This window comes from Phyllostomus hastatus, unplaced genomic scaffold (assembly GCF_019186645.2).
Source record: "Phyllostomus hastatus isolate PE091 unplaced genomic scaffold, TTU_PhHast_1.1 phas_contig_1162, whole genome shotgun sequence".
NCBI classification, from domain to species: domain Eukaryota; kingdom Metazoa; phylum Chordata; class Mammalia; order Chiroptera; family Phyllostomidae; genus Phyllostomus; species Phyllostomus hastatus.
In genome coordinates this window covers 1,512,275-1,654,054 of record NW_025333537.1, presented here as the reverse complement: position 1 = coordinate 1,654,054, position 141,780 = coordinate 1,512,275, and the positions used below count along the sequence as shown (strand labels likewise).

The window sequence follows — 141,780 nt, the reverse complement described above, 5'->3', positions numbered from 1 at the left end:
CTGGGGCCAGCTGTGGCTTAATTTACCCCTAGCTTCTGAGGGAAGCTGGGTATATCACGTGACCCAGCTCTCTCCCCTGGTCACAGCTGATTGGACAAGGATGGGCACATGATCTAAGGGCAACCAATCCCAAAGCTGCTGGCAAAACACACACACACACACACACACACACACACACACCCCATGCACAGCTTCAGAAACATGAGTGAGTCCAGTGCTTCCGGCCAGGTGGGATGTTATATGCAGTAAATGGCCTTCGTTGGCACACGTGATTTTTAAAAACATTTTAATTTTCATGAGTTTATTTTAATGTACATGAAGGAAATGTTGGTTCCCTGTTTATGGTACTGATAAAAAGTTCCCTTTATGACACGTAATATTAACATTTACAAGTTGATTTTTTTAATGACAAATACAAGAAGGGAACATGAATGATGGACACACGACAAGTCCCAAGGACTCACTCCTCCCTCAGGAACTGGAAACGTGGGGAGTGGACAGCCAGGGTAGTTGATGAGCGGCTGGAAGTGATGGGCTTGGTGAGGCTGAGTTGGAACCACAGCCCACTACCGCCATGGGCGGGATGCAGCTGTGCGGGAGAGGAAAAAACAAGGAAACTGGGAAAACTAGTGGGTGGTAAGGAAAGACCTGAATAAATATACATAAAGGAGGAGAGGCAGAGCAAGGGAGAAATGGAGAGACAAAAAGAGAAAGACAACAAGACAGCGAGAGAAACTCAGACCGACAGAAATGTTCTACACTACCTACCACCATGGACTTCTGGTCTACCTCCCCTCCATACACACCCTTACAGTGAACCCTGCTTGTTTCCTAGTCAAGATCCCTTGAGGAGGTCTCTGTCCACGCTGGAAAGCCTGACATGAATGGATGGATGGGAAGGAATTATATTTTGAAGATTTGAGGGCACCAGCCAGCACATTTAAATCTATAATAGCAAGCAGTGGGGAGCCATGGAGGGTTCTTGTTAAAGAAATAGGGAAGCATGAGGATAAGGCAGGCAAGTAGCATAGGGAGAAATTTAAGGAGGTATACTCACTTGCAAGCTCAGATCTCAAATACCAGCAGAAGGCTGACTTCTCCAGCTCTTCTTGAAAATTCATCGACTCTACTGATCATTAAGAGCAAGTTATGTTGAGTCCCTACTCTATCCAAACCACAGGTGCCCATCTCTAGAATTTTGCTACTCGGAAAGCAAATTGAAAGAACCAGTTGGCATGTAATTTAAATTCTACTAAATGTGTATTTATTATCTGCACCCAATTATCACCAATCAATATAACAGTTATTACTTAATGGGTGAAAATTGCCATTCCAGTGCCCCAAATCGTCAAGGGGCGTTGCGACTAATTGGGACAGAACTTATTTAGGAGCCTAATGAAAATGTAAATTTCCACACATGGATCAAACAATTATTTCTGTAACTGCAAGACAGCTGATCCTCAACCAAATTAGGAAATAAACAAAGTTAATCAGTGAGAAGACATTTACTAATCATATATGTGTTGCAAGAAAAGAAATATTAGTCAATGACTCACTAAAATATCCCAAACCTCGACTATTCTACAATCCCTAATAATACAGCCACACAGCTTTGAGAAAGCAATGTGAGAATTTTTATTAAAGCATTTTATTTTCTGCTTCAGGGTCTAGGAGGCAACAGAGAACAAAGAAATATAGTGCCATGTACAACGAATAATTGCATCCCTTTAAAAAACAAAACCAAGACTGGCAGTGTACTTATGGGACATGGTGGACACCATCTGGCTCACTTTGAGCTTAATTATCAGAGTTCAGTTCCCTCCGAGGGAGAGAGAGGAGGGGAAAGAAGCTAATGCCAGTGCAGACGCAGACATTGTAAGACACACCAAAGCCGGCTGTGCTTCTCTCTACACGGTGTGTCCTTGTCTCCTTGTCAAAACGGCTACCCGGTAAAATTTTCAGCCCAAACGTGGACTCTCCTCCCCCATGTGCCTCACTTTCTGATTGGTCCCTGCGGCTTTTACTGTCTGACGGCTCGCCGAGGCCCTGCCTATCCATGCAGATCCGTGGATGGTGCAAACCCGTCTGGAGGTTTCCGAAGGGATGTTTGCTTTCTCCTCCTGAAAGTGGCAGCAAATGCACCGAGAGGAGAAATTTGGGAGGCTGCTGGGAAAGGAGAACCTGATATAAAAGTGTTTCTAGGAGGCCTATGGATTTGGCCAAGATCAGCCTGCCCAGCTGAGCGGAGCAACAGCTAACACGCAGGGAGCGCCGTCTGTGAGTGATACCAGGGTTCTTCTGCACGTGGCTGTGGCCTGAATGTTTGTGTCTCCCCAGACTTCCTATTTGGAATCCTTAATTCCCGGAGGTGATGGTATTAGGAGGAGGGGCCTTTGGGAGGTGCTTAGATTGTATGGGTGGAACCTTCACAAATAAGATTGCTATTAGTGCTCTTATAAAAGAGACTCCAGAGACATCCTGGCCCCTCCTACCATGTGAGGACTCATCAAGGAGTCTGCACCCCAGAGGAGGGCCCTCCCGTGACTGTGCAGACACCCTGCTCTCAGACTTCCAGCTTCCAGAACTGTGAGCAGTAAGCTTCTGCTCTTCATAACCCACCCAGTCTCTGGTATTTTGCTATAGCAACCCGGAGGTACTACGACATATTTTAATGTGTTTAACACTTACAACTACCCTGTGAAACAGGCACCATGATTATCTCTCCATTTGTACAAAAAGGAAACTGAGGCATAGAAAGTTCAAGACACTTGGCCTGTCACACCACTTGTAAGTGGTAGAGCCAAGATTCGAACCTGCGTCGCCAGGTTCTGGAGCCCATGGTTCACTACTGGTGTTCACAGGCTGAGCGTGGGTTTTTCGAGATGCCTCATCTGTGCTCCCAGAGCCCCTTGTGCTTCCCCAAGCGTACCGTTTATCAGGTGATGTCCCTGGGAAATGATTTTCCGGGAGGTAACATTTCCTACAGCACACATTTCAGAAGATGCCGATGGTGCTGTGATGAAAACCCCGCTCGCCCTTCCTGCCCTCAGCCACCCAGTTCTCCCCAGAGGCCGCCAGCGGTCCTACATTCAACCTGTACAGAAGTGATTTATTGTCTCAGCTCGGGTCTCCTCAAAACAGACCTTAAGGTAAATACTTGGGTGCAAGCAGTTTATTTGGGAGATTATCCAGGCAGCACAGCGACAGACTGGGGAAGAGGGACAGAGAAGGGAAGGAATCCAAGTGTGTGTGAGTGTGTAGGTTGCTGCTGTGGCTAAGTGAGGCTCCGTCCACGTCACTCAGTTGCGTTCGCTGAGACTCAAGGGAGCTGACGTATCTGTGCTCCAGCGCCCGTCCCTTATTGGCTGAGGGTCGTGTCAGGTGTTAACTCTTGGAAGGGCCTCTGTGTGCATTCAATCGGCGTGCAAACACTATATGCACATGCGTTTTGTTCTCTTTCGGTACAAATGATAAAATAGTATGCACACTGTCCCATGGTAAATCTTGGTGATCTTTCCATGTCAGTACATGAGGAGCTATGTGATCTTCTCATCCGATATACTGTCATTTTTCTAATCAGTTCCCTCCTCTTGGTGATTTCCAAAGTTTCACTCTCGCAAATGATGCTGAACTGAGTAACCCAGCACACCAGTCGTTTTGTGCATGGACGAGTACATCAGTAGGATAACTTCCTGGAAGTAGAATCCTGGGTCCAGGGGAGCTTGTAGTTATAGTGTTGCCAGGCTGCCCTGCCGAGGGGCTGAACCTTGTCATACTCCACACCAGTGGGTGAGAATATCCTGCTTGGTGATGATTAGCAACTTCCTTGTTTTTCTTTCCTTCTGTATTTTGAGCTTCTTGAAGTAAACCACTTTGAATACACCCGGCATATAGTAAGTGCTCCGTAAGTGTTCGTATGAGTGGAGAGTGGGTGGGTGGGAGGATGGATGGATGGGTAGATAAACAGGTGGGTCGATGGGTGAATGGGTAGATGGATGAATAAATTAATCACTTCAGATGTATCATTCACTGGGAGAGGGGACCAAGACCCAATGTAAAAAAATAACCCTAAATAAATAACAAACTAGAAAGTAGAAATTAATTATACCAGGTAGATTTCCTTCATAAATACTCTCATAGCCCCTGGCGTGCTCTCTGGACGTGGTGGGAGGAGATTCAGCCGTGCCTGGCCAGGGGCAGGCTGCTCACAGGGGGCCGTGTCAGCATGGCCGGGGCAGGTCGTGCTGCCAAAACCTACTGCGCTGGCCATTGTCAGCTCTGCCGCCCGTTCAGGAGACCAGAGATGCCGTTCACCCGGAAGTCCACAGTGACAGCCTTGAGGTTTCAGTGGGGAGCCTATAGGTACACAGTTCTTTAATTTTAAATGCTCTATCAATTTAAATAGCTGATTTTCCTAAAGATGCTTTTATCCACACCTTATGAAAGATGGAGAAAATATCCACTGATCACATCAAAGAATGTTATTATTTGGGGGGTAGCTTTGAGAGGCCTGGGAAGGTAAGCCTGCCTCCCCCCAGACTGTGTCGGCAAGCGCCCACACCCTCACTGCCTCTCTGATCACTTTTCCCTCCCCAGAGCCCCAAATGCTTCCCTTCGCAAAGCTTCGCGTCTTTATTCTTCCAGGACACAGTTGGCTGAGGGATTGGATGGAGGCTCTGGCTGTGCTCCCTGCTTGTTCCTGAATGGGCCCCCTTAAGCCACAGTGTCTGTTCACGTCCTGGACTTCTCGCCAGCCCACAGACCCCGGGAGGAACACGTGGGGGCATCAGTAGGAGAGGCGAGTCCCAGGCCCAGAGCCAAAGCAGCTCTGTGGTTAAAATAGCTGGTGGAATACCTTTCTCTTTCCTGGTGCAAATCTATGATTTATATTTATTATGGCACGTTCAGAAAATACCAATACACAAATAGATGAAAGTCGAAGTCACCCAGGCCCTCCTACAGAGGTCACCGTTCTGAACACAGGGTCAATAATGTCATAATCTGTTTCCTATGCAGGGAGTCACTTTTCGGCACAGAACTGGCATTGTGTGGCGTCATGTTGGGCAAACTTCTGTGGCCCACTTTCTTCCTGCTGGGTGCATTATGAGTCATCTTCTATCTTTAGAAGATATCTGTTGTTTTTTTGAAGATTTTATTTACTTATATTTAGCGAGAAGGGGAGGGAGAGAGAAAGAGAGGGAAACATCAATGTGTGGTTACCTCTCGCACACCGCCCCCCCACATCTGGGGACCTGGCCCACAACCCAGGCATGTGCCCTGACCAGGAATCAAACCAGCAACCCTTTGGTTTGTAGGTCGACACCTAGTCCACTGAGCTGCACCAGCCAGGGCGATGTCCGTTATTTTTAACGGCTATATAACGGTCCATTGGATGGCTACAACCTAGCTGATTTAACCATCTCCTCTTGTTGCCTCCTTTTATTATTATAAATTGCACTATGGGCAAGAACAATAGACATCACAAGAGCTTTCTCTCCCCCCAAATATTTCTGAGGTTTCTCAAGGGCAAACACACCATAGTTGATGCCTGTCACAGAAGAGGGGACGTGGCTTCCTGTGTCAAGGCTGCTACCTCCCTGAGAGAGGACACAGGGTGTTTCTCCTCCAGCACGGGGGAGGGTGGAGCTGTGTTCCCCGGGGAGGTGGTCTTGGGCTTTGCCATCGCCCTGTTGCCTCCTGGCATTCTGGTCTCCTCCAGTTCTCACCCCGACCTCCACCACCTTGACCTTTATTTGTCTGTCCCCATCTAAGGACAGACCTTTGTTCTAACTCCCTTTGGCACAGCCAAGACCAGACATCGAGTGCGCCAAGAAGTTGTTGAACATCCGGGAGGGCCTTCCAGCCAAGGGTGCAATTTATTTCTGCTGCTGGAGGTGGCTTCTCTTTAAACCCTCAGGCTCCCTCCCATCTTCTGGGCCTTGAGGGGCTGCCCCTTGCCTGGCTGCTGTCAGGGAACCAGGGGAAGCTGGTCCTGCCCCACCAGGGGTGCCTTGGGCCAGACCTACCTGGGGTCAACCCCTCCAGGGGCTGAGCTCCCCTTGTCTAAAATGCACCTCCACTGTCCTTTCCTGCTCATAGTTGTCAATGGGGATTGTGGAAATAAATGGAGAGCACCCAAATGAGAGCAATCGAAGGCTATGTATTTAGGGCCTCCTGGAACAAGGGAGTCAGCTACCATCACTTTGTTTGGCAGAGACTCAAAGGCAGGCAGAGCAGTGGGACAGCTTTAGAGCCGACGAAAGGGAGGGCTTCAGGTGAGCCCTGACTGGAGGCTACTGGACATACCCGGAAGTGGGAGGCACAGCATCTAGAGCAGGGCAGGCTATGTGATTGGCTAGGGGAGCTATTTTCCTTTCTCTGATTGGTCCTGAGCTGGAAGTGAGGGCAAAAATGAGGGAAGCTGGCAGGGCTTGATCAAATCCTCACCATTCGCAGTGAGGACTCACCATTGCTACAGGGGTTGAGGTTTGGCTCCCCAGGCTGGTGGCTAGAGAGCTTGTGGGTCAGAGTTCTATTTCTATATATAGTCTCACCACAGTCCATTGGTTTATTCAGTCTCAGAATTGTCAACTGCCTTTATGATAAGCCACACGTGATGCCAGCAGAGGAGACCTGGCCCTTTGGCCCCAACACTTCAGAAGGAAGTCGCCCAGCTAAGGTACCTTTCCTGAAGTCTGAGTAATTCGGTTTTAAGCATCACTGTAAAAAAAACAAGCAAACAAACAAACAAACCAAAACAATTTCCACTGACGTCAGCCCTTCCCTAGGAAATATCACAACTGAGTGTTAAGTCTTGTTGCAAAGGGTTGTAATCAGCTGAAGGCGACAACGGACCACAAATTCTTGGTGCCCCCGAATGCCAGGCCTCACTGGAAGTCACTGCAGACTGTCTCCTGACCAAGGGATCTGCGTCCAGACCTGTGGACCCCTGGGTCCCGCCCACAGGGCTGGCTTCCAACCTGTGATTGCTGCAGCACCCTTAACACCTCCCAGCACTTCACACTTCTGATTCCGTCCCCTCTGTGCACGATTTCCTCGGAGAAATTCCTCCTCGGCACCCTTTTGCCTGACAACTGAATAGACTCGGCTTTGGGTTTGTTTGAATTTTTTAGCTTTTACGGCATTTGTGTGTTTATTTTTCTGACTTCACCATCTATGTGACTTCAACAGCAGAGCCTAGGTTGGGCTCCTCCAAGCTGGAGCCAGGATTTCTTTTTTGAAGCTGGACTTTCTTGTCCTTCCTGTGGCCACCAGCACTTCCGCCCCTCTCCCCCTGAGCGACGCTCGCTCGGAGCACACAGCAGTCCCTGCAGACAAGCAGCGGCAGACAGGCCTCCTGCACATTGCTGGCTGGCTAAGCCCGAACAGAAGAAAGAAAGAATAACACCACCGCCTTACCCACCGCAAACAAAACCCAGGCTACAGGAAATCAAGAGGAGCTTGGACCAACCATCTGCATTCAGGACAAAGTTAATTCCTAGCTTTCCGGAAACAACTGGCATCCACTTGCTTTGCTAAAGAGCCAATTCAGGTGCATTTTTTTTCTTCTTCCCAAAGCAAAGGAACAGCTTGCCCCAAAGGATATTTTAATCCCCACCACTTATGGAGCTGAAGACTCCTTCCAGTTACGACATGAGCACTTTCCCAGCCTCTGCTGGCCCCAGGGAGGCTTGAATGCCTTTGGAAGCATCAGCCAGGGCACCTGCCGCTTCCGTCCGAGTGGTCCAAGCCACCATTTTTTGACCAATAGGTTTTCCCAGTGCCCTTAAAAAAAGGTTTTAAATGGCCTACGAAAATGAAAAGATTAACCTAATATGATATTATCCATTTCATGAGACCAAGAGATAGATTTATTCACCTCTCATTCACACAGAATTAGTCCCCCAGTACCTTCGTAGTAACAGATACCCAATACATGTGTTCTCACTGAGTGAATGAAGGCAAATTCTCAGGAGTATTACAGGTTAGGAGTATTTGGAGACCCGGTACTCAAGAATGCCAGAGGTGTTCATGCATTTGTGGGTGGAGAGAGAATGAGAGGGAGAGAAGGTGGAGGAGAGAAGGGAGGATGAGGGAGAGGTAGATAGATAGAAAGATGGATAGATAGATAAATAGATAGATAGATAGATCTTCAAAGTAAACCCTGATCCAATTGATCAACGCGCTGAATGTTTAGAGAGTAGACTAAAGAGAGATCAATTCAGCATCAGAACAGAGAGGAAGCTGGGGGCCTTTCCTTTGCTGTGTGCCCTCAGACAAGTCACTTCACCTTTCTGATCCTGGTTTTCTCATCTGCAAAACGAGGGTCACTTCACAGCGTCTTTCTGATGGGCTCATCCCTGTAAAGCAGTAATCACGGAAGTCAGCACAGAGTAAATCTATACAAATATGAGCTGTTTACAAAGAAGATTATATTTCACCAAATCGAAAGTGCTGTAGGTTGTGAGACACACGTTAGTTCATAAATCACTGGGGATGAGAAAGTGGTGCCAATGACCTTGTGACAGAAGGCACTCACGTCGGCTGATGCTTCGAGACATTCTGATTTCAGAGGTGTTAAAGTGTGCAGGAAAAGATAAAAGGCAGAAAACTGGACATGAACAACAATTTTAAAAATGCCAAAAAAAAAGAAAGATCAAATTCCTCTTTTCCTCAATTACGCTCTCTGGAAAGGGAGAACCTCCGTAATCTCCATAACGACCTCACTTTAGAGAAAGCCCAGGCCCCTGGGCCAGGGGAGCAGGCAGCCCCTGCCTCAACCAGAAGAGGAGCAGGTGCACCTTCTGCTCTGGCCCAGGCTGACGTCATCCTCCCGCGGAGCAATCTACCTGGGGTGTGTGTTTACAGCCCGGCTGGCTCACTGGGCTTTTGATGTTCATCCTCACAGGGTTCGGACTTGTCACGATAAAGAAAGAAGCCGGCTTTACAGGACTCAGAACCCGAGCCTCCTCTCTGTGATCTTTGGCACCTGCCCCGGGTCTGGGTTCTAACCGCCCCGGGTAGCCATGATTCATGCCCCCCCCTGCGAAGCGTTGGACGCCAACCTCCCGGAATCCGCTGAGGCCTCGCCAACCGGGAATCAAAGCGCTGGCGTTTTGGAACTGCGTCCTGAGCTGTCCAGACACAGGGGCTGAAGACGCAGGCCAGGCTCACCAGCAAGGAGACATGAATGGAGACATTCTCGCCCACTCGTCTGATGGAACCGTGAAGACAGTCCAAAAGTCACGGTCCAGGGTCATGAGTTTCAGCCACACACGCCCACGAAGGGATAATCATCAGCCACTGCTTGTTGAAAATGTATCGATCGTGTGCCAGGGAACGTTCAACTTATTAACGTTCAACTGAATCCAAGCATTGCCTCATTTTGAACTCACAACCGTTTCAGATCGGTAACCGGAAGTGCCACTTTAGGGATGAGGAGACTGAGGCTCAAGGTCACACAGCTAGAAAGAGTTGAAGTGAAGATGTGAAGTCAGCGCTGATGCTTAGCCTGCACTCCGGGGAGAGGGAAGGGGTGTGAGACGGGGCTGGAGGGGTGCCTCTGAGAGTCCAGTGTGGCTATCTGGGGGACGCTCTTCAGGGTCATCCACAGGAATGGGCTTTGAGAGGGTCCCAAGCATCTGCGGCTCGAAGATGGTAACATCCTCCATCTACAACCTAAGCATGTGTTTCTCTCTCCGCGTGTGCGAGTCAGCCGGGATTTGGCTGACGTGTGAGGCTGGGCTTTGCAGGGTCTGGCTCAGGTCAGGTTGGATCCACTTCTGTTCCACGTGTCCACTGTCCTCCTTGGACTGGCGATCTGGCTCGAGAAACGTGTTCTCCTCACGCCAAAGGCAGGACGAGGCGAGGGTGAGCCCAACGGCACAAACACATTCCGAGTCTCCGTCCACCCCACGTCCTCCATCGTCCTGTTCGCCGAAGCACGTCCCGTGGCCCCACCCAAGTCAAGGGCGGGATGTGCCGTTTGCCCTGCAGGTGGGTGGGTGAAGGAGCGAATATTTGCTGAATGGTGACCTCACACTCTACATCCTGCTTGTGGGAGTCCCTCCTTCCGGCCACGTGGTGACCTCCGGCTGTGTGTAAGGCAGGAACCTTTGCCCTGCACAGACTAGGTCAGACTGCCCCGACTATTGGTTCATGGTTTCATATTTTGCTTACAAATTTTGGTCAGTCACCTCCAACTATAGGCTGAGTTCCTCCTCTGAATGTTACACCTCTGACCCCCCACCTCTGAACGAGAAGCCCCTTTCCTTAAGGAGGCCCCGTTCCTGGGGAAGCAATGCTCTCGCTGGGTGGCTCACCAGGTGTAGTCCCCTGAGAGGCAGGTAACAGGCACCATCCCTGACAGGTAACTGAACAGCATCCCACACTTGGAGCTCATTTGCCAGCGACCCCACTGATTGATTGCTCGCTGGGCTTCTACGTGCTGCTTTAAAAAGTCCCCCATAATTGGCTACTCCCCGCAGGCGAGCGTTGTCATCTTCGCATCTCTCAGACCCTTTCATGTGCTTCTCCCTGGCTACCCCGGGGTCCCCTGACTTTGAGCGACCCACCCTGTTCCCTGATCTGGAAGCACCTGTTCTTCCCTTTCAAAGAGCTCCGTCATCTTCCTTTTTCCTTCAGCCCTCAGCTGAGTTCGAACAACCAGGTCACCAGCCGTCACAGGCCCCTCTCAGCAAGGCAGAGTGACGGCGAGAGATACAGCACGCCCGTGTTCCCCTTCCGGGGTGGTGCTTCCCCTGTACCGCCCGCTGGGCTGAGCGGAGGCCGGGCGCTATTTCCATCTTTCGTCATCTCCCCCACTCCCCCACCAGGGCCCCACTGTCAGGGGCTGAACTTCCCCCGGCCTGACATTGCCCGTTAGTCCAGGATGAAGAGGAGGATGTGAATGGCTTTCTCTTCCTTGAGATACCCCTCATCAGAGGGAAGATACACCACACTAGAAGGGAAGATACACTATATCAGAGAGAAGATACACCATATCAGAGGGAAGATATACTATATCAGAGGGAAGAGACACCACATTAGAAGGGAAGATACGCTATATCAGAGGGAAGATACACCATATCAGAGGAAGATATACTATATCAGAAGGAAGATACACCACACTAGAAGGGAAGATACACTATATCAGAGAGAAGATACACCATATCAGAGGGAAGATACACCATATCAGAGGGAAGAGACACCATAGCAAAGGCGTCTCAGGGCTGCTGCTTGAGCATCAAGCTACTTCTTGAGGAGCTGCTCCTTTGCTTCTCCCTCTGGCACATGAATCTAGGCCACCAAGTAGGGGATGAATGTGAGCAAGACTCACAATACCATAATCTTCCCACCCGGAGTCCTCGCGCCCCGTGGAAACTCAGGCTTGGCCGTTAGAATACTGTCATCATGCCTGGTCACCTCTTCCTTTAGGGTAAGTTCTTTCCCTGGGGATCCCCTGAGGGACAGCAGGGATCACATTCTAGGCTTAAGACCAATATATATATACGTGTCAATCAAATTAAAGTCCACCTTTACATGAAATCATTTTGTTTACAGGAACATACGTTACAAATCAGTCCAAAGCGTGGTCGAGGGAAGGGACTGTCTGGGAACGGGGCTTGCAAAGAGAAGCACTCTGGCCCGAGCTGGGCGGCTAGCGCATCCCCAAAGGCGCCGACAAGCCCACCTTTCCTTGCCTCTTGATTAGATTTCCATTTGGCGTTGACATCTTTCCAACTGCTGAGATCTGAAACGGCCTCTGGCCCCGGCAGCAAGAAGACAGGGGAGCCATCGGCATCATTATTACACCCCGTTTGTCATTTCAAGAGAAAATGGCCCTAAACTGGGGGTGAAGCAGGAGGGGCCACACCAACCAAAATTACTGCTTTGCGAGTGGTTGTGGTGGGCGGAGCCATGTCCCTGGTTTGAAAGTGGCCTGAGCACACCCGTCAGGAGGGTAACCCATCATCTTCCCGCCTGCAGGAGCCCAGGGGTGCAGTAACAGGAAGCCAAGGCGGTTAGCACAAAATTGAAAGACCCTTCTGGAACAAGAGCAAAAACTGCAATTCAACCACATCTGACTGACTCCAGCTGGGGCACCATTGACGTTTCAATCACCACTGTGTTCCACGGTAGGTCGTTCCAGCTCCGTCTGACCACGGAGCCGTGAATACCAATCTCTACCACCTGATGGGAAGTCCCGGGGAACGCGGAGTTCTAGATGGAGAGCTCCCGTGGTGGGCAGACCTGTGTCTGTCTCGGGGCCCCGGGGGTCAGCAGCATACAAGGGAGCCACTTGCAGACAGGATGACCGCTCGTGGTGGGGTGGGTGGGTGGGGCGGTGAGGGAGTGGAGGGACTGAGCAAAAAGGAAAAAGGACTCGTGGACGTGGACAGCAATGTGGTGGTTGCTGGTGGGGGAGGGGGTGCAGGGGGACTAAATGGTAATGGAAAAATACAATAAGGATTAAACAAAACAAGCAAAAAAAGGGAGCCACTTGGAAAAATGCAGAGCTCACGGCTGGGGGTTCTGGAGCAGGACAGCAGGAATGCCCATCGGCGTCAGGAAAGGAAGTTGGAAGAAGGAAGCCGGAGGGGCCGAGGCCTGTTCAGGGGGGCTGGCTGGAGGCCTCCAGAGTCTACCGAGGGCCCACTGAGAGTTGTACCAATGATGGCCATGACGACGACAACACTAGCTACGGTTCTGTGGTTCTCCCGACAGGCCAGGCTCTGTCCTTGGTGCGTCCTGTACCTTTCTCCTGCAGTCCCGAGAGCCAGGGACTGTGACGCCCATGCTCCACAGAGAAGGAAACCAGTGCAGAGCGGTGCAGCAGCTTTCCTGAGGGCCCGGGGCTGTTCAATCGAAAAGGCAGGACCCCAGCTCAAGCCTGTCTGGACCCAAGGCCATGTCCGGAAATGCTCCAACACACCAGGGCAACTTCTCTGACCTTCAGCCCCCTCCCTCACTCCAGGTTCCAGGTGGCCTGGCTCAGTCCTCTCACAAGCCATTGCATTGGGTGAGAGAGGCACGAACACTACTAGTTTGGAAGTCCCCTCGCCCCCCCTTGCATGGTCACTGGGGCAGGGCCACGGACGCAGGGCCCCTGGCTCCATCCCCACCCCTCAGCACAGCCAAGAGAGGCATTTCACGTGCACACCTGTGCAGTGAACGAGCGAACGAGCCGGCTCAGCTGTGCAGTAGGCACCTGGGGAGCGAAAACCTAGTGGGACCTCCTTTGCCTGCCTTCAAGGAAGTCACATTTCAGTGCCAAGCTCGAGAGAAGTGAAAATGCTAGAATCAGGGTCAGAAGATTAAGCCATGAATCCAGCTTCCAACGCCTGCAGCTCGGAGGCTGTGCCAGTGCCGGGGGCCACAGCAGGCCAGCAAGCGGGACTGGACCCCCACGTCGTCATCTGTAAGAGGGGAAAGGTGCTTCCTGGGCGGGTTCTTGCGAGATCCAGCAAGGTAGTACATGGCAGCATCTGATACACGTTGGTGAGCGATTGTCTGTGCGAGTGAGTGGCAGGACGTATCCAGCATCTCCTTCCTATGTGCCGGGCGTCGGGAAGAAACCAAGGGGCTCCCGAGCTGAGGGGCTAACTAAGACCTTGATTGAACCTGAGAGTCAGACTGTCTGGGTCTGAATCCTAGTTCTGCTGCTCACTGGCCGCGTGACCCTCTCTAGGTCTCAGTTTCCTCATCTGTCACATGGAAACAGTAAGAGCACCATCTGGCCAGCCTGCAGTAAGCATCGGCTGTCACCGGGGATCCAGAGAGCAGTTTGTCCCACACGGGGGCCGTGGGGAGACAGCCCTGAGCTAGTCCTCCTGTCTACCAGGGAGCGGGCCCTCCGTGGCTGCAACCACCGGCTGTCTTGGCAGCTACCAGTTCTGGACTGTCTCCAGGTGAAACTCAGACCCTGCAGAGGGAATCTGCAAGGGAGGCCTCCCGTAAGTCACAGTTGGCCGCTCCGATCCATTGCCTTGTGCCACTTTGAGGTCCAATGACGCCAGGTCCTGTGACCCGACCCCTCACTCCATCCCCAAACCTGGGACCAGCGAACCTGGGAGGGAGTTGGCTCCGGGGTTAATGTTCTGAGACCGGTGTCCCCACTGTCCCCGTCTCTGTAAATGACTTGTGGAGAGCTCGTGGGTCTCCGTGTGTTGTGATTCTACCCTCCACTTCCCCTGTCCGCTTAGGCCTTCTGATTCATCTCTCTGATTTAATAAAAACAGCCTCCTCCCGGGCTCCTGCCAAGGCTGGAGACGGGCAGGAGCGCTCCCAAGTTTAAAGCAGGCCAGCCCTTAATGAGTCAGCAACATCAATATCACTTTCCCCCCAGATTAGCATTTCAAAGTCAATTCCACATCCTGGGCTGTCAGCATCCAGAGGGGCCTGGCAGAAGCTGCTTGCTTGTGCGCAGCAGAGAAAAATCGCAGCAGTGGGGGCTGCGCCTGGGGTTTCCGAAATTCAGCCATGCCGCTGAGGCCCCTTCCCCTCGGCGGCTGACTTCGTGCCAAAGCCCCGGACTGGCTCTGCTTTTTCCTGTTCTGTGGGGCTGATCGTCACACGCCGAGGCCTGGGCCACCAGTGAGTGGGGGAGACCACTGCAAGTCACAAACTGAGGGCCAACCCCACCCCAACCCCCCGCCAGCAGGCGTGTTCTCTTTCTAAATAAGAGACTAGATGCAAAAATCTCCATTTCTGATTTCTAAAAAAATGCACAATGGGCCACCCCAAGTGTGCCTTTGCTCCTGTGGCAGCGTCACTGTGAGCGGGGTAGTGAGCAGCTGCCCGTTTCACGCAGGCGTGGACTCTCCAGTTTGCCACAGTCCCCACCATCCCCTACTGTGTTGCACCTGGCTCTCTCATTTGTTGCGGGTCTGGTCCATCTGAAAATGTGAGTTTTTGTTCCTCGTTGTGGGGGCTGGGTTGGAGAAGGCAGGCCTGGTTACAGCAGGCGTTGAAGGGAGAGGCAGGCCATTCAGGGTGAGACCAAAGGGGGTGACCCCCGAGAAGAGGAAGGGAAACAGGCGGGCAGAGAACGGCCTTATGGGGAGCGAAGGGAAAGCCCGGCTGGGGGAAGAGTGTGTACCCAAGCTGTCCCCCTGCCCCCTCCCCCTCTGGCTGCCCTCTCCCTCCAGCCCAAGCCCCACGGAGAGCTCTGAGAGGGGCCTTAGGCAGAATGGAAGGACAGGCTAAATGGGTTCCTGCCTGGGTCTGTCAGGAACCTGACGGGTCGCCGCGGACACGCTCTTCTGTGCCTTGGTTTCCCCTTCTGTAGAATGAAGCTGTTGCACTGGGCTACTGACCTCTGAGCTTCCCTCCAGCCCCTTGTCATTTGTCCCAAGTAGCCAGAGGGAGCTCTGCAGAGGGGCAGAGCGGCCCTGCCCAGTGGATTTAGACCACGCCCCCAGTAATCTCCATCACCTGCCTCTATTTGTTGATGTGAATGAAGATTTTCTGAATCTCAGATCAAGGGCTTTGCCCACTGTGCAGCTGCAAGTGAAGCCCCGCAGCCCACGGTTCAGGCAAACTTGACCCCTAGCCCCTTCCAGAGAGAAGTTCTGGCGTTAACCCTGGGCCCTGCTGAGGGCTTGGACCTCGCTCTGCTTTCAACAATTCTTAACTTTTCACTCAACACACTAGGCTGAGTTTATCTGAAGCACATGTTTATGCGCTAGAAGGGTACAAGGCCCTGGAGCAGCTGTGTCTGACGGGCATAGAGAGAATTTCGGTTGCTGACCCCAGGGTTCACCGCCATTCCTCCCCGCCCGCCACCCCCTGCAGGCAGAGGCGAGGGAGGTAACGGTTGCGTACTGAGCACTTGGGTGTGTGCCAGGCACTTGACCCATTAATTCTCCCACTGACTTTTTACAACAAGCCCACATAGATTCTGTCAACAACCCCACTTTGCAGATGACGAAAGTAAGGCTCAGGAGGTCACCCAGCTGAAAAACAGCAAATTAATGTGTCTGGTCCTGCGGTGTTTGTTCTTGAGTACTAAACCCCACTGGCTCGCATGGAGTGAAAAACAAAATAAATCAGAACTGTGAGAGATCTTTCTCTCTCATTTCATGGCACTTAGAAATAAGGACATTTATCCCATTGTTCAGTGACTGTTTACAAGGGACTTTCCACTCCTTCAGAGGAAAGATGGGCAATTGTTCATCTCCAAATCCGAACCCGTAGAACCCAGTAAAAGGCCCAGCGTATAGTGGGTGCTCAGAGCAAGTCAGGTGAGCTGACCAGAGTCAGTGCAATCAGAGGGGAAGCAATGGAATGGAATGGAACTCTTGCCGGGTGGGTTGCAAACCAGAGAGGCCTCACATGATGCTACAATCCCTTGCATGGTGGACCTGTATCAGCATGGGTTTTTTTGAGTTGTGAGTGATAGAGACCCAGCCCAAACTAGCTTTGGAAAACTTGGACTATTCTAGCTCATGAAATACAACATCCCAGAGTGAGTTTGGAGTTCAGATACAGCTGGATCCAGGAGTGCAAACTGAATCTATCAGGGAACGCTGCCTCGTTATCTTTCTTCTCTGTCTGGCTCTCGTGATGGGATGGGAAACACAGCCACTAGCGGCCATGGGCTCGCCTTGTCCTGTCCAGCCGTCTGAGCAAGAAAACCATCTTTCCCAGGAACTCCAACAGAAAAATCCTAGGCAGAGCTCTGGGTCATCAGCTCGGCTCATGAACCCACGGTCAAACCGGCCCCTGTGACCGGAAGGAGGAGGTATTCTGCTTCACTCCACATGGCTGCACGTGCACAGTTTTGGCGGGCCAGCATGGAGGTCAGGGCAACCAAGCTGCATGAAGTGCACCCCCCCAGGAAAGAGGGGTTTGGACTCTTGCAAAGAGGCCTGGGATGTTTCTGGCAGAAACACAACTCAAAACTCCACTTTTAAAACCTTCCCCAGACAGACGTGGGGGCCAGTCCCCTTCTCAGCAGCCACTTGAAATCTAAACGCCACCTTCCCTAGAGCCCGCGGAGTCCGTCTCTGGCCGCTTCCCTCCATCTAGAAACGTCCACACCCTGTTCAACTGACTCTGAATAGAGACAAGACAGTGGAGCCCTTCTCCAGAAGCAGGTGCCAAAGGAAAACGCCTTGTTTTCATTTGTCCAGAGGTCAAGCCAGGAAACCACGGCTGAGCCAAGTCTTCAGAGGCCGGAGCGTCAGCCAGGGGCGTGGCCCCTCCTGTCTCTCTGGAGCTGCGGGCCGTGGGTGGGGGCGGCTGGCTCTGGGCTTTTCCAGCATCTCCCCCCTGGTTGACAAGTGTCCATCCCAAGGACCTTCACAGTCAGAGAGGACACCCGACACACTCGGGCACAACTATGACCAGCCAGCTGGCACTCGTCTTTGTTCTGATCAGAGCCCTATTGCTTCCTGATTTTTTCATTATTTACTTGATTATTGAGTGTCATTACTCTGAAATATCAGGTCTGTGGGATGGGGGACCTGTTTAGCCATATGCTTTACCATATACCCTGTGCCAAGCACACGCCGGGTACGTGACGGATGTTCCATACATATCTGGTTAATGTGTGTACAGAAAAGGAGATGGGCAGGCAGACACACACACACGGGGTTAGATGGGTGGATGGATGATGGATGGATGGACAGATGGATGGATGGATGGGTGGGTGGATGGATGGGTGGGTGGGTGAGTGGATGGATGGATGGATGATGGATGGATGGATGGATGATGGATGGATGGGTGGATGGATGGATGGTGGGTGGATGGATGATGGATAGAGAGAGGGGTGGACTCTGCACACCAATCTCTTAGCCACCTCCCTGACTTTCACAATATGTCCTTTTCTCTTGGTCTCGCATTGTCTTTCCTCTTCTATCCTCTTCCCCACCTTCCCTGTGCTCTGCAGACTGAGTGAGCATAATGGTCCAGACAAGAGGCCCGTTCTCTGTCCTTGCCCTCACTCTTTCTTTGGGTCCGGAGCTCTCTCTGGGACCACAGACCACACCCTGACCCCTCACCCTGTGTGTCTACCCAGCCCTACCCAGAAGCCTCTGCTGTTCCCTCCCCTGCCTGTGGTGCAGAGCCCACAGGTGTCAGGCCAGTGCCTCTCCCACTGAGAGGCCCACTCACCACGGGGACCTCTACATGCAAAATCGGGAGGGGAGGTGGATAGTGAAATTGAGGGTGTTTTTGAGACCTCAGCAATGGCTGGGCCACTGCTGAAGGTGGTATTCTCTTCCCTCCTTTCAGGCGCCAGGCACTTTGTTGAGACGCTTTGCTTTGGCGTCTGCAGGAAGCTGGCAGCATGTGAGCGGTTCAGGAGGCCACCGGAGGCAGTGCCAACAGGCCGCTGCTTCCCAAGTGAGCCCTTCCTGCCAGCCCAGGGGGTCCTGGGGGCGGGTCTTCCCTTGCTCTCTCTCCAGGTCTCTGTGCACGCTAGTTCTCCCCTCTCCCCTCCCCCTCCCCCCTCTCTGTTCTCTCTCCCTCAACTGTTTCCTTTCATCTCTCCATCTGTCTCTCACCTCCCTTCACATTCTCCTGATCAAGGCAGTACAACGTGACCTAACGGTCTGAGAGGGGAGACTTTACCCTCCAGGTCAGGAAACTTCCCACCGTAGCATCTCGGGGGGGGAGCCACGTGGCTGGAGGGTAAAGTCTCGACGCACTGTGTTCTTGGGGAACCACAAATGGATGCAGGCGTCTGTGCATCTCACCCCCTACGGTGCGTGCATTTTCCCCGGGGAAGGTCCGTTGCAGCTACCAAATGACCAAGGGGGGCTGTGTGCAAATCCTTGATGGATTTATGATTGACTGGGGCAAAGCAGACCCGCCCCCAACCAAGCCTCTACTTCCTCTTCCACAAAATGAACATTAAGGACTTTCAAACAATACTCTCTGGAGCCACCAGTTCTGGGGGATCTGCTCAGCTGAGAAGGTGGTTCTGGGGACCAAGGGCCTAGATTCCCACCTCCAGTTCCCCACTCCGGGGGCTCTGTGTCCACCTGAACCACAGCCACGGGGCTGCCAGTGCTGGTCTCAGGGGCACGAATGACTCTGAACTTCACAGAAACGATCGAGTGATTAGGATGGATGTCTGTAATTCACTTGGAAGTACATCACAGCTGAAGAGGTGCGACGACGCAAGTGCAGTACAATATGGGAAATTCGGAGTGTGGGTTTCCTGTCCGCTGTTCGCTGACGGCTCTCCTCAGACTTCTGCCTGGACGAGGAGTCCTGAGGAGAGGATGGGTGGGCGTGTCTGGCTCCAGACACGCTGAGGGATCCAGTGCGGCTGGAAGGAAAGCAAACAAGGTAACTGAGATGGTCACCAAACAAACAGAGTCTCTGCCACCAAAAGCTTTGTAAGGGTCAAGAGACGGTATCTGGCCCAGGTTGGGGTAGCTCAGTGGACTGAGTGCCGGCCTGCAAACCAAAAGGTCGCCAGTTCGATTCCCAGTCAGGGCACATGCAGGGTTGTGGGCCAGGTCCCCATGTGGGGAAGTGTGCGAGAGGCAACCAATCAAGGTTTCCCTTGCACATTGTTGTTTCTCACTCTCTCTTTCTCCCTCCCTTCCTGTCTCTCTAAAAATAAACAAATAAAATCTAAAAAAAGAAAGAAAAAAAAAGAAACAGCGTCTGATGACATGCACTCCCTAGGGCATCAGCCCGTATCGGGACCAGGACAGATGATTCGGAGGGTCCACCCTGTCCACCCACTGGTCTCGTTCTGACCCTCGCACGCCTCCACCTGGACAGCGGTGCTGCTTTTCCTGTATGGCCCGTGCTCCTTGGCTCCCGTGTCACCTGCATCGATGACAGCCACCTGGCAGTGACAATCACAACAGCAGTTACTCGTTACAGCAGTCAGCGGTGCGTGTGCTGTGTGACACCCACACTAAACTCTCCGGAGCCGCTCCGCTAGCTCACCCTCCGTCAGCCAGACTTACAGCTCTTACTCCCTGGGGGATCTGCGCAGTTTAGTTACACTCTCTGGGCCTCAGTTTCCCCGCCTGTAAATGAGAATCACGAAGAGACCTGCCTCGTGGGGCTGTCAGGGAGCTTTTCTGTGCCTGCAAAGGGCGTGGCCCAAAACCGGCTCAAAGGGGTGGAAACTGACTCTTCCGAGGGGTTAAGTGATGAGTCCGGAACGCGCAGTCAGCCTCAGGGCCCAGGCGTCCCCGCCCGGAAAGCAAGTGCTCTCCGCCAGTAAGCTCTGCTTAAAAATTAGAGCCCTCTGCGGCCGAAAGCACCAGGGGAGAATCTTTGCCGCCTGTTAATTAGATTAAATGATCCATCATGAGCCTGTAAACCAGCAAGCCATAATCCACAGACGCTGCTGCATTTTAAACAGAGATTTGGAGCAAGCAGCTCAGACCGGACGGAGCAGCTGGTGGCTGCTGATGGCACACCCCATGCGGTGACGCAGTAAGTCACGCCTCCCTCTGAGCGAAGATTGCAGCGGGATGTCTGGGTGCAGGGCAGGGGGCCAGAGCCCTTGCAAGGCCACTTCCAAGCAGGTAGACCCCCTGCCGAGACACGTGCGCCTCATCTTTTAATGTTTACTCTGCTCTTGAAGGCAGGGAAGGAAGCGTGAGCTTCTCAGCCTCTTGCTTCCCAAACCTGTCTGGGCGTCCCATCACCTGGGGACTTGACACAAATGCACGCTGGCCCCATCGTCAGGCCTGGAGACTCAGACATGTCAGTGTGGGATCTGAGGGTCTGCATTTCAGTGACACCATCGCACAGAGTTTTGAGGCAGCAGAAAAGCATGACGTGCGTCCTGTAATCCTCTTGCCATTTCTCAGGGGTTGGGATTCTTAAGCCTATTTTGTTAATGAGGTTACTGAGGCTCAGAGAGATTAAGAAACTTTGCTCAAGGCCACGTGGTTGGTAAACAAAAATTAATTCTACTCTGAGGAGCAAACTCAAAATTTAAAGATGGCAGCTTATTTCTCCCTCACAGAATCAACCACTGCAGTTAAGGAGTTCAGGTGCCCCAGCTCCTTCAAGCTCATTGTTTTGCCCCCTCAATACAAGTCTTCCTCCTCATGGTTCAAAATGGGTGCTCCAGCTCCGGTCATCACGCCCACCTTCTCGTTCCCAAGAACTAGGAAAAAGAAAGTGCTTCCCAGGAGTTTTAGACACCATTCCTTTTGTATCTCATTGGCCATGACTTTCTGACATGGCCACGTCCAGCTACAAAGGAGCCTGGGAAATATAATCCTTATACCTGACTTCAAAATCAAGAGCAGGAATTTAAACTACCATGTGGCTCATGCTTAACATTTCTCATCTTAATCTTAACAACACCTGATAAGACAGAGCTATTATTATAAATAGCAGAGCCCTCTGCCACTAAAAGCACCAGGGGAAAATCCTCGCCTCCCTTAATTAGATTAAGGGGATGTGAACTCCAAGCCAGAAGTCTGCTGCTACTGTTATCTCTGCACTACAGACCAAAAATCGGAGGCTCGGAAGAGTTAAGTAGCCTGCCCAGATCAGCCGGCTGCTCCGTGGCAGAGTCAGGACTTAAACCCAGGTAGGCTCACCCTGAAGTCTACGATGTTCCCTTCCCTACACGGTGCTGTCATGCTGGCAGAAGGCAGGAGGGAGACCCCTCTCTGCTGTTCGACAAGGCTTCCCGGTGGCCGAAGAGATACTTTCCACCCAGTTTCGAATCCAAGCGTTTGGGGGAAAACACCACAGTTTTCCTATCACCCGGGCTCAGGGAGTGGATGAGGTGGGCAGGTTCAGTAAGGGCTTGAACCAACCCCGACCTCGGCTGGGGCCATGCCACAATGCCATGCGTGCCCCGCACTGTGCGGCCACACACAGGCCTGGCTGCTGGTGAGGAGGGCGCCCCCTGGCTTTCTCACCCCAAGCGCCGTTTGTCACCAGGTAGGATCGAACGGGGCTGTCCCTGTACTACCTGGGATGGAGATGATCAACGGGTGGGATGCTTCTCCCTGGATAGCAGTACCTCCCGCCCACGTGGAAGGGACGCTCCTGTCCTCAAACAACCCTGTTCGTCCACTTAGGAAAGAAATATTCAGAGATTTTCCTTTTTCCTCTTTTGGGATCCACACAACAGACCAGTTGGTACATATTCCCCAGGGGCCATAGGATTGTCCTCTGCTGCCCCGGGGGCACAGGGCAAGAGGGGGGATGCCCTTGACTAGTGCGGGGTGGTGCACGCTTTACCTGAAAAGGGTCGGATAGAAAATACTTTAGGTGTTCCAGACCAGGAGGTTTCTGTTTGGACTACTCAACTCTGTCAGGGTAGCAGGAAGCCCTGGGCACTGAGTCCATGAATGGCTGTGTTCCAATAAAACTTTATTTACAAAAACAGGGAAAGGCCTGACTGGACCCACAGGCCTCATTGTGCTAACCCCTGATCCCAGGGTGACACGCAGGGACTGGCATCCATCACCACTTCCTGCAAACCCCGCCTTCCAGGGTGGCTGGGGGTTGTCTTCCTAATCATCCTGGGCCTCAGTTTTCTCATCTCTTAAGTGGGGGTAAGTGCTCCTAACCCCATGATTATGGCGGTAAAGTTTCTGTTCCCCAAACAGGTCGAGCTAGCCTAGACCTCAGCGCCTTTGCTCGTATCCTGCCACCCTTCCCTCCAGCGCCAGCTTGCTGGCCCATCTCGTCACTTTGTCTCCAAAGTCACCCCAGGGGCTTGCCTGGCCCCCTCACTCAAGGGAGTGGGCCTCCCAGCCCAGCAGGTGGCAGATCTAGAAGCCGACTTGTTTTGAAAGGACATTGATTCTTTTCTAGATGAGGAAAGGTATGACCTCTGTGGCCCGGGAACTCCCTACACCGGGGATGCTGCCTTCTCCACTTGGCCAGAATTTTCAGAGCAGGACAGACTCGGCAGCTAAAACTCCAGGTCAGGAAGATCCATGCACCTTTTTCTGGCCTGGATTTCTCGACCCTGGGAACCTCCTTCAACCTGAGTAACTTCCTGGGCTGCTGGCAGATAAAAGAAAATCAAAGGAAGACTTTTAAGGCATGGCCTTCCCCTGAGCCAAGAATGCAGAGTGTCCCTGTCTGGTGACCCCTCCCCGCCCTGCTGACGAGCCTTCCATGAGTCACCCGGAATGTTCCACCTAGATTTATGAAATCCATTTTCCCCGAGACAGACTAAGCAGTTTATGGAGAACCAATATCATTAGGTTAATGATTCCCCATAAATTATTGCCCACACAGCCCAGTTAATCCCACAAATGGGGCATTAATGGTGGAGAGCCCACCGCTGGCTGTTCACCACTCCCTGGGATGACCTTGGCTTAGGCAGGCGGTGCCCCCCAATAAGAGCTTGCTTATTGGGGTGGAGTCCCCACCCCATAGTCATCCTCCATCAGCTGCTTCGGGGGCCCCCGCTGCAGCGTGGGTGGGTTGCCCCAGACAAACGTCACAGCTGGGGATGATTTTCTGTCTCATTTCTCTCTTGGCCATGACTTTTCATTTCCCATTGATTTATTTATCTGTTTATGAATCAACCCATCTGGCCTGAAGCGACGGCGATAGGTGTTTGATCACACGGAGCTGCAAATCTCACCCTGAATTTTTATTCCGTCATTACTTAACAAAACAGAATTAGGCTGGGGAGAGAGCAGGCACTTGCATTATGCATCGATTCCATATCGCTGGTCCCTGCGCTCTCCCGTGGGGTGGCAGGTTTTCCAAGTTGCCAAATGTCCCCGGAGGAAAGCAGCTCCGGCTCTGATGCCCGGAGAATGTCGTTCCCCACTCCGGCACCGAGGGTCTAGACAGCTGGCGGAGCTGTCCAAGGGGCACGGATTTTGGGCGCATCGTTTTGTCTTTACCCAGGGTGGTTCCCACGGAGCAATGCTCTAAAAGGGTTTTCCATAGACTGGCAGAGCTCGAGAAATGCTAACCTCCTTAGAGTCAAACCTGTGTTTTCGGTTCATCCCATGTAAGTCCGACTGTTCCTCGCCCAGGCAGCAAGGAGGGGCACAGAGCAGACAATATTAGTAGCATCAGCATTATCAAAATGATCAAGAACTAGCCCTGGCTGGTGTAGCTCAGTGGACTGAGTGCGGGCTGCGAACCAAAGCATCGCAGGTTCGATTCCCAGTCAGGGCACGCGCCTGGGTTGCAGGCCACGGCTCCCAGCAACCACACATTGATGTTTCTCTCTCTCTTTCTCCCTCCCTTCCCTCTCTACAAAATAAATAAAATCTTTTTAAAAAAATGATCAAGAACTAATTATCGAAGTGCTTGCCAGGTGCCAGGCACTATGCTAAGTTTTCACATATTTATTCCCATTCTATAGATGAGAAAACTGAGTACAAGACAGAACTGGGATTCAATTCTCACCCATCCGCCCCCAGAGCCAGTTTCTTCACAACGGTGTGATTCTGCCTCATAAGAAGCTACTTTCTTTTTTTTGCCAAGGAGGAAGGGAAAGTGATTAATACCTACTGGGCATACAGGTGCTTAGGAACCTTTCCACATTGTCTCATTTAATTCTTGAAGTCCTCCTGTGACGTGCGCATGAACCCATCCTACAGGCAGGGAAGCGGGGGCTCCAAGAAATGGAGACAATCTGACTCTAAATCCAGGGTGGTGATGATATCCAGCCAAATCAGGGGTCTTCAGAGGAAAGGTATCACGAGGAAGATGCTCCAGCAGGGGTCCAGGTGAGAGGCCCTCCGATGGCCTTCAGGACATTCATTCATTCTGACAGGCAAGGCCCCTGGGCCCAGGTGGGCAGGGTGTATTTCCTAAGGAAAACCTCTTAGCTCTGGTCAGACACTTGAAGGGAGTCCAAGCGCCAAACAGATGAAGAGATACTGGCCCAGAAGATCGCTTATAATCCTCCTTGACTTCAAGCAATCAGGCACAAATATTGTATCTGCGTGAGATACTATGAAAAATACTAACACGGATACTCATCCGTTTCTTCGAGGAGACAAGATCAGATCTTGTCATTTCCCTGCGTAAGCCGCGCTGCTGCTTCTCCATCCCGCCGGGAGTCAAACCCAGACTTTTCGCTGCGGCTCAGCAAGAGCTCCCCACCCCGGCCCCACCCAGCTCCTCACCCAGCTGGGTCCTTCCCCTTCTCTGGGACCCGGAATGACAGACGGGCACTTCATGGAGACCCTCATCGCACTCCTCGGCTGGTCGCGCAGGCTAGACTCCCCTCCCTCTCACCACAGTCTGTGATGCTTCTCTCCGCGGGCTCACTCCCTCACTGCCTCCGCAGCTAGAAGGAAAGCTCGCGAGGGCCGGGCTTGCTCGCTTTCTCGCCGCCATCCCTCAGACCCGGCACGGTGCCGGGCACAGAGCTGGTGATGGGCAACGTGGAGGGATGAGCGGGCATGTCGCTGACACGCCCCCCACTCCGAGTCACAGTGTCCTCATCTACACGGTGGAGCCTGCGATGGTCAGTGGTTTCCAAATTCTGCTCACCAAGGCCCGAGTGCCTCCCCAGAGCGCCTCAGGACCCCCCCATAGGGAAAAAGAGGTGCAGACAGTGACGTTGCTATCCTCCCAGCCCAGCATCTATGCATTGTAAGTGTTGCAACTTGCAACAGGATTTCACATGAATGAGAAGAGTTCAGTTTGAAGTCAAAGTTTTGAACTGGGAGCCCCAAGCCATGTGGGGTGGGGGGGGCAGGGGAAGAGATGCCCCCTGGCCAGCTGGGCTGGTCTCGGGAGGCCTGGTGGAGGGAGGACTCGGTCAGGACCTCGGGGTCAAGCTAGGAAAACCAGAACAGGGAGGCATGGCGTTCTGAACCACGGCGCCGAACAGCAGCACCTGCAAGGGGCATTAAAAGAGCCAGGAGAGTTCTGAGACGACGGTCTCGAAGGACGGCCTCTCGGTCCGCAGCAGCAGCAGCAGCACTGCCTAGGGCTTATTAGAAATGCGCATTCTCAGGCTCCACCCCAGACCTCCTACCTCAGAAACTGTGGGGAACCCAGGTATCTGTGTTTTAACAATCCCACCAGATGATCCTATGCAAGCTCAAGTTCTAAGTGTATAAGGGTAAAGCAAGAAAGGTGGGGTGCCTGCCCAAATCCAAGCAGCAGTCAGTCTTGACAGAATCCTGGGGGACAGCTGGTTTCATCTCAGTGGTTCTCAGCCCTGGCTGCGCCTCAGAGTCACCGGGACAGCTTTTCAAACTCCTAGTGCCTGTGCCACACGCAGAGCAAGTCAACCAGAACCCCCAGGAATGGGGCAGGGACTCTGTATTTTTTTTAAAAGCCTCCATGTGGAATTCCACTGCACCGACGTAGTTGAGAAGCACGGTGTCTGCAGCTTCTTGCAGACTGGGTGGCAAGGGCAGCCAGCACCCAGTACACTTGGATGTTCCTCCTGATAGTGCGGCCAGCAGGGGTCCCCCCAGTGGCTGCAGTGAGGTCGATGCAGGTGCCGCTTGGGAGGGGGAGTTAGTGTATTACAAGGGGTTAAGTACGGTGAACGCACCTCCTAAGTAGGTGGGAGGGAGTGAGGCGGGGGTGGTGGGGGGAGAGGGCAGAATAGGGGAGGTTTGAGTTATCTCTTGTTGCTAGAAATAGGATGTCTTGGATCAGTAGCATTAGATGAAAAGGCTAAATGACAGAAACGAAATACCAGTGACATCTCAAGAGGAACGTTTAATTAGAGTGGCGTTCGGGGGGACGTTCTGCGGAAGCTGAGGAAGGCTCCTCCCTGTGTCAGGAGTCAGGACTCTAAAGTCTGGAGTTGGACTGCTTGGGTTCAAGTCCCGCCTGGGTCACTTCACAGCTGTGTGACCTCAGCCGAGTGGTTCAACCTTTCTGGACTGGTCTCTTCATTTGTAAAATGGTGTGGCGGGGGGTGGGTGGTAATAATGATTTCTGTATCACGGGGGTTTTGCGCTGATTAAATGGGTTAATCTATGCAAGGTGCTTCCAGTGGTGGCCGGCACTCCATAATGGCTTGCTACATTGTTTTTGTTTATAGAGTTGTGGGTAAGAGGAAACTTTTACTGAGTTAGCCGCTCAAGGACTTTGGCATTGAGCGTGCTTCTTTTCTTCCCCCGGTAACAAGGCTGTGACCCTCGGAAATAAGCCATGTGTACATGAGGCGTGTGGTCTCAAGTGTCCTACTTGCCTTGGTTTCTTATCAATGGCAGTGATTGTTGCTTCAGCTGCTCTGCCTCCAGCCGCCATCAACGAGTGTCCGATCAGCCCTAAAGGTGTGGGAAGAGCTCAGAGACTTCCAGCCAACAGAGTATCTGAGCCGACATCAGAGTCCTCTCGGCTCTCTGAACACAGAGGAATCCTGGACACAACAGCACATCAGAAGCTTCCACTACGTTGTTTGGATCAAAAACAAACACGAAGGAAAAGAGAATCGCAGGTGTCAGAAATGACAAGCCAGTTAAATCCAATGGCCCATGTTCCATCAGAACCGCATCCTCCCAGAGTCGTCACACCAATGCCTGCAAAGGAGGTGCATCCATAGGAGGGGAGCTGATACAGCCCAAAGCAGGGCCGTGTAAAGGGCTTGGGAAGGGGCACTAGAAAGGTCTACTCGGGGCACACAGGTGAGTTGACCACCCCAGACCCTGGATAGTAAAAGATTCACCAGGAGAAATTGGCATAGCAAGGCTTTGCCATTGGGCGTCTTCAATCTTGGCGCCCTGGGAGTCCCAAAGAAGAAAAAAAATCCCACTGAAGAAGGTGAGCTCACAGTTAAAAATGATAAAACCCGTCAAGAAACTGAGCCCCCCAAGAAGTCAGAATAATGCGACTAACACAGGAATTGAAACACAGGAACTATGAGACCTGTTCATAAGTCTCTTGGAGGCTTTTTGAGTAAAGGCAAGAAAACAGAGTCCACAGCAGCTACAGAGCATTAATCATAAGACACCAAACCTGCGTGAAAAAGACTTGTCGTGAGCATTAGGTGGTCGCCTTTCCGTTCCTGCCTGCTGGTTTTAAGGACGCAATGATGCAGGGGAATGACAAAGGGACACCTGTACGCATGCGTCGGCTTGTACAGCCTTCCTGGTGTCTCTGGAAAAGGCAAGTTGCCAATACGGACCGGAAACCTTCATTTATTTTTTTTTTGCACACACTCTGGAGAAATCTACTTTTAGGGACTTATTCTAAAGAAATAATAAAACGACGTGAGCAAAAGATTAGCTACAAGAATTTTTTTTCAGTGCTGAAAAAATGGAGACATCCTAAATGCCCAGCAGCGAGGGATCTGTACGATAAACGAGGGCCTGGCCGGATGTTGGGGTTCTCGGCAGGCACTGAACACGGGTGCTGCGGAAGGGTGTTTAATGGCACGGAAAGATGTTCCCAGTGTTGGAAGTAAAAAGGCAGACTTTTTTTTTTGCTAATTGCATGAATATTACAGTTCCATTTTCATAAACATAGGATAAATAGTGTGGTTTAATATTTAATTGTACAAGCTGAATTATGAAAAATAAATATCCTGCCGGAAACGAAGGTCACAAACCGGATTATCGTTGGGCGGAAGCACCTCGTGCCGCTGGTGGGCAGGCACCACCGGCCCGGCTGGAAAATCAAAGTTACCTCTAATGGGAAAGCACGTGGAGACTTTGAGGACAGGTACACGGAGCAGAAAATCGCGCGGCCGCCCACAGACAGGCGGATGCTCCCAGCTCTCCCGAAGTTCTCCGGCAGCCCGACTTCCATCAGGGGCCTGGCTGTGCGGGTGAAGCTTCTCGCTGTGGGTCGCTCTCCACGTTTCTCCTCTCGGCTGCCCCTCTGGACACTCTGGCTCTCTGCGTGGGTGCAATCGGGTCAAAGTCACTGGTGCAAAAGAGCCTAGAGCATTCCTCAGCGCTGAGTGTGAGGCTGGATTAAGAGGTGGAGTCCGGTCCGGGATCATCCGACGGAGCGTCGTGGCCATCTGAAGCCCAGTAGTGCGGACAGAAATACAGAGATCTTCTTCTGTCCCCCTTGGCGCTTGTCCACATTCCCAAATATATCACCTCGTATTCTCTCTCCGTATTACTCCATAATATTACACTGTATACATTGCTCCTTATTGGTCACAGTAAGCTACAGGGTAACAAAACAGCTTACCTCAAGAACTTTTTTTCCCCCCAAACCAGAATCCTGACGCCATCTAAGATGCGCATCTCTGAAGGCTGAGGCAGCAGGGGAAGAGCCCATGGGCGTGGCACACGGGCCCTTAGACAGTTTAGGGCAGAGGAGACACGCACCCTATCAGCTCACACTTCATTGGCTAGAACGAGTCACATGACAACGCAGTGGAAAGTGCCTTCTTCGCCTGTACCAGAAAACCTACTAAACCACATGGAAGGCACTGCTAATTCAGACCACCCACTCTAATGAACACTACTTCTAACACGCTCACCGAGGTTGGGAACGCTGTCCCAAACTGCGTTCATTTAAGAAGGACATCTGTGCACTGTCTGTACGAGAAACCCATTCATGTAAGGTCACGGGCTTTTGTCCAATGAGTGGATGATTTTCCAAGTCTTAGGAAGCTCTCAGCATTTCCTTCACCAAGCCCCTCCTGCAGACGCCTAACCCTCCCCTCTCCAAGCAGAGAGCGAATCCAGAGGACAGACTCCTGCACTGCCAGGGGTCCAGATTGGGAAGCACACAGGCTCAACGGAGTGAGTCCTCAGGGACCCAGGTGCTGCGGTCCACCCTCGTGCTGTCACCCTCCGCAGGGCCCCAGGGTGGCTGCTCCTGCGGTGATGTCTCGGCTCCCCAGCACTGTGTCCAAAGGCAGGAAGGAGGTCCTCATGGGGCAACAACTTCTATCAAAAAAGGACACCTTTTCCCAGAATCCCCCACCGGGCACACTCGCCTTGCACCTCATTGGCCAGGGTTTCATGTGCGCGCACACACACACCCCTAAATCAGTCACAGGCCCGTCGGGGGTGGGGGTGACATCACCGTGACTGCATTGAAATAACCAACACTCATCGCTCTGGAGTAGGGGAAGGGGGCTTGAGGCCCTTGCATGCCCAGTACCTCGTCCCAGCTGGAGGTCTGTTAGCAAGAAAGAAGTGGTTGTTTAATGGGAAATCAACGGTCTTCTGCATATGGAACAGGCAATGCTTGTTGCGGGTGAGGATTCATCTACACATTCACTGAGTAAATGTTCCTTCAGTGACTACTCAGTGCCATGTGTCACGACGGGCACTATGGGATCAGAGAGGAACCAGACACAGCCCCTGCCCCCAACGGCTTTCCAGTCCAGCAGAACTGGTGACATATTCATTAAATGATCATAGCTGATTATCATAGTTGCGTAGATCGATGTCGAGGCTGTAAATGGAAACATGGAAGAAAGCATGAAAGAGAGACTTAAAGGCAATCATGGAAGGCTTTTCAGAGGAGGTGACATTTAAGCTGGACCTTGAAGGATGAGGAGGAGTTTGCTTATTATACAATGTGGAGAGAGCAGTTCAGGGAAAAGCAGAAGTGAATAAATAAATGATTAAATAAATGAATAAATGAAAGAGCCAATGTGAGAAGATAGTCTGAAGAAAAACACGCCTGGGGAGAGGGCAGTGTCAGCGTCGTGCAGCCCTAACCAACGGAGAGTGTCCGGAGGAGTCTGTGGGTCGGAGTGCCGGTTATTACAGGCACTACCGACTGTGTAACTTCGAAGTAACAGCAGGGAAAGAAAACGAAGTGCATGCAAGTACAGGGAGTCACCTCCAACGGAGGTCATAAGTCTGGACCCCCCAGCGGACACAGACCTTTGTAGTGTGAAGTACCTTAGGAAGAGTCCAAATCACTTATAACTGAGCACCGGGTCTCAAGGTGGTAGGACCTACAGACCTTCCCTCTCGTCTTGCATCTTTCCAAAAAGTTCATTCTTTGGGGGCCAGGCCCCTCTCTGGCTATGGGGGAAATTTGAGAGATTTAATAAGAGCAGATGGGAAGAGCTCGGGGACAGGTATGGCCAGTCCCCTTGGAGAGCATCCCGGTCGCCAGGTCTCCCCGGGGATGCATGGCCACAGTGGACTGACGGCGGCTCCTCCGGCTGCAACGTTGTGTGGTCTTTTCTTCCTGAAGAGTATAGTCAACTGTCTTCCGTAATTAAAATGCAGGCTCACCTGGAGGCCAAGGGATGGACAGTGTGACCTTAAGACCTTCCGTCCGCCTCGTACTGCAGGAGACTCCCTGGCAGAGGGATGTGATGTGATGAAGACTCTGTCTGCTTTGTCCCAGGTTCCCGACGTGGTGCTTCAAACACCCTTGGAATTTCCTGAGTGACAGGACTAGCTTCGGTATTCATAACGAGCTCCTTTTGGGGTGGGCGGAGTAGCGGGGGGAGAAGACTAGACAGCATCAGCATGGGGCTTGCTTGCCAGGGGAACCGTGGGATTACAGGGTGGGACCCTTCCGCCCCACACCCCACCTCTGGAGATTGAAGGGGGGTGGTGGCCGAAGGTAGAGTTCACTCACGGGGTTTACATTGAATTAGTACCTGAAGGAATCATGGCCAAATAATGAGACCTCAGTAACTGCCCTTGGACACCGAGGCCTGGGGGAGCTTCTGGGCTGGTGAACACATCAGTGTTCTGGGGAGGGGACCCCCCCACCGCCGATTCCACGGGGTGAGGGCCGGAAGCGCTGCACTGCCCACCCCCCGCCCTCCGTATCTTATGCATCTCTTTCATTTTGCTGCTCGTGAGTGGCATCCTTTATAATGAAACTGCAATTTCAGGTATACTGCATCCATGCACTATATTTCAAGCATAGAGTCTGATTTCAAGTATAGAGTTCCATGAGTTGTTCTAGCAAAATGCTAAATCTGAAAGGGAGTCACAGAACCCCGAGAATTGTAGTCAAGGCATGGGTGGCTAGAGGACACCCAGGGCTTGGGGTGGGTGTCTGAAGTAGGAGCAGTCTTGTGGGACTGAGCCCCCCAACCTATGGGGTCTGTGCTGACCCAGGGTAGTCAGTGTCAGAATTGCACTGAACTGTAGGACATCCAGCTGGGGTTAGACAAGTGCTGGAAGCTAGTGATAACGATGGCTGACATTAACTGAGCACGTATTATGTGCCATGTGCATATAACACATTTCATGTGCATTCTCTCAGAAAAGAACCTAGCTCCCACCCTGTTCCCACCGTTGATGGCTACAGATGTGACTCTCTTGACATCATGGGTAGATGCCTCTCTCTCTGTATGGCTATGAATCACATGACACGTTCCTTAGAACAGCCTTCAACTGGCCGGGGATCCTACAACTTTTGTTTCAGGTGTCCCTCCCCATGCGCAGCCCTCCCACCAAGCAGTTACAGGTCTGTAAACGCTCCAAGGATGCTCCTTAGAGGCAGCCCTCGGTAAATCAGAGTGCTTCTGAAACACGGGTGGGGGGGGGGATGTAACCACCCCTGATCTGGTCTGTGGACTTGGATGCAGCTTGCTGGCTTTGTTTAGCCTACGTTGCCTCCTGCCGCAGGCTGAGCATGCACAGTGTCGTCCATGGGTGCACCGCTTCTGTTAAGTGTTGCTCTGTGCAACATCAGATGTGCTGCTGAATGAGTGATAGTTTCCCCAGGGTTCCAAGTTACGTGGCCAGGTGAGTACTGTCCTCCAAAATCCTCACCTTTGAGGACAAATGCTGTTTCCGCCACGGTGCCTTGAGCACCTTGGACGCCTGGCAGCATCCATCCTCCCTGTCCCTCCTCCGGAGCCCAAGGCTTCTTCCAGGTCAGGAACTGGCCTCTTTGATTTTGTATCTACTGTAGCACCGGACTGGACCCTACTCCTGCTACCCTCTCCTCCATGGGTCTCCCTGTTTTGTCTGATGGGCAAGAACAGAAACAGAGAGAAGAGGGTTGCAGGGGTTCAGGTGTGAGGGGAAGGGAGATTGGGGGAGGTGAACTGTTTCGGAGCCCACCGCTCATCGGATGTGTGGGATGTGGCAGTAGAGAAAAAACAAGGTCACTTCCTATCAATTGTCACCAAAACTCTTAGTGAGCCTTCCGAGCGCCTGTCCTACTTTGTAGTCAGAGTGATGTGTGATTGTTTTTCCGCCATCTACTGCCTAGACTCTGAGCTCCAAGACACAGCGGGCGGCAGAGGGTAAATAGCACCCAGGAGGACTCGGTAAATATCTGTGGGATGAATAGCTGGGATGTCCCTCCCCCTGAGAGAAGCCACACCCACACGCAGACTTGCTGCATCTCGAGGCTGACCCCTAATTTGGCTCTCGAGTCTGGAAGATGGAGGCACCCACAGGCCCCCTTGGCCCCTGTGCTGAGCAGTCCAGGCCCAGAAACACGGCGTCTCAGACTCTCGGAAGACATCGTGGCCTGATGCAGAACTGCACGGAGACTCAGCGATGGGCTCACCCAGGGGTCTTCCAGCTTCAGCAGGCACGGGCACTTTCGGGAACTGGGTGGAAGCCATAGCGCCTCTCTCCCCTTCCCCAGTGCATGCAAGAACAGAATTTTGCACAGTATTGTAGAGCTCCTCCCACCCACTATGCAGTGTTCCTTTCCATGGGTTCGGTTACCTGCGGTCAACCACAGTTCAAAAATATTAAGTGGAAAATCCCAGAAAGCAACAATGTATAAGTTTTAAACTGCACGCCATCCTGAGTATCAAAGTGGAATCGCACGCTGGGTTGCCCCATCTTTCCCGGGCTGTGAACCAACCCTTTGTCGAGCGTCTCCACATTGTACACGCCCCCTGCCTGCTCGTCCCCTGGCAGCTGCTGTCTGGGTGAGCAGGTGGGCTGTCTCGGTATTGCCATGCTCGTGTTCAACCAACCCTTGTTTTGTTCCATACTGGCCCCAAAGCCACTCACGTAACTTTGATTACAGTACCTTGTTACAATGTCCTGTTTTATGATTGGTTTTTGTTGTTAATCTCTTACTGTGCCTAATTTATAAATTAAACTTTATCGTAGGTGTGTATGGATAGGAAAAAGCAGTGTTTACATTGGGTTCAGTACTATCCATGGTTTCAGGGATCTGCTGGGGGTCTTGGAATGTATCCCCCTTGGGTAAGGGGACACTATCGCATTTCAGAGACCTCACCGACCCCACATCCGAGGCTCGAGTTTTACAAAGGTGCCCAGGAAGAGGAACTGACTCTCCCAAAATCTCACACCTGGGCAGAAAGAAGGGGAAGGAAATCCTTCTTCGGACTGTGGGGGGTTGGGATATTCTCTTGTTTCCAGAGCTCATTCTGGGCAGAGACAGCCAGCTCCTTCGTCCAGAGCTGGCCTTTTCCACCTAAAATTCTTGGTGTGGAGACCCATCTTCAGACGTCTCTTCTGAACCCACATCTCCCCAGTGAGACTGAAGGCTTTGAGGGCAGAAGAGCCGCACACAGATGTGTGAGCTGGGAAAACGCAGGGAGAGCGCTTCTCTCGTTAGCTGGGGGAAGTATCTTTTTTTCTCTTTTTCATTCTTTTTTTGCTCCTTTCTCCAGGGTTTTCTGACTCAGAGGCGAGCCGGCACTCAGTTCTGCTCCGTAGCACTAGTTAACAACCTTCGACAGGGCTGGGTTCTCAGTGGGAATCAGCACCCTGGCCAAACACTGAATTATTCACACCAAAACAGGTCACACTTGCTGACGGAGCAAATAGAATTTCGAGTGTCAAAGAACGATTCATTTAACTGAGCGCTTCAGGAAAGCAAGTGCCAGTGGGGTCTAATTTATTGGTGCTGCTTGGCATCTGCCTCCCCAAGGTCGTGGGGGCTCCTCCTTGGCCACTGTCGATCTGATAACGCAGAGAGAGTGAGCTCGTTTCTGGCTGTGACCGAGACACACATCTCATGAGGGCCCACCCCACGCTCTGTCCTTCATCCATGCGGTCAGCATTTAGTGATCGGAGCCTGCCAGGCCCAGAGCTTGTGGAAGGCAGAAAGACAAGACTGGTCACTTTCCGGATGAGGGCTCCTCCTTCCAACAGAGCTATCTTTGTTAGGAATCGCTTGGTTGCGAGGAACTGGCACCTTCTTAGATGGACTCGGGTGAAAGGAGGCTGACCGAGTGGCTAAAGGAGAATCTTGTGGATCTCAATGGTGAGAAAAGCCACCGCTGAGAATCAGAAGTCATCAGATCAGTGTTTTCCATCCTCCCCTCTCCTTCTCTGTGTGGAGCCGTATGAGAGAATGAACAAAGAAATGAATGAATGGAGTGAATTGATATACGATGACTTCTGCCTGCAAAAAGTCCAGCCGTTGTTAATAGAACGAGAATGGTTTGTGCGACGTTGATGTAACCTGGCAGCCAAGGAGAGTGGACTGGAATGCACATGTGTGAACAATGATGACTTCATTGTTCTAGTCAATGGGGGCGGTAGACACCTTTGAATGGGCATGCGCATTGTGTGGCCGTTGCATGCACATTGAATTCAATGACTGATTCATTGGAGTAGAACAACGAGTCTGCACCAAATTTTGCATTAAGCTTGAACACTCATTCCTCTGCAGAAACTAGTTGGATGATTCAGAAGGCTTCCACGGATGATGCGATGCATTCAGAGCAAATAAGAGTGTGGCATAAACACTTCAAAGACGGTTGAGAACCTGTTGAAGGTGATCCCCGTTCTGGAAGGCTGCAGCAAGCAGCACACCTGAGAATGTTGCACAGGTACGGGCTGCAACCAACAAAGACCAGTGACTGACAGGGAGAGAACTAGAAGCTGGTCTGGGCATTCCAGTAACTACTGTGTCTGAGATTTTGATGCTGGATCTTGTCATGAAACATGTCATGGCAAAATCCATTCCGAGACTTCTGCTACTGGAGCAGAAGGAACTTCGTGCTGCAGTTGCTAATGACTGGATTCAAACCACTACCAACGAACCAGACTTCCTCAAGAAGGTCATAACGCCGGGAGAACCGTGTGAGGTCCCAAGGTGCCTACTTTGAAGGGGACTGAGGTGTCATTGTCCTATGTACAGTGTTTCTTACATCTTCTTCAATAAATGTCTCTATGGGTCGTGGCTGGACACTTTCTGGACAGATCTCGTCTAGGACGCGTGTAGCACATCAGCTGTGGCAGGCGGCCCCAAACCTTCTGCGTTACCGGGGCCCCTGGCAGCCTGGATGGAGCTTAACCCCCGTTGCTGGGAGACGCCCAAAGACATGTTGCTGTCCGTGGTCCCAAACAAGCATTGAGCCCTTTTGGGTTTTGTTTTTTTTTTTAGAACAATTTTTCCCCCTAGTACTTGGAAACTCTGGTGACGTCATCCAAACTGGTCCAGGACACCTTACTCCGATTTTGAAAGAGGTGCGAGGGTAGAGAGTAAAAACACAAAGAGAGCGAGAGAAAAAGACAGGCCCTGAGAGGCAGGCGTGCAGGGCCACGCCCCCTGGAGGTGACAGGAGCTAAGCATGCTGGGTAGGTCAGACCAAGGCACTCGTGGGCTGTTTTGTTGTGATGGTTGTTTTGCCTTCTATATTGATGAGCAATTTGATATACTTTTTAAAAAAATTTTTCTAAGATTTTATTTGTTTTTTAGAGAGGGGGGAGGGAGGGAGAAAGAGAGGGAGAGAAATGTCAATGTGTGGTTGCCTCTTGCACGCCCCCTGGGGGTCTGGCACGCTACCCAGGCATGTGCCCTGACTGGGAATTGAACTGGTGACCCTTAGATTCTCAGGCCAGCAGTCAACCACTGAGCCACACCAGCCGGGGCCAATTTGATATTCTTTTCACAGCTGGAGGACAACTAGAATCACCAACCCGAATCCATTCTGATCCCATTCTTAGAAGGGTCAGGGAGCTCACCAGTTTGTCATATCATCTAATCCCGCTGGTGTAAGAATCCTGGTTTTTGAAAACATTTCCCGTGTCAGACTCAGTCTGCTCTCTTATTACCATCACTCTCCACTCCCAGGTTTGCCGCCTCTTGTCCATGACAGCCCTTCAGAGAGTTCAAGTCCACGCTCACCTCCCCCGGGTCACCCCTCCTCCGGCAGCGCACTCAGCCACCCCGCCGCCTCTGACCCTGCTGCATCAGCACATCTGGCAGAGCGTCGCAGACCGAGCGGAGCTGCGGAGAGGGGAGTTGGGGCCGGTGGCAGCATCCGGATGCTCAGTCTCAAGCAGTCCCAAGTCCTGCCCAGTCAGAGTCTTCAAGCAGGTGCTCTGAGGAGGCCCAGGAGGTCCAATAGCCCTTGAACCTGGTCTCCTCCCAGCCCAGTTTGCCAGCTCTTGTGAATGTGCACGCGTGTGCCCTCAGCACCTGGGTGCTCAGAGGGGCGCCGTGTCGGTTTGTCTGCAGGCAGGAGGCTCCCGCTGTCTCTGGGAACTGCAGCCCAATTTACAAAGAATAAGCTGAAAATGTCTGAAATCCGGTGTGTGGATCTCACTTCACCAGCCTCCCTAGTGTCACTAACCAGGATTGTGTGGCCCTGGCCAGCCCCTCAGGGGTCTGAGAAGGGCGGCATTCAGTTGCACCATTGCTGTTCTAGAATACACGCTCTGGGCGTTGACATATCCAGGGTGAGGCCTTGCTTTTCCTGATGCACTGTAGTAAGACTTGGAGAGCATTTTCCCACCTGTCACCAGCCCCCTCCCCTGAGAACTGCAGCCGTGTGTTCGTTCTGTTATTCTGAGCCATGCCCCTGTGTCTGCCACCGGTGATTGGACCAGGCACACACACCTGATATCCGATGAGCCAATAAGATGACCCTCCCCAGACGGTTGCAGTTAAGGTTGAGAGCAGCCGGTCAGCCTGCGCTGTGGGTTGGCAGTGGTGTAAGCTGGGCAGCCAAAGCTGCAGGGGAGAGAATGGTGTTGACACACTGATTTAGATCCACTCGCATCCTTTATATAGATAGGAGATGCCTAGAAAAAATTTGCCCTGGGACCCACAGCCCCTAATAACAGCTCAGCCCTGCAGGGGCTGGCAGCCTGCCATCTCCTCCTTCCAGTCCTTGGAGGCCCTGGGTCCTGTGAGAGAGGCAGCAGCCCTGTGTAAATTAAGCTGTTTGTTCCAGCCACCTGGGAAAACCGTTTTCTCGTCCTGGAAGCCCAGTATTCTCTTGACTAACGGAGCACCGTCTCGCCGGTGCCCCCGACCTGCGGTTCCATCACAGCACGCGGTCCTTCACCCACACAGAGAACGTGGACTGAGTTGCCGCTGCAAGGCAGGCACAGATGATAGAAGGGCCCCCGACAGGTAGGCCCCTCCCTGAGGAAGCTCACGATCTGGTGACGGAGGCCGAAACCTATCAAAACCAGATCATTGCATTAAAGTGGTCCCTGGGGTTAAGGACCAAATCCGATACATAGATAAGGTTCTTAGAGGGGGGTGGAGAGAAGATGGGTTCTAACCAGCAGATCAGGAAAGACTTTGCAGACAAGGGGGCATTGGGGTTGGGTCTCGATGGGTACACCAGAGTTTTGTAGGTGCTAAAGGGTGAGAATGAGATTCCTGATGGTATTGGCCAAGGCACACGGGTGTAAGAATGCAGGGACCATTTGAAGAACGGGCAGCCCCATGGGGCGAGGCTGTAGGATTCATACTATTAAGTTAACCAACAAATGGGAACGAACCCCTGCAAAGAACCAGGTACTGAGATTATAGGAATGAATACACCAGGCCTGACCCCAACTCCCTGGTGCCCGCGCTGCCGGAGGGAGGAACCCAGGAGACTCCGTTCCCTAGATCCTCCCGTGGAGACGCTCCCCCGACACCCTGCACTTCCTGGGCTGACCCTCGCCGCCCTCCCTAGCTGTTGCCTGTCGACGTGCCACGCTCTCTGGCTAGACTGTGAGTTCCCCAAGAGCAGAATGCTGTGCTGTTTCCCTCCCCTGCATCTCCTGTGCTATGCCAGCTGCTGGTACGTAGTGGCCACTCCATGGGTACTCGATGAAAGAATAAATGGACGGAAAGTGGATAGGGCCAATGTGTGAATGGCCTGCCCTGTCTCCTAAGCCTCGTGGGGGGGGGGGGGGTGGGGGAACTATTACAATGGCTTATATTCATGGCAACAAGGCAGGACTTCTTTCCTAAAGCAGCAATAATTGCATTACCCTAACGTGGGATCAAATTAAACACAGCGTTTAACGTGAGCTATTAAAACCGCTTTACTTCTCCCGCCGGCACTGACAAGGCGGCTCTCCTCCTGAGCCACTCGCCTCCTCCTCCGCTCGCTGCTCCTTATCAGGGACGTCAAGGCCGATGGCATTTAGGAAGCCCATTACGTTGGCTCCTTCATTGTCAGACGCTGCAAAAGGAGCGATCTGACCTTTCACGAGGAATGGAGAGCTCCGAGCTTCCCCTCCACGGCGGGGATGTCTGGGATTTCTTATCTCTGTGGCAGGAGACCTTCTCTGTGGTCTGGTGGGAGTGGGGCCAGGAGAGAGAGGCAGCCTGTCTGACGTCATTCCCCCCAGGGACGATGCTGAGGGGGAGGCTGATTCACGGCGCGGAGCAGCCCTGCCAGAAGCGACCGTGGGGACGAGATGGGACGGCAAGGGGCAGATGGGATGGCCTCCAGAGTCCCAGTGAACTCCACTGACATTTTATTTCTTTGACATCTGCGCAGAGAATCTCAGGCTGTGGTCCTGGGGGCGAGGCAGAGGGTGAAAAGGCGAGGGTAGCCTCCGTCAGAAAACTAAAATGGAAAAATTCAACTGACCCGGCAGCCAAAAGCGACAAAGCGAATTCCCTCAAGGGAAAGGGCAGGTCTCAGTAAGTCTCCTGTTGGGCTTAGAAAGACAATCGGTCTATTGCCGTCATCCGTGCCCATGCCCTCGGCAATAAGACTTTCCTGCTGCTCCCCCCAAGGGGCGGAGCCTGTTCCCCACTCCAGGAGCCTGCACTGGGCCCCCTGACTCACCGTGGCCAACGGAACACAGCAGAAGTGATACTGCGGCCATCCTAAGCCTCAAGAGGCTATACCCCCTCCATGCCTTCTCTCTGGGGAACCTTCCTAGCGGCCCCGTGAACAGCCTGGGCTGGCCTGTGGGGGGATGAGAGACCGAAGTCCTTCCAGAACACTTATCCCAGCGGAGGCCTCACACCTGTGAGAGTCCAGCCGGGACAGTAAAGCCGCTCACCCCACCCGTAGCTGAGTAGCTGAACACAGAAGCAAGCATGTGTCCAGCTAAGATCAGAACACCACTCAGCAGAGCCCAGCCTCAACTGCTGATGGCAGGGTTTGAAGCCAGCTAAATGGTTGCTATTTTAAGCCACTGGATTTTTAGGGCATTTTGCTAAACAGCAATGGCTAGCTGACACACTCTTACTCTTGTTCAGGCACTCACAGGGGACATGGAGATTAGCACTTAGATAAGAAGCTACGAGAACTCCAAGCTAGAGTTAAATTCCCAGTAGGGCAGGGACCATCCTTTCTTGATTCAGCCCCTTGGGCACAGCAAGCGACACAGCAGATGATGAATAAACCGTGTCATACTGAGTTGGAAGCTTGTGCAGAAAATTGGGCGTCTTCAAAATAACGTCCTCGTGAGAATTGGCCCAGCCTGCCTCCTGGAGAAACTGTCGCCCTGGTTCAAGCCTCAGTAAGAACGACTGTCAAGATCAATGGAACTACTTGAATCTAATGTATAAAAGGTACGGCCCAGTTAAGAAGAAACAGCTAACAGGTCAACATGGCTGTGACACACACTTGCTGCCCCACAAGAGTGCTCCCCCGGCCACCTGCCCGGTTACCAATGCCCTTGACTTCCCACCCCCTCCTCTCCATTCAGCCTCCTCCACGTCCTGCTGTTAATGCCTCTTAAATACAGGGTCCGGCACAAATAACGCCCCTGTTATTGCAAAACCTTTTATTGCAAGACCTTTTATTACAAGATCATCAGCATGTCATTCTGTAACATGACGATATCACACTCAAGCACACCACATGACATTTTAGGTGAACTGTTCCCGTTAAAACTATAAATTATCTCTTCCGTATTATTACCCTACCAACCACACTCAAGCGGGCGTCACTTCTGCCGGACCCTGTATCTCTCCACCTCCTCCATTTTCGTCTCCACCCGAGTTTAGACTTGCACGAGCACATCAGCTATTCTCTTAACGAGTCTCCTAGAGTCTAACCGTTCTTATAGAAAGAGATGGAAGAACCAGGCCCCATTTCCAGGTACATGATCTTCTGGGAAGTGGACTGGAAGTACAGGTGAGCAGCAGTCCTGTCTGTATCAGGCACAAGCATGGGGCAAATTCACGGACTGGTAGTTCCCCTTAGACTTCGGGTGTCAAAGGTGAGATTCACTGAGAACTCGTAAGTGTCAGTATTTATCAGAGATTTGTACCGGGCACTGTGCTAAGGGCTTTGCAAGTCTTATCGCACTCATCTCAGCCATGGGATAAAGTAGGTTCTAACACCATCCCTCCCCTCACTTTCAAATGAGAATTCAGAAGCACAGAGAGGTTAAGTAACTGGCCCAAGGTCACTCAGCCAGGGGGCTAGGTTAAGTAAAACCATTTTGCTTGAGTGTAGGCTGTGTAGTCATTACCTGATCCCAGCTACAAAGTGTAGGATATGGGAAATCCAATACAATGGAAACATTCTAACGCATTTTGCTGACTTGGGGATACAGCTGCACATGTAGATTAATCAGGACTCTCCCACAGAAGAGCACACAGGGTCCCAGTCAAGAGACAGTTGTTTTTCATCCTGAGATCACGATCTTCAGTGCACATTTCTGCCCGAGGCCTGAGCGTTCCATTTCCTGCCACCAGGTCCTGAGAGGAAAGTGAACTTACACACGCGTTTACTGTGGCCGATGAGCATGGATCTTCTCTATTGTTCCTACGTGTTAGACGAATGTTATTTTCCCTCCTAGTAACGACCAGCCTCCACTCTAAACCAGCCACTTTCCCTGAAGTCCTACAGACTTCGCTACCTCCTGGGCCCACATCCACGTGGCTTCCCTTGCCTGAAAGCCACCGCCATCGAAAGCTGTCATTTCAGGTGAAGTTCATGACCCACCTCCTTCTGCCTTGCCGCGTCTGCACGTTCTAAGAAATGTTACGTGGGCTCAGTGCGCCCTCCAGTCCGCCTTGTACTGATGGAGACATCTACCCCACACACGTGTTCTTGTTTGCTCTGTAGGGCTTTGGTGCACAGATTTTTTTTTTAATTTTTGAATTTGCTCTGACTGGTGTGACTCAGCTGGTTGGGCATCATCCCACAAAGTGAAAGGTTGTGGGTTCGATTCCCAGTCTGGGTACAAGCCTAAGCTGCAGGTCCGGTCCCTGGAAGGGGCACTAATGAGAGGCAACTGGCTGTTGTTTCTCTCACACATCGGTGTTTCTCTCCCTCTATTTCTCCCTCCCTTCTCCTCTCTCTACAAATGAATAAATAAACAAAATTGTTCTTTTAAAAACGAAAATGTGTGCACATTTTTAGCCCTGGCTGGTGTGGCTCAGTGGATTAAGTGCTGGCCTGTGAACCAAAGGATCACTAGTTCAATTCCCAGTCAGGGCACGTGTCTGGGCTTCGGACCAGGCCCCCAGCTGGGCATGTGCAAGAGGCAACCAGCCAATGTATCTCTCACACATCGGTGTATCTCTCCTCTTTTTCCCTCCCTTCCCGTCTCTCTGAAAATAAATAAATAAAGTCTTTACAAATATACAAAAAAAATTTTAATTAGTTGCCAACTTTCAAAAATCATGAAATGTCATATCAATATCCATCCTTCTGATTTTTCTTGAGGCCACAAGATTTGATAACTCTTAGCCATATTCTCTCATGGCTACAAATGTTTAGGGCTGAGTGGCTGCTTCCGTAGACGGGGTACAGTAGATGCCGGTGCGCCACCTGCACCCGCACACTCCCGCACCACCTACCATTTCTGGCCGACTGACTTCCAGCCACCCAATCATCTGGTTCTTCATCCCAAATCTCCCTCTGTCTGCCCAGCCTGCTCCGTCTCCTTGCAGGATGGGGAGTGCTAGGGAATGAACACCTCCTCACCTCCCCCCAGGAGCAGCTGTCAATCAATGCCTGCAAGAAGTCGCCGAGTCTTCCTCATGCAGGGCTGTCCAACCCATGGCCCACGGGCCACATACGGCCCAGGATGACTACGAATGCGGCCCAACACAAAATCATAAATTTACTTGAAACCTTTTTTTTTGTTTATCAGTTTTCATTAGCGTTTGTGTATTTAATGTGTGACCCAAGACAATTCTTCTTCTTCCAGTGTGGCCCAGAGACACCAAAAGGTGGGACACCCCTGAAGAGGTCTCCAAGTACTGAAATCCTGGTTGTCTGTTATCTAGAGGTGCATAATAATCATCCCGAACACAGTGGCTTAGAATTCTGTATCTTTCCTTGTCCTACAGGCCACCTGGGTGTTTCCTATACTCCACCTGTGTGGTGTCAGCTGGTCCCCGGGTGGTTGCATTCATGTGCAGGCTCATTTCAGCTTAACCAGCCAAGATGGCCAGCATTAGTCCGAGCAGGGAGCTAGTGCCAGGAGTCCGCTGGGAGTGCCGCTGGGGCTGTATCCGTCTAAGAGTGACCATTCCAAGAGACCCAGGTGGAAACTGCAGGTTTTTCATACCCTGGCCTCCGAAACCACACAGCATCCCTTTTGCCTCATTCTATTGGTCAAATAAGTCACAGAGCCGGTCCAGACTCACGGGGAAGAGAACTGGACTCCACTTTTCCCTGCAGGCATGATGAAGAGCTTGCCGCCATCTTCGATCTACCACCTGGTCTAATTTAACAAATAAGCACTGGCTGACATTTCATTACCGACATCATTTATTCATCCCTTTAATCCAACATTTATTGAACACTGAAGAAACGGCATGAATCAAGCATGGTATCTGCCTGAAGAAACTCATTTGGTAGAACCGTCCGTGACATTAACAGATGGAAATCCACCTCCACGTGCATCATGAATCTTCTGTGGTTGTGCTTTAGAGCCATCTGGACCTTGTCACAAAACCCGAACACCTGACTGTGTGCCTCGGGAGTCCAGGGGCCCTCGGGATGCAGCACCACCCTGCCCAGCAGTGGCTCTCCGTGGTACCGGGCTTCAAACCGCCCTGGGTATTTGCTAGAATTCAGATTCTTGGGCCTCCTTTCCCAACATACTTGGGTTCATAGCTCTAGGGTGAGGCAGAGAATCTGCACTTTTATGAAAGATTTCAGGTGATTCAGCGTGACTAGTCCATATACACCATCTCCCTATGTTTTCCAAACACCACATTTTAAAGGGAGTGAGTTTGTGGAGAAAGTGTGTGTGTGTGTGTGTGTGTAATTTATATAAACACCTGTGACTGGCTGCATTTAATTGGACCACAGCTGGTGTTGATGGCACACATTTAATGTGTCTTTTCAATAGCCACTCCCCTAGCATCGCTTTTATAACTGAAAAATCAACATTGAGCCCAACTTTGGATGTTGATTTTAAGGTTTATTTAAGGGCACATGACAGCTGGAGCTGTTCACTCTTGAGTAAGTGATTCTACATATGGACTTAGGAGTTCAGGTGCGGCATGGTAAAGGAGAACTTCCACCATGATTGGACAGCTGTCACTTGGTTTAAAAAACTGTGCGTTGCTTGCTCTCAAAGTCAGCGGGGGAATATTGTGTCACTAGCCTAGTCTGGCAGAAGGTTCTCTACCCCAAAACCAGCCGTCAGGGCTGCCGCAAGCTTCGATGGGTCTCTGCATGGGAGTTGGGAAAAGGTGCCTCCTTCCCCAGGCAGAAACAGGTTTTCCGGCTTTAATGAAGGCACGAAGGCTGAAGAGGAAAGGGAGGAGGCTCCTTAAACCAAAAAGCACGGCTGGGGTGTTCTCTCTAAAAAGAAAGGGGAGGGACGCTGAGCGTGTTCGCTGCCATTGGAGGCGCAGTCTGAGTGAGCTGAGTGACTTTGTATATAATCTGCTCCCCTCTCAGCCAGTACAGTACACAACCCACGCGACTGCGCGTGACCGCCATGGAGGAGGTAGCACAAGTCCAGTTCAGAACCCAAGGGTGGGAAGAGCTGTGAACATCCAATTGGAGGCTCTGGGCGTTGGTGGAAAATAAAAAAACACAGAAGCAACACTGTGCTGAGCCACACGGGGAAGACCTCTTTCGGTGAGGCTGGTCACACGGAGAGAGACCCATGACAGATGGCATTTACCCCTGAGCGGCCACGTGGGTTTCTCCCCAAGGCCACAGTGGATCCCTTGAGCTCCATCCGAGAAGATGTTCTCCATCAGAAACAGCCCCAGGAGGTCCGAGTACATCAGGAGAAGACACACTCAGGATCCCTTTGCCATCTGGGGCCGTGACACCCAAGCTGTCATTTTAGAGCTGCCTCGCTTCCGCTCCCGTTGTTATGATTTGGGTGCTGATGACCCACAGCGGCTCCAGAGATGAACAAATGACCCAGGCTCCATCGGTCAAGATAGATCTCATGGGAGCAACTAGGTTCTGAATCTTGCAGCTGAAGTCAGCTGAAGGGCCATCGCGATGTGAAGCGTGGCCACTGACACGAAATCCCAACCCCACCAACAACCGGCCGAGTCACCGTGAGTGTCTTAGCCCTCCTGGGGCAGACAGACTCTGAGACGGCCCCTCAGTCCCCACCCGCTGGTACCCATGACCTGTGTCACCCTTTCCCCTTGAGTGTGGGCAGAACCTGCCGCTGGCTTCTAACCAATAAATACGACCACGGTGAGAGAGTGTTGTCACTTCTGTGACAGTGTTACATAATACTGTAACCTACCTTGCTTAAAAACTCTCTCTCCTTGGTTTGGAAGAAGAAAGTGTTGGGAAGGCCACGGGCAAAGGAACGGAGGGTGGTCTCTGGCCAACAGTCAACAGGAAGCCGAGATCCTCGGTTCCACAGCCCGCTGGCCGAGGGCTGCTGTCAACAACCCTCCCCAGCTGCCCAGCTGCCCAGCCTGGGAAGCAGAACTAGCTCCCTCCCCAGCTCAGCCTCAGATGAGACCACGGCCCTGGCCAACATTTGATTACAGCCTGGGAGACCCTGAGCAAGAGGACCATGTTAGGCTGTGCCTGGACTCTTGACCCATAGAACCGGTGAGATAATTAATGCAAGTTTCCGTAAGCTGCCAAGCGTGTGGTAGTCTGTCCTGCAGCAACAGACGGCTAACCCTCTAAGAAAGAACAGAAATGCAGTCCTGGGGTGACAGCAGGCCTTCAACGTGATGTCAAGCACTCTGCTGACTGTCCTGAGGCTTGAACTGAGATGTTGTGGGGAAACGCCTGGACCACACGGGCCCTCAATACGTTCCAGCTCCCTCCCTCCCTTTGGTCAGACCTCGGGCAACAGCTGGAACCCCAGAGTGGTGACATATGTATATATACGGGGGCGTTCACCCTGAACCTGGGGCCGGGGTCACACCGGGAAAATGCCAGCGGAAGTTAAAAAGCCAAGTCTCCTTAGGGAACAGGAAATTCGTTTTAATACCCTACAAGAGGCTGTGCACATGGCAAAAATTGTTTCCTAACTTTGCCATGTAAACCAGCTGGGAGTTTTCCCTTCACATAACTTGGGTTTTGATTTACATCCATAAATGCCTCCAGAAACCTAATCAACTGAAAGTCCATCCGCCTTGGCAGGGGCCGCGGATGCAGCTTTAGAGGCACCTCCCGGGCCCCTTGTTCACCAGCCGCACATGTCGATGGGGGCATGGGAAGGGGAGTGGGAGGCAGGAGAAATGGAGTCACCTGCCAGGGCTTTGCAGGGTCGGGCTGAGGACTCGGTCACCCAGAAGAAGCTGCACGAGCCTGGGGCTTTGCAGACCTGCACAAACGTGTGGCCTGGCTGGAGCAGGCCGGGAGTGGCCGCGTGAGAACAGGGAGCTGGGCAGGGGCGAGGTTCTGACCAGCGCTGAACTCCAGGACACGGGGTTTGGCTTCAGAAGCAAGAGAACGGCATATCTGGCAGATCTGAGTCTCTGAAACAGCATTTTAGCTGCGATGTGGAGAGTAAGATGCAGAGGCAAGACCAGGGGCAGGGAGACCCGTGTGGGACGCCACTGCTGTCCTTGTGTGGGCAGCAGAGGTGCCCCGATGGTGGTGGCAGTGGGGACGGGGAGAAGGGGGGAGTGTAAGAGCTTTGGGGGTTCATGTTGACATGAACCTGTTGGACCGGGCAGAGAGGGCTGCTAGGATGATGCTGATTTCCGACTTCAGCAAGAGATGCCGGCGGCATGTGGAACTGGACTTGGGGAAGAGAGGTAACATAGTCAGTGGGCAAGCATATTCTGTCTCAGGATAGTCCTCGAATTTCACTAGAGAGAAAACATCCTCAAGTCAGGAGGGCACAGCCTGTATCTGGGAGAAGATTACCCCAAATTGGCTGCTTGATGCATTACACTGGGCAAGGCACCCGCATAGCCACTTCTCAGAACGTCCTCTCTGGGGACATTACGACCCAGCTACAAGTGAGTCACACCATTCCCTTAAAACCTGATAAGCTTCCTTCCCTACAAGCCCTGATTTCTTGGATTTTCTGACGTAAGGGATTCAATGAATCTGGTCCAATGTTTTATGGAACTGAGGAGGTGTTTTGCTGACCGGTACGATTCACAAACATGTGCCATGTGCTGGGGGCTTGTCGATCCATTTCCACTGTGCACCCTTCACCGAGGCCCGTGTGGAGTCTCGAAAGACGCCCGTCATTCTGCCCTCCAATCCACCCAGCACATGGCCAAGCGTCCCATAGTCTAAGCTCCGAGGGTCGTTGTGAGGACCCGATGCCATGCTGGGTGTAGAGGATTTGGCACAGTTCTGGGTACCAAGGAAGGGCTCCAGTTCCCCCATTATCGGCCCCATCGCCATGGATGTCGATAACATAATCGCTGTTATTGTAAGTATAACGTGCAGCTGATCTTGCCAGTCCCCTGCTCCAAAGCCTCCCGTGGCTCCCCGCTGCACAGAGAAGAGAGTCCACACTCAGCCAGGCCATCGGCCCACGACCTCATCCTACCTGTGCGGGTCTGGTCGTTTTGGCTCTCTAACACACGCCCTGTGTCTTAACTGTACAATCATAGGTCTCCACGGCATTTTGCCAAAAAATAGGGAAGGGGATTACAGGTGAATTAGACATTCTCTGCCTTCACAGAACGAATGCTCTGTGTGTAGATTAAGACACCCCTAGTGAGAGTCGAGGGAGTTAAATGCTGGGCAAGGGACAACTTTATAACTAATTAGGGATTCGAGTCCTGACCCAGATGGACCCTGAAAAGCAGGAGAGAAGTCTGTAGAAAAATCTCCTTTCCTAGACCCAGGGCAGGAAACCCTACTGGGCATTTTACATAATCCTCATTCGGTTTGGGGGCTAGGCACCGTTGTGGGCATTTGGCATATATTATCTCATTTAATGAATCACAACTCGATGAGGTGTGCATTCCTTGTCCTTATTTTACAGAAGATAAACCCAACGCTCAGGGAAATCAAGCAACTTGCCTTAAGTGACCCAGTGAATCAATGGCAATGCCAACCCAAGTCCGGATGTTTTTAACTGCGAATCTCGTAATACTTTCAAGGCCACCGGAGTGGCGCTCATGTTCACACTGTCACTGAAAGTCATCGCAAGACACGCGCAACAGGCTTCCGAGGCATGGGCTGTCTTCCGTTTCAAGGACGGACACAGAGTCAGGCGCAGGGCAGCCGATTAGGCTAATTGTATCATAATAAAGGCCTCGGACATCCCAAGGCCACGTCCAACATCCCCATCACCATTTTGGTCTTTGTTTTTTAACTTAAGGGAAACTGTAGCCTACTTTTCACAGCAATTCAGTTTCAAAATGAGTTGAGGTCTAGAGAGAGAAGAAAGAACATGAAACCTAACTGTCAGACAGACAGTCAGACAGACAGACAGGTGGGAGGGTAAGCACTGGTCTCCTCCAGCTTGGAAATGAAGTTGTCCCAGATGCTGGTCAGTTCATTGTTTTCTTCAGTCCTCTGCTCAGCGGTTTTCCCCAGCGAGTGCCTGTGCCCCTGCCCCTGCCCCTACCCCTGCCCCTACCCCTGCCCCAGGCTCGCCTGGAAGGCCAAGGCCTCCCCTGGATTCTCAGGGGAGAATCCATCTCCTCGTTTTCCCGCTTAAGTGTCTCTTCTGCGTGGGCCGTCAGCGTCTGCTATCTCCCGCCTTCCTCCTCACTTTTTACTGCGTAATCCTCAACGCGCTTTTCCACTGATGCTTCACTGTGCGCTAGCTTTCCACCACCTCCTCTGCGTCCCGAACTGCTTTTAGTGGTTAGAGAAAGACCTTTCCATGGAGTTCAGGGCTACAGGAAGTTGATGTTTTTATTTTACTTTCTGGATTCCGCCTTTGGCGAGTTCCTTCTGTTGTGGAGCCTGCCCCACCACCAGGCGGCGCTCGATCCCCGCAAAACCGTCTGTGATCTCGCCCATCCGAAGGTTCTTTGCGTGGAGGCCTCACGCACACCTGCCCTTCAGCAACGGGTTCGGTTCTCCTTCGGTGTTGCTTCCACCGGCCCTTGCAGGCCCCTCTGGCTGTACTGCAGCATGCCTGCGACAGGAGCCCCAGCCCAGGACACACGGGGCAGGCCCTGCCCAGGAGCCCCGGGGCACCTGGGAACTCGGGTTCCACCAGCAGCTTCTCGAGCCGACTGCTGGCGGGGATGCACGGGCTCTCAGTGCACTGCTGGTCTCAGGCCCTGCTCTGCTCTCTGCCAGCTGTCCTTTCAGGAGCGGGTGCATCTCCCGTCTCAGGACTGTTTCTTCAGGGCGACTCCTCAACCCAGGGAGTCCCATCTGCCCCAAATAACTACCTGGGCCAGCACCAGAGCCTCAGCTGGTGTCAGGAGGGACCCTGACTCAGGTCCACTCAGGGCCTGGCTCCTCTGAGGAGGGGGCACTTACTCAACCCTCGAGGCCCCGCCTGTCGGGGAGGGGCCCATGCGCCCAAAGAATTCGCAGTTCCCTCCTGGGTCCCCGCCTGGTGTGCCCTGCCAGCTCGGAGGTGAGTACTCTGCGCCCCAGGCCTAGTGCTGCGTGCTCACGGGAGGGAGGCCCGGGGCCTGCCAATGGGTGGCTCTGGGGACAGGTTTCCCCGCAGCCCCAGAACAATTGAAGTTTGGGTCACCCAGTGTGTCCCAGGCTGGGCGGTAAGACCCTAGGGAGGGGGAGCAGCCCCTGGCTGGCCTCCAGTCTACTCCTCCAGGTAGGTGGAGGCTGGTCTCTCCCCCAGTTTCTTGGGTAGGGCTCCTTTTGCTGGCAGCGGTCAGAGAGGTCAACTTCCAGCTTCTGGCCACTCCTCTGAGAGTCCGCCCCCATGGCCTCTGTCTCCTGAGGACTGGTGGTCGGGGTGCTCAGGACCAGAGGCGTCCTCTGGGTGGCTGGGTCTCCCAGGCAGGTAGCCGGGGGACCTTCCCAGCGGGCTCCTTCGGGGCATCCCAGGAGGCCCGGCCCAGGGAGCAGGGACCCTGAGAGCTTCCTTCCCCATTCTGCTCTGTCCTCTGTCCTGTCTTGGGATGCCACGGGGGATGGGGAGAGCTTTTAGGATTTCGGAGATGAGTGTGAGGTTTCTATCTAAGGAATAAGGATGGACATTTCCTCCAAGCCCAGCTCAAAGCAGCCAGACATTCGTCCTGGAGATGTCACTTGGTTTTCGAGATTCCCCCCCCCCCTCCACCCCCAGGTCTGGGGAGAACTTGAGGGGTCCCGTCCAGCCAGGGGAGCTGGAACCCCTGTCTGCAGAGGCTGGTCTCACGGGTCCTTGGGACCAGATCAGCGTCAACCACTGCTGGTTTCTGGAGAATTCTACTGGTCGTTTGGGTGGCCACTTTCTTGGTGAACTGTAGGTTCTCTTTCTGGGTCCAGATGTGATGAGAGTTTTTGAATTGAGGTCCATCCAGAGCAAAGCCAGCCTTGAGTTTGCTGCTCCTGCTAGGACTTGAGACCCCGTGTGTCTGTGGGTCCCCCAGAGTTGTCTGAAAAGTCACCTCCGTAGCTTCAACTATGTTCTCACGTGGCATGTTTTCTCCCCGCGACTGACGAGGAGTGTTTGGTCTTCTGGTAAGTTTTGGGGGTGAAAATAAGAAGTTGCGCTTTTCTGTACTTGGGTCACTAGTGCGTTTTCATCATTGAGGACACGCAGACTCATTCTGCTGGCTGCCCTGCGGAGCGTCTGCGGGCCACAGCAGCCTGGGGAAGCTTACGGGTCTCCAGTCCGTCACCTGGAATACCTTGCTAGTGACAGAGTACTTGGAGGGGTGCATGTCACACTCCTGTCCTTAGGAAGCCGCACTCTATCAGCTGTGGGCTGTGTGATAAATAAACCTGGCCACCAAGTACAGTGTGCTCGGGGACACCGTTGGGTCAGTGACCAGTGTACAGCCAACCCCAGCAAGGCCGTCATTTATGTCTGGTGAGGATATCACAATGCATGCCTTACATTGATGTCACAGACGGTCCAGCTTTCCCAAGCATCCTTGAGACTGGAAGAAGGGCTTATGGTTCACCTGTTACCCTCAGCACCCTCCTTCTGATGATGGTGATGGTGATGAGGATAACCAACACTTACTAAGAAGTGCATGTGCTAGCCCTGTGCTATGCTTTTTATCTGCATTATTTCAATTAATCTTCACCAGCCAATGAAGGAGGTACCAGCCATTATTTCAATTAATCTTCACCAGCCAATGAAGGAGCTCCAATTATCATTCCCATTCTAACTGAAGCTGAAATAGAGAGGTTCAGAATTTTCCCCAAGTTACACCTCCAGAAAGTGAAGGCATCAGGATTGAACCCTCATACCTCTGACTCCCAAACCGGTGTCCGTGACCCGTCTACAGAGCTGGCTCATGGACTGGGTAATGGGTTCACAACTGACTTCACTTCTTACAGTTAGGCTGGTTGCACGCAGGAGTCCTAACTCCAACAGTGAACTGAAGGGGAAAAAAACACTGACCAAACTCAAAGACGGCCTGAGTCGGTCAGCTACTTAACTGAGCTTACAAATCATTTCATTTGAAATAATTGAGCTAGTAATCGTGTGTATAGGTTATCATTCTTAGTTATAATGAATAACAGCTTTGCTCACTTAGAAGTCCTATTTCTGAAAGCTCTCTCCAAGGAGCCAGAGTTTTGCAGGTGTTGCGCTGGGGTCAGGGACTGGGGAAAGCAGGACTAAGCCAAGGGGATCTCTTTATCTCAAGAACCGCGTCACCTTGACCAGGGTCCCGCACATTGTGAATCTCCCGCAGGGGTCAGACGTGCACGGGTTCCCCAAATCCTGTCTCATTCCCACGGGCCCTTCTTTCGGTGGAAACATGCAGTTTCCCCAACACCCTCTGGGCAAAGTTGCCATATCCTTGTCTGCATGCACCCCCTGGTTTCTCTCCTCCCAGATTCGGAGCATTTTTTTTGTCCCCATCAGTCCACTTCACACGAGGCCCCAGTCTCTTCGAGCCCCAGCTGCAGCACGATGGACATCAATGGTGCAGTTGCCCAGGGGACGGGGCGTGCACTTCCCCTTGTGTTAGGTAAGCCCAGCCTAGCCGCCATCGAGTGCGTGAGCTCAAAAAGGGACTTACAAAGGATACTAGCTCAAAAGAAATGCAAGTGCACAGAACAAACAAAGAAAAGCAAAAGGAAATGCAAGTCCACACACGCACGCACACCTATAAATGTTATTTAGCTTCCTCCAGCAAGATGCCTCTGCACGGATATCATAAACATTTAAAAAATGTTTACGGTGGTGAACAATGCACTTTAATGTCTCCTGAATAATTTATGTTGTCTGTCGGGAGCGCCCATGGCAATATTTCCTCATTTTGGCCTTCTTCGCTTGCAGCTGACCACTCCAAAAGAAATGAGCTTCCAACTGTATTAATAGCTTTTTCATCTTCCTGCCACGGCTCCCTCTAAACAGCTTGCCGTTATGCCTTCGTGAAGTAAATAACCGCCGCCTTTCATGTCTCCCAGACTCTTCTTGGGCCTGGCGAGATTAGAGAAACCTAATCTCTCCGAGGGGCTCTCGGATTCCTGTGTTACAGGAAAACTTAGTGAGCCTGGCTCGGTGCACGGCTAATGGAAATTAGGGAAGTCTCGAGGTGTTTCTGTCGCGGGGAAATTTCCACAGGGCCTCCTCGAGAGTTCGTCGGTGCTCGCTGGTTGGGCGAAGCCTTCGCCGGGTTTGTCATCCTTCCCACCTATTCCCTGTGACTGTCTCTGGGAAGCCATGTCACATGGCAGGGGACCCAGAGTCTGACAGAGGTGGGTTCAAATCCCAGCTCTGCCAGCGACCGGCCGTGTGACCTTATATGAGCTGTTCTGCCTCTGTTAGCCTCCGCCTCTTCTACAACATTTTTGTCATTTAATGATCATTTTGTTATCCCCACTTCACAGTGGAGCACATGGTTGAAGTTCAAGAGAAGTTCAGTAGTTTGCTCGTTTTCAGACCTGAGTGTGAGCGGCAAGGGCAGGAGTTTAACCCAGTTTTGTCTGGCGCCGAAACCTGTGTTAACACTTCCCGCTAGGGGCTCAGCCCCGGGAGGGCCGGTGTGATGCAGAAGTCCCTTCGGTTGGTCCTAAATGGAAAACCCAAGTGTCCTTGCAAAATTATGCCCTGCCCGCTTATTTTCGTGGGTCAAGGCCGAGAGCAGCTTCACTTACCTGAAGCCAGTGACCAGTGCTGCTAATGTGAACCTGACCTTCACGTCATCCTCTCCATTCTCGGGACCTGTCCCCATCAATTCAAGTGCCTTTTGCAACATGGTAAAGAAATAAAAAATTGTTTTCAACTACTTTTGACTTGAACACAGAGGGCAAACCAAAGATATTTTTTTTTTTATGAGAAAGGGATCTGATTCATTAAATACACTTCGACACATAATCACAAAAAAAAATCTCATAATACTTTAAGTAAATGTACGATTTTGTGTTGGGCCGCATTCACAGCCCTCCTGGGCCGCATACCGCCCTCAGGCCGCAGGTTGCACACCCCGGAATGAACGGTAGCCCAAGAAAGGCAGAAAGTGTTTCTCAAACTGCTGATCAAGGGACCCCCGTCCATCTGAACAAGTTCCAAGAGCTTCCTGATTTACAACACAGCCCATCAAGGAAGCAGATCCTTCCGAACAAAGGAGAAGAGGGATTTCTACAGGAACTTGCTATAAACTCCCAAGTAGAACAGGCTGCGTTACATCAGTCACCTCTTAATTATCACGTAGGGAGGCAGCCCGGGCCAGTTGTAAAGTGCGGTAAAGTGCGGTAAAGGACAGCCAGCAGTCATTCCTATTTAGCCTTGGCATTCAGTGCAAAGGCTTGAGAGTTTCAGACAGACCTGGGTCCCAGTCCAGTGTGGGCCACTTCCTACTGTGTGACCTTGGGCAAGTCATTTCAACTTTCAGAGCCTCAGACTCCTTATGTTGAAAGTGGAAATAGTGACACACCTCCCCCCAGCAGGTCCTGTGAGGACCAAATGATACAGAGAACGCACCGCACCCGGCAGAGCGCCTGCCTAGCAGAAAAGCCCTCTGTCCGTGTGAGTTTGCTTACCGTGTCTGCGGTGCTGGAGGAGAGCGCGCTCGTACTTCTTAATGAGTGTCCGCAGACAAATGTTAAGGAGAATCAGAATCCCCACACTGAACTGGAGACGTGTCATGGGAGAAGCTGCTAGATAGGAAACCTAGTCCTCAGTCTGCACTCACTCACTCTCCAGCCTCAGGATTTTTACCCCACTTCTCTGAGACGCGGTTGGTCCATCTGTCACATAGAAAAAGGTGGCGTGGGGTCTAAGATGTGGACGCAGGTTCCAAGCCCCAGCTCCACCTGCTCTGCGTGACCCAGCCTTGGTTTCCAGGTCTGTGAAGTGGGGATGACGGTACCACCACCCACCTTCCCAGGGAACCTCATCAACATATCAGCTCTCAAAAATGCAAGCCATACTGATTCTTAGCCTCTTTAATAAGAAGAAGTCATAGCATCACAATTTTATATTGTAAAGTAGAATAAAAATTCCAAGTGGGTTTTTAAAAACTGTGTCTTGGATTACACCCCGCTTCAAGAAGCCGGCGGTGGTGGCAGGGTGGAAGGGAACCAAATTGTGGTGAACCGTCTGCCCCCGACACGCCAGCCACATGGGAGTCTGGCGCAGACCTCGGCCACCAACCCAATGACTCTCCATACCTCCTTCTCCTCTCCGCTCCAGAAGCAACCAAGATCACTCAAAAAGTTTCTAGAATGTAAATGTCTCTCTCCCAACGCTCTGTAGTTCAAATTCTGAGAAAAAGCGAAGCCCCTATATCAGCATTAATTAAACTGCCAGCTAGTAACAGTCCCGTTACTCAACCAAATAAATCTAAGTCCTCTCTGCACGGCAGCAATCCCGGAGCCACATAAACGCAGGCTGGAGTTTTATGCAGCCTTAAAAAACTGTTGTTGATCGCTTCTGGAGCTTCCCCCCCACCCTCCGGCCCCCCACCCCACCCATCCTGCAGGATCAAGAAGGTCTTCTCTGCAAGTTAATGGCAGAAATAGCTTCCCTCAGCACTTTCTCCATCTGTCTTAATTTTTAAAATTATCCTTTTATTAAACCCTCAAGGAAAATGGACTCGCAGAGTTCTCATTAGATGGGGAACTGTGCACTGCATAAAACAGGGAGATGATTTTTTTTAAACTACCCTCACAATCGGCCTTAATGAATTCTCCCTCTGCCGCTATATTACAGACTGTGCACATAAATAGAGCACTTTGTGAGTGGTGGATGGGCAAACGGGTATTTAAGCAGCTGATAATAGTTCTTGCAGCCTCCAACTGGGGGCTTTCTTCCTGGTTACTCGAAGTAGTGGGTGCATGACGGCACAGTCTCGTCTCCCTGGAAACTGACTTAGCACCAGGCTGGGAAGTCGACTCATCCCTGGAGCTTCTCCTGGAGGGAGAACAGCTCCCATGCCACGGCCTCAGAGGGAGTCTGCTCTCCGGGAGAATGCGCAGTGTTTATTGAGCACCTACTCTTACCAGGCATTTTCTAAGTTCTTTTCCTTGTATCTGTGGTTATCAGCCGTGGTGAATTGGATTATTGCTCCTGCTCTGCATCCTCCCTCAACAGAACTAGATATCCGTGCTCTTTGCCACGTGGCTTGGGGTCCAGGGGAGTCCAGTTCCTTGGCCCGTTGGTGCCGAGCTTAGTCATGTGACTTGCCTTGGCCAATGGCATGTGGGAGGAAGTGATCGGGATCCAGTTCAGCTCAGGAAGCATCACATTTTGTGGGTCGCTTGCACGCCTGCCATTCCCATAAACAAGGGGGTGCCCAGAGAGCTGCTGGTCCCAGACCGAGACACTCAGCCCAGAGTGTCTGGGTGTAGAACTCATACTCAGCAGAAACTGGCCAAACCTGGGCCCATCTGAAGACCCAGCAGTGAAAAAAATAAATGTTTGTTACTATGAATCGCTGAGATGTGGGGGTTGTTTCCCAGCATTATCGCAGCAGTAGCTGACCAATATATATGTCAAATGTGCATCAGAAGCACTTGGGGAACTGTGAAACAATGCTGATGGCCAGGCCCCCTCCTCGAGATTCTGACTGGGTTTATCCCACGCGACCTGACACACCTCCTCAGTGATTCACTTGGGAAGTCAGGGTAAAAGCCACCAGGGAACAGCGGCCTCTGCCAGCACTTCTGTCTGGGAGCGAGCTAGCCCTTCAGCCCTTAACCGAGGCCACACAATTCAGATCCTCCCTGTGTGTCCCCAGCACCTCAGGAGCTGCCGCCCCAGCCCTGGAGCTCAGAGCCAGTGAGTCTAGGTCAGTCGTGCGGGCCCTTTAAGAGGAGCGCTGGGACTCCCGCAGCCCTCCTGCTCACTCAGCCACCATCCCACCTGTTGCCACAGCCAGAAGTTATGGGGACTTCTCTTCCCGGCACTGGAACGCTGGGCTGGGGGCCGGGTGTGGGGCTGAGACCCCTTGCTTCTCAAGGAGGAACTCTGCAGTTCAGATATCTCTCCCAGTTTTTTACCGCTGCCCGTGAGTGGGGACCAATTTGTTCTGCGTTCCTGCCCCTCCTGCTAGTCTCACCTCGGTTTCTTGTTTATGGCCTTAGCTGTAGGACTCTTCAGCCAGATTTGGAGCCGTTCTCAGTGATGGTTGTTCTGTATGTAGTTTGGCTGTAATTCTGATGTAGTTGTGGGAGGACGTGAGTACTGCTTTTACCTGCCCATCTTGTCTGGAAGCCATCCAAACAGCATAAGCTTCAGCTCCCCCAAAACCTGATCTGACTGTGCTGGGGACTTGGGCCAAAGTTCACAAAGGCATGAGGTCCACTCCATGAACCTGCACCCCTCCTGCAGCTCTGCAGTGGTGATGTTTTACCGGTGCTCCACCCGCCTCCCCAAGGAGGAAGTTTCAGGTGTGGGTGGCCAGAGCGCCCTGGAGTGGAACCTCAGCGACACCATCTTCTGGCTAATGTTGGACAAGCTTCTGTCCTTCCCAGAGCCTCGGTTCCTTCATCCATCCCATGGGACAAGAACAGCATGCGTAACGGTTCACTGAAGGTACAGACCCATGGGCCTCAGTGCAGAGCTGGATGTTTCCAGAAGCAGTGTGCAGTGATTGAGCACGTAGCCTCTGGAGAAACAACACCCAGGTTCAAAAAACAGCCCTGCCACTGACCAGACGACTGATTTTGCAAGTTTCCCAACATCCCCCAGCCTCAGTTTCCTCAGCTGTAAAATGCGTTAATATTCTAACTCCATCCGACCATCACTCTAAAGATTAACAAGACCCCGCATGAAAAGGAGTTAGCAAACTCTTTGGCCCAGAAGGAGTGCTCATAAATTGGCTGCTATTATTTTGCAAACTCAGGTAACCGCTTTGTTATAAAGCATTCCGGGTGGATAATAATGAAAGGCCAAGATTAAGGCCGAAGGATCAACCCCGTGACCCTGGAGCTGAGTTATGCCCACAGGCCAACCAGGGCTTAAACCCACACACTGGGGTGCGGGGGCAGACAGAGCCCCCTCCCCCCGCAGGCCACCAAGTCTGTTTTCCTCTACAGAGACCTGCGTACTGGTATGTGCCCGTTTTCAGTTCATTCCCGTATCATTTCCCCTAAAGTCTCCCTGGGGGCTGATGGATAGCGACAAGCGACAACCGAGAGCTGTGTGACAGAATGTTTACTACCAGCCCTCTAGAAAATGATTGCTTGGAGGTAATTCTGAACCTCCAGACTGTGGTGCAGTGTCTCATATATTAAACTGCAGCAAACGGTCTATAATAGTTGTGCAAGGAGACCTTGCCTTGCACAGCTGATGGGGGGGTAGTACACACACAGGGGCAGACTGGTTCCAAGGGAAGATAAGCACGGAGGCTTCAAACCCTGCATCCGGTCTTAGGAAAGGAACAGAGAATTCAGCTTTGAGTCTACATGGCCAAGGGCAATGCCCATTTTATACCCCTGGACTGCCCTGGGGCGGACCCTGTAGCCCACACCACTGAGACACCAGACTCTATAATCTGTACTACCAAGGCTGCAGGAGCCGGCCACTGCTGCTTCCGGAAACTGGATGAATTTCTTCTTTCCTCTCCCGCAGTCGTTACCTAAACTTCTTTATAAATCTCTTTCATATGAAAGTTTCTTAAAGGTTAGACATATAGACCAATGGAACAAAATAAAGAGTCTAGAAATAGGCTGTCACGCATATTGTCACCTGACGTATAGCAAAGGTCCCCCGGAAGTAGAGAGGAAAGGGTTCGTCTTCCAATACTGTGCTTGGCCAATAGGGTATCCATATGGAGAAAAGTTTATCCGGAGCCCTACCTCACACCATACACAAAAATCAACTCCAGGTAGACTGCCCAGCCAGATGTGAAAGGTGAAACAGTAAAACATTTGGGCGAAATATGGGAGCATGTTTTCACAATGTAGGGGTAGGCAAAGGTTTCTTGTGTAGGCCAAAAAAGTTGCTAACTAAAGGGACATAGTGATAAGCTAGACTGTAACTAACACCATTGATAGTAATAAAAAGATACCATAAAGGGAATGAAAAACAACCAGTATAAACAGAGTGTGAATAGATATTTGCAAACTCAAAAAGGACTTTTATTCAACATGTAAAAAGAACTCCTACAAATTAGTAATAGGATGAACAACGTGAAATAAAAATGGGCAAAAGACACGAATAGGAAGTTCACAAAAGCCATCGTCCGACTGGCCAGTACACACGTGGGAAGATCCGCAGACATCAGAGGAATACGAAGCAAATCTACAGTGTCATACCTTTCCCTGTTACCACGATAGGCTAAAACTTAAAAGACAGACAACACCAAGTGTCGGGGCAATGGGAATCTTCATACATTTATGTTACTGGTGGCAGTATAAATGGGCCTAAACAGTGTCTTTAACGCCAGCGGTGTCTCTCACCTTTGACTCATCAACTCTTCTAAAAAAATTCATGCATGTCTGTGTTCACCAATGAACACGCACAGGAATGTCCATACATCCCGACCTGCGTGAGCTAAAACCTGGAAACAGCCCCTGTGTTCAGCAAGAGTTGAGTGAATAAACAGTTAAACCATGCTCTAGTCGCAGACCGGAATTCTACACCAGAGTGAGAACGAATGAACTACAGCTGCATGTGGCAACATGGATGAACCTCACGACACGTGCAACGAAGAAAGCCAGATGCAAAAGAATGTATGCTTTATGCATTTTTTATGCAATTTCATCTCATTAAATTTCTGTTCTATTTCAATTTCCATTAATTCTGTTAATGGAAATCCCATTGATTCTATTCATGGAAATTACATTAATTTCCATACATATATATATATAAAACTTTATGTAATTATACTTATGCAAAGTTAAAAGCTGAGCAAACCTAGCCTGTGCTTTAGAAGTCAAGGCACCCGGGGAATAGAGACTGGAAGAGAGCTAGCTCCGTGGGATCTTCTGGGGAGCTGGCGATGTTCTGTGTCCCGTTTTGGGGACCGTTACAAGAATACGTTCAGGTTATAAATATGTAACAGGCAGTATACTTACGCTTTGTGTGACTTTTTCTATATGTATGCTATTTTTCAATAAGAAGCTTTCAGAAAATGTCTAAGTCTTCCAGGATTGGGCCACATGCTTGCAAGTGAATTTTGGGCTTTTTCCTGGGGTTGGTGGGGGAGGGGGGCGGCTCAGAACAAGGGAAAATATATCCCATGAGGCAGAACATGATAATGATGCTGGTTGGCAAAAAAAAAATAACATAAAAAATGCCCACTAGAGCAGGCAGGGAGGGAGAGGAGAAGAGCTTCCGTTCTTAGGTACTCTGTGCCGAATGCCGTTGCTCACATGTCTCCTCCCAAGCCTCACCTCGGCACCTGAGTTAAGGACTGGACCATCCCATGAGGTAAGTACCGCCAAGGAAACGGAGGCACAGATAGGGGCCGGAACACAATACCCCGGGCTCAATGGCTCCAAACTCGTGCTCCCAGCCTCCCGTGGGTCGGCCCACAGCACGTGGAAGCTGCCCATTGTATGGAAGCAGCTGTTCTTCGAGGGCCCTCTCTCTCGCTGACCTCCCAGCGGAACTGCGGGAGCCACAGCTGGCCCGAGGAGGCTGGGCTGCCCCAGAAGTGTGCATGTCGTCCTCTGGCTCAGCATCTGCGCCTCGAAGTCGGCACGGCCCGCTTCACAGCCAGCAACACATTTACCATGTTAACAAGGCAAACTGTTAATTAAGACAGCGGTACCTTCAGGGGATTTTAATTTGGGGTAGGCACCAACCGGGATAAAGAAGACATTCAAACCCTTGAAATTGTGAGATTTCTTCATCCGACTGGCTACCAGGCAGCATTTAATAAAGATGACTCCTGCTTCCTAATTATGACTTTCAAATGGCTGCAGACAAGGCCTTCGCCGCCTCAGGAGGGTTCGGAGTCTTCACTTGGGGCGGTAACGACGCGAAAGGGCAGACACGGGAGGCCCAGAAGGATGGTGAAGAGGTAAGCTGCCTGGGTTCAAATCCAGGCTCCACCACTTACTAGCTGTGATGTTTACATGCCTTTCTGAGCCTTAGTTTCTTCATCTAAAAAATAAAGACAATGGGGTTTTGAGATTATTACATTGGAGTGTTTGTGTGTGCGTGTGTGTGTATAAAATTTAACACTGTCCTGACCATATAGCAAGTGCCCGATTATGGTTATCAGTTATTTTTATTCTGCTCACAGCTCCCTGTCCCGGCTTTGGCTTTGGGAAACTAATGTAGATGTTATAACGACCTTGACTTCAGTTTAGAGACATTACCTAAGGTGGCAACGGTCACACACAGGTTTGGTGCTTGGTCAGGGTGAGGCTGGGTCCCAGCTGTTCCTGCCTCCCAAGTCCCTCCTTGTTTCACCCCGCTCTCTCTCATCTGTGGGAGCTACATTCAGGCCTTTTCATAGCAGCCTGGAAGCTCGGATCAGAGCGATTTGCATGGAGGCGCCAGCCAGGCGCGGAAGGAGAACCCTTGTTGTTTCAAAGCAGATTATCTTCACACTGTTGGTTCCTCTGTCCCGTGGGGCTCTCCACTCTGGCTGCTGCTCTTGGCCCAGGATGAGGCAGGTTGTGCATTTCACAGCATCTGGAGGGACCACTGAAGCTGGAGGCGTAGGAAGAGGTAGAAAGAGGCCACAATGATCAGTTCACCTAAGAACAGACGCAGCGGCTCCCCCTGATGCAGTCATTGCCTTTCCGCGCTCCCTGTGCGCGCGGGGGGTGGAGGCGGGGGCTGGAAGAGACTGGTCCCGTGCTGGGTTCCAAAATCAACAGGCCAGGGCTCCTCTACTGCCCAGGTTCCAGCTACCTGAGATGCATCCCTGCCTGTCCCGGGTCTGGCTTCTCCAGATGCCTTGGACCCAGCCCTGAGTGCGGGATTCAGATGCAGATTCCAGTTCATCCACCTGCCCATGGTTGTCGGAAGACAGGAGCTTTTATTCTCATCCCCTGAGACATTGATCTATTTATTGTTCAATGAAAGGCATAGTCCCGTGTTATTAAAAATGGTGGAGATGCAAGAGGAAGAAATGGGAACAGGGATGGAGGTAGACTGTCTCGTGCTTTCTCCCCACGCTCCGCCACTCCGAATGCCTGCGCCCGTTCCCTTTCCCAGGCTGCGTGCCCACTCCCAGGAGAGCTGCTGTCTCGCCTGAAGATGTGCACCTGGCCAAGGGAGCTGCCTCACTGGGACGCTGGCACCCCTGAGCACCCCAGGGTCTGGCGGCTGGCACAGGTAGACAAAAAGTCGCCCCCTGTGGTACACTTTTCTCTCTAGAGCTCCCAGCCAGATCAGGCTGTAGGCCCCACCCCGGCTTAGCTTTTTCCCTCTTCTCCACTGGGTTTTTCTTACTTCCCCCTAAGTTTCTCCTGAGTGCACCCCCTAAATGAGTCCCATCATCCAGACCTTTGCCTCGGGCTCTGCTCCCAGAGAACCTGAACTTAGACAGGACACTATAAAACATGACCAGAAATGGAATTTCCCAAACAGATGCAGTACAAAAATAAACAGAAGTTCATATACCTTCTTTCCACACCCGGGAGGATCACCCTGCATTGCCCCCGGTTAGTAGATGCCTCCCTGCCGTACCCCTGCTGTGGGTACGCTGAGCCTTGGCGGGGTTTGAAGCAGAGGAGAGGCTGGGTCAGATCTGTGGCTTGAAAAGATGGTTCTGGTTGCCCAGTAGAGAATGGAACAGGATGGGGGCCAGGCTGGAAGCCGGCAGAGCAGTGAGGAGGCAGTTAAGGGCATTTAAGCAAGAGGCAGTGGTGCCCAGACTAGGATGGTGGGGAAAGGGGATGATGGGAAGAAGTGGCCCATGGGAAAAAGAATCAGGAGGTGGGACCCCTAGCACGTGGCAGGTGAGCGACTTCCCGTTAGGCGACAGGGAAGGATGCCCACTGCCCCCTGTAGGTTGACTGTGCTTTGTTCACCGAGACAGGAGCCTCGAAGAGGAGCGGGTGCTTGGGGAAAAGACGGGGTATGTTTTGGACATGCCCCTGTCTCCACCGCTGAGCCAACTCCCTCTCGTTGCAGGGAGCTAGTACAGAAAAGGCCCATGTGCGTTCTCCATCGTGGGGGCGGATATGAGGGCACAAAGCACACGGCACATTCAAGAAGGCAGCAAGACGGGGTTCAGTTTACTTCCTCGGCCACTCGTGGACCGTTGCTGTGCGTGAAGCTCCTCGCTACCCCCGAGGCAGACGAAGAATGCAGGCGCCGTGGCTTGACCCCTGGAAGCCCACGGTGTTGTGGAGGAGGCACGGGCACTCAGGAAGGGCTGTGGGACGCCTCGCTGGTAAATCCGTGGGTTTGGGAGCCAGACCTGCGGCGGTCCAGTCCCGGTTCCTCAGTTTCACTGTTGGCTCACCTTGGGTCTGCTGCTTAATGCTCCTGAGCCTCAGTTTCCTTGCCTGTAGGGTGAGGATGAAAATAATGGTACCTACCTCGTGGGCTATCATGAGGATTTAATAATAATAATAATAATAATAATAATAGTAATAATGGCAGTACTAGCATATTCAACCTTAAAAACTCCAGCCCTTTGTATCTGGCACATAGTAGATGCTTAATAAATATTTGTTGAATCAATTGAGCACTTACCATGTGCTAGATGCTGGGGAAATGGGTACTCAATAAATGATGTTATTTTTCATGGTTCTTTCTGTTTTTATTGTTGAATTGTTTCGACAACGCTGTTGTCACTTTCTTGTTTTGCTGTTGCTGTTGTCGTTTGAGAGAAAACTGAGGCCCCGGGACCCTGAGTCCGTCACTCAGAGTCACACGACTCGTAAGGGACAGAACAGGATCCCGACCCAGGGCCCATCGGAGGCCAGTGCCTGTGTCCTCAGCTCGGAGATGACTCATCATCTGATGCGCTGAAATCCCAGAGCCCAGCGTGGGGCGTGCCATCTGTGCTTGCTCAGTTCCAGAAGGCTCTCTGATCCCGGCCGGGCCACCTGGACTCTTTCCTGTAGGTAGTGGGGATTTTTTTTTCCAAGGGATTGGATCAGAGGCATCCAGGGTCACATGTGTGATTTGGGGAGATAATCCTGTCGCCCACGCAGGGCCAGAACACAGGTGAGATAAGCCAAGCGCCCACCTCAGGCGCAACATTTAAGAAGTGAAAAAACTCAGCAATCAAGAGAAAGGTCAGTGTTACTGATACTTCCTTTTGCCTTAGGCTCCAATGTGTTTTTAAATACAGCAAATCCTGTATTTAAAATTTTGATATTTTGTTCACCATAGGCTTTTTGCAGCGATTTTAAAAAATAATGGCATTAAAATATGATGGTTCGTGATTATTGAGTTTTTGGTGCCCCCTGAACTTTGTGCCTAAGTGCCGGCCCTGTGGCCATGACTTATTTATTCATATTTCTTCGGGGCAAAACTGGCCCCAGCCTTTTTGATGTTTGTGAAACGGGAATGTAATACTTACCTCCCCGAGTCTCGGTGCACGCCAGAAGGGACTCTACGGGTAACAGCCCTGCTTTGTGAAGGGCAAATCATGTGACCCCTGGAGGATGCTGGCTGTTGTCATCCAGCGAGGCCACTCCAGCAATGCCCTTGGCAGATCTAGAAGTCATTCCGGATTTTTCTTCCACCCCTGAATCCTTGGCTGCACTGTTCTCTGTCCTAGTCTCTCCTCCACTACCTTCTTTATTTGTGTGTGTGTTTGTGTGTGTGTGTGTGTGTCTCTTTTAGTGAAAGGGAGGGAGAAAGAGAGGGAGAGAACCATCAATGTGTGGTTGATTCTTGTGTGCCCCCAACTGGGGACCTGGCCTGCAACTCAGGCATGTGTCCTGACTGGGAATCGAACCGGCGACCCTTTGGTTTTGAAGGCTGGCACTCAGGCCACTGAGCCGCACCAGCCAGGACTCCCGCACTACCTTCTGACCTCACTGCCTACCCGCTTAAGATAACCATAGGGTGGCTTATTCCTGAAGAAGTTCCAGGGACATAAAAATCCTCCAAGAACTCACTACAAAATGGTCTTCTGGCAAAATCCATCCTGAACCAGGTAGCTCAGAGCAAACACTGCTTCTTCCTCTGGTGTCGGAAAACCACACATTGTGTGTGGAGGCCTCCTGGAGAGGGCGGAGCCATGCTTTTCTCTGGGGTGTTGACACCCGGCCTCAGCCCCTGCAGCCAGGGCCTTTCCTAACCCGAATTCAGGACATTCGCTGTGCCAATTGTGTGCGCCCGAGTCAGGTGCAAACGCTGGGGCTTCCAAATGTGTTTACACATTGCCCTGTGTTTACAGGGCAACCCGCACAGCACACAGTTAGCATTCAGACTGTGATTAAGCCAGAAGCCCCACTCTGTGTTCCAATTACATCCACTGCCCCCCTGCGTGGGCTGGGTTTTGCTTAAATGCACACGGACTCGATTGGAGCGCCAGATTTATGGGGGCTGCCGAAAGTCTGGCACTCCCACGGCAATAAGTTGTATTCCTATTATGTGGGAGGCAATAAAAAATCCGATATTTATTCTGTTGGATTTTGCGAAACTCTTGGAAAGATTCTAGGCTACTGGAACACAGTGACACGTTTCACAAATGTCCCCACTTCGGTTTGGCTACTTAGGGGACCTGGAGCCGCCTCAGAAGCCCCGTGCCCAAGGGCTACAGGAGGTCGGCCAGTGTTCTTCTCGTGGCTGGTAGTTCCTCCCCGGAAAGCCATAGGCTGGGTGACTCTGGGCCAGACCCCCAGACCTCTCTGAGCCTCTTTTTCTCCATCTGGAAAATGGAGACAGTGATAGCAACCTCAAGGATTTATTGTAAGAATTAAAGGAAGCAATGAGCCCTGGCTGGTGTGGCTCAGTGGATTGAGTGCCAGGCTGCAAACCAAAGGGTCGCCAGTTCAAATCCCAGTCAGGACACATGCCTGGGTTGCAGTCCAGGTCCCCAGTGGGGGGCACACGAGAGGCAACCACACATTGATGTTTCTCTATCTTTTTCTCCCTCCCTTCCCCTCTGTCTAAAAGTAAATAAATAGAGTCTTTTAAAAGATAAATAAATGAAATAATGGACACACATGGACCCAAGTCAGGTCCTGGCACACAGTAAGCATGTCACAGATACTTTTAAAAGAGGAAGAGGAATTTACAAGTGAATAATGGGCAAACAGTTTTTTAAACTCATAAAGGCGTTATTAGAACAGTGTGTCCTCAACATGGTCATGATGCCACCAAGGTCGTGTAAGGAATGAGTTTTGAAGCTACATGAATAGTGTTTTTTACTTCAAAGTTCTGCACTTAGTCTAATGTGTCTTGAGGGGAAATGACAAACACATCAACCCCTTGGTTTCATGAACAGTATTGCTTGGGCAACAGCCCAAGAGAAGGGGGCCCATAACGGGACCTGCTTTACAAACGGGTGGGGAGGAAACGATGAGACAGTTCAAAGTGCTCCGCAGAGATGGGCCAAGGGAAGGAGCAAGCCAGCGGGGCAGGGAGCTCCGGAGCACCCCCGGACTGAACGTGGGGCCGGTAACCTCCTGACGCATGCGCAGAGCTGGCGCATGTACTCCCAGCCGGACTGAGCGCACGAGGAACAGTCTGAGAAACCCCGGGCACCAGCGTCAGCTCGGTCTGGGCGGGGGACCCCGGCATCACGCACGCCCCGGCCCTGCCCTGGAAATGAGGTGGCTCTCGTGATCCAAACGTCCTTCCCTTTGGTGTGACCCCTGGGAAGCGGCGAATGGAAACGGAAAGCGAAGGGAGGAAACGGAGTAGAGGAGAGGAGGGAGTGCTCCGCCCAGTGTTCTCAGGTCGCTGATTCTGTGCTGGCCCCAGGCTGGGAATGAGTGGACGTGCCTCCCCCTCTCCCCATTCCTGCTGTGTCTGGGTGAAGTATCTAATCCTGAGTTTGGGGGGGTAAAGGTCATTTTATTCGTAGTAACCTACTTTTCCTGACCCCCAATAAGTAGATGAGGAAATAGCAAAGAACGATAATCCAGAGGGTCCTGAGGAGGGGTCTGCCCCGGGAGCCCCCAGGTCCCAGGGGGAGGCTCCATCCGGCTCCCTGAAGGTCTGACTGACGGAGCTGCTACTGTTATTCTGGCAGCGGAGGCAGCTGTTTGATTGGTGGACCACCAGCCCGCGGAGCCAATCTCCTTCTTCCAAAGGAAGAAATCCTCCATCCAGAACAGTCATTTCTTCAGTCCACGGGCTCCCCTGGGGAGGCGCGGAGCCCAGGCACACGGTGCCACTCAGGAAGCGGTCCCCATCGGGCTTTCGAAGCGGAGACACTCGGCTGTCTGAATCAGGCCTTTCCTTCTGTGGTTTTTGGTTTTGATTAGTGTTCATTTCTTTTTTTATTTAACCTTTATTATATTTTTCCCATGACCAGTGAGTCTCTTATACCCCTGCCCCCCCCAGCAATCCCCACACTGCTGTCCATGTCCATGAGTCCTTTCTCCTTTTTTTTTTAAGATTTTATTTATTTATTTTTAGAGAGGGAAGGGAGGGAGAAACAGAGAGAAACATCAATGTGTGGTTGCTGGGGGTCATGGCCTGCAACCCAGGCATGTGCCCTGACTGGGAATCAAACCTGCGATGCTTTGGTTCGCAGCCCGCAATCAATCCACTGAGCTATGCCAGCCAGGGCTTCCTTTCTCCTTTTTGCTCAGGCCCTCTGCCCCTCCACCCCTCCACCCCTCCTCCCCTCCAGCTGCCCTCCTGCTCCCCGTCTACGAGTCTGTCTGCAGCTTTTTTGTAGCACGTGAGGGAGGACTAGCTTCTCCCAACTCTCTGCTCACTGCATCTCTCCAGCAGCATCGGCGACCCCGGTATTTGCCCCGATGGCCATGGAAAATTCGATTTCAAATCCAGAAAATCCCTGGCTCATCGTAAGGTCCAGGAATTAGAGATTCTGATTAATTGAATTTTCCAGCCAATTGAGTGCTAATCATAAAGTCATTGGCATTTTCACTGCTCTGGCTGGCTGTTTTTCAGTGTTCGCTCCTATTCTGAATCCTGGCTTTGTCACTGAGGAGCTTTGTAACCTGGGGCAAGTTAATGTCTCCGTTCTCTATCGCCACATCACAAATTACCTCAAATGTCAGGGCTTAAAATAACACACGATGTCCCCCAGATCCTTGAGTTCAGTAGTTGAGGGTCGGTGAGCGGTGGGTATCTGGGTGGGTAGGTGAGTGAATGGATGGCCAGGTGGGTGGGTGGAATCAATGGGTGAACAGACGGGTGACTGGGATGATGGATCGTGTGGGTGGGCAGTGAGTGAATGGATGATGGATGGGTAAATGGATGACTGTGGTTTATGGACAGATGCGGTGGGTGGGTGGGTTTGAAAGGGGGTGGGTGTGCGGAGAAATGAATGGATAGAGAGCAAGGCGGGCATTGGCTGTCGTCGGAAGGGAGTGGTGGGTGGAGGGATGAGTAAGTAGCTGGGTTGGTGGTGGATGTGGGTGGGTGTGTGATTGGTGGGCGGAAACAGACGTGTAAGTAATTTCCTTCCCATCTAATTGTCGTCACTTTCTGGACATTCTCCACTCTTCCCCTGCAGTCACTGAGGAATATCCCTGATCTACGAGATTTGGCGGGCCTAAATCCATGGACTTGATCCCCGTAAAACTATGTTCATATTTAGGAATTCATAAATTGCAGGATCTCACGGGACTTGGCAGATGCCCACACTCTAGAATGAATGGGGTGAGCTGAGCAGTTGGTTAATAGGGAGCCGGCACCAGACCGCCACGGGCTGACCCTGGGAGACGTCCCTGGTCCGGAGGCAGGCACTGGTCAGTTTCACTGCGTCACAAACAACCTCACCATCTCAGTGGCTTTGGAGCAATGTTGGTTTTCTGCTCCCGGGTCAGTAGGTCACCTTTGGCACTTTGGGGCTCAGCTGAGCTCGAGCCAGGCGGCCAGTTGGGTTCTTCCTCCCTGGGAGGCTATCAGATTCCCGTCCGGCTTCATGTTCTGTTGACCGAATCAGGTCACATGGTCAAGCCCTAACAAACGGTGTGGGGCCTTCATTCTCCCTATGTCACGGGGCGTAGAGACAGACTTGCTGAAACCACCGTCCTGGCTATTCCAAGGTGGTACTAGCCCCTCCCTGGCACCGCCCTGGCTCCCGGCACCCTCCTGTGCTGGCTTTCCAATGCCCCATCCGCACGTCCATAAACAGTCCGTGCACATGTGATTGTAACCGCTCCTTTATTACTTAAATGTCTTAGTGTCATTCGTTGTTCTAGGAAACGCTCCTCAAATTAGCCAGTCTGAGGCTGTCATCTGTGACCTGTGTGCCATGTAGTTCCCCACCAAAGGAGTCGGAGAGCGTCGACTGCACCCTGAGTAGGGTGGGTAAAAAAATCAGGAGGACAAAAATAACGCCCTCTTCTCGCCAGCGAGAATTACAATGTTTAATTGCCAGCATTGAGAAATAGAGCCAATTGCTTGTCCCTCTCTCTTTTTAAAAGGGATTTTATTTATGTATTTTTAGAGAGGGGAAGAGAGAGAGAAAGAGAGGGAGAGAAACATCATTGGGTGGTTGGCTCTTTTGTGGCCCCTACTGGGGACCTGGCCCACAACCCAGGCATGTGTCCTGACTGGGAATTGAACTCATGACCCTTTGGTTCACAGGTCTGTGCTCAATCCACTGAGCTGTACCAACCAGGGCAGGTACAGCTTGTTTGTCTTGAATATTTGAAAAAAACTGTCAGTCATGGGCCTGCCTTTCTTCCTACTGCCTTTCACTGCTAACCAGACATATTTCCTCAGGTGAGCTAAGCCCAGCAGTGCCAAAGTCCAGCCACAGACTCTTGAGCAAAAATCTCTGAGTTCTGGAATTTTGAGATTATCTGTAATGCCCTGAATCAAATGCCTGAATGCCCTGGGTCAGATGATGCTGACCATTAGCTGTCCCTTTTACTTGGACTTTGTACTCCTGGTTAACCACAGTCCCCACCACTTCCTGTCGCCCTGCACTTGACCCATTTCTCTCATTCACCATGCCTGTCTGGCCCCGTAGGCATCAGATTGCGAACTAGATTAGCACACCCAAGTCTCATATCAAATCCCTGAGGGGTATCCTGTTGTCATTTCCAGCTGACAGATTCAGAAACAAGTTCAAGGAGACCGTGACTTGCCCAAGGTCACACAGTCAGCAAGTGTCCGGACAGGGTTTCAAACACAAGCCTACCCACTCCCAGTGCCAGCCTGCTTTGCCCTTTGCTGAGGTTCCTTCCCAGGCTCACAGGCTAATGAAAATCCGCGAGCCGAGACAAGAACGGGAATTCAGTGTGGGTCTCTCACCCAGGGGAAGAAGTGTGAAGAGGGGGAGAGCTCAAATCTGCCTTCAGATCCCCCAGACTCCCCTGCAATGAGTTTTCTGCAGACAAAGGGCTGTTTCCAGCGCCCCCGCCCGATGGCTCCGGCAGTGCAAGACCCTTATCAGTGAGGGCACCAAGCTTCCCATTTGTCCCTGTTTTGTGACCGGCACAGAAAGGCCTCCACATTCAGTTTGCTGTGCCTTTTCTGGCTCTTCAGACCTCACAGGAAAGCAAGAGGCAGGGAGGGCTGTGACCGACAGCAGCCCCCGCCCCGTGGGTGACTGTGCAGAAGCCCCCCTGTTCCGGCAGCCCCAGTGAAGAGACAGCTACCCCCACTCCAAACAAAGCAGCCCCCGTGGTTGGGGGGCCAGGGAGAGAGATTGCATTTTTCTCTCCCCTTACAGAGTTGACAGCTTGGACAGTAGCTTCCAAGGAACGAACTTTATTCTCAGGCAGACAGACAGGCCTGAGCTTTCAAAGGTGCCATGAATATTTATGGCTTTGCTCCCTGCTTCCTCGCTACTGCTGCCCGGGGATGCTTCCTTTACTGCTCGGCAGAAGCCGTGGGTCCGTACTCTGGGATGTAGGCCCACCAGGTGGCGCTGTTGCCTAGTGAATGGTGAAGACGCTGCCCCTCCTCTAGCCTCTGTAGAGCATGGAGAGCGCTAAGGGGATGCGTATACAGGTTCATAAAATCCTCAGGACGGCCTCAAGAAGGAGGCAGTGAGGAGCAGAGAGGCCAAGTTGCTTTACTTAAGGTCAGACAGCTAGAAGTACAGGAGACAATACTGTAGGTAGCGAAATGTCAGAGTAAAGACACCAACTGCCCCTACCCGAGAAAGGCTATGAGGATCATTTCCTGGAATTAAGTCCTTCCTATTTTTTTAGACACTAAGATGGTCCTTCTTCTATGAAAGTATAGGATGGTGGGTGTGTGTATGTTGTTTGCCCTCAATCAAAATTCAAAGTTTTTGCTCCCTTATGCCCTTATTTCCCCCCACTCCCCACCCAAACCGAGGACCCCTAAATCCAAGATCTAGGACCACGCTTCCTGAAGACCAAGCAAGCTAAAGGGGAAATTTGAGTTCCTACTCATGCAATAAGAGTTATGTTGCTAACTTGCCAACCTTAGTAATGTTTTGCCCCATTCCAAAAAAAAAATCTCAAATATATATTGAACATGTACCACTCATGTATTCCAATAACCAGAGCTCACTGAACACCTGCCAGGGTCGGTGGTAGTGCTGGGAATACAATGTCAATGGAAAGAGGCAGAGCCATCCCCTTAAGGAGCTGCTGGAAGAGATGAGAATGGATCAGATACACACAGCACGCACGCGTGAATTTGTGAGCCGCGAGGGAGAGGTGTTTGGGTGCTGTGCTCAGGGAGGGGGGGCTGGTTTGTGGGCTGTGAGGTCAGGAGAGGCTTCCCTGAGGGAACCGCTCATGAGCTGAGAGCTGGAGGATGGACAGGCATCAGCTGGCAGGACAGAGGCCTGGAGGGCAGTCCAGGCAGCAGGCAGAGCATGCGCAAAGGCCCTGTGGCCCAAGGGGGAAGGGTGGGCAGAGATCAGCCAACACCTGGGGAGGCTGGAGCAGGAAGAGTGGCAGGAACGTGGCGTGTGATCCGGGTAAGCAGCAGACAGAGGCCCAGCCTTGTCTTATGTGGCTTCCCCGGGGGTTCGCCCTTGACCCCAGAGCTCTCTTCCTGATACTTAACATGAGGACTGATTCTTTTCTGTCCCAGATGAGGATCCTCTTGCCAGGGCCTTGAATAATTTGGCTCTTGGTTCAAACACTGGTCACAACCGATGGGACGGTCTGTTTGGCGCCGTCCGTGGACTGGCAAATTGAACTCTGGGGGATGACAGAGAATTTCCAGTCCCCAGCCCTGCACGACAGACTGGGTCTTGACACCATTTTCCATTTGAAGGATCCTTGTCTGTCGTGTGGGTAAGAGGCCAGAGGGGCTTCAGTGGGTGGGGGTGGGGGGGGGACAGATGAGGAGTCTGTTGGGCGGTGCCACCCAAACAGTCATGTCACCTAGGACCAACAGTGGAACCCCAGGTCTGCAGTGCTCGTGTTCAAGAACCCTTACTTTACTCAACAATGGCCCAAAGCTCAAGGGTAGTGATGCTGGCAATTCGGATATGCCAAAGAGGAGCCGTAGACTTTGTTACGCATGTGTCTGTGTAGGAGAACATGGCAGTGCTTGGCGCTGTCCACAGCTCAGGCGTCCCGTGGGGGTCAGGGACCGCATCCCCTGCAGACGGGGGACCACTGTCCCTGGCGAACAGCGGTGCCCTCTGGTGCTGGTCCTGCCTGCTCTGTGTTTGTGGGGTCCGTCCACGCTGCTCTGTGCTGACAGTCTGTGCTCGTTCTCACTGCCGAGTAGCGCCCACCCTGTGGATACAGCACACAGGACCCAGTCGGCCATCTGTGTGCATTCGGACAGTTTTACGCCTGGGGCTCTTAGGGACAGCGGTGCTGGGAGCATTCCAGTCTGGGTGCCCGTGTGAACACAAACACTCATCTGTGTTGGCACCAGCCAGAGGGGAAACTGTAGAGTCCCAAGGTTTGAATACATTTCCGCTTTAGGAGACAGGAACGTAGCTGTCCACAGAGTGGGGCCTCAACTTACCCAGCCGTCGGCCCCGCGTGGAGTGCCCGCCCTCCCCGTCCCCAGCAGCACTGGACACGGAGGCGTTTCATTTTAGGCATCCCAGTGACGTGTGGTAGGACCGCACTGCGTTGTCAGGTTGCGTTTCCCTGGGGACTGATGAGGCTGAACACTCTCGGATCTGAGTTTCAGGGAGGGGTGAGTCCTCTCTTGTGAGAAGTCTGTTCCCACCTTTTGCCTGTGTTCTCTCTCTCTCTTGTCACACACACAAATCCTTGGTTGGACATGGGTGTGCAGAAGCCTCTCCACTGCGTGGTGTGGTGTTTCACTCTCTTAGTTGTGTCTAATGATGCAGAGAAGCGTTTTCACTTCAAAGCAGCCCATTTGTTCCCTTCACGGTCAGCACCACTGATCCTCGTCGTGTCCTCCTTGCCCACGCCCGGCCTCACAAAAACATTCTCTTTTTTCTTGCCTTCTAGAAGTCTACTGTTCTGCCTTGCAAAATTACATCCACAGCAAATCTGGAACAGGTTTTTGGATAGGAGCTTGAGGTCAGGTTCAAGATCTCCACGTGGAAAGTCGGCCGGCATGACGTACGGAAAAGGCTGGCTACATTTTCGTCTCATTCCCAAGAAGGAGGTGTTTCAGCTGCAGTCACCGTAAGTGTGTGGTGTGGCACCTGCAGCCACTTGCTCATTCATCCGGCCGGCGTTAGCAGAGGTCGTGCTCCGAGCCACGCCCTGTGCCGGCTGCTGGGGACACGGGGCACCGCCCGAGAGGTCCCCAGGAGAGGGGACACACGGCACACCGCCCCCAGCACGGGTCTGTCTTACTCATCTGCGTACTCTCCCAGCCTCGCAGGCGCCCAGCACACAGTAGGGGCTCATCAATTAGCGGCGGCTGTATTATGTCTCTGGCATTTGGACTTTGTTGACTCACAGCCTGTCTGCGTGTGTGCTGTGTGACCCTGAGTGTGTCACATCGTGTCCCTGAGACTCAGTTTCCTCCTGTGTAGGATGGGAACTGACATCACGGGGTCCAGAGGGCGGTCAAGGAGCTAATCTGTGGAGAGAGCCTGGCCCGTGCTGAGTACTTGACAAGTGACAGCTGTTGGAGTGCACGTTGTCACCACCATGTCGGTGACCCCTGGCGAGCACTCGGGTGTCCAACCACGTCCTGGAGAACAAGGAGCACTGACCGCATTCCCTCCATCTCACCCACGCTGGGACCCAGATTCAGGAAGGCGGTTGTCTTAGGTGGGTGCACAGCGGCACCTAGTGGAGGAGAAGGAGAAGGCACGGTGTCACGGGGACCTTTGGAAGAGAGTTTTATAGGCTGGGACAATAGCAGGCAGAGAAGCCAGGAAGGTGACTCACCTGTGCTGAGTCCCCATGAGCGGGTGAGACAACTTCCCCTTCCGCAAAATCCGACCAGCTAGTTAAGATGGAAGCAATGTCAGTCTCGAACACGTGTTTCCAGAGGACAGCTCCAGAGGGAGCACACGGCCCTGCTTCCACTGGGCCAGGGACCTGGATACCTCCTGCACAGACAGGACAGGGAAGGGGGAGTACAGATCACCACCCACCCCCCAGGGGAAGCGTCAACATCTGAAACCAAACACCAGCAGTCTAAGTCCCGAGACTGTTGGAAAGGAAAGGGCTGGGATTCCGTGGCGGGATTTCCGTGGGTCAGCGTGCCGCCTGGGAGAGTGGCGAGAAGGGACAGTGCCATCAGGCAGTGGAATTAACCTTTGGTGACCGAGGTTAGTTAGGAGCAGGGCTGGGGGATTCTCAGAGAGGGCCCAGAGGGGTCCCTCTGTGAAGACAGGGGTCTCTGTCCCCCTGCCCCGGCAGGGTCTGGGGGGGCAGGAGGAGTTCGTGAATGCTGCATTGCAGTGAGGGAGGAGGGGGCAGGGAAGGGGCGCCCTCAGAGCCCGCACAGCCGCTGCCTGCGCTCAGCCGGGCCTCAGTCCCAGCTGCTCGGAGGGTCCCTCACGTCCATGGCCAGCAGACCTCAGGCAGGCCAGCTCCATCCCTGAGCCCACCCGAGCACCGGCCCAACAGACCACCTTCCTCATCAGTGAGCACCCACTGTTTGTTGATCAAGGTTCATCGCTGAAGCTGAGCTGATGAATTCGTCAGAGAGCTGCCCTGCGGGCAGTGGCGTGAAAGGCCTGGGCTCCCAGCCATGTGGGTGCCACACACACTGGTCAGACCCTCAGGACGGGCACCCTGAGGTGCTGATGTGCGAGGGCGGTGGGGGAGGAGGGACACAGATTGGACCCCCAGTTCCTCAAGGGACTTTCTTTAAAGGAAGCGCCACAGTTTGGGGTCTGGGACTGAGACGTGTGGGTGAAGCTGGGTGAGGCGCGTGCCCTGCCATCGGCTGAGACACCGGCTGTCTCCCCCTGCCCGGCACCCTCGGGACGGGAGGGTGTGGGGAACGGGGGATGGGGGTGGGGGGTGGCCCCTGGTCGCGGAGTCCAGGACTTGATCGACAGGACGGGGGGGTTCAAGGATCTCTGTCACCAAGGAACCAACTGCATCCCTGTCCTAGACCCACCTGCCACCGGTGTTGTGACGCTGGGAACGTCACTCGTGCCTCTGCATGTCGGTGCCAGGGACCGTGAAGGGAGGGTCACAGCCCCTCCTCCGCCCGCCCACGGGGCCCAGGAGCAGATCGCAGGGGAGGAGGACAGGTGCTCCCACCACGTCCGGACTGAAGGCCACCTCCCCCTCCCCCCTCCCCGCCCAGGGCCCCCAGGTGTCCTCCCGGGAGGCACCCCGTCTCCCCTCTGGCTTCTTCTGTCAGACACTCAGCACTGGAACGCTCCCGTGGCCCCTGGGAAGGACCCGTCACTTTTCTTCAGGCTCCGTCTGAAGCCTCTTACATTCGGCCTCATAGTGCTAGTAGGCAGGCCCCACGGCACAGAACAGGGGCCTGAGGGCCGAGGGGGTTAAGCCACTTTGCCAGGTCCCGATGTTACCTGCTCGTCATCCAGGTCTGGTCAGTTGGAGATGAAGCTGATTCCTTGTGCAACTGCCATGTGGGCAGTTGTTTGGAATGTCCTGGGGTCTGAGTGAGCTGGGAGGCAGATGCTGGTCACCCAGGGTGGTCGCCTGACCACCAGGAAGTCTCACTTCGAGGCGACTGATAGAATCAAGCACTGGGGTGGGGGGAAGTGAGGGAAACAGGGACCTGTGTGTGGATCCCCCAGTCCATCGAGGGGGAGGGGCTCCATCCGGAGAGAAGGCATTGCATGTTGGGTCAGGGGTCGAAACATGCGACCAGGAGCTGGGATGTGAGCTGTTCTCACGGACCGGGCACCTGCTCCGGGCACGAGCTGCCTCCTTGCAGCAACCCTGCGGCAGGAGGACGTGGGAAAGCTCGTGAGGAGCGCTCTTATTCCTGCTGTCTGGGGCCTGAGCTCGTGTGTGGGGACCTCAGGTTCAGGGACCTCTGTCCCCGGGGAGCATCTGTACCCCCCGCCTCAGGTCTGTTCCTCATCCGTGTTGGTCTCTGGGTGAGACACTTCATCTCTCTAAACTCCAATGTCCTGGACCGCAAACTGTGGGTCACAGCCCTTCCTCTGCTCCCTCCTCAGTGCTGACGTGAACGTAACAAGATACAACAGATTTTTTCCTCTGAGCGCTCAGTCACGTCAGTGTGGAAAAGTAAGGCTTCACCCTCCTGTGCCGTCGTCTCCGGGGGCAACCAGTGCTGCATTCTCGCTTATTCCAGACCTTTAAAACTCGGACACCTGTGTAGGTAGCACGTACGAAGCGCCGATCATTTTTCTTCGGGCTTTGTATTTGCTTTGAGCCTTACCATGTTAATAAGCAGGTCTTAGCCCTGGCTGGCATAGCTCAGTGGATTGAGTGCCAGCTGGGAACCAAAGTGTCCCAGGTTCGATTCCCAGCCAGGGTACATTCCTGGGTTGCAGGCCATAACCCCCAGCAACCACACATTGATGTTTCTCTCCCTCTCTCTCTTTCTCTCTCTCTCTCTCTCTCTCTCTCCCCCCCTTCCCTCCCTAAAAATAAATAAATAAAATCTTTAAAAAAAAAAATAAGCAGGTCTTGTTAGCATGTCCCAATCGCAGAGCAGGAAGCTGAGAACAGAATGGCTGAGTAGCCGTCGCCGGCACACGCGGCTTTCGAACGGGATTCGCCCCCAGTCACCCAGTCACTGTGCCGCACCGGCTTTCTTCCCGTCTCACCTGAATCGTGTTCCTACACAATCAGTCTGCTGGGCATTTTACGTTCACACAGAACTGCAAGATCCATCTTCCTAAGTCCCACTTTGATTCACGCGGCTTCCCATGCGGTGGGTGAGAAGGCGACCTGAAGTTTGACCTGGAAATACGTTTTCAGTTGCAATGGACATTCAATAATGTATTAGTCCCTGCTGTCCAGAACGCCTAACATCTATTTAAGAAAAACCTTCTGCAAGCATACACTTAGAAAGTTAAAATATAAGGTTAGAATATTTAACAGCAATAAAAAGAGGTCAAAGTGGAACAGAACCGCTGCAGCACAAGGCTTCCTAGAAGGTGGGGGGAGGGGGAGAGTCACTGTATGTAATAATATTTAGATATTATTGTTTTTTAAAACCTCAGCACAATCAAAGAGCTGGGTCACTCTATGTTAGCAGCTATACCAGGAAAAGAGAAGAACGGAGAGAACATCCTGGACTCTGAAGTACGTCTTCAGCCCTGTGACCGGTGTGGCTCAGTTGGTTGAGCGCCATCCTGCAAAGGGAAAGGCCGCCGGTTCGATTCTGGGTCAGGCACATGCCTGGGGGGCAGACTGGCCCCCGGTTGGGGTGCTTGGGGCGTGTGGGAGAGGCAACCGGGTGAGTTTTTGTCACACGTTGATGTTTCTCTCCCTCTCTTCCTCCCTCCCTCCCCCTTCCTCTAATAAAAAAATAAAACTAAAATGAAATGCCGTATTTTCCTGTGTATAATGCACATCCACCTTTTTGTATGCGTTACAGGTTATTATGCCTGCCATCGTTATACCCGCGGTGTGTAATCCTTATACCCACGTACAATGCGCATCCTTATTTTTCCCTCAAAACTTTGGCCCCCAAAAAGTGCACATTATACATAGCAAAATACAGCAAGCCTTTCTTTCTGCAAAAGTGAATGTTATTACAAAAAAAAGTGAAAGGGTACCTCAACTTACCATGGTGATGTGAAGTTTTATAGACTCTTAAACCCAAACGTGCATGTTATCAAGAGGTTAAACACGAACAACTCCCTAAAACTGGATTGTCTGGCCAGCACGCCTGCCGTTGACTCTCCGCCCCGGTTCAAGCGCGGTGGAGTGCTCACCACCAGCCTCGACAGACTCCACCGCGACCCTTCCGCCTTTTCTGCGGCCAGTCTGTAATCCCGCTGACAGCTGAAGTTCTACGTACAAATAAATGTGAAAGCCATGAATGTATACCAAAAAAGAGAGATGTAACTGGAAAGGTTAGTATTAAACCCCAGTTATGAAGTAAAACTGTCATTTGGAGGAGAAAAGAGGTCGAAAGGACCCAAACAATATCCTTTTAGCGTCTGGTCGCCAGAAAAAGGGCGTGTTACCCAGAATCCTTTCCCAACGAGTCCCGGGTCCACATCAGCGGTTACCTTAGCACCTCACTCACCCCTGCTCTAATAGAGTTGTCGAGTTTCATCAGTTACCTGTTGGGAGTGCAAGATTCATCAAAGCAGGAGCCGTGTTCCCTCGCGCCTACGTTTTTATAGGCTGACCACCTGGCACTACACCTCCTGCCCTCTAGAGGGCGTCGAAATGCTGACTGAAGGAACAGCCCACGAAAAATTCCACCAGGCGGGCTTTTCTTGTGATCCAGAAGCACTGATCTCTTCTTTTACTAACAGCGACTGGGAAAGGCTCTCACACTATTTTATGGCATTCTAAGATTAATACAGACTTAAATAGTTTACAGGGTCAATAATTGGATGACGGTGCAGATTTGTATGGAGCCACACGGGACCCTGAACAGCGGAAACAGTCCGGAGAAGAACAAAGCTGGAGGCATCGCATTTCCTTACTTCAAAATATATTGCAAAGCTAAATAATCAGAACAGCATGGTACTTGTCTAAAGACACATCCGTGGAGAATAGAGAGCTCAGAACTAAAGGCATATATTCAAGCACTCTTCAACGAGGGCCCAAGAATACAGAATGGAGAAAGGGTATCTCTTCGATGAATGGGGATGGGAAAATTCAATATCCTCATTCAAAAGAATGAAACTGGACCCTATCTGACACCATACACAAAATCAATTCAAAATGGGTTTAAGATTTCAATGTAAGCCCCTCAACCGTAAAACTCCTAGAAGGAAACATGGGGCAAAAGCTTCATGCCGTTGGTCCTGGCGATCATTTCATGGAAACGAGACCAGAAGTGCAGGCAACAAAGCAAAAATAGACAAGTGGGAATTCATCAAACTGGAAAGCTTCTGCCCAGCCAGGGAAACCATCCACAGAGTTAAAAGGCAACTTACAGAATGAGAGAAAATACTTGCAAACCATATATCTGATAAGGGTTAATTTCCAAAATATCTAAGGAAATACAACTCAATAGCAAAAAAAATTTATAATAATAATAATCCACTTGAAGAAAGAGAAAGGACCTGAATAGACTTTTCTCCAAAGAAGACAGCCAAATGGCCAGAAGGTATATGAAAAGATGCTTCATGTCACTCACCAACAGGGTAACACAAATCAAAACCATAGTGAGATGCAGCTTCACAGGGAAGGGTGGCTACGAGCAAAACCAAACCACAAGCGACAGCAAGTGCTGGTGAGGAGGTGCGGAAATGTGAACATACACTTTGGTGGGAATGCAAAGTGATACAGCTGCTATGGCCAACAGCATGGAGATTCCTCAAAAATCTAAAAACAGAACTAGCATATGATCCGGCAATCCCACTTCTGCGTGTCTGTGCAAAAGAATTGAAATGAGGGTCTCAAAGAGATGTGAGCGCTATTAAAAATAGCCAAACCATGGAAACAACCTAAATGTTCATCAACGGGTCAGATGATAAAGTTAAAACGGTTTATACATATAATGGAAGGTTATTCAGCCTTTAAAAAGAAGAAGTTCTGCAATATGCGCCAACATGAACAACCTTGAGGACATTATGCTAAGTGGAATAAGCCAGTCACCGGAAGAAATACTGCATAATTCCACTTATGTGACATAACTAAAATAGTCAGACTCACTGCAGCAGAGAATGCCATGAATGGTGGTTCTCAGGAGGGGTGGGGAAGTGGGGAGCTGCTAACTTACAGATACAAAGTCTCAGTGGGGCAAGATGAGTTCAAGTGTGTTACACCCTGGCCAGGTGGCTCAGTTGGTTGGAGCATCGACCTGTGCACCAAAAGGTTGTGGGTTTGATGCCCGGTCAGGGCACATACCTAGGTTGCAGGTCCCGTCCCCAGTCGAAGCACGTATGAGAGGCAACCGATCGATGTGTCTCACATCGATGTTTCTCCCTCCTGCTCTCTCTCTCTCAAATCAATAAACATATCCATCCTTGGGTGAGGATTTGGAAAAAAAAAAGGACATTAAAAGGATAGATCTCACATTAATTGCTTTTAGCACACTGAACAGAAATTTAAAAATTAAACAAAAGAGAAGCAAGTTGGAGAATCAGAGCTGAGGTTTAGTTGCATTAGGCAATTCTTGGCAAATGACGACACGTGCGCCTGTGTGGTAATGACCTGCGAGGACAGCACAATGTAGGTGACACTGAGATGTCCAAGGACCTACTTAGCCTTTCAGTATGGCGATGTACCAACCCAAGAAAATGTTCCTAGACTTCCTAGTTCTGTTAGAATTGTTGTATGCACATGCATTGTGTAGCTTTGAAAAGCAATTGCATTGACTTGACTAATGAATAATGATCTCCATTTCTTTTTCCATAAGCCTAAAATATAGAGGGCATACAACATTAATAGCCAGAAAATTCATTGCAGGAAAGGAAATAGTTGCAAGCTGTACATCCTTCCCATCCTGCCAAATCTGTAGGAATGCTGAGGTTATCTGTCTAGAGTTTTAGTGCCATAATGCAATGTTCATTTGCTCTATCTTGACAAAACTTCTAAGAACTAGAAAAAGCTAAATCTGCTAAGCATTGGAAAATTCCTGGCTCTTCTTTCAAATGAACTTTAGAATTATTGCACTGAGTTCCAGAATATAACAGAGCCTGTTGTCCGTTAATTTGGGCTTGTACTGAATTTAGACATCAATTTAGTTCCTCCAAGTTGCAGTCTCGCTAAGACTTTCCTGGAAAATCCTTGTGCTCATAAGTGATTCCAAAGAAGTTACTGCTTAGGTTTAGCTGTGGAACCCGGCCCTGGGTGCCTTCTGGGTAGTGGCCAAGCCCACTGTGTGTTCTGGTTTGTTTGATTCTGGTTTGTCTGATGGGGGGGTGGGGCGGTAACCCAGGGGAGAGGGTGTGGGAGAAGAGAGGAGGGTCAGCGGAGAAAATTCTGGAGTGTTGAGTTGGATGTGATACTCCCACACATCACTTGTGGACTCGCTTGGTGTCCTGCCCGGAGTCCAGCCCTGTCCTCAGGTGTGGCATGTTCTTAGAAAATATTTGCTAGGTCTGCGTTAGTCACACCTGGACTGCATGTCTCAGGGAGTACCTGCCTCTTCATGGAACTCTTTCCAGTAGGTCTTCTTTAATGCCTCCCAGAGAAGTTGTACAATTCTTCTGCCCTCTGGTTTTACAGGGCATGTGATAGATTTATTCCTGGGCACTTAATGGTTGGTGTTCCACCAACAGAATGTAAGGGCCATGAGGGACAGGATTTCGCCTGTGCTTTCTCTGCCCCTTCTCCAGGGGACACTATGGTGCCTGGCATAAAAGAGGTGCTCATGGGCAGACACCTGCAAAAAATGAGACTCAACTACCAACTTACACCATACACGGGAATAAACTCAAAATGGATACAAGACTTACATGTAAGTCGCAAAACCATAAAAATCCTAGAAGAAAACATAGGCAGTAAAATCTCAGACATCCCTCGGAGCAGTATTTTTGCTGATATGTCTCCTAGGGCAATGGAAATAAAGGAAAAAATAAACAAATGGGACTACATCAAACTAAAAAGCGTCTGCACAGCAAAAGAAGCCATCAATAAAATGCAAAGGGAACCCACTGTGTGGGAGAACATATCCACCAATGATACAACTGATAAGGGGTGAATCTCCAGAATATATAAAGAACTCCTACAACTCAACACCAGAAAGACAAACAATCCAGTTTAAAAGTGGGCAAAGAACTTGAATCAGACACTTCTCTGAAGAGGACACACAGATGGCCAGTAGACATAGGAAAAGATGCCTGATGTCACTAATCATCAGAGGAACGCAAATTAAAACTACCAGGAGGCATCACCTCACACCTGTCAGAATGGCCATCATCAGTAAAGCAGCAAACAAGTGTGAAGATGACGTGGAGAAAGGGGACCCCTCGTGCCCTGCCGGTGGGAATGCAGACTGGCGCAGCCACTGTGGAAAGCCGTGTGGAGTGTCCTGAAAAAATTACAAATGGAACTGCCTTATGACCCTGTGATTCCACTTCTGAGAGTATACCCTCAGAACCCTGAAACACCACTTCAAAAGAACGTGTGCACCCCAATGTTCATAGCAGCGCTATTTACAATAGTCAACTTCCGGAAACAGCCTAAGTGCCCATCAGTAAATGAGTGGATCAAAAAACTACGGTACATTTACACAATGGAATACTAGGCAGCAGAAAGGAAGAAGGAAATCTTTCTTACTTTTTGTGACAGCAGGGATGGACCTGCAGGCTACCACACCAACAAGCGAAACAAGCCACTAGGAGAAAGACAAATAACATAAGATCTCACTTATAGGGGGAATCTACTGAACAAAATAAACTGAGGGACAAAATAGAAACAGAGGCACGGACACACGGAATGGACTGCCAGCTGTTAGGGGGAGCGGTGGGGCGTGGCGGGGTGGGGGGCGGACTGGATGAAAAACGGTGAGGGTTTAGCCAAAGAACATGCAATGACGTTTTGCAGGTGCTGGACTTCGTTTCCCTGGGTGTGCGTTAAACGTTTCACATTCAAAATCTCATTTAAGTCTGTCATTCCCACGAGGTAGTCATATTATACCCGTGGTAAAGATGAGAAAACTGAGGTTCGGAGAGTGTGCCCCACCATCTCCCGCCACTTCCTCGAGCCTGGCACATGGCAGACATTGAACGAGTGATTCGGTCCTTCCCGCCCCACATAAAGGGGCTGGGGCACTGGCGTTGGGCAGGAAGGTGGGGGGTGGGGTCGTGGGGAGGCCAGCCCTGGAGGTGAGGGGGTGCGGATGTGCATGGGGAGGGGAGGATCCTCATACAGGGAACTTGGAAGGCCTGGCAGTGTGTTTCCGGGGGGCGGGGCCACGCGCGAGACGGGCCCTGACGTCACTCGGCGCCCCGCCCCGCCCCACCGCGACTGGCAGCTCTGGAGCCGGAGAGCAGGATCCGCCACCGCTGCCACTGCCTCCCGGGACTTGGAACGCTGCGCGCCCAGCCATGGCTTCGGGCCCCACGGGTGAGGGGGCGCGGGGGTGGCGGGAGGGCAGCCCCGATCCCGGCCCCCGCCCGCGGCTGAACAGCGGCCTTCCCGTCTTGTCCCACAGGGCCGGAGACCCGGCAGAGGCTGCTGCGCACCGTCAAGAAGGAGGTAGGTGGTGAGGTGGGGGAGGGGGCGCCCCCCTCCCCCGCAGCCTCTGGGGGTGGGGACAGTCGTGGCCACCCACCCCCAGGAAGGAGTCTCAGAAGTGGGGGTGGTCAGTGGTGCTAGGGGGCGGCCACCTTGGTCGTGGGGCTCACCTGGGTGGGTACTCACCTCCAGCAGGACTGGAGGAGGCTGGGAGTTTGGGGGTGGGGGCTCTGGATGTTTTTCTGCTGCATGCAGCATGCGGGCTCTTCAGCTGTGGGGCAGTCCTGCCTGTGTCTGGGTAGGACCCCCTCTCTTGCAGGAGCTGGTGGATGAGTCTCACTACATTGAGACAGCAGAGGGGTGGGGGGCTGCCAGGGCGTGGAGGGGGAAGTCTGCATGGGGCTGCAGGAGGGCTAGACTTCAGGGAAGGGGGAAGATAACCCTTTGGAAGAATAAAGCCTTTCCCCACACATCTCCACACTCCTCCTTCCGGATTCTCAGCCCTTGAAGCCACCCCCAGGAGCCGGAGGGGACTCCGTCCCTGCGAGTCCCTGGTCAGAGGGTTACTCTGCTTGTGGGCATGTGCCTGCACTCTCCTGGCAGGCAGGGGCCCCTCACCCTCCACCCATGAAGGAGGGTGAGAGTCAGACAGGGTTCTGCTGCCCCACTCCTCTCTCCCGCGGCCAGTGGGGAGCCCGGTCTAGCCTAGCGTTGACAGCCCATGACTTCGTGCAGAGGGGAGAATCTGTAGGGATGGGTGTCCGGCAAGCATTTAGATGCCTGGATTCTGTGCGTGTGTGTATGTGTGTACATGCCTGTGTGGGTGAGGCATGTGGCTGTGAGCATGTGTATCTGAGATGTCTGTGCGTCTGGAGATAACCTCAGTGTTATCTCTGTGTATTGTGTGCACATGTATCTGTGTCTGTGTTTATCTGTATTTTTGAGTATGATGTATGTCTGTGTGATGCAGGGATCTGTGTGAATGAGTGAGGTTGTGACTGTGTGTGTGTCCGTGTGTGTGTAAGATGTGTGAATGAATGAGGCTGTGACTGTGTGTGTCTGTGTGTGTGACGTGTGAATGAGTGAGGCTGTGACTGTGTGTGTGATGTGTGAATGAGTGAGGCTGTGACTGTGTGTGTCTGTGTGTGTGACGGGTGAATGCATGAGATCGTGACTGTGTGTGTCTGTGTGTGGGATGTGTGGACCAGTGAGGCCCGTGACTGGACGTGTGTTGCTCTCCTCAGGTCACCCACATCCCTCTGCCTGGGACCCCGTTGCTGCTGAGCCGGCATCAGGGGTGTATCCTGAGTCCTTAGCCTGCAGACCTTGGGGCTGGCCTGATCCCCGAGTCTGTGTGTGTTCGGGGCGTCAGCATCTGGTGCCAGCGCTGAACATCAAGAAGCCCCTCCCTGCGTGGTGGCAGACAGCCATCAAGGGCAGCCTGCAGGCTGCGGGCGCCTGGTGCTGCCCCGCCCTCCTCATGCGTGGGTGTGTGTGTGGCGTGCCTGTGTGGTTTCCAGAATCAGCCCCAGGGCTGGTTGCACATCCTGACCTTTCTGAATAAGGAAACATACAGGATACATGGGATCCCTCCGAAAGGCCCAGAGCTTTTCGGCTTTGCCTTTGTGGAGACCCCTGTGGGGACCTGAAGAAAACTGTCTGGACCCTCTTTCCAGTACAACCCATAGACCCACACATTCTGTTGGCTATTTGGGGGACAGTGTATATAGACACCCCCCCCACCCTGCCAAAGCCTTCGGGTTACAGACCCACAGTCTTTTTGTTCGTTGTCTAACCAAACCTGGATGCAACCTCTGCTCCCCAGCTGTGTGCTCCTGGAATGGCTGCGTTTTTAAGGGAGTGGCAGTTGGCTGGTTCCGTCGGGAGGGGGCTGCAGGCAGAAGACTTGTCAGCGAGGCACCTGGGCTGCGCTGCAGCTGGGGCCCTGGCCCCAGCTCCGCCACCAGCTCCCCTGGCACCCTGGACAAGTCCCTTTCCTTCTCGAGGCTCCGTTTCCACATCTGGAGAAGGAAGCATCGGTGCCCTTGGTGGTCCCACCACATCTGTCTAGTTTGGGTTATTGGCCCAACTGGGGAACACTTTGTCCCTGGTGGCCAGCCGTCTGGCCTGCATCCTCTCTCCTAGGAAGGGCTGGGTTTGGGGTACAGAATATGCTTTCTGCCCAGCTGTGGGCCAAGACCGTCTGACCAAAGGGACCTCCTAGGATCCTGCTTGGTATCTGAGGGGAGTCAATACCAAGGTATCTGAGGGGGCCGAACCTTCCAGGCTTGGACAAAGGGCCTCAGGTACCCACTGACTCCGCATCCCTGGAGTCCAGACACAACAGCCCCATGATGGCGGCTGTTCCTGAAGTTCGCATTTCTCAGGGCCCGTCCTTTTAGTCACCTGAGCGTCCGTTTCCTGGGGCTACTCTGGGCCCCGCCCTGTATAGGAACAGCATATGAACTTCACGAGCAGAGTGAGGTTGCCCCCGTTTTATAGACAAGGAAACGCGCTCAGGGAGGAAGAGTGAGTTGATCGAGAGCGCACAGCCAGGCGGGGGCAGAGCTGGGGACTTACCCCCCGGACTGCCTGGCAGAAGAGCCGGGCCCTTCCCGCTCTCTGTCACAAACACGCCCATCCTCACGTGCACAGCACCGTCATTTTGGCATGTGTGGGTGGCATCATTTCTACGGTACACTGGAGAAAACTGGCTCAGAAAGAGAAAGTGATGTTTCAAGGGTACACACAAGTGAAGGGGAACAAGTTCAAGTCTTCTGTCTGTGAGCTGCCCTGTTCTCATGGGTGCCTCCTAAGGGCCTAGTGACAAGCCTGTTCCCTCCAAAGCAGACTTCTCTCCTTTCCTTCCTCTTTAGGGACCACCTACCCTTAATAGCAGAGAGCCGGTCCCCAGTGGAATGCATACAAATCTGGGGGTCAAATCAGGTGTTCCTTCCCTTCACTGTTGGATTCAGAGGAGCCACATCCCTGCCCAGAGGGCTCCCCGCATCCTTCTTTCTGGCAGCGGCAGCTGAACAGTCAGTTTCTGGATTTCAGCCAGGCAGGTCTGCAGGCTTTGCCTGAGCAACCGAAGCCACGAGGCCGGCAGGGGTTGTGGGTCTGGAAGCTCTGTCCAGTGCTGAACCAGGGAGCTGTTGTGACCCAGCATCATGAAGCAGGTCAAGAGGGAGCTTTGGAATCAGCCAGAGCTGGGTTCAGATGCCGGCGCATTTACTTCCCCGGGGGCTTTCGTGTGTCAGAGGCTGGGCTGGGCACTGTGGATGCAGCAGGGAATAAGATAGGCCGTCCCTCTTGGGGCTGACATTCCAGTGTGGGAGACAGACTCCGACCGAACTCCCGAGTGTAATTAAAAAGGTAATTACAGGCAGAGCACCAGGTCTGAAGCATAGGCGCTCTGCAGTGCAAGCATACACAATGGAGAAGTGGCAGTTATGTGTCGTGAGCGTATCTCGTGTCCAGGAAGGTGTGGGAAGGATGAGGGGGCCTTTTAGAGGAAGGCACGAGGTGGGGAGAGACGGGGAGAACCATTCCTGGCAGAGGGAATTGCGTCTGTGAAAACACTGCGGCTGCAGGGAGCTCTGAGAACCTGAGGAGTGGGAGTATCAGGAGCAGGAGGAGTTCCAAGAGGAAGGAGAACCATGCTGGGTGCACTGGGGCCAGAGCCCCTGGTCTTCTTACAAAAGCAAGGGGGAAGGAGTGGGGAGGACATGGGAGCAGGGAAAGGAGAGAGAGGAGCTGAAATTGATTTGCTTGTGAATTGCACAGTCCCGGATGAGCAACTCACGCTATCTTCACAAGTGTCTGGGTTTCAGTGTATTCATAAAGGGGATGAAAATTACTCAGCTGTCAGGATAAACAATGTGAAAACACCCACTGAGTTAGCCTGAGCGTCACCAGGGCAGGCGTCTGATTTTTTCCTGTCTCCCCAGGGCCACCACGGGAAAGCTGGGACAGGGTGGCCTCATTATGATCTCCAGTTAAGTCCTCCCAGCTTCATCCTGGCTCCTTCCTGGCTCCCTTCACCCGCCCCTCCTCTTCCCTCCCCACCTCCACCCCTTAATTTTGTTTTGGTTCCCAGAGAGAGCAGGCACCGGCTTCCCGTTGCCATGACAACACCCATTAAAGGAGCCAGCCACGTGACTGAGTTGATAAGGGAAGCAAAGTGACTAAGTGACTTGTTTTCCTGCCTCTAGGCTGGGCCTAGGAGGCCTCTTAATTGGAGGGGACAGGGCGGGGGCTTGCTGGCAGAGGACAGACCCCAGGAAGGAGGCAAGGGTTGTAGGGGGTGCAGGAGAGGAAGCCACATTAGCTCTGCAGACGCCCTGGTGGCAGGGCTAGCCTGGGAGCTGTTATCACAGGCTGAGCGGGGCTTGCTGGGGCAGCCCAGCCGCCCGTCCCGGGTGGGAGGCAGTGGGGTTGGGGAGGTCGGTGGGTATGCTAAGAAGTTTGGAGGAAGGTGAGAGGAAAAATTGATGTTACTACTGGGCCCCCAGGTGGTTCTTAATGAAGGGTTTTAATTTTCTTAATTTTGTCTCCCAGGTAGGGCTGCCAAATAACATATAGGCCACACAATTAGATTAGAATTACAGATCATGAGTCATGTTTAGTATAAGTATGTATTGATAAATCTGGCAGCCTTACCCCAGGGGACATCTGGCAATGTCTAGAGCCATTTCTGGTTGTGACAACTGTGGCTGAGACTGGCATCTGGTAGGTGGAGACCAGGGGTGCCGCTCGCCTTCCCGCAGTGCACAGGATGCCCTCCCGAAGAGGAGTGGCCAGCCTGTTGTGGTGCTGCTGTCCAGGCCAAGAGGCCTCTCTGTGTGGTCACTGCCCCAGGCGCCCCCAAGCACCCCCTCCTCCTCTCTCGGGACAGCCCTTCACTGGTCAGTGAGGAACCAGAGGTACAGGCCGTCCAGTGGCTCGCTTCACGGTCACACAGGCAGTCCGCGGAGAAGCTGGGATTCAGTCCCCTTCTGTCAGGCTCCGATGGGTGGCTTTGTGACCCGGATGCACAGAGGGCCGTGGTAGGGAGCCATGAGCTTCCGTAGAGTCCGTGGGGGTCAGTGGTGTGTAGGGGAGAGGAGAGGAGAGGAGAGGCAGGAGAATTCCGTTCCTCCCAGTCTGTCAGGCTGCAGCGTTTGCCCCATCAGACGGTGGGGAGCCGTGGAGGGTGTATGAGCAAAGAGGGTCTTGTTCAGAATCGTTCTTCAGGAAGTCAGCTGATGGGGGACCGCGATGGACACTTTCTGATGGTTCTTAGAAGAAGACGCCCTCTTCTTTCTTCCTTCCTCCTTTCCTTTCCCTCCCCTTTTCTTTCCCTTCTCTCCGCTCTCCCTTCCTCCTTTCCTTTTTTCCCCGTCCACAAATATCTACCGAGCCTCTACCACGTGCCAGGCCCTGTTCTAGGAACTGTAGATGGAGAAGTGAGCAGAGCAACATCCCAGTGCATATGCTCTCGTGAAGCGTGCGCTCTAGTTGGGAGGCAGATTGACAAGCAACACGTGTCTATTGGGAGCGACAAGTGCCACCAGGAAAATAAAGCCGGAAAGGGCTGGAGAGGAGTGGGAAGGGCTGATGGTCCAGAGGAGGTCAGAGACTGGAAGGAAAGGAGGGGGCCATGCAGACACTGGGAACAGGGTTTATAGCCTGGAGTTGGGAGCAGTGCGTAGCGAGGAGGCCGGGGAGGCTGGATGGTAGTAAACATGGGCAGAGGAGGAGGAGATGAAGTCAGAGAAGGAACGGGAGGCTGGCCATTCCTGGGAGACTCCGGCTTTTACTCTGAGCGACACAGGAGCCGGGAGAGAGTTTCAAGCAGGGTGTGGGGGGGGCGGGTACATGAACTCACTCCAGTTGTAGGCTGCTCGGGCTGCGGGCGAGCCGTAGATAGATGTAGGTTACACGTGAGCGCGGCCACAAAGTCGTGCAGCCCAGAGAAAACTTCTGCCTTGTTCTTGGAGCTTTCATTCTTGGGTTCGAACCACAGCTCCCCCTTTCCTCCCCGCTGGGCCGAGCGGGGTTCCAGAAATGCTTGCAGAGTGAATCCAGAATTCTGTTGGGATATTTCGGGGCTCTCTGAAGCTGGCTGGGTTGACTCAAACAGCGTCTGTGTGTCATGCTTTCAGGCTTAAGACGGCAGAGCTTCTCTTCGAGAACAATGCGGCCGTGGCCGTAGGTGCATTTCGATGCTTTTTTCAGGTCACTGACAATGCAGCTTCCAGGAGCTTCTGATGGGGGCAGATGGCTTGGGACCCAGCGCGATGTGACGGCAGGGCCCCGGCTGCCCTGCCTGGCTCGGCCTCCCCTGCAGTCTGGCTGGGTCTCCACTGCAGCAGCCTCGTGAGGGCCCTGGGGGAGGGCGGTAGGCATTTGCTGCTGCAGCTTGGCAGGTGGGAAGGACACTTCCGTCATCACCATGAGAAATGATGACCCCTTGTCCCAACTGTGCCCCCTGTCTCGTTTCCTGCTTTCTAAGTGACGAGGCTGGACAGGCTCCAGGGTTCGGGGAAGCTCGAGTCTCTGGTTTGGCTGACATCCCTCTCCGAGAGCCAAGTTTCCCTGAGATTTTCTGTCTTCGGAATTTGCCAAGTCTGTGTTTAAGACTTATTAAAATCTGCAGCTGATAAGATGTTTGGGGCGGGGGGAGCCTGTACTCCACTCAAGGCAACGAAGGCCTGCACCCAAACCAGTTCCATGGGTGGAGTTTTGTCTTCTTAAATAGCATCTGTTGAGCATTTTATATGGGTGACGTCGTTTAATTATTCCAGCGCCCCTTGAGGTGGATCATCACTCCTTCACAGACAAGCCCATTGAGGCACGGAGATGGTGAGTGACTTGCGGATGGGCACGGAGCCTGTCGGCGGTACAGCGTGGGGGTCTGGCCCCAGAACCCCGCTCCGTATTGCCCCGGAGCCCGTAGCAGTGACCCACACGTGCTTGTGGGCTATGCTGAGAGTGCGGGGTCAGGGAAAGACTGGCCTGTGGAGCGGGACAGTCCCAAACCAGGTCGTGGGCCTGTTCTCTCGTGGCTTCTCTGTGTGCGAACCTCTCTGGCTTCAGCGTCCTCGGGGGTCTGACAGCCGGAGAATCGCCTACCACACGGCAGCGCTGATGAGCACCCCCTGCTGGCTAGGCACTCAACAGCATTCATGGGTGAGCCAGGCGCTGCGTTGGCTCGCCAGGTAGGCTCTGTTCTATAAGGACATCGGGCCACCCTTTCTGGTCCCGTCTGGAGTTGCGGGTGCTCTCAGCGTGCCATCTCCTTCTCCCTGGGTGGACCCAGGGCTGGGGGTCCCGGGGCCACAGGAGCAGCGCTGCAGGCTGGGCAGGGGGTAGGGGGCTCAAAGGGACAAGCTGTTGGGTAGGAACCAGGAGAGCTGAGTCTTGACTGGCTGTGAGGCCATCCTGGGTGGGCAGCCGGATCTTCGTTCTAGGCCCAGTTGCTCATTGGCCCCTTGGAGGTGAGCCCTCCGCCTAAGGAGGCCAGGAACCCTCGGGAGCGGGCTGGCGTGCCCCTAGCCGCTGGGAGCCCCTGGCGGCTCAGGGTGCTGCGCTCCAGTGAGAAGCGGTCTGTTTTTTCTTTCAGTAGCACAAGAAGACAGGAGATGAATAGGTGTTTGTGCCTTTTCTTTGCAAAACCTTAGAGAAACTCGGGCCGTCAGTGTTTATAAAGGACAGGAACAGGGCCTTTGGCACCAAGGCCCATTTAAACATCAGATAACTGAAGTCCCAAGGGTTCAAGAGACTTGGCGATACTTGGGCACTGGATGAATTCTTCTTTACTTATCCTTATTTAGTAAATTACATTTAAAATTAGTTCAAATTATGACAGCCACCATTTATTAAACACTGCTGTACGTGCTCTATCTTATTTAATCCACAAAGCTGTCTCTCTACAGAGTGGGTACAAATAGCAGCTCCTCTCTACCGATGAGGAAATCGAAGTTCGGACAGGTTAAGAAACTGGACCAAGGTCACGTAGCTGAGAAGCAGCAGAACAGGATATTTTACTGAGCTCCGTGCATTTCAAGTTGGATAATAAGTTGCTCATAAAACTAGCTACACCAATAAATGACTATGTCAACATAAAGTGAAAAGGAAAAGAGACACTAAAAACTGGATTTATTGGTTCAAGGGTTTGGGGAGTTTGGAGTGAGTCAGGCTTCAGGTGCGGCTGTATCCAGTGATGTCATTAGGACCCCTCTCTCTCTCCATCTCTCCGCACTCTCTTTCTCTGTGTCGGCTCTGTGGCCTGCGTCTCTCTCTGGGGAGGCAGAATGTCGCCCAGCAGCTCCCAGGGCACAATCTGCCAGCTTGGCGTCACAACAGAAGCAGCTTCCCCTTCCCTGTGGTTCTAGCAACGGTCCTAGGATTAGGCCTCATCAGCCCAGGGCATATCCTTCTTTTGCGCCAGTCACGGTGGGACGGAGTGCTCTGGTTGGTCCGGCTTGAGGGGCTAAGCGGAGGCAGCTCTCTGAGAGCAAAGGGGGGTCCCAGGGCAGAGTCAAGGAGAAAGGGCCAGACAGGGAGATGGAAACCAGGCAGGCGAGCCCGTCAGTGTCCATCTCGAAGGAGTGAGGGCACCTGCCTTTGGAGCTCCACCTCCAGTGGCGGCAGGATCCTCTCTCGTGCTGCGGGCCTGCCTGTGATCCCAGGTGCTGCCTGGGTACCTGTTGTGTGGCAGGTGTCTGCGGATGAGAGATTTCCATTCTGGGCGTGTACAAAGCCCTGCAGTCGTACAAACACTCTGTACTTGCCATACAGAGAGGCTGCCCTCAGCTATCACCGGTACCTCTATGTCGTCCATGACCCAAACGCTCAGATGCGGTTCAGCACCCCCCTGCGAGATGCCGGGACGCACAGGCCGGCACCGTACAGCCCCGTGCTCAGCACGAAGTGCAGCCTCCTCAGGTCTAACCCTGTGCGCCTCCAGCCACAGCAACCCCTGGTAATAACCATCACTAGCATTTACTGGGCACCTGCTGTGTTCCCCACCTGCGCTGTCCAGTGTGAGTGATGAACCATGCGTGCCCGCTTAAATGTAAATTAAGTACAATTAAATGGAAAATGCCTTCTCAATCACACCAGCCATGTTTCAAGTACTCAGTAGCCACGTGTGGTTAGTGATACGGTTGGACAGCACAGGGTTAGAGCGTTTCCAGAAGGTTCTATCGTGTACTATACACTGTGCTAACTGATTTACACTCAGCATATTTAACCTTAGAAAATGAAACTTCAGAGGGGTAGGTCCTGCTTATTATCCCACCTGACAGGAGGGTAAAGTGAAGCGCAGGGAAAGGGAAGCCGCTTGCCCAAGACCACACAGCCGGTTGGAGGCGGAGCCTGGATTCTAGTCCAGTCTCCAGACCATTCAGCTGCTCTCCCCTCCCGGGTGGAGGTGTTCTGGTTCCTGCTGTGTGTGTTTTAAGCCCTCATGTAGAAATTCCATTTCTTTTTTCCTGTACCCGCCCGGCCCCCAGAGTCTGGGCAGCCCTCCAGAGAACGCAGGTACGCTCGAGAGTCTGGGTGCGTGCTCCTCGTGCCCGAGGCACGTGGGTCTGTGGGCGTGCGGCGTGTTGCCAGGGCAGCCGCCACACGCAGTGGGCAGTGCACCCGGGAGGAAGCTGGCTGGTCTCCAGGGTGTGGGCTGGGAACGTGCAACACGCTGGCTGTTTTCTCTGTGTGTATGTGTGGGGGGTGGCCCAGAGTCTTCACAGCCCCCTCATCTCCAGCAGTGACTGTGCATGACATCACTGGCCAGAAGGACCTCAGCCAGGTGTCCCCAGGTGAACCCCTTTTCAGGGGGTGTCTGCGGCCCCTGTGCAGGGCAGCAGTGGGAGGCCCGTGGATGGAGCCCCAGCCTCGACCACAGGACAGCACTCCATCCAGGCTGTGGGGGGCCGGCCAGTCCTTACACTGTTCGGGCACCGTGCCTGGCGCCCCGGTGTAGCAGGCCGGTAAATGATTAACTGAGGCCGGGCTGGCAGCAGCTGAGTGGGTGGCACTCCGTCTCCTGCCGGCCTACAACCGCGTTTAGGGCAGGTGAAGAGGGAGGAGTCTGCTAATGCTCTGAAGGTCCACATGCCACTGCTTTATCGTTGATGTCCTTTCCGTCCCAGCTCCCTCGTGTCACAGGGTTGCACCGACAGGAGGACACCTGTGTGGCTTTGCCCTGGGTGTCTGCGTGGAGGTGGCGGGCAGGGTGGAGTGTGTGGGCGGGGTGGAGCGTGGGGCGAGGCTGTCCTGAACTGAGCCAGAGAGTCCGGAAAAGGAAGCTTTGGGCCATTGACCAGCCGTGGCCGAGCTCCCGCAGTGCCGTACGAGCTAGACACCTTTGGGGCCCCCTTCCTGAAAGCCCAGAGCCCCCGGCGGGCCACGGCAGGCCACGGCGGGGCTGGGGGTGCAGATGTGGAGGCGCCCCGCTGGAGGGAGGCCCTTAGCTGTCTGCTGAAAGTATGAGACCCCTGCCGACATCCTCCATCAGTAGCAGAGTGAGGAGAGGACTTTTTTTTTCTTTTATTATTTAGAGCAGTTTCAGTTTCCTGTTAAAAATAGAGTGGTAAGTGTGGAGAGTTCGCATACACCCCCATCTCCACATGCACAGCGCCCCCCAGTGTCAACGTGCGGGAGCCCAGTGGGTCATTCGTCACAACCCCTGGGCCTGCACATACACGTCATTATCACCCAGAGTCCATGGTCGCCTTCCGGCTCACTCCTGGTGGTGTCCACGCTGCGGGTCTGACAGGTGGGTAGTGACGTGTGTCCACCGCTGTGTGGTATCACCGTGTAGATACTCTCACTGCCCCAGAATCCCCCGCGCTCTGCCTGTCCATCTCCTCTCCCCCGCAACCCCCGGCAACCGCTGGTCTCTCACCGTCTCCACGGCTTTGCCTGTTTCAGAGCGTCGTGTGTGGAGCCACACCGTGTGTAGTCTTTGCAGATTGGCTGCTTTCACTTTGTTTCACGTTGGAGTTTTTTTGTTTTTTTTTTTTTAACCTCACCGTGTGACAGGGAGAGGCAGCTAGGAGGCCCTGGGGTCCTGGGAGGGACGATGAAAGATGGGAAAAGGTGATGGCCGGGGCAGAAGTTGAGCGGCAGGCGCTGCTGGGCCCTGGCGCCCAGAGCAGCACGCTGGCTGTGGCCGGGACACTCGGCTGAGTTGGGCTAAGGGAGCAGGCGTCTCAACCACCTGGCTGCTCAGGTCCCCACCTTGACCTGGGACCGCGAGCAGGAGACCGTGATTCACATCCCAGCCTCTCTGCAGACCAGTGACCTTGGCCCCTCCCAGATCTGCTGCCTCGGCAGGAAAACGGGAGTGATAGCAACGACACCCACAGTGCATGGCTGTTCTGATGCTTCGGGCTCGTGCATGCAAAGCCCCCCCCCCCCCTTGGCTTGTGGGAAGCACTCTCAGATATCTGTGGAGTGAAGGAATTAACCTACTGTGCGCCAGGCTCTGTCCAGGGCAGTCAGTCGTGAGTTCAAATCTCTACCCTGCCGTTTGGAAGCCGCATGCTCTTGGGCAAGTCATTTAACCTCATCAAGACTCCATTTCCCTGTCTGTTAAGGGTGGAGGGTAATTATACCCGTCTCTCCTAACTAGCCTGAGGAGCAGGTGCCACCACACGGTGAACGCTTTATAAATCCTTTATAAATCCGTGCTGGTTGTGGTTACATGAAACAAAGTATCAGTTTCTTACTGTGTGGCTGCTGTTGTGTGCAGTGCTTCCGGTGCGTTGTCCTACAGCTGTAAGGCACATGCTGGTGCTGTATCACCCGTCTTGCTGAAGGGAATGCTGAGGCTCAGAGAAGGACCCTGATCTGCCCAGAGCCTGAGGGCGAGGCCTGGGGTCTGAATTCTGGAAGCTAGACCCCAGAACCGGACGCTCATAGCTATGCAGTGGGCGTCACTCTAGCAGCTCAGAAGAGGAGGGGTCACCCCCACTTTGGAGGCCTAAGGAGGGCGTGAAGCCGAGGACTCCCAGTCCTGAGGAGTGGGTAGCGCTTCCAGAGCTGGAGCTGGAGGTGGGAATGGGGGGATATCGGGTGCAGGAGACTGTGCAAGCAAAGGCCAGGGGGGGCATCACGTGGGTCACACAGACAGAAGGGCACATGTGACCAGAGCTGGGGCTGTGGGGAGGGGAAGGGCTGGGATTTGGCAGGAGCGAAGATCGGGCCGCACCAGGGAAACAGTCACAGCTTGCAGGGCGGCAGCACACCCCCACCCCCCCCACCCCCCCACCCCTGCCGGACCACGTCTGTCTGCGTCTGTGCTTTGGAGCTTCCTGCACGATTCCTGTGTCGCCCACCCGCCATCGGCTCTATTCGGGCCCCTCCCAGCTCTCACCTCCTGCGTGCCTCGCCCATGACAACTTAAAAAATAAAGAACCACCAGCTGTTCTCATGTAGTGCTTGTCCCCACCACCGTGTCCTCGCACCTGTTCCTTCCATGAGCCCCAAGGCGGCTCTGTGGGGGCAGGCGCACGGGGACAGTGTTCCCTCTGCTCTGGAGCTGGGGAGCCCGAGACCCAGAGAGTTCACTGTTACCCCAGATCTGGAGCATCACCACCTCCAGGAAGCCCGCCACGACCTTCCTCCCCACCAGTTCCATTGTTATTTGTTGTCACAGAGCCAAGTTCTTCTGCTGCAGAGAACTGGCCTCATTTTGCAGATATTATCCACTCGTGTGAGTTACTTAATGAATGCCTTTACATTTTGCTGGACTGTGACCCCCATGAGGACAGGGACACTATCTGATTGCCGCCTGGAGCCAGGCACATAGGAGGTGCTGACAAATGTTAAATGAGTGAGCGACAGTTGCGGTTCGTGTGATGAATGCTGGGAAGGCGGGTGTTACAAAGGACTGTGGGAGAGGCACGCTTACTCCTGGTTGGGGTGTGGGTAGTCTAGGAAGGCTCCCAGGAAGAGGTGCCACCTGGCTGAAGCCTGAGTTGAGGTTAGCCAGCTGGAGCGTACTTGGAGGGGCCCCTGGCAGAAGGCACAACGTGAGCAAAGGCAAGGAGGTGAGCCCGTGACAGCCCCTTTGGGGCCCGTGTTCAGGGATCAGGGAGTTGAAGCAGGGCTCCAGCTGCTGGCCTGCGCAGGCCTGCACGTTTTGTTCTTGGCAGCTGGGGCAGCCACGGCATGGCACGGCCCTCCTCAGCTCACCCTCCTGCCCCAGTGGTTGTCGAGGGGCCTTTGCGTCATCCCTCCCTTCTCCCACTTCTCTTCCACGCTGAGAGTTATTTTTAAAGCCACCCAAGGTGCTCCAGGTATCCTAATTTAACCGTCCCCATCACTGCCAAGTTTCTCACAAATGTGAGCCTCAGGGTGCCCGGGGGCCACCCTCTCAGGCCAGAGCTGGCTCAGCATGACTCACCCAGCAGTGCTGCCAGCGGCCCCCACCTGAGACCCCAGGTAGGACGGGGGCGCTCTGAGTCAGGACTGAGGCAGCAGGCCTGCGAGGAGCAGGTGGCAGCCTCGATGACACTCATTTAGGGCTGCTGTGTGCCTCTGGCCCTGCGCCCAGTGCCGTAGGCCAGGGGGCCCAGGCGCCAGACCCAGCCTGTCTGAGGACGGCCCCCGGGCCACGGATGGATTTTCCATTCCTAAAGCATTGTGAAAGCAAGACTGCGACGTAGGCTGGATGTGGCCTGAAGATAGGTTTGCCGCGTTTATGTAGCAAATGAAAATTCAGAATGCCCGGTGAAACCTGAATTTCAGAAGAACACTAAGTAAGCTTTTCATGTGTGTTTGTTGCAACATTTGGTCCATACTTATACTAAAAAACGAATCCAAAGTTTAGGTCTCGCTGGGCATCCTGTGTTCAGTCTGGCAAGCCTAGCTAGCTCAGAGCCTGAAGTGGTTGCCATCTGCCCCTTCACAGAAAAGTTGGCCAACCAGGCCTTACTCGCAGGGAAGACGAGATCCGGTGTCAGAGGGGCTAGGCCGCCGCCCGGAACTGTGCGCAGCGAGCATTGCTGTCTGTGCTGGGATCGTTAGTATACTCAGAGCGACCCCCAAACCGATCCTTTCCGCTGGGCACGCAGACACGAAATGCACAAACCCACGGGTGTGGAGTGAAAATTGGCCGTGGTCAGTTCCAAGGACAAGCGTAAAGCTGGATGCTCTATTTCAGACGGGGCCGTCTGGGTCCTGGCCCCGTGTCTGAGCCTGGTGCGTGTGTTTATGGCACTCCCACAGAGCAGCCCCGACAGGTGGTGCGGGGGCTGTGCCCATTTCACAGATGAGGAAACTGAGTCCCGAAGTCACCCAACTAATGCAGAGCTGGCGTGTGACCGGGGCCTGGCAGTTCATTCTCTTAGTGCACCAGCGTCTCCCTTTGCACGGTGCCCGTTGTATGCTGGGCCCTGTTGGGGCCCTCTGCCTGTTTTCTGTAATCCTTACAATGGCCCCAAGCACTGGGTCACGCTATTTCCTCCCTCAGTTTAGGAGACACGGACACACACAGAGTGGGGGCGGGGCAGGGAGGAGCAGCAAGTTGATTTGGAACCTGGCAGGGTTCCAGGTGGGCAGCTCAAGGGCACCTGGGTGTGGGCAGGTGGCAGGCCCTGGAAGCCCCAGGGGACCCCCCTTCCCACTTGGCACACTGGCCAGGATTTCCCTGCCTGACTCCGTCCTGAGATTAATCCTCCTTTTATGCTGTTTAAATATTTGCAGGTTGAGGGAGGGATGGCGGGAAGACAGGCTGGTTTCCGGAAGGTTAGCAGGGTGGGGCCTGAGGTGGGGTGGGCAGATACTCAGAGGTCTGGGGTGGAGGGGTGGGGCCAGGGCAGCCCCGCCCCAGCGGTGAGGGGGGTGGGCTGACTTGGAGCACCCACTGCGGGCCAGGCAGTGACAGTGTCAGCTCGGGTCCCTACTGTGTGTGACTCCCTGCTGGGTGCCAGATGCACGTGCAGGTGCGTCTCCGCGGTCTCATCCAAGCCCCACGTTAGCCCTGTGAGGCAGGGCTGCTGACACCGCCCACTCCGTTTCACACACGGGTGACCCGGCCAGGCCCAGGCAGGCAGCGAATGGCCAAGGGTTGGACCCAGGTCAGCAACTCCACACTCTGGGCTCTTAGCCCCTCTGTGCTGCCTCCTGACATCCTGTCCTTGGAGCTAGTCCAGTTCCGAAAGGAGTGAGAGCCCCGTCGTGGGAGGGATGCGAGCCGCTGTTGGAGCTCCTGAGAATGGATGCTAGGCAGCGGTAGAACCTCCTGACCATCTTGACCGTCTCGAGAAGTGTCTGCTGAGTGACCGCCTGCAGCAGGAGAAGCACGTAGGCTGGGAGTCGGACCGGCGGGAGGAATCCCGTCTCCACTCGGGCCGGATCCCCTTCCCTGGGCGCACTGCCTCCCTTCCCCGAGCCTCCGTCTCCCAAACTAAGATCACAGACCCGGCTGGTAAACGCCGAGCAGGGGCCTGAAACCAGGCCTGCCGGGTTCCAGGGCTGAACTTCCCCACGACACCCTCCTGGTTCTGTTACACACCTGTTTCACTCACTCATTCACCCGCTCAGTTAGGAATATTTATTGAGCACTTAGTATGCACCAGGCACTGTGCCAGGCTCCACGGGTACAGCAGTGAACTTGCCCTCAGGGAGTGTGTGTTCTAGAAGGGGAGACGGGCAGTAAGGAGACACACAGGACGGGAATGTGTGAGTATTCTGTAGCAGGGAGGCTGTGACGGGGGGCGGATGGAGGTGGGCGGGGGGTGGGCTGCCTTAGATGACGTTTTGTGTCACACCCGAGAAGAAGTGTGTCATGGGAAGAGCCTGAAAGAATAACGCAGGAAAATGTGCAGCGTGGAGCTACCTCAGACCACAGGCCGTGGGCCCGCAGAGCACCTAGGGGAAGGGGAGTGGAAGGAAAGTGGGCATGGACCTGTCGTCCCAGACGCCCCAGCAGGCCCCAGGGGCGGGGCATGCCCTCCAGCTGCCTCTGCCTTCCAGGTGAAGCAGATCATGGAGGAGGCTGTCACACGCAAGTTCGTCCATGAAGACAGCAGCCACATCATCTCCTTCTGTGGTGAGTCCATGGCCCGTGGCCTTGAAAAGTGGCTTCTTCCTCTGGGGGCTGCCTTCGGGAACCGGCGTGTCTGAGCAAGGGTCCTCAGGCCCCTTTTTTGCTTTGTAACTGAAGTTCTTTTCAGATTCCAAAGGGACTTCTTTAGGGAGCTGGGAAATGCAGAAAAGCCTAGAGGAGAAGTTACGCACGACCTCTGTACCTGTGACGGGGTCACCGTGGTTAGCAGGGGAGGCCTGACTCCCCCTCCTCAGGCTCAGTTCGCACAGGCCCCGCCCCCAGTGACGGTGGTCTTGCGTCCGAGAAACGGGCTCCCCGTCATTCTTGCCAGTCCTTTCTTCGCTCTGCTGGTAGCTGTTGCCAAGTGAAGGAAGAGATGGATGGGGAATTAAAAAAAACAAAACGGAATTAAGTCAGAGCTGCCGACAGCCCTGAGGGACTGGTCCTGCTGGGTCAGCAGAGGAGGCAGGACCGGGGCTCAGAGTGACTCGGACTCCTGCCCTTGAACCAGCTGGGCTCTCAAGGGCAGAGACAGCCGCACTGCCAGGGTCTGGCTGCAGGCTCCTACCGGCGAGAGAGCGTTCTGCGTGTCCCCGAAGGCAGGACTCAGCTCATAATCAGTGTCTACATAGAAGTGGGCAAGTTCCTTTTTTTCTCCCCAAAAAGCTGTTTATTTATTTGTGACTGCAGTGTCCCGTAATGAAGGGCATGCTATAATTTCCCTCTCACGGTGTTGGCCGTGTGGAAAGGCCCATCGGCTTCCATCCAGATGGCTGGGGACGCCACCCATGGGCCGGTGACATGCTGAGCGCATACCGTGACCTGGAGCCCACTGGTGTCAGTTGAGCCCCTTTGCAGCCAGGCGGACCTGGGTTCAAATCCCGCCTCTGCCACTTCTTTGTTGGTGGACTTGGCATGATCTTGTTTTTTAGAGTGAAATATGTTTATTTAAGTATGTATGTATGTGTGCATACGTAGAGATATAGATGCATACAAATGTGTGTATCTGTATATACACATATATATGACAGTGGTGTGCTACACATACACACACAAGTATAAATATGAGGATATATATATACTCTTTTTTCACCTGGGCAATTTTATCTGCCAATACTATGCATTCAGGATTTGCTAACATACCTGTCGCCTAAAGACCTACAGCCATAGAAAGTGGCAACTCCGATCGGAGTTGTTGGGGGAGAGAGATTCTGTGGCACCGACCGGGGCTGGACGGACCTCCGCGGGGCACCGTTTGTCCCTGGTCCCTGTGAGCCGGCAGCAGACTCAGACCTTGGGTACAAAGCCCAAATAGCTGGTTAACTTACTGTCACATAAGCCAGTGAACGCTGCTTGGTACATGTGTAAAAATGAAGATAGATAAGAGTTCCTCGCCCAGAATATCTGATGTCCGTGGGCCACGAGGCAGCACGTGGACACGCATTCAGAACGACGTCGTTGCTAGCGGAAAACTAAGACACGCAGTTCAACCAGAGCTTCCCAATCTTCCTCTTGTGCACCACGTGACCCCGGCTGGGCTCGCGCCGGCGCACTGCTCTGTGAGATGACGCTGAGTAGGACTCTCACGTCCCGGGCTGTCATGGGTTGTTAGGCAAGGCAAGCCTGAACGCTGGTCTGACACCCTGCAGGGGCCCAGCGCGGAGGAACTCTTACCGTGTTTTCACTCTGTCTCATGAACCTTGACCAGAGTGAGCTCCCAGTCTGCTGTGTGGGACAGGAGCTCTCTCCCCGCCTTCGCCGGGGTGGAAGGTGGGGAGGCGCCTGTGCTTCCCCTGTGACGTCATCACAAGGCTGTGATTTGGGGCGGCCCCTGACTTTCCACGGTGCCCGTGTGACTGGAACTCTGGCCGAGCTGCGTGATGGGGAGCATGGGCAAGGCAAGGCCCGCTGACCGTTGTGTCCCCACAGCGGCTGTGGAGGCCTGCGTCCTGCACGGGCTGCGGCGGCGGGCGGCTGGCTTCCTGCGCAGCAACAAGATCGCGGCTCTCTTCATGAAGGTGGGCAAGACTTTCCCGCCCGCCGAGGAGCTGAGCCGCAAGGTCCAGGACCTGGAGCAGCTGATCGAGAACGCGTGAGTGCAGAGCAGGGGGCAGGCTGGGGCAGCGCCCCCAGCAGGCCATGCTCCTTCCCAGGCTCTGTAAGGTCGGGCCTTCCTGCTCCTTAGCCCCACCCCAGGGCCTTTGCGCACGCGTGTCCTCCGCCTGGTGCACGTCACTCATCTTCCGCGGCTGGTTCCTTGTGATCACCCAGGCCCTCCCCCAGCTAGGGGTACATTCCAGCCCTCACCCCACATCTCTTTCATACCACCTTGTTTATTTTCTCCCCAGTGGTTATCACCATCTGGAATTATTTATTTGTTTGCTATTACTTGATTGTTGTCTGTCTCCCCTCTTTGAACTCCATGAGGACAGGCAACTACATCTGTGTTACTCCCCATTGTGTCCCCAGCATCGGGGAGAGCCTAGCACCTGGTAAATGCCCGAGAAACAAGTGTCACATGAGTGAGCGCCTGCAGTGAGCCAAGCCCTGCTCTGCGGGCAGCACGAGCGGAGTGCTGTGGAGCACGTGTGGCCTCTGTCACGGGGCCTCGCGTGGAAGCACACCGCGGCGGCTCCTGGGTGGGGGCGTGGCTCCGCTCCCTCGTCTTCCAGGCTGATTGTGTGTGCTGGGGGAGGCCCCTGGCCTGAGTGTGTATCCATAAGCGCCTCCCGCCAGGGTCCCTCCCAGAGTCCTGACTGCACAGCCAATCCCCCAACCTGGAGCCTGGTCAGGGGTGGCAGATAGGTTTCAGCTCCAGTGCATGTTAGTGGCTGCCTGGAGGATGGTGTTGTAAAAAATTCAGAAGCTGTGATTGGGCTTCTGGGGAAAGAGTGCATGGCTTGATTAACCATGTCTGTTACGGGCAAGGAAAGGGAGAGAGGCGTGCATGCCATGTGTTTGCCGTGTCTGCCATGGGTGATCACCCCCCTTCACCAGATGAGAAATGGCCCTTTCCTCCTCCTTCAGGCCCGGCCCACCCAGGGCTGCTGGCCAGAACTGCATGATGGGCAGGGCTCTGGACTGGGCCCTGCCAGCCCCCACTTGGTATCTGCATCCTCAGCCACCTGGTCCTCAGGTGCCTTGCAGTCCATCTGCTAAATTCCCAGGTGTTGCTGATAATAAGTTCTTAAAGGGGTGGGTTTCCATGGGCCTTCCGTAACATTGGGTGTGACTCGTTAACGGAGGCATTAGAGACACCTGTGCCGGGGGTGTGGGAGTGCCATCACTCATTCATGCTGTCACTCATTCATGCACATGTGTACTGGGCCCCTCCTGCGTGCCAGGCACCGTGCCTGGCCCCAAGATGCAGGCATGGAGAGGAACCATTCCTGCCCCCTGGTGGAGTCTCGGGAAGCATATTTTAAAAAATAATTGGAACACTTAGCCTGTGCCCTTCAGGTCACATGTGGAGGGGAAGACAGAAAGGTGAGCAGGGAGTTGTGCTTCAGAGTCTGAGGGGCACTGGGAGGGCCCCTCCCCCAGCTCTGGCTGGTCTGAGAGGGCTTCCTGCCGGAGGGGGTGTCCTCGCTCAGACCGGAGGAGTGAGTGTGCGGTGGGGAGGGGAGGCAGGAAGCAGCAGCAGCTCCAGGAAAGTCCTCAGGTGGGAGCCTGATGGCCTTAGGGATCTGCGGAAATCTATGAATCCAGCTGGGCTGGATCATGGGTCGAAAAGGAGAGGGATGGGGGTGGAAGGAGAGGTGAGCTGGAGAAAGGGAGAAAGGTCACGGAGCGCCCTGCCTGTCATCTCAAGGGCAGTCAGGAGCCACTGAAGGACCGATAGGCCAAGAGTCTCCATGACCAGCACTCCTTTCCAGCAGATAGACAGGTGGGTAGGTAGGTATTGAGAGAAATACCAGTAGGGGATTCTGGCTTACCCACCAACGGTGTGTGAAATTGTCTGTTTCACCGCACCTTCAAGCTCACTGGGTATTATTTTTTTCAACTGTTTGCCCATTTTCCAGGAGCAACATAGTTTGTTTTAGTTGCCACTTCTTTATTTCCTAGAGAAGTTGAACATTTTGTTCCATTTGCATATTGCCCTTGTTCGATTTTCCGTTTTGTGAATATGTTCTTTTCTTTACTTAAAGGCGAAACCAGATCCAGGGCCTCCAGGAGAATGTGCGGAAGCTGCCCAAACTGCCCAACCTGTCCCCACTTGCCATCAAGCACCTGTGGATCCGCACGGCCTTGTTTGAGAAGGTCCTGGACAAAATTGTGCATTACCTTGTGGAAAACAGCAGGTGAGCTGGGTGCCCTCTGCCTCCATCTGCTGGCAGTCTTGGGAGTTGCACCCCCCTTGCACATGGATATTTGAATCTGAACTAGCCTAGCTTAGACCCTTGGGAATATTCCGTTGTTTAATAGCAATGGAGAGTCTTCGCATTTGGAGTGGGGTATGAGGTCTTGAGATCTGGGTGATCTCCCTTCTCCAGTGAATTAAGCCCACAGTCTCCTCGCTAACCACGTGGCCGGAGGGAAATCACTCGGTTTCTCTGCGCCTGTTTTCTTTCTCGGTGAACAGGACAGGGATTGCTGCCACACCCAAGAGGGATGAGAAGAGGGGTTGGCCACGTTTTTGACCTTCTTTTTCTTAGATAAGTCCCTTTAACATTTCAAAAATATGAACAGTAAAATGACAACAAACACAGCTATTAACAACTGAACCTAAAAAAACAAAACAGAAACAAACAGCAAACAACTAGAACAGGAACAGAACCACAGAAATGGAGATCACATGGAGGGTAATCAGCGGGGGAGTGGGAGGAGGAGAGAGGGGGAAAAGGTACAGAGAATAAGTAGCATAGATGGTAGGGAGAAAATAGATAGGGGGAGGGTAAGAATAGTATGGGAAATGTAGAAGCCGAAGAACTTATATGTACGACCCATGGACATGAACCCCATGGGGGGAATGTGGGTGGGAAGGGGTGTGCAGGGCAGAGGGGAGTAAAGGGGGGGGATGGGACAACTGCAATAGCATAATCAATAAGATGTATATTTTTAAAAAAGAGCAGCTAGCTAGCACCTAGCATCTGGGAAGTGCAGGGGGACTCTTTCTGCATTTCCTCTCCTGGCTCAGAATTACCTGATGTAGCGGTTTTATAGAAGCAGTCCTGCTGGCAAGCACTCGTCCGTGTATTCATCTAACCAGTGTGTGAGGGCCTCCTGCGATACTGTGAGCCAGGCACTAACCCAGGTGTCACAGTACACCGGTCTCACCTATGGTGCTGTGCCGGGAGCAGTGGGGAGCCCTCGAGGAGTCTGCTCTGAGACCCCTCACAGCCAGCCCCTCTTCTCGGCCAGAGAAGGAGAGAGAGAAATATCTGAGAATCGCCCCATCTTTGGGTAGATGGAAGTGTCTGTTTGACTACATCTTCACACACAGTAGGTCTCGTCATCTTTTATTCTTGGCCTGTTTGCAAGGAAAACAGGTGTGAAAGTACACAGCAAGGTCCCCCACGTGATGCTCCTATTGTAGCGGAGAAAACAGTCAAGTAATGATAATTATAAGCACAGACAGGAGATTAAAGATGGTGTTTAATCTCCTCCAGGTGGTCGTGGCAAGTGTCCTGGAGGGTGTGACAGTCAATTAAGCTTCCAGTTGAAGGGCGTGTGGGCATTATCCAGGTGAAGGGGGCAGGGAACAGTGAGTGTAAAGGCCCTGAGGCAGGTGAGGAACTGAAAGAAATCTAGGCTCAGTGACTCCAGTAAATCTCTTCACCGTCTTGTACATTGTAACATGTCTCTGCCCCCACCCTCTGAAGTGACTGCTTCTGGTGTATGACCTTGCGTTCTCCTACTGAATAAATCTGTCAAAAGGAGTCAGTAATAACTTGAACAGCAGTACCAACCTCCTGTCCCTTCGTTGGGCTCCAGCAAGTTACTTACCCTCTCTGAGCTGAGAACCCTCAGGAGGTCAGGACCAGGTCCTTGCCAATGCTAAATTCTGCCACCGTCTAGACTGTGCAAAGTTTGCCAAGACTTAGAAACCACTGTACAACTCAAACAGAAACCAAAATCATTCAGCCCGCACATTGCAGTATTGATTGATGGCTTCACATCTTATTTTGAAGAGTCAGAAGCTGGGGGGGCGGGGGGCGTTTTTGAGTGTTCCAGCCCAGCAATGCCCGTGTGAGTTATCTGGACAGAAAGGCCTGTTAATACAGCCTTTGGGATAACCACAGCTAAAAAGCATTTTATTGCCTCAATAACATTAGAAGGGTAGCTATCATCTGTGCCTCTAAATGACTTCCTGTCTGAAATGGGAGATGTGGTAGCAGCAGACAGAACCAGCCAGGCCTCAGCAGCCTTATATAACGATTATTCCTGCTACCTCATTAAGGCTTTTGTTACAGCCCTGTATTAAGCAGTAACATGCCCAGCACCGTGCTAAATGAAGCGCCTCACATCTATTGTCTCCCTCCAAAGTCCTTCGACAGCCCCAGGAGATACACTATTATCCCCATTTTACGGATGGGGCAGCTGAAGCTAACAGAGGTAACCCCCTGACAAGAGGGGGTGTGAACCCAGGCTGCCTGCTCTTTACCACCAGGCCGTAGTGGATTGTGCGCCACCTGCTGGTCACCTTCCAAACCTGCATGCTCTTTGGTCTCTTGCTAGCAAATACTATGAAAAGGAAGCGCTGCTGATGGACCCCGTGGATGGCCCCATCCTGGCATCTTTATTGGGTGAGTGGTCTGGTCCTCTGAGCTTCCTTTAAACTTCTAATCTTGGCCCCCGGGGCACCACCTAAAGGCCTCTCTCCCCTCCTTCTAGTCTCCCCATAAAAACTTACCTGTTCCCTGTCTCTTGCTCTCAGTGTCTTATGCTGGCGTCTCCTTAGCAGGACCCTGGGGCCTCCTGGCTGGCTGGAGGGGAGGGGCAGTGGCGTGAGGGGCCCATGCGGAGGTAGACGGGAGGGTAGACTTCCTGGGGCGGAGGGTTGCCAGCGGCCGTCTGCTCTGCAGTGGGCCCCTGTGCGCTGGAGTACACCAAGATGAAGACGGCGGATCACTTCTGGACCGATCCCTCCGCCGACGAGCTCGTCCAGAGGCACCGCATCCACAGCTCACACCTGCGACAGGACTCGCCCACCAAGCGTCCAGCCCTCTGTGTGAGTGGGGTAGGCACTGGGACCCTGTGCGGGGAGTCAGGCTGAGTTCCCGGCTTGGCGTGTGGACAGAGGATGGAGTGGGGCATTGGAGGTCCCCCCAGGCCTCATTCTCTCCCTCCGCTCACGCTGCCAGATCCAGAAGAGGCACTCGAGCGGCAGCATGGATGACCGCCCGTCCCTCTCCGCCCGTGACTACGTGGAGTCCCTGCACCAGAACTCCCGGGCCACCCTGCTGTATGGCAAGAACAACGTTCTCGTTCAGCCGGTGAGAGCTCGTCCTGGGCCCAGACCTCCCACCCGGGGTCTGGCTCCGTGTTATAGAGAAGTTCCCTTTGGCTCCGTGCTGCTCATTCATTCACTCATCCATCCATTCACCTACTCACCCATCTATTGGTTCATCTGCCAACATCTCCTCCATCCATTCGTTCTCCATATGCCAGGATTTCCGTGCACCCTTTCATTCATCCACATGCCAGTGTTTCCCGTCACCGAGTCCGCCCGTGCATCCACCCATCCATCAGTATCTCCAGCCAGCCAGCCAGCCAGCCAGCCAGCCACTTCTCTTCCAGTCTCTGTGTCCACCATGCCCTGTTCCTGCCTTTCCCACCATCCCTTCACCCATCTGCCTGTGTTTATATCCATTTGCCCATCCATCCACCCATTTGCCCGTTTATTTTCCAGTCCAACTGTCCATCTACCTGTTCTCTCAGCTGTCTGTCCCTTCGTTCTCTCTTGTTATTCTTCACTCATTCAGCAAACATTTATACGGAGCCTGCTAAGTGCTAGATGCTTAGGATATCAAAATAAACATCCTCACGGCTGATATTTATTAAGCACTTTCTATGTGTCAGGCACCGTGCTAAATGCTTTTAATTGCATCAGCTCATTTAAACCTCACCACAGCCATCTGAGGCCGATGCTGTTATCATAAATGGTAACGCTGAGCCCCCGCAGGTGGGGCAAGGGATGGAGTTATTATTCGAAGTCTGGCTGGCTGGTGCCAGGGTCTCTGCCACTTTCCAGTCACCCCTTGTGCTGCCGCACTGGGCCAGGCCCCGGGGATGGGAGATGAGCAGGCACAAGGAGCCGCCACCCTCACGGGGTATCTCGTGGGCTGTCCCCTCCCCGGGAACCTCGGGGTCAGTGTAGCGTTTGGGCTCCACTGAGAGGAAGTGGGGGGAGAGCTGCCCACCACTTCAGCTCTATGGTCACGGTCTCGATCACTGGTGTCCCTGGGCAGGTCACGCCTCTGTCTGAGCATCAGTGCCCGATCTCATGGGTGCAAGACCCTGTTTCCTGAGACCTAAGAAGCCGTGGATTTAAGATAGAACATTCTTAAACATAGCCATCAGGAATTTAAAATTAGATTAAATTACATGCAATGTTTCTCTCACTACTTGAAAATTTTATTTTGTACTTTTTGGAAGAGCTCTTTGAGATGTATTTGGATATGGTTTCTTAAAATAATAACATTACTCTTGTAAGTGTATACAAAGGAAAATATAATTGAGATACATCAGTTAAGACAGTCCTAAAACTGCCCTGGCTGGTGTGGCTCAGTGGATTGAGCGCCAGCCTGTGCACTGAAAAGTCACTGGTTCGATTCCCAGTCAGGCCACATGCCTGGGTTGTGGGCCAGGTCCCCCATTGGGGGTGTGCGAGAGGCAACTGTTTCTCTCACATGATGATGTTTCTCTCCCTCTCTTTCTCCCTCCCTCCCCCCCTCTAAAAATAGATAAATAAAATCTTTTTTTTTTTTTAAAGACAGTCCTAACACTATCTTTCAGGATCTAGTTTTCTGTATCACTCCCTGACTTTTGGAGCCATTGTCCTTATTTTTCCACCAAGTATCATTTTCTGTTCCATCAAGAGAAAGGGTCAACAAACTATAGCCCGTGGGCCAAACTCAGCCCTGCGCCTGTTTTCATGAAGTTTTGTTGGAACCCAGCCACACCCCCCAGTTTACATACTGTGTGTGGCTGCTTTGGCGCTGCACTGGCCGCATTGAGTGGCAGCATCTGAGCCTGTATTGCCCACAAAGCCAGAAGCATTCTCTGCCTGGCCCTTTAAAAAGAGTTTGCTGATCTCTGACCCAGAGCACAGGAGGTGCGGCATTTCTTGCAGGTATTGCACTTGGTTGTTGATTTTCCCAAAAATCTCGTATTGAGGGTGTCCCTGCAGGTCCCAGCCTTTACACACACACACACACACACACACACACACACACACACACAGTAACTATTCGATTTGAAGCTGGATTGCAGGGTAGTCTTTCTGAAGACGTTTTGAATAGCACCCGCGCTGCGCATGCGCAGTGACCCCCATGCACCAAACTTAAGGGAAGTGACAGTATGAACAGCTGTGACCCAGTTCGAGGGAGGTCAGACAATGACAATGTCACAGCGGTTCGACACTGCTGATGGTAAGAGGCATCCTCATTCCAGGTGCATTAAGATGTGAACTGACAGTGGGTGGAAGACTGCACCGTGCTCTCTGCCGGGGCTGCGGGCTTGGGTGGTGAGACTGAGACAGTGTGTGGGACCCCGAACCAGGCTGGGTGCACACCAGCTGCTCCGTCCGTGTGTCTCCAAATGCTGAGGTGAATTTGGTGGAGGGGCTGTCACCTCTGTGGGTGAGGCTTGAAAACACCCCTCTCCACCAGCCCCACCCCCCACCACTTGGGATACAGGAGAGCAGGTGAGAAACTGCAGGCAGATTGGGGAGATGGAGGGCCAGGCTGCTGGGCGGGAGTGTGGTGGGGATACTCAGGGAGGGGCTTCTGGGTCATGTCCGGGGAGTGGGAGGTAGCTCTCAGCTGCCACACTTTTTCTCCTGGAGGACTGACTAAAATGATGGCAGATGACGGTCTCCTGCTTCCGAAAGGGGGATGTTGAGAGGGACAGAGCTCCTTCCTGGTTCTGAAGGACCCCCCACCCCACCCTTGCAGCAGGACCCGGGGCCTCAGAAGGGAAGCGTGAGCGTCAGAGTGTGGGGGGCGGCAGCTGTCACAGCTGGACCTCGAGAGCCCATCCTGGGTGGTTGGCTGCAAACGGCTCTGCTTAGCATGGCCGCTTAGAAGGAGGCTTGGGGTCTTCCAGATGACCGTGGCTTGGAGGGAGTGACCGACCTCCGGGTTCCGGTCATGTTCACTGTGGGCTCCGACCCTACGACCAAGCCTGAGTCCTTCTGTCTCCACAGAGAGACGACATGGAGGCCGTCCCGGGATACCTGTCCCTGCACCAGACCGCCGACGTCATGACCTTGAAGTGGACGCCCAACCAGCTGATGAATGGGTCTGTGGGAGACCTGGACTATGAGAAGAGGTGGGGCGCCAGGTCCCTCCCCCTCCCTCAGCACAGGGACCTTTGGGCCCTGTCCCCTGGGCCCTGACCCTACCCGCTGCTCCCTCTGGTGGTTGCAGCCACTTGGCCCAGCCTCCCTGTGGCGGTGGCCTCACGGGTCACTGACGGACTGGGGACCATCCGGAAACCGACTGGAAGAATCTCAGGGTGTGGGAGTCAGGCAGATCCTGGCCAAAAGACAACCCAGAAATATCTTAACAAAGATTGCACAAGCCCCAAATTGGCAAATATTCCGCCGTCTGCTGCCAACTTCCCCATCCCTCTATGCAAAAGGGAGGCAGGAGGTGTCGGTTGGTGGGCATCTGGTCCAGGGCTGTCTCTTCTGATAGTCTGGATTTATGAGACCCAGCCAAGGCTTTGCTCCAAAGGAACTTGGGGCTGGGAATTCCCTGCCGCAATGCCCCGTGCCCCAGCACAATTAGAGACGGTTTTAGGAATGACAAAGGGACGCCACCGGGCAAAGGTGTGGCAGCCCGATTAGTTCAGCCTGAGGAGTCTTGGTAGCTAGCTGGTGGGGAGGAGAAGCCCTGGAGTCTGCTGCTCTGCACCCACATCTGGCCTCATTTTCCCTTTACATGGTCTTTCTCAAAAACGTTTGGCTGTGAGAGTTTCCAACATAACAGCAGGCAGGACTTGAGTACCCATCACCCATCCCTAACAGCCATCCACTTCCCCTCCCCTCCGCATAGCACCCTGCAGCAGCAGGCAGACGTCACAGGATCTCATCTGTAGATCTGTGTCTCAGTAGAGTGGGACTCTTTTCAAGGGGCCCAGCCAGAGCTCTAGTCTTGTGTTCTGTCGACCCTGCGAGGGAGGAGTGCGAGGGAGGGGGGCTGGGCAATAAGAGCCTCAGACACAGTGCAGTTCTGAGGACGTTTGGCCAGAGTCCCCTGTCGCTCAGGAATAGGCCGACACTGGCATGTGTGCGCACTCTGTCCTAGCTGGGAGGAAGTATGGCCTTGGCACAGAGCTGGCGGTGCACCCAGAGGGGTGGCCTCTGGAGACGCTGGTCAGCTCTGCGCCCCACAGCGGGGTTGAGTTAAGGAGACCTGAGCAGTGCCTTCCTGTGGCTGCCACCAAGCCCAAGTTCCTGTGGCCCCACCTCCCATTGTGTTCAGAGGGGAAAAACAATCTGTTTCAAGATAGCAGTAGGCTTTGAGCTGAAAATGGCAAACCTTGAGTAAATCACAGGGACCATTGGCCAAGTACTTTTTTAAGGCGTCAGTGCCGTGTCGAGACCATCCAAACACTTGATTCCATTGAACCCCCACAGCAACACTGTGCAGGGGGTATTCTCATCATCCCCACTTTCAGAGGAGGAAACTGAAGCTCAGCGAAGCCTTCAAGTCACACTGCTGGGACCCGTGAAGTCGAGGCTGTTGAGTGGCTATCCTGACTCCTGCCCATGCACATAGAGGGGCCTGAAGTCAGGGTCAGAGTCAGTCAAGACTCAGACACCAGTGGCAGAAAACCAAACTCAAGCTGACTTAAGCATTTGTGCATGTGAACTGAAAAATCTCGGGGCGGCAGCTTCAGGAAGGGCTGGATCCAGGGACTCGAATGAGGAAGACTCGGACGCATTCCATCTCTTGCCTCCGCTGCCCTGGCTTGTTGACACCACTCTCAGGCAGGCTTTTTCTTGTCCCCCTCACATCTCCAGGCTGCTAGCATCCTGACCACCACTCTCCCAGCAGAAAGGAGCCTGTCTCACCAGTAATTTTAACATAAATCCAATAATTGAATCTTATTGGTTCTGCTTGTGTCACAGGGCCACCCCTGAACCAATCACTGTAGCCAGAGCAGTGGAATGTGCTGATTGATCAGTCCTTTGTCAGGTGGCTGTTCCTGGAGTTCGGGGTGGAGGGTGTGTGAGGTGGGGCCTCAGCCACTTGGACTAGGGGCAGTGGAGGAGGGAGTCCTTAGAAAGTTGGGACTGAAGAAGGGGACATAGGGTCTGGGAAGACTGTGATAACACATGTTAGGGACAAGCGGGTCCTGGTGGGAAGGGTAGAGGAGCCCCTGGGTGTGGTCCTCAGGCCCCCTGGGCCCTGCCCACCATGAAGTGGGCAGACATCCTGCAGGCCCACCCCTCCCTCCCCTTTCAGCGTCTACTGGGACTACGCCATGACCATCCGCCTGGAGGAGATCGTCTATCTGCACTGCCACCAGCAAGGTAGGGACCGCCGCGGGGAGCACAGGGCTGGGGCCTTCCATCTGGGCCTCCTGCCTGCCTCACCCCCTCGTTGCCCAGGCAGCCTCCGACAAGGGGCTTCTCTCTGAGCCTCAGTCTCCTCTCAGTGGGGTGACTGTGAGGACCAAGCGATGTGTATAGGGGCTCAGTGTCAAACCCCTGGGGTGTTGGTTGCTATTACTCAGTGCTTGTGAGCGCCAGGTGTGGTTCTGAAAATTTACATGCTCGTTATTTAGTTAACACAACAGTCCGGTGATAGGGGCCCTGTCATTCCCAGTCCCCAGGGGAGGAAGCAGCGTGGCACACAGACACACAGCCTCTAAGTCCCAGAGCCTGGACTTGAACCCGGGTCTTTGTCACTCCAAAGTCAGTGCTCTGCAGACTGGGATGAATAACTAGAGTCCCCCTTTAAAGCTAAAAGAAGGGACATTCATAACAAGCAAAGACTCATCCAGCTTTGGAAAACAAGGGCTCCTGTGGCCCACCAAGGCAGAAAACATTTAAGCATATTTAATGGGATAGACCTGGGTTCGAATCCAGGCCCTGCCACTTACTAGCTGTGTGACTCTTGGCAAGATACATAACCTCTCTGAGCCTTAGCTTTATCATTTGTAAAATAGGCAGTAACATGTCTTAGGTTTTGAGTACTACAGTAAGATGCCGCCTTTAACGCGATGTGCTTATTATATCCAGTAAGTGCTCCGTACAGGCGAGCGGCAGTTACCCTCTGCCCTGAGGAGGGGTAGATCTGAAAGCCTCTATACAAGAACAGATCAGGCAGATCCGTAGAGGGTGCTTGAGGGGCACGGGGTGTTTGGGGGCGTTGGTGGGTGGCCGAGGGGAGGCCAGCCACGCTCCTCCTGACCGCATCCTATAGCCCCCAGTCAGCCCCCAGTGGGTGGGATGGAAGGGACTCCGGGGAGCTGAAACTGCCCCTGGCCTTGGTCCGGGCCTTTGCCAGAGCCTCAGAGCAGGTTCGCGTGTCTGGCTCGGCATGCCTGGGGGCGGGGGCAGGGGGGTGTCTGCCGGGAGGGCCCGTCACCATGCCTCCTAGTGACTCCCTGCTGGGTCTTCTGTGCCGGCTCGTGGTGGCAGTGGACAGCGGCGGGACGGTGGTGCTGGTCAGCCAGGATGGCATCCAGAGGCCGCCCTTCCACTTCCCCAAGGGAGGGCACCTCCTGCAGTTCCTCTCGTGCCTGGAGAACGGGCTGCTCCCGCACGGGCAGCTGGACCCGCCGCTCTGGTCTCAGCGGGGGAAGGTGAGTGATCGTGGGGGCAAAGGGCATAGTCACCGGGGCGGGGGGGGGGCAGCCGTGGGCAGTGGTCCTTCTTGCCCACGGGCCCTCACGGGGCTCTGTGGGTTCATGCGTGCCCCATGGAGACCCTCGGGCCGTGCCGCTGGGGGTGGGTGCGTCCCAGGGACTGTGCACTGGGACGTGTCCTTTCAGGGCAAGGTCTTCCCGAAACTGCGCAAGCGAAGTCCTCAGGGCTCCGCCGAGTCCACGTCCTCGGACAAGGAAGACGACGAGGCCACGGACTACGTGTTCAGGATCGTGTACCCCAGCCTGCAGTCGGAGTTCGGTGAGCCGCCCCGCCCTGCCCCTGCGCCCGGGGAGCCGCCTGTCGGCTGGTCCCGAAACTGACTGAGGCCTTTGCAAGTAGGGGGCCGGAGGTCTGGATTCTGGGACCTGCAGGGGCCTGGAATCAGGACGTTTATGTCTTGGCAGCTTCGGTTTTCCCCCAGACAGATGAGAGCAAATAACCACTCTCTACCTAGCTGACAACGATGCCAGTGCCGCTGGCCGGGAGGTGCCTGGGGTAGAGGTGGGGACGTGGGCTCTGGAATCCTGGTTGAACTTGGGCAAGTCACTTCAACTCGGGGCCTCAGTTTCACCATCTGTAAAAAGGCCCTACTTCATAGGGCCTTCGGGAGGATTAAATGAGATAAGGCACTTGGCACAGAGAACGCTCACATGTTAGCTGCTGCTGAGTTATTGTACTTTAACGTGTTGTAAGGGTTCAATGAGGTGCTGCGGTGATCAGTGTACAGCCTGTAGAATAAGGCCTTGCATGCAGTAGGCACTCAGTAAGTGACAGAACAGCAGAGCGAAGCAAAGCACTCGGCACTAGCACGGGAGGTGATGGTTATTAATACATCCCGACAATTTGCCGGTGACCGCTGTGAAACAGACGCCTAATAAGCAGAGACTGTTGCTGTTAAGATTACCATCGCCGTGGGCTGTCATTGGGAGTAAGTAAATTAATACTTGAAGAGTTCTTGGAAGGAGGCGGGCATGTATGAGGCACCGTATGGACGTCTGTTAAACAAATCAGTGTTACGTTATAGGTTCTTTCCGTTAACTCATGTTCTTTAACTCTCTGGGGCCCCCGTGATCCCATTGGATGGGTGACGGCTCTGAGCTTCCCTTTGCTTCAGAGGCCTCGGCCGGGCAGTGAGGGGCAGACGTCCTTCCCGGCAAGGTCGAAGGCAGTGTGCCCGGACGCTTAGTACTCCCTCCCTCATCTGCCGCTGAGGTGGACGGGGGTGCAGACAGTGCGGTCTTCCGTGGCTGAGTTCGTGTGTTTCCATCCGTGGCCGGGTGGGAGCAGGGTCTCACGTTGCTGCGTCAGTAAGAGCAGCAGAGTGTCCTGAAGCATTCGTCACCATGTCCATTCCCGCCCAGAATCGGGGTCTGGAGCCTCCCCAGGCTGCCCATTGGCTCACAGTCCCACCAGAGAGCTGATGTATTCATGAGGACCCGATGGCCCTGGGGCCACCTTCCCCGAAAACTCGCTCCGCAGGGGCTCATCCCCCAACCAATGACGTGTAGGCTCTTGCTGGAAGCTGGGCTGGGTGCTGGGTACCCTTATTTGGGGAAGATCAACATTAGCCTCTGTGGCCTGCACATGCCAGTGGGGAGATGCCAGCTGTGCCCACCCCTGCCCTGCTGTGCACGCCACCCCCCTGCCAGCTCCAGACTCAGGGTCTCTGTGCCTGAGGGGTTCCTCTGGCCACCTGGGTTCCTCTGCCCATGGCTGGGGCACAGAGCAGTGCCAGGGAGTCGGTGCTCCCTGGGGCAGCCCCCAGCCAGTGCCCAGCTCCCTCCCCCTCAGGGGAGAAAACTGGGAAATGTGTTCTGCCTGGCTCCCAGAGGCCCCCCAGGGGATGGCGCCCCAGCTGTCCAGGGGACAGGATCTCCGGGTCTCATCCCCTGGGTTGGAATCTCGGCTCCACCACTTACCAGCTGGGTGGTCTTGGGCATGCTGCTTAAATACTCTGGGCCTCAGTTTCCTGACCTGTGAAAGGGGTTGTGCCTCACGCTCAGTAAGCTGTAGCTGTGGTCAGTGGGAAGAGAGAGCGGGGACTTCAGTCAAAAAGACCGGCCATGCCAGTTCCTGCCGGGGAGCCTTGGCCGAGTAGGTTGTGCGTCCCTCCGAGCCTCGGTTTTCCCCTCTACAAACTGGGAGAAGGGCGTCCCTGGCTGGGTCGTTCGGGTGATAAGGCACTCCTCTGTCCGGCATTGCCCCCGGCACAGAGGAGGCGCTTCACGGATGTCCCTGTTCGTTCTTCCTCCGCTCCCACACGATACTGGGAGCCGTGGGGGGCCGGGCAGGGGAGAGGTTCAGCCCCCGGGAACTGCTCCTTCCAGTCGTTCCAGCGTTCTGCCCACCTCGGACCTTCCAGCTCACCGATGCTTTCTGCTTTGTGTCTCAAGTTGTTGCCGGCCCCCTGGGCAGCACGTCCCCCGTCTCCGTGGGCCCTGCCTGGATGGTGGTTCCCGTGGGCCGGTCCATGCTGGTGGTGGCCAGGGACAGTCAGTGCACGCAAACCAGACGGGACTCCACCCTCCCCACGCCGGGCTTGAAGCAGCAGCCCCCCAGTAATGTCTGGATCCCCCACCCCTGGGGCTGGGTGCCGGCCACCTCTGCCATGTTGTCATTTGAGCGCTGGTCCCAGTGGAGATGGAGGCGGGAGACAACCCACTGCCCTTGTGCGGTCCCGCCTGTGCCCTGCAGGAGGCAGCGCGGAGCGTCACGGGTTCAGTAGGGAAGGGATCCCCTGGTGATGCCTATGGGGGGAAGGGCTGGGCACAGCTGATCAGCGTTTCCCTGAGATGGACGAAGAACTGGGGCCGTTTTTTCTAGAACATAAAGGACTTGCTGGTCTTTCTCTGCAGGTTTTGATTTTTGAAAAAAATCAAAAGCAAAATACATTTTGTGACAGGTGAAAATGGTATGACACTCACATCCCAGTGCCCATAAGTAAAGTTTTATTGGAACACACCCACGCTCACTTGTTTACATTGTGTTCACGGCTGCATTTGCACTGTGACCACAGGGCAGAGGGGTCACGATAGCAGCCAAGTGGCTCACAAGTCCAAAAATATTCTCCTCCTGGCCTTATGCATAGAATGTTTCCCGAGCCCTGTGCTAGAGAAGATGATTTTTTTGCACCTGTCTCAATCTGCCAAGAGGCCAGCAAGTTAGCCATGGACATTGTTGTGTCCACATCACCAGTATGTTTGTTCTGCAGCATCGCAGACGCTGCGGTTTCCCGGAGCCGGGAGAGAAAGCGGGGAGGGAAACTGAGGGCTGTGTCCTGGGGCCAGCTGGTCAGGAATCACCAGGAGTTGGGAGAGCCGTCGTGCCTCATTGGTGCTCCAGTGCGGCTGCTCTATCAGAGTGGTTTCTGGGACACAGGCTCGAGGGCTGTAGCGCCAGAGGGTTTTAATTCAGTGGGTCAGGGGTGGGATGCAGGCTTAGGACTCTGTAACAAGTCTCCTTCATGATGGTGGGGGGTCTCTAGCCTGCCTGAGGCTGGTTGGTGGAGCCGCTGTTCGGTTCAGGACCATGGACAGTGCAGGCACCCGCCTCCCTGGAGGACTCCACTGGTCCCTGCCCTCGCAGCCCTCTCTCATCAGATGGGTCGGGCTCCCTCTGTCCCGCCAGCAGAGACTCTGTCAACCAGCAAGTCTACCTGTGGGGACTGGAGCCTGTCCACCTTCCCCCGAAACCCCGGGTGGGGCCCCTTCCTTCGGCTCCGCCCCCTGTGAGGGTAGCTGAGTGACAACATGGCGTGAGGCTTGGACTGCTCTGGGGATGGGGCCTGCTTCCGTGGCTCTGGTCTCTCCGTGTTTTCTTCCTCTGTCTCTGCACTGTCATCAGCTCTGTCTGTTTGCTGGGGGCCCCAAATCTTGGTGGAGGCTTTCACTGGATCAGGCGGGCTCAAGGACTTGGCTCAGACAGTGATTGGGGTCGCTGTTTCCTACTGTGACGTGCAGGGCCTTTTTCTATCTCTGTGCTGGCTTAGGAGTGAGCTGCGTGTGTTGGGGTGAGGTGTCTGTAGCCCACATAGGCTCACCCAGAGCCTTTCCTCCGCCTCTTCTGCCCACCCCAGTGCCCCAGGACCTGATGGATGTCTCCGTGAGCAACCTGCCACCCCTTTGGCAGCCCAGCCCCCACAAATCCTCTTGCTCATCCTGTTCACAGAGTGGCTCGGCTGATGGCAGCTCAACCAATGGCTGCAACCATGAGAGGTAGGAGGGGCTTGAGCTGTGGGAGGAGGAAATGGGAGGATTGACCAAAGATTTGGAGGTCCCGATTGCTTGCCTTGCACTGACTTCAGAAGCTGTGGGATCATCCAAGGCTGGGTTCAGTCGTACCCTCATCAAGTCCTGGCTGTTGGGGCTTCCTGACGTGCGTCAGTCAGGATACGCAAGGTGTGGCACAACAACAAGCAGTCCTGCGATCTCAGGGGCTATTACAGCTAAGGGTGACTTGTCATGCAAGCCACCTGTCTGTTACAGGTCAGGTGGGGACTCTTCTTTCTCCACCTTAAAGCCCCCCACCCTTGAATACTGCCAATCACAGTGACAAGGGAAAGGAGGCTGGTGGGGTGGGGACTCTTAACCAGCAACTCAGTGCTCCAGCCCGAATGAAGCGCCTGTTATTTCCATTCATACCTCTTCACGAGGGGCCGGGAAGTGCAGTTCTCTTGTTCCTCGAAGGCGGAACCAGAAATAATGCTTAATGACAGCCACACATACCTCGGTTTGCTCCTCCACCAAATGGGGACAGAGATGCTTACTTTAGGGGGCCACTGTAAGGAAAGTTCAGATGAAGGTTTGAAGTGGACAACAGGTGGTACCTGGCACATGGTCATGCTCACTGAGTGACACACTGCTTTATTGTATGAAGTTAAATCCCCAGGTCAGCTCTTTCCTTGCACATAGAGCTTTGAGCTCTTTGGAACTACCTAGCCTGCTTACAAGAATGGTTTTGTTTCCCCCTCGGCCCAGCCTGCTGGGTCTCTGTCCCAGGGGGTGGTCAGTCTTCAGCCATAGGCACATCAGGGGTGGGGGCTGCATTTAAGTTTCTGAAGCCTTCAAAGCCCTGGCTTTCAGTGTGTGGTCTGCGGAAACATTATCACCTGAGCAGATTCTCAGCCCCTCATCCCGGACCTGCTGACGCAGAATCTGCATTTAACAAGATCCCAAGATCACGTGTGTACTTTTAAGTCCGAGAAGTGCCGATGTAACTGGAGAGTTTCACATTTTCATGTGCATCAGAATCACCATGGGGGGTGGGGGGACAGCCAACCCTGCTGGTTCCTGGATGGCTTCCTAGTGGCCCTGCTTGAGTAAGAGAAATTCCAAGTGATTATGGGCTGGTAGTCTGTGGACCACTGAAAAATGCTGTTCTAGCCTAGTGCCCCCTCTCACTGTATCTGCTTACACACCTCTAGTGACAGGGAGCTCACCACCTTGCAGATAGCCAGGTACGCTGTGGGACAGTTGTCAGTGAGATGCTGTTCTCATGTAATCTGAGCAAGCCTGAGCCTCATCAACCTGAAGGCACCAAGAGGGTGTCTTTAAAGTTTAATGCCTCCATGTATAACTGGAGGACTTCAGCCCTGCCTCCTCCTCAGCCTCCTGGCTGTCCCCTGGATGTCTTGAGGATAAATATGCAGATACTGCTCTACTGTGTTCTTTGCAAGAATGCACAACACTCCTTTCATCAGTCCTTATTTTTTTTCTCCAGCAATGCTGGAGCCTTATTTCCCTCTCCTCTTTCTGCCAAAAAGCCCCCCAAAATTCCCATGCAAGAGAAATTTCTGAGGCGTCACCGACTTTGCAGACAGCCAGACTCCGATTCCCCCTCTGGCTCTGTTTGGGTCAGCCAGGTCATTTGGGAGTCAGAACTCTTTCTGAAGGTGGTGGACACCAACTTCAACTTGTTCAAGTAAAAAGGAAAATCTGTGACAGAAATGAGAAGTCCACAGGTGTAGTGGCTTCAGGTATGGCTGGGTCCAGATGCTCAAAGCAGGAACCTTTCTGTTTTTTTAGCTCTTGCCTCTGTGTGCCCCTATGATGGTTTCATTCTCAGGCAGGCCCTTCTGTGCAGTAGCAAAAATGGATCCCAGCTGCCACTGCCCCATATCTCATTGGCTTAGGAACTCAATCAGGGAGAAGAGTGTCCGTTTCCCAGTTCCAACAAAAGTCCCAGGGCTGATTCTCATTGGCCTAGGTTGGATCATGTGCCCACCTCTTACCCAATCACTGTGACTCCAACCTGAGTCAAGTACTGGGTAAAACCAGCCCCACCCAAATCGTTGGGACAGAGTCAGGCAGTGACTCCCAAGCTGATGGCAGAAGGGCAGTGAGGCTGTATGGGTAGAAACAGTACCCCACAGTTCCCTTGACTGGTTCATTTTAATCCGCTCCTGGAGATAATGAGCTGTGCTCCCCAGGAAAGCTGGGTTGTGTGCGGATCTGATCTAAGTGTCTCCCTTTTCCTCCACCTGCAGGGCTCCCCTGAAGCTTCTCTGTGACAATATGAAGTACCAGATCCTTTCCAGAGCCTTCTATGGATGTGCGTATTGACCTCGTCTGCCACTGTGGTCTCCAGGGAGCGCTCATTGAGTGCCTACTGTGTGCCAGCAATGTCAGGGGAAGGAGGCTGGCTCGGGAGTTTGGACCGCTGCTCCCCTATTCCCCAGATGCCTGGTTTTGGTGAAGTTACACTAACTTCTCTGAGCCTCAGTTTCCTCATGTACAGATTGGGACTAAATAGTATCCTTTGGTCCTAAGAGAGGGCAGTGAGCAATGTGGTTCCTTGGTGGCAGGGGTGTGGTTTAATCATGGCTGCATTCCCAGTGCCCACCTTAGAGTGTTTTCAAGACTGAATGAGACGCGTGTATAAGGCCCCGAGCACCTAGCATTACCTGTCACGGGTGCTCAGTAGCTGTCAGCTCCCTTCCCCTGTGGGCAGGAGCAGAAGGGAGAGGTGGCCTGGTCCCTTCCAAATAACTTAAAAACTAAATTCATAATATAAGTACTCTGATTGTTTCACTGGAACAGATGAGGAAACTAAGGCACAGAGAGGCTAAGTGACTTGCCCAAGGTTACACAGCTAAGAAGCCACAGAGCTGGGGCCGAAACGCAGCCCCGCCTGCCTGCACATGCTCTGTTTTTTCTACTCTGCCCCATCAGTTCTTAGCAGCTGTGGGGTTGTAGGGAAGTGCTAACACGTCCTGCGCTGGCCCGTGAAACAGCCACGCAGGTTATATCCCAGAGTGCCTGGAGAGGCGGGGAGAGCATGAGTTCTCCAAGATCGAGGTTTTTGCCTGTTCCGTTACCGCCCATCCGCAGTGCCTAATGCGGGGCTGGGCACGGAGCAGACAGTGGATGAGTATTTGTGGAACCCAAAGGGAAGAGCTTCCTGGAGGAAGGGGAGGGAGTAGAGAGGGGTCTTGAATGATGTCATCACACGATGTGGCTCATCCCTGATGGTGGCTGAGAGCCCAGGTTCTGGAGCCAGGCAGGCTGGGTTCAAATCCCAACCCCACATTTCCTGGCAGTGTGACCTGAGCAAGTGACGAAACCAGTCTGTGCCTCAGTTTCTTCATCTGTAACCCGGAGATGCTAAGGACATCTGCCGTGGAGAGAATGAAATGAGTTAGGTTGTGTGAGCTCTGGGGACGGCTCCCTGGCATGTAGTATGTGCTGTATAAGTGTTCCCCGTTACATTACCATCATCATCATCATCGTCGTCATCCTCATCGTTGTGGTTATCCACGTTGTTGGTCAGGGCCAGTCCTCAGGCTCCGGAAGGCCCAGGGTCCTCTCCCAGGATGCGATGGCGGGGGAGCCAGAAGAAAGGGACGCATCTAAACGGACACAAGCTAGTGCCTGCCGAGTGGCCCTCGTATGCCGGGCACTGTGCCCTGCAGGTGCCCGGGGTGGGGTGGGTGAAGGTTGGCAGGCAAGGCCGTCTTTGAAAGCAAACTGGCACCCTCAGCATCTCGGTCATGACTGCCAGGACCCTCCTGACCCAGCCCTGCCTCCCCCATCCTCCTCCTCTTTCGGCATGGACCGGAGGTGCCCACGGGCACAGTGAGGCCGCAGGGTCAGCAGCCCCCTCTCACCTCCAGCCTGTGCATTAAATGTCTTGGCTTCCAGCAGAGGAGGTGGCGTCACCCTGAGCAAGGTCGGGAAAGGTGGTAGGACCGCCCCAGGGTCACAGAGCTGTTAAGCAGTCAAGCCAGTAGGTGACTGTACCCCTCTGAGCCTAAGCTTCCTTACCTGGAAAGGGGGATGGTGAGAACTGGCTGGGTCGTGAGGGTTCAGTACGGTTGTGGACAGCACCTGGGGGACTCCAGGTAACAAGGCCAGCAGGGATGGGTGGTGGACAATGACCCTGTCCCTCTCTGCCCCCACAGGGCTTGCGTACTGCAGACATCTGTCCACCGTGAGGACCCACCTGTCAGCCCTGGTCAATCACAGGATTGTGTCTGCGGACTTGCCGTGCGACGCTGGACGTGGGCTGACGGCCGGGATCTGGGAGCAGTACCTGCGGGACAGCTCAGTAAGGCTGGGCCCGGGCGGCCTGTGGCGGGACAGGGACTGCAGGGGGTGGGGGCGGCTGGTCATCTGGGGAGCAGACCCACCTGCTCGTGGGGACTTGAGGATGCTCTGATATCTTGGAGTTCTGCATGCCCAAGTTGAAGGCCTCTCCTCTTCTTGAGCGTTCCAATACCCATGGTCCGCTTCCACCCACTGGGGTGAGGACCAGGGAGGATGGAAAATACACATCCTCATCGAGAAGGAGTAAAAATCAGTCAGCCATTAAGCATGTATTAAGCATCAGCTGTATGCTCAGTCCCGCACAAGGTGCCGTGAGGCCCCGTGAAAAGGAATATATAATCCAGTCGGATCTACTTGAAACGGTGCAAGCAGCTAAGTTGGAGACAGCTGGGCCTGGAAAACCCCACCACCTTCGAAACTCTTTCTCCCGTCTCTGTATTAGCGCCTGAGATTCTGCAGTTTGGGTGTTTCACATGGAGATAGATTTCCGGGATTTTCTTACTAGACCAACACGTGTCCCTGAAAGGAAAATGTGTTATGTTTGGAAAAAAAAAGGATCATAGTCAGATAGTTTGGGAGATAAGATTAAACAGCTTTCCTGAAGGACCTTAACTATGCTAACGTGCTTGCCACTCTCAGGAGATTGGGGGCGCCTGGGAGGGCACATGCAACACCCCCCAGGTGCGTTTGGCCACAGAAGCCTGTGTTAGATCCCTCCCCGTGGCTGGTGGAAGGTGGAATCCACCGCTTTGAAAGGTGCTGGTTTGACTGCTGCCAGGAGCAGGTGTTGGGAGGACACGGCCGTTTCCTGCACGCTGGCTCGCCCCGTGGCTCGGGCAGCCGGTGCCTCTCTGCTCGGCCTGGGAGGCCAAGCTGGCACGTGCCTGGAGTGGGGGCTTCCCCACATTGGGGGAAGGGGCCCGTCTGTGTGTTGATCCGGGATTGCCGGGGGACTTGGTGAGAAAAACAAACTAGTTCCCAAATCTGGACAAACAGAAGGGCGGTTTTACATTTTTGCCAAAAACAATTGCTTTTCTAAATTACAGGAGGAATGCCTATTTACTGGAACGATTCAAAGAATGAAGAAGGCAAATTTTGCATAAGGGATAGACATTTTTTGTGTTTTATTTTTATCTTTATTTTCACTTTTTGGCTGTAAAGACAGATTTTATTCGGTACTATTGCAAGGGGGGAACCAGACATCAGAATAGAACTTGGCTCAGTTCCACATACGGTACAGACAGCTGCTGATCTGTGGCCAATGAGCAGAGAGGGGGCCAGTGGATGGGAAAGTACTAACAGGAGACATCAAGGGTAGGGGACTCTTGCCGAAGACGGGCCAGCGATGCATGAAGGGTGGGGATGGCGATCCTGATCAGATGTGCAGATGGAGATTCTCACAAGCCTGACAGCAGGGTCCTTGCTACCCCTGGGCCAGGCAGGCAGGGACAGGGCCCAAGGATGAGGCCTGGTCAGCAAGCTGGTCTGGAGTTGGGCTCTGCAGGAGAGAGTCTTTCACAGGACAATTAAAAATACGTCTCTGCTCTGCTCCTCTGGGTCGGATCCCCTGCCTCACTGAATAGGACTGGTTGGTGTAGGCCCCACCAGACCCTGTCTACGCTTATATACCCGCAGATAACATCTGTATAGATGGATGCATAAGAATATGTGTACTCGGATTCTTTTTAATGAGGTGACACACTTGTATGTTAAGTAACCGACTTACTTCTGTGTTAAGGACATGCTTTCAGATCTCTAGGTGAACTACTGAACGTCAGAGCTCTAGCACCTCGTGGGTGGGTGGGCCATAATTCATTCTAACTCTTCCCTAATGACAGACGTCTGGCCCCTCCCTTTTTTACAAAACCATGTCAAACAGTGCTGTAGTTGACATCTTTATAAGCATAACCCTCTCTGTACTAGTGCTTTTATTGTGAGAGCAGATTCCTAGAAATAAGATTGACTGGTGTGCATTAAACATTTAAATAGATGTGCCAGCCTGCTTCCTGCAAAGGTCCCGACACTCCCCTTCTCTCTGTCTACTTGAATGCACGTTTCCCGAGGAGTCGGAAAGATTTGTGCACGTCTGGGCTCCGCTCCAGCTTTGCTGAGGGGGCATCTCTGGGAGCGGAGCCCGAGAGTTTATGTTGTTTTGAAAGTTCCCCAAATGCTTCTAATGATCTCTCCCGTTTAGAAGGCACTGGTCTGAGGACAAATGTGTTGACATAGTAAATTAGTCAGAAATGATTATTTCTCATCTGATGTTTTTTTGGTCCTTTTACAACCCGTTTGGCTGTGATTTCCCGGTTCCCAGTTTCACTGTTGCATCAGGGTAGACGGAACTGCAGTAACAGATAATCTGCTCTTTCAGTTGATTGACACCACAGGGGAATATTTCTTGCTCACTGAACATTCCCGGGCAGGCATTCCCGCTGAGTAGGCACCTCTCCGCCCTCCAGAGCGGAGGCCCCTCCATCCTCCAGGGACTGGGGGTCACCTGCCTCCAGGCAGCAGAGGGGAAATGGAGAGTGTGAGGGGAGTACACCTGCTTCTTGGAAGCCCTGGCCTGGGGATGCCTCACATCACTTCCTCTCGTGTCCCATTGGCCAGAGCCCAGTCACATGGCCATACCTAACTGCAAGGGAGGCTGGGAAATGGAGTCCAGCTATGGATTCCAGGAGAAAAGGGTGTGGGGTTTTGATGAAGAGTTTATAGCCTCAGCCATAAATTAGTCCTCTGATTCTTAAACAGCTTTGACAAGGCCGTCTACATGATACAAACCAACATTCCCAGCAGGGACAGAAAGAGTGGCTGTTTTTGCCCTTGTGGTTGGATACACCTAAGACTAGCATTAAGGTGTGAAATATGCTTTTAATTTTGGAGCGTGGTGTGAAGCGGCGAGAGGAAACAGGACCCCAGTGCCCTTCAGGGCAGCCTCGCAGCGGTCATTGGCCCTTCACACGCACAGATGGGACCTGCTGCTGGTCCGTCGGCCCCTCTGACGCATCCGCAAAGCCTTTGCCCGAAAATGAACTGTGAAGAATTAGCAGAGAGAAATCTGCCCCACGACAGAACAAACAGTTGTTCAAGTCATCCCCCCGTGCACCCCCGTTATTAAGTGTACGCAGAGCCAGTTGCCCGTGTTCGTTGTGGGTTCGTTTGCTTTAGGACAATTTTCCTAGAGTTTTAGTCAACATTAAAAACTCGAAGATTATATTCCCAAATAAGCACAGTATACAAAATTGACTGAAAATTAAGTAGAAATATGAATTCATTATACACTGGCTTTTTTTAACAAAGTGAGTTCACGCGAGACGTGATCTACATCTTGTTTTTTCCACTTAACACACATAGAGCATCGTTTCGTGTGGGCGCTCACAGACGCACTCCTGCGCTTTTGAGTATGAGATGCCCCCCTGCCGGGGGTGTGCCATTTTCCTGTGGTCCGGCCACTGGGGGACCCCAGGGTGTGTTCTGTTGTAACATCGCATAGTGAACGTTGGGTGCATGCGGCTGTACTCCCTCATGGCAGGATCCCCGAGAACTAGGTCTGAGAAGCAGAACTGCTGGGGCGCAGGGTCTGCCCCGGGTTCTCAGTCGACCATGCCCTGTGCTCTCCCCCTCCCCACCGCAGAGCTACGAGGAGCAGGAGCTGCTGCGCCTGGTCTACTACGGCGGCATCCAGCCCGAGATCCGCAAGGCTGTGTGGCCCTTCCTGCTGGGCCACTACCAGTTCGGGATGACGGAGACCGAAAGGAAGGAGGTTAGTCACCCCCGTGGGCAACCAAAGGAGCCAGGGTCCCACGTCAGACCAAGGTGGGGCAGAGAGATGGGGGAGCCACGGAGCCCCAGGGCGGCGCTGTCCAATAAAAATACGGCACAAGCCACAGACGCCATTTTATAAAATAAACTTTTTATTTTGAGATAGTTGTAGGTCCACATGCAGTTGTAAGAAGTAATGCAGAGACACGTCATGTGTCCTGCATCCAATTTCCCCCGCAATGGTGACATCTTACAGAACTACATGGTACAGCACCACAACCAGGCTGTTGATATGGGCGCCCTCTACCCGTCTTATTCTGGCTTCCTGACTTACTCTGTGTGTGTGTGTGTGTGTGTGTGTGTGGTTCCATACAGTTTTGTCACACATGAGGTCTGTGGGTCACCACCACAGTCAACACACAGCATTTCTGGGGCTACGAGGGTCCTTGTGCCTCCTGCTCACCCCTGTCCCCAACCCCCGTACACCACTAACCTGTTCTCCATTTCTATAATTTTGTCATTTCAACGATGGTGAATAAATGGAATCACACAGTAAAGGACCTTTTTGGGTTGACTGTTTCACCGAGCGTAGTTCTCCGGCGACCCATCCAAGCTGTTGTGCGGATGGACAGTTGGTTCTGTCTCCTGGCTGAGCAGTGCTCCGCGCCAACAGAATCCCACTAGCTAAAATACACACTCTGTTAGTACTTTCCAGGTTTTGCATCTGCTCATGTGTGTGTGTGGCACACGTGTGTGCCTTTTCATCAAAGCGACATGAGTTTTAATAATATACCTTATTTAACCCTGTGTTACCCTTTCAGCATGTAGCAATAGAAAAGTTATTAATGAGACAGGGAGGGGGGGAGGGAGGGAGGATTGAAAGAAAAGAGCAGCCTTGCCCACTGTTCTGTATCCCAGGGCCTAGCCAATACCTGGCACATAGCAGGTGCTCAGTTAATGTTGCTTGGACGTTGCGCCATGCATGTTGGATAGGTGTTTCCAGAGCTCCAGATCCCAGGTCAGGGCCACCCGGTCTTCCTGGTCGGGTCAGCTCTCCCCAGGGATCCCAGCACTCCGGGTGACCTTGTGTCTGCCCTGGCAGGTGGACGAGCAGATTCACGCCTGCTACGCACAGACCATGGCTGAGTGGCTGGGCTGCGAGGCGATCGTGCGGCAGAGGGAACGGGAGTCCCACGCGGCTGCCCTGGCCAAATGCTCATCAGGGGCCAGCCTGGATAGCCACCTGCACCGCATGATGCACCGGGACTCTACCATCAGCAACGAGGTGATGGGCGGGTCAGCTCAGGGAGTGGGGATGGGGCGGGGCGGGTGTGAAGGTGTGAAAGCCAGGGTCCGCTCCATCAGGCTGCGGTCGGAACGGTGAGGTCTGGTGTCCGGGACCTTGGGACAGAGTCTCACCCCTAGTTTTCAGTGGAAGGTGACTACGGAGTCTGACAGTCCTGAGTTTGAACTCCAGTCCCACCATCTCCTAGCTCTGGGCACTCAGGCAAGCACCTGAACCTCTGGGCCTCAGGTTCCTCATCTGGCAAATGGCAATGATTATTTACAGGGAGGGTCTGTGCAGCTTAAGGAAGATAGTGTATATGAAGCACCTACCACAGTGCTAGACTTTCATTCATTCAACAAATGCTTATTGAGTGCCTACCATGTGCCAGGTACTGTCAGGAATGTTCTGGAATATCAGAATACTTCAGCGACCAGCTCAAACATACCTGTTGTCACAGAATCTCCAATTTAGTAGCCCAGAGCAGGAACTGAAAAGAAAGTTAATTCTCTTCACTAGTGATGTATCAGCCACCAATTGCCACACTAATACTGTGTAACAAACAACCCCCAAAGGTCAGTGACTTCCCACAACACACATTTACTTTCACTGGTGTGTCTGAGGGTCAGTGGGGCAGTTCTGAACTCTGAAGGTCAACTAAAAGTTGGCCTTGACATGCTTAGCTGACCTTCACATGCCCTGGTTGACTCGGCTCTACTCCACGTCTCACCTTCCAGCCAGCTCACCTGGGTGTGTCGTCATCCTGAACACAGGTTGTAAAGACAGACCCTTGAGTACACAGGCACTTTTGAAGCCTCCGCCCTGTAGACTCTGCTAGCATCCCATTGGCTAGAGCAGGTCACGTGGCCAAGCCTAGCATCAGAGTAGCCAGCAACTAGAAGTTGTAAGGGCAAAAAGCACCTATCCAAAGAGGGAGTAAAAAATCGGGCCATTCCTGCAACAAGTGGCTGTGAGTCAAACTAAAACGTTAGCCAGCAGTCTCGAGTTCAGAGCAACTACAGATGGGGTTTTCTGGTTGCAGGCGTGGGAGGTAGAGACCCAGAGGCTGGTGTGGCCTCCGAGGAGGCTCCAGGGATCGGGGAGCGAAACCCCCCGCCCTCTGTCACTTTACAGGTAGGAACCTGAGGCCTTGACAGGGGCCTTGCTCAAGTCAGAAACAGGGACAAAACTAGACTTCCTGACTCCCAGCCCAGCAGCCCGTCCTGAGCTCAGCGCCGGGGACCCTGAGCCAGGACGACGCAGCCTCACCCTCGCTCCCTCCCGCCTCTTTCCTCCCAGTCCTCCCAGAGCTGCAGCTCCGGCCGCCAGAACGTCCGCCTGCAGAGCGACTCCAGCAGCAGCACACAGGTGACCTCCCGAGGCCCCGCCCCTCCCTGCCCGCCCCCTCCCTCCAGCCTGGGCTAGTGGGCTTGGATATCCATCGTCTGTGGGTCACTTGTGTTTTATTTGTTTTAGCTTTTATACCGGCATTAAAGATTGAGTTTTTAATTACACACGTAACGTATGAACCTATTCTCCCTGTAAAAATAATTAAAATACTGCAGCGAAAGCTACACTTGGCTTTGACCACCCTTCACCCCCACTTGGCCTCCCTAGAAATAACACTGCTGTCAGATCTTTACTGTAAGAATACAGTGTACGATACATACGACGTAAAAATGTGTTGCTCAATGGCTTGCATCATCTGTAAGGGCTCAGGTCAATGGTAGACCACTGGTTATGTTTTTGGGGAGTTGAAAGTTACATGTGGATACTTGTGCGAGTGGTTGACACCCCAATCCTGACATTGTTCAAGGGTCATCTGTGCATTGAACCACTTCTGAAAATTGATCCGTAACAGTCAGCCACATGGGTGTGATCTCTGTTCAGCCTGATTCTTACATCGTTAACTAATATTTTACTTAAATTGGGTGCACAAAAGTTTGTATGATGACAGGTATCCCCCTTCCATTTAAATCCCTTAGTAATCCCTTCACAGAGTCCACTGCAATGCTTCCTTGTTTCTTTCTGGATTGTTCTATGCATTTTCATGCACATAGGCCACTTTTTCATTCTTCACAAATGGGAGCATGTATTAGCCATTGCTCAACCTCGCTCCTTTTTACTGGCTGTATAGTATTCCACCACATGTCTGTGTTTCGTATTTGAACCGATCCCCTGGTGATGGTATTGAAGTTACTGTTGGGAACAGCACCAGGGTCCATCCTGGTCGGTCTGTCTTTGCACATCTTGTCTGTAGGTGTTTGAGTCTGTGGACGAAGTGGAGCAGGTGGAGGCAGAAGGCAGGCTGGAGGAGAAACAGCCCAAGATCCCCAATGGGACCTTGGTGAATGGCACCTGTTCCCCAGACTCCGGCCACCCTTCCTCCCACAATTTCTCCTCCGGCCTCTCGGAGCACTCGGAGCCCAGCCTGAGTACGGAAGACAGTGTCCTGGACCCCCAGCGGAACGCCTCCCTGGTGCTCCGGCCTGGGGACAGCAGCATGGACGAAGGGCAGAGCAGCGAGGCCACCACGTCCCGGGACGAGGCTCCCCGTGAGGAGCTGGCCGTGCAGGACAGCCTGGAGAGTGACCTCCTGGCCAACGAGAGCATGGACGAGTTCATGTCCATCCCAGGCAGCATGGACGTGGCTCTGCCTGAAAAGGAGGGCGCCCCGACGGAGGGCTGGGGGGGCGGTGAGGCGGAGAAGCACAGCCAGGCGGACAGCGAAGACAACCTCTCAGAGGAGCCCGAGATGGAGAGTCTCTTCCCCGCCTTGGCTTCCCTGGCCGTGGGCGCTTCTGCCAACAGCGAGGCGTCCCCTGTGTCTTCCAGCGGGGTCACCTACTCTGTAAGTGTCTGGGACCCTCCTCCACTCCATTTTCTTCCGCCGCAGTGGGGAGGGAGCGTACCCCCCAACCTCAGTTATCCAGACGACCTCTGGTTCCTTGCATGTTCCCCACCACGGAGGGTTCTCCACGGAAACCCATTTGGGGGACAAGGTCATGTAACACTTAGAGGACATGGGCTTTGCAGTCAAACAGTCCCAAGTTCGAAGTGACCAGCTCAGACAGCCGCTTCATCTTTCTGAGCCTCAGTTTCCCTATCTGTCTTCCTGAGTTGTTTTCAGAGTTGCTGCGTCGTATCCTCTGGGCCCAGCACACAGTGAGCGCTCAGCCAGTGGCAGGCTGGGTGGGGAGCGTGCTGACTGAACCTCAGGTCCAAGCCGGGGGAGGTTGGCTGGGGGGGAGGTTTGCAGCACTTGTCTGTTTTCCTTCAAAGAACTCGCTATTTCCGGCAAAGACATGCAGGTCAGTGGTCATTGGAGAGGCAAACGCTCAGGGGAGGCTGGGCGCAGACACGCTGGAGGTTGTCCGTCCTGACCGCCCCCGAGAGGTCTCCCCGGAGGCCAGAGTAGCTGCTTGTTCTGCCCAAATTATCTGGTGTCTACTCTTCTGTCTGTAGACAACGTGCTTGTGCTATTTCTTGATTTTTTTTTTTTTGTAGTTTTTCCTCATTTTTAGACATTATCTCTTGACTCCCAGCTATGGGAGAAGAGGGTTTGGCCCTCTTCCTTCTCCACCGCCAGGTCCTCACCACATGAGTGGGACCTCTCCCACCCGCACCGTCCAGTGCAGTCACATGCCGTATGCTGCATTACAGCGTGCATCAGTCAGTGACTGATCGGTGGTGTACATTATTATAATAATATAATGCATGCGCCGTTTTGTCACCTGCGTTTATTTTTTTCTCCTGCAAAAAATTGTGATTTACTTAAATGTTTTCATTTCCTAGTCTCTGCTTCCTTTTTCTTAGTTTGCTACATTTTCTGTATCTCAGTAATTCACACACACCCACCGCCACCCCATCCCCAGACTCTTTACCAGTTGCCTAAATCTCTTCTGAAGCATTCTTGAAACTCTATCCCTTACATTATCTGAGGCCTAGGTGGAAGGTAGATTTCTCAAGAGAGGGTTGTATTTAGCTTCTTCCTGGTATGCAGGGGCGTAGCCAGCCCGAGACCATTGTAAATTAAATCCTCTGGGTGGTGGGAATTTGGGTTATGAGCCTGCATAAGTTCATACCCTGATTTGAGTCTGTTAGTGGTCCAGGGAGTTATCTTCTACACTTAATTGGGCCCCTGTTTTCAAGATAGACCCCAGGATGTTAGTTTTTCCAGTTTTCCCCCACAGGGGTGTGGCTCTTCGGGGTCCTGCCCTAACGTCGGGAGGTCTCTTACTAGATCCCTTACCTTGAGGGTGGGTGGGACCACAGCATCATTAAATCCAAGCTTACATGTTCCCTATGTGGCAGATTCCCTCAAGACAGAAGCCAGCCTTGGTATTATCTTGCCTTTGCGGGTTAATTTTTGGCCTTTCAATGTGCCTTTTGCCTTGCCGTTTCATCAGGGTGGTTGGGTCCGGTCACCAGGCCGGGCGCACTTCCGGAACCGGGCTTCTGTTCAGGTCTGTCATTCTTCCCGAGCAGGTTCCAGCAGAGAGGGACTCCCTTCCAGCTGCAGTTGTAACTCTCTCTTAGTTTATCCATCTATAAGGTGGGGATGCTAAGTCCATGTACCTTATAGGACCGTTTTATCAAAGAAAAAAATTAAAAGAGTGTTCATCATCCAAAGTGAAAGAGGTTTGCTTAGAAAACAACAACAGAGACCAAGTCAGACACCTGGCTGGCCCCCCGGGGCAGAGGATGTTGGCGTTAGTGACAGCAGAGGCGGGTTGCAGAGGAGGGGGAACCACTTCAATCAGACGGCCTCTGTGAGGGGCCGTGGGTGACTGTTCTTCTCCTCCCCTCCCCCGTGGGCACGCAGCCGGAGCTGCTGGACCTGTACACGGTGAACCTGCACCGCATTGAGAAGGACGTGCAGCGGTGTGACCGCAACTACTGGTACTTCACGCCCGCCAACCTGGAGAAGCTGCGCAACATCATGTGCAGGTGGCCGGGGCGGGGGCAGGGCTGGGGCGGCAGGGCACCCGATGGGGCTGGCAGGGCGAGGGCCGCGGGGAGCCCACCTGCAACCGCAGCCTCTCAGCGTGCACCTTGCCCACCTGGGATCTCATTCCGGCCCACGCTGACAACAGCACGCCAATCACAGCAGTGATAGTAAGAGAGGACATTTATTAGGCACTAACCGCACACCAGATCCTCTAACGGATATCATCTCACTCCGTCCTCACTCCAAGCCTAGGAGACAAGCATGAGCCCCCTTTACGGGTCAGGAGTGGGGGCTCAGAGGGGTGCTGCATCGCCCCCAGCCCCCCAGCTGGGCAGGGCCTGAGCAGGAAGTCACCCCATGTCTCTCGGGCCCTAGAATCTGTGCTTTATTTCGTTAAGCCAAGATCCAGGGCTACTTACTACTTTTCATCAGAATTATTACCTTTATTTCTGAAAATAGGTAAGTAACCCATGCTTATTAAAAGTCTAAGTCAAGACTATACTTTCAGGGATCATTTCTATACTTTGATAAAAACCTAAGGCAGCCAAGGAAATTGGAAGTTTGTAGGTCTAAAGAGAAACTTCTTCCCGTGTGCCACTCACCCAGAAGAAGTAACTACTGCTAATGTATCAGGGAATATTCCTCCAGAGATATATACACACACACACACACACACACACACACACATACACATACACATTTATATATATACTTAAATATAAAACATATATAATAGATGGTATATTATATGACAGGGGTCCCCAACCTCCAGGCCGTGGACCGGTACCCATCAGGCCTGTTAGAACCCAGGCTACAGAACAGGAGGTGAACTTGCATATAACGCACTTGAATCATCCCGAAACCGTCCCCCACCCCCGTCCATGGAAAAATTGTTTTCCACGAAACTGGTCCCTGGTGCTGAAAAGGTTGGGGACTGCTGTTACATGATATATAATATAGTAGCATACATGTTTTAAAGTTTCTGCCTACATGGGGTTATACTACAAACTGTTTTTCTACAACTTGCTTTTTGCACTCAATAATACATCCTGGACTTCTTTCCATGCTAACAGCCCATCACCTGGTCCTAGAAATAAAGCTTTATTAGAACCCGGCCAGGCCTGTTTGTTTGCATATGAATTGCTTTTGCAAAGTTGAGTAGTTGAGCCAGAGAAGACATGACTTACCAAGCTAACAATAATTGTTACCTGGACCTCTCCAAAAAGGTTTACTAACGCCTGCCCTAACTCATTCATAAGCACCGCCTCTTAACTAAGCAATCACTGCCTCCCAAAATTTAGTCTAGAAGATACCAATATGATGTTACATTAAAATGAAAAAGTGCTTTGGGGGAAAGGAAGGATAGACTGATTTTTGCCTGGTTATGGCATCAGGGAAAATCACGGAAGGCCTCAGAGAGGCGGTGACATTCGAGATGGACTTGGGCAAAATTAGGAGAAACTGAAGAAACCATTTGGCCTACAGGTTAGGAGCACACACCCGGGGGTGAAGTCATCTGGGTTCAAAATGTGCCTCCGTCAGTTATTATTAGGCATATGACTCTGTGCCTAACGCCACTGGTGAAATGGCATCCTTTCCGTATGGTTGCTTTGAAAACTAAATGATGCAGTACACGTATAGTGCCCTCAGTAGACAGTAAGTGCTCAGTAAAGGGTAGCTATTGTTATTCAGGGACAGGTGGGAATTCCACACAGAGGGAACTGCTGGGGCCAAAGCACAGGGGTGTGAGTGCGCGCTTTATCTGTGCAAAGGTGAAGACCTGCGTGTGGCAGAGAGGAAGAAGTACAGGGAAGCGACAGGGGAAACTGTGCAGAAGGATTGGGAAGAGACGGGCAATGCCTTGTACTCCCCCCTGGGGAGTGTGGGCCTTGGCCTGTCACTCGCTGGGGGCCGGGGAGGGTGTCTGAGCATGCAGGAGTTTAGGAAGGCCATCCTGGGGGCTGAGCATGTGATGTTTGAAGGGCGTGAGACTGGGTACAGGATGCAGGCAGGGGGAGGAGGGAGTGGTCCCGGTGAGGCGCGAGGGGTCGGACCGCAGAGCACGCAGCGGGGGAGCGGGCTGGGGAGGCAGGTCGTGGGCGTCCGCGCTGAGCCCCTGCATCCCGCTCACAGCTACATCTGGCAGCACATTGAGATCGGCTACGTCCAGGGCATGTGTGACCTCCTGGCTCCCTTGCTGGTCATTCTGGATGACGGTGAGTGTGTCCTCCCCGCCCGGGGGCTGGGGGTGCAAGTGTCCTTCTTACTGCGGGGGAGGGTGGTCAACTTCCCTCTGTGAGTCCAAGGAAGGGGTCAGTTCGGGTGCCCAGAAGACCTGCCTGGTGAGCTCTTCAAGGTCCTCGTAAAGCAAAAAGGCCTCTCGTTCCCTGATGGCCACGGCGTGATGCCTAGTGCCCAACACCCAGCCAGGCCTTTGCTAGCCACTGATGGCACAAACATGAGTGAGAGCAAAGCCAGCCCCAGGTGGCTTCCCTGGTGATTCCCACCAAACCTAAAGAAGGAGGAATACCAGTTCTTCCCAAACCCTTCCAAAAGGAACAGACTAGGAGGGAGTACTTCTCCGCTCCTTCTGTGAGACCAGTCCTTACACGAGGGCCCATCAGTGCCCTGACACCAGCGCCAGACGAGCACGCCGTGAGAAAACTGCAGAGCAGTGTCCTTGACGAATATGAACCAGCTCGGGCCCCTGAGACCGTCCACTGGGGCCTCCGGGTCCCTGGGCAGGGGCGGAGCTAACAGCATCTCCTGTGCTCCTCCCCAGAGGCCCTCGCCTTCAGCTGCTTCACGGAGCTCATGAAGAGAATGAACCAGAACTTCCCCCACGGAGGCGCCATGGACACCCACTTTGCCAACATGAGGTCCCTGATCCAGGTATGACTCAGTCCTGTTCAGTAATACACCTTACTTCCCCTCAACCCAGCAGACCTCAGGGCCACTTAATAGCCACGCCCAGTTTAACTCAACCCAGTAGCTCAGTCCTACCTGTCTCAGTTCAGCTCAGCTCAGCCCAGCCCAGCCAGGTGAGCTGAGCTCAGAAACTCCATTCAACTTAACTCCTAATTGAACTGAAAAACTCGGCTGAGCTCAACCTTAACTTAACAATTCAAATCAGCTCTACCAGATTCATTCCCAGTGAGCGTGTACTCCGTCCAGGCACTGTGACCGCACAGTGACCGAGACATGGCCCCGGCTCTTCAAAAGGATGTTTGATTGCGTCGGTCCTTTTCCTCTGAGTGATGTTTGGGTGTGTTTCACGCGCACAGACGCGCACGGCTTTATTGAGATGCAATTCACACACCACGAAATGCACCCTTTTTAAATGCTCCACTCGGTGGTCTTTAGAACATTCACAGTTGTGAAGCCGTCAGCACCACGTGAGTGCTGAACACTTTCATCGTCCCCGAAAGACACTCCGTGCCCAGTAGCATCGGCCCCTCTCCCCAGGCCCCGGCAACCGCTGGTCCCTGCAATACGTGGCTTTCACGTCAAGCTGCTTTCGCTGGGCGCAATGCTCTCCCAGCTCGCCCACAGTGGGCGTGTGCTGGCACGTCCCCTGTCGTGTTGCATCGAGGGGGCAGACCGTGTTTTGTTCAGCCATTCATCGTGGACAGATGTTGGGTCGTTTCCACTGTTTGGCTGTTAGGAATGATGTTGCGCAGTCGTGTGCGAGTTTTCATGTGGACGTAGGTTTTCACTTCCCTTGGGGGTGTGTCTAGGAGCACACCTTCATCCTCAGCATCGTACAGTCCTACCAACAATGTAGAGGGCTCCCCATCTCTCTACATCCTCACCAACGCTTTACCGTCTTGTCACTCGTGTGTGTGTCGTAGCCGACCTAGTGGGTGTGAAGTGGCATCTCCTTGGGATGTTGATTTGCATTTTCCTAATGACTCATGGCATTGTGTGCTTCTCCTGTGCATATGGGCCATTTGCATATCTGTCTGGGGGGTAATGACTGTGTTTGGTTCAGCTAGGTTGATTTGCACTTCAAACCCTTTGCCCTCTTTTTAACTCCAACTGGTTGCTAAGGGCTTCCTGGTGTCTGGTGTGGGGACGGACTGTCATTTATTCAGCTGTCCCTCTGGTCTGGCCTTTGCTTCCCCTGACAGATCCTGGACTCCGAGCTCTTTGAGCTGATGCATCAGAATGGCGACTACACTCACTTCTACTTCTGCTACCGCTGGTTCCTGCTGGATTTCAAGCGAGGTACAGACTTCCAACTGGGGCCTTGTTCCCAGACTCTTTGTAGCAGAACCTCAGGAGGAAAAGATACACCGAGCAGAAGCTGGGGGAAGAGAGAGGCGCCCATGCATTGAATGCTGATGGCTGGTTCACCTGCCTTATCCTGCGGTACAGGTCTGGTTACAGTCCCCATTGTACAGATGAGGAGACTGAGGCCAAGAAAAGTCTAATTCAGAGCAAGGAGGAGTAGACCCAGGATCTAGGCCCCGTCTGTCCACCTCCTAAGGCCAGTCTCCTCCACTCTATTCTGTTGCTTATCGGAGACCGAGAGCTCCGAAGCCCTTGAAGCATGTTTCACATGGGACCTAAAAGTCACGTATAGTGCAGTGCCTTGCTGTTTCACAACCTTGGGGTGATGCTGAGGATAATGCCTAACACACATGGAGGGCCTCCTTAAGTGCCAGGCACAGTGCTGGGCCATTTCTGTGTATTATCTCGTTATTCTTTTGCTATGGTCAGCATCGCCGCCTGAGAGATGAGGAGAGAGAGTAGCTAGCTCAAGGTCACCTTGGCAGTAAGAGATGGAGCTAGGATTCAGACTGAGTCTGTTGGACACAGGAAGTCTTGCTCTGAACCACTGGTCCATGCTCTCTCTTCCCTAGACCCAGAGGCAGCGGCCAGCTCTGTGTGCAGGGGGAAGGGGAGGTGGCCCCGTGGGTGTTAGAAGAGATGGGGGAGGGTGCAGGGAGAGAGGGGGACATTGGTCAAGGGGCAGAGCAGGGACAGGTCAGCGTTAAACCTGCACACGCTCAGTTTCTCCACTTGCAGGATGTCAGAGGTAGACACTTCCCACTCACTGTATTCGCTTTGCCCAGTCTACGGATAGGGAACACTGAGGCTTCTGATGTTCAGAGTCCAGGTGTCCTGGCTCCCGGCCTGAGCTCTGTCCGCCGCACCAGGACAGAAGCTCGGAGCACAGCTGGCCTGGGATCTTCCCTGAGGGCGGGCAGCCCCATGAGCTCCATAGCCGACCCCCTCCCCGTGCATGTGCTCGTTGGTGTCTCCGCAGAGCTCATCTATGATGACGTCTTCTCTGTCTGGGAGACCATCTGGGCAGCCAAGCACGTCTCGTCCGCCCACTACGTCCTGTTCATCGCGCTGGCTCTGGTGGAGGTCTACCGGGACATCATCTTGGAGAACAACATGGATTTCACAGACATCATCAAGTTCTTTAATGGTACCCACATGACCACCGGGGGGGACTCCTCTGAGGGGTGTGGGCTCCTAGAGGGCCCCTTCCTGGGGCCTCGGGTGGGACGGGGATTTACTGACGTTGACGCATGAGGAAGGGGGTCAGGTGGGGGGTTCTGTCCACTTCCTGTGTCTCTTCCCAAATGGATGCGTCGATGCCTTGTAATGCCAAGGCCGTGTTTTCCTCAGGAATCTGGCAGAAGGAGTAGGGCGTTAGAATCAGGCTCGGGGCAGACCCTGGCTCTGCCACCAACCAGTCACTCACCCTCTCTCTGGATATCTGCTTTCCCATCTGTAAAATGGGGTGACAGTGTCCGTCTCCATCAGAGGGCCGACACGTGCAGGAGAGGCAGGAAAAGGAAGGCAGTTGAAGTGACGGGAGAGAGGCAGGCCTCAGAAACCAGATAAGGTGTGGGTTCTGAATCCGGCTCCGCCCCTCGGGAGACCGGGGGGGGGGCCTCGGGCAAGTGACTGCATGTCCCTGGGATTCAGCTTCCTGGGGCATAAACGCATGCCGCGGCCTCAATCGCAGAGACATCAGAAGAATTAAATAGGACGGGAATAAAGCCCATCATGTGATTCCTGGCTCGTACTAGCGTCCCCATAGCCAGAAGCTGTTGTTACTGTTATTATTTACAGTGTGTGTGTGTTTGGTTTTTTGTTTTGTATTTTTTTTTTACTAAACTTTGGTTTTGGAAAAAGCAAAAGAAGAAAAAAGCCATGTACGACCCTCCCCTGGAAGCATTTTTTTTAATCAAGCTTTTTATTTTAGAATAATTGTAGATGTACAGAAAAGTTGCAAATATAGTCCAAAGAGTGTTCCTGATACCCTTCCCCCAGCCGCCCCTGATGTTAATGTCAGCTGGTGCTGGTGCCCTCCTCTCCACCAAGAAATGAATGTGGACCCGTTACTGGGAACTATACTGCAGGCCTGATCGATTCACCTAGTTTGTATTCCCTGTCCTCTTGTGCTCCAGGATCCAAGCCGGGAAACCACATGACATGCAGTAGGCTCATTTTTTAAAAAATCATTTTCCATTCAGACTTTTCCATAGTCATGGATATTTTTATGTTATTGCCGTCACAGAACCCAGTTGTGACTAGTTTTTTTCCCCACTTACTCATTTTAAAACTGCCGCCTTTACAATCACTTGTTAAGACTGCAGAATATGCCTTGAGTGACTGTCTAACTTACTGACGACGCCCTGTTGCTGGGCGTCTGGGCTGTCTGTGTTGGAGGGCGTGATCGAGAACCCACAGCGCTTCCTCACTGACCGCAGAGGCCCCTGCCCTGGTTCAGCGCATGGCCCCTCGGGCCAAAAGTTCCCCTTAGCGTGAAGTTAGGCTCGAACCACGGAAGTATTTACATCCTAACAACGTAGTAGCCGTTTGAAAAAGTAATACATATAACTCAAAAGAAGAGAGAATTTTTATTCCAGTCTTAGATAAGTACAGTTCCCAAGGGGGTGTGTGTGCACCTGTCGGGCATCGCGCAGCTTCTCACACCTGGAGTTGGCCGCACGTGGGCACCCCGTTCCCCGGGCCGCCGTGACCTCCCCGCGGTGCTGGCCCTGCCTCGTCCCGGCAGCTGCTCCCTGGAAGCCCAGCCATGCGCAGCTGTAAGGGCCCCGACGGGGATGCGATGCAGTCTGTGAACTCGTGCCTGCGGTTCAGCCGGTTCAGCTGACGGGGAGCATTGCCACGTCTCCCTGCACATTTTCCCGGGGTCACAGTGGCACTGGGGGAGACCTCAGCACCCCGTTCCGGAGCCAGGGTCCTACCGCCTTTTCCTTCTGCTAAGTGACTTCTTTCTGATGTATGTCCCAGCTTAGGGTTATTCTGCCTTTAAGATCGGATCATTTTGTGAGGCTCTTGATGAAATTAATTCACTTTACTTTCTGTCCTCCCTTCCCCTCCCCTCCCCTGCCGTCACGTCCTCCCTTCTGGAAGTGTGAGCATCTGCTGTGCCCGGCATCGCTTTCGGAAATAGCCCCCAGTCACTGCATTTGTGGAAAGGGGATGGGGGACCTAACCTTTTTAGGCACACGCTGACCCAGCGTCACCCCGTGAGGTGGGCACTGTCGCCATCCCCATTTCACAGATGAGGAAACTGAGGTCCAGAGGGGCTGGCCGTCCCCAAGGTCTCGCCGGAAGAGCCCCTCCGGGGGTGACACCAGGCGACAGTGGCGGGGAAGGCCCGGAGACCCCCGAGGGTGCTGGCGGTGTGTCCTGAGGATGGGCAGAGGAGGCGGCTCATGAGCTGTTGCCCTGTGCTCTTTCAGAGATGGCCGAGCGACACAACACCAAGCAGGTCCTGAAGCTGGCCCGGGACCTCGTGTACAAGGTGCAGACCCTGATTGAGAACAAGTGAAGGCCACCCGCCTGTCCTGCCCACTCTTCCTGCCCGGCCTCCCGGGAGTGAGGTCCCGGGGCGTGTTCGTGAGCCTGGACGTCTCTGCAGAGAGAAACCGCCCCGACGTTGGCCGCCAGGCACGGGGGTCACGGGGGGGCGGGGTCCCCCGAGTTCAGCCTTACGTTTTCCTGTTTGACCAAAGATCGCCCGCGTGTGGGGTTTCTCCCTCGCGGGAGCTGGTGGACTGAGGGAACAAACGTCTTTGTGGTCTCCGGAGCGGTCTCCTCTCTCTCCCCTCCCCCGCCCCTCCAAACCGCCGTGTCAGTGGGTCTTGGGGATGGAGTTGTGTGAGAAATCGGCACAGGAGGTGTCCGTGGGGCCACCTCTAGACGCTGAAAGGGGCCTTTGGAGACGCGCAGGCCCATGGCTGGCAGGTTGGCCTGGAGCAGGGAGGTCTCTGCACCTCGGCACTACTGACCCTCGGGCCGGGCCCTTCCCGGGGCAGGGGGCCTCCTGTGCACCGCAGGGTGCTGAGCCGCGAGCATCCCCGGCCTCTGCCGGCTTGAGGGCAGCAGCACCCTCCTCCCCACCCCAGGTGTGACAACCCAGAGTGCCCCCGGATATCGCCAGATGCCCTCACGTGTGAGACCTCCTGGCTCAGAGGAGGGGCTGCCGGTGTGTCTCCCAGCCCTTCTCTCCCCAGGCCCCTCCCACTTAGAAAAAGCACACAGAGTCCTGTACACCCCTCCGCCCGGGGGTGTGGGATTCCATTCGTTGTATTCTCTCAGTCTTCTCCTCCGCTTTGCCCCGGGAGAAGCTTCTTTTCTTCTTGTCAAGAAAGGTGTCTTTGGGACCGCAGACATATCTGCAAGCGTGAGACAGTAAGAGGCTCTTCTGAGCCCGGCCGGAGCCCCGGGCAGGGCAGAATCCCTGCCCCCCGCCCCTCAGAAGGACCGTGCCTCTCCTGCCACACGCTGGGTCCGGTGCTCCAGGAGCTCAGAGCGCGAGTGTCGGTGGAAGCCGTGTGGTCAGGGCGGCCAGCTCTTCCCCAAGTGCCCTTGCTCACTCAGGACGGAGGAGGAAGACAGAGGTCAGCCAGGGCACAGGTGTACAGGTGTGTTTTCCACAGCGGCCAGGTGTGGAAACGGTCCCTGCCGTGTCTTCTCACGGAGGGTCGCCCGTCCACAAACAGATCCCGAGTTAGGTAGCCCACCTGCCCACCTGCCCACCTGTCCTTCAGGAAAGCGGTCCTGCCAGTTCTGTTTTGCGAATGCTCCAGAGTCGGGAGAAACAGAGTCAGGGAGCACTGCTCTTCCAGAGAGCGGCAGGTAGGGTTGTGGGGAGGTGGGGGAGACACGGAAAGTGCCCTGAGGCTTTTGCACGGGGGGGGCGCTGGGCCTGCAGCCCCGAGCAAACCAGGACAGGGAAGGCCTGCCCTGCGCGCTGGCGAAGGCTCTTCCCTGCGTCAGCACCTCCAGCCGCATCCGAACCCCCTCCTTCCCCCAAGCGGGGCCCTTGGGCAGGACGGCTGAGGCCCAGAGGGCCCTTGCTTCTGAAGACTGCACATCCTCTCACCCCGGACCCCCAACCTCCCCAGATGGGAAAAAACGTGCGAAAGGCCTCTCCAGAGGAAAAGAGGAAAGAGTATTTCGCCGCACAGCTGTTCACTGCAGGGGGCGTTACCTTAACAGGACCCAGGTCCTAGGTCTCCCAACTCTCAGTTTTGGGCGGGGTGGTCGCACAGCACAGCACAAGACTCCCCTCTGCCTTCTCCCGTGGGGTCCCAGAGACACGTCCGCGCTCGTGGTTCGGAACGACTCCTATTTATTCAGCTTGCCGTGCCCACTCAGCTCTGCGT

General features: G+C 53.3%; 1 protein-coding gene across 5 annotated transcripts; it reads left to right on the top strand.

Moving 5' to 3' along the window:
- The first annotated feature begins 83,258 nt into the window (after positions 1-83,258).
- SGSM1 (small G protein signaling modulator 1) lies at positions 83,259-141,286 on the top strand. 5 transcript variants are annotated; one of them, XM_045845126.1, is made up of 26 exons: positions 83,259-83,371; positions 83,460-83,503; positions 99,455-99,530; positions 101,457-101,619; positions 103,676-103,828; positions 106,206-106,273; positions 106,553-106,698; positions 106,832-106,963; positions 109,897-110,021; positions 112,166-112,233; positions 113,347-113,510; positions 113,700-113,832; positions 115,968-116,132; positions 117,650-117,788; positions 120,059-120,123; positions 121,973-122,118; positions 125,752-125,880; positions 126,982-127,164; positions 128,464-128,532; positions 129,425-130,015; positions 131,990-132,114; positions 134,249-134,331; positions 134,898-135,007; positions 136,246-136,342; positions 137,388-137,555; positions 139,852-141,286. In XM_045845126.1, exons 1-26 carry the CDS (start codon positions 83,353-83,355, stop codon positions 139,938-139,940), a joined length of 3,450 nt encoding a protein of 1,149 aa, XP_045701082.1. In that variant the 5' UTR covers positions 83,259-83,352; the 3' UTR covers positions 139,941-141,286. The 5 variants fall into 5 exon arrangements, with proteins under 5 accessions (XP_045701082.1, XP_045701091.1, XP_045701072.1 ...); XM_045845135.1 differs by having other exon boundaries at positions 106,553-106,707; positions 131,990-132,066; XM_045845116.1 differs by having other exon boundaries at positions 106,553-106,707.
- Positions 141,287-141,780: the final 494 nt, after the last annotated feature.

Bases quoted from the DNA above. Each gene is read 5' to 3' on its own strand.
- SGSM1 (XM_045845116.1), top strand. The intron at 112,234-113,346 runs GTAGGGACCGCC...TCGTGGTGGCAG, and splicing joins TCTGCACTGCCACCAGCAAG to TGGACAGCGGCGGGACGGTG. The intron at 132,115-134,248 runs GTGGCCGGGGCG...TCCCGCTCACAG, and splicing joins CTGCGCAACATCATGTGCAG to CTACATCTGGCAGCACATTG.